General features: G+C 53.7%; 10 protein-coding genes across 20 annotated transcripts; 4 read left to right on the top strand and 6 right to left on the bottom strand.

The window, feature by feature from the left end:
* Positions 1-7,928: 7,928 nt before the first annotated feature.
* Positions 7,929-11,336, top strand: GUCA1A (guanylate cyclase activator 1A). The gene is made up of 4 exons (XM_009938624.2): positions 7,929-8,126; positions 10,041-10,190; positions 10,722-10,812; positions 11,176-11,336. The coding sequence occupies exons 1-4, from the start codon at positions 7,929-7,931 to the stop codon at positions 11,334-11,336; spliced, it is 600 nt and encodes a 199-aa protein (XP_009936926.1).
* A 4,341-nt stretch (positions 11,337-15,677) lies between these two features.
* On the bottom strand, positions 15,678-25,840 carry GUCA1B (guanylate cyclase activator 1B). Its single transcript, XM_075442866.1, has 5 exons — positions 25,516-25,840; positions 21,459-21,923; positions 19,932-20,081; positions 18,407-18,521; positions 15,678-17,790 (listed from the first exon to the last, which is right to left on the bottom strand). Exons 2-5 carry the CDS (start codon positions 21,660-21,662, stop codon positions 17,663-17,665), a joined length of 597 nt encoding a protein of 198 aa, XP_075298981.1. The 5' UTR covers positions 21,663-21,923; positions 25,516-25,840; the 3' UTR covers positions 15,678-17,662.
* A 199-nt stretch (positions 25,841-26,039) lies between these two features.
* On the top strand, positions 26,040-33,490 carry IRF6 (interferon regulatory factor 6). Of its 3 annotated transcripts, none has more exons than XM_075442864.1 (8): positions 26,040-26,114; positions 29,378-29,554; positions 30,456-30,660; positions 31,115-31,237; positions 31,341-31,487; positions 31,702-32,094; positions 32,503-32,621; positions 32,927-33,490. In XM_075442864.1, the coding sequence occupies exons 2-8, from the start codon at positions 29,381-29,383 to the stop codon at positions 33,146-33,148; spliced, it is 1,383 nt and encodes a 460-aa protein (XP_075298979.1). In that variant the 5' UTR covers positions 26,040-26,114; positions 29,378-29,380; the 3' UTR covers positions 33,149-33,490. The 3 variants fall into 3 exon arrangements, with proteins under 3 accessions (XP_075298979.1, XP_075298980.1, XP_075298978.1); XM_075442865.1 differs by lacking the exon at positions 26,040-26,114 and adding an exon at positions 26,448-26,470; XM_075442863.1 differs by lacking the exon at positions 26,040-26,114 and adding an exon at positions 27,028-29,232.
* A 288-nt stretch (positions 33,491-33,778) lies between these two features.
* C25H1orf74 (chromosome 25 C1orf74 homolog) lies at positions 33,779-34,870 on the top strand. Its single transcript, XM_009938635.2, has one exon. The coding sequence runs from the start codon at positions 33,779-33,781 to the stop codon at positions 34,571-34,573; it is 795 nt and encodes a 264-aa protein (XP_009936937.2). The 3' UTR covers positions 34,574-34,870.
* Positions 34,871-34,898: 28 nt separating this feature from the next.
* On the bottom strand, positions 34,899-50,238 carry TRAF3IP3 (TRAF3 interacting protein 3). 5 transcript variants are annotated; one of them, XM_075443061.1, is made up of 16 exons: positions 49,997-50,238; positions 48,148-48,487; positions 46,783-46,885; positions 46,208-46,265; positions 46,004-46,028; positions 45,544-45,573; positions 45,174-45,269; positions 41,155-41,226; positions 40,747-40,887; positions 39,935-40,072; positions 39,194-39,329; positions 38,365-38,427; positions 38,226-38,285; positions 37,534-37,685; positions 36,066-36,138; positions 34,899-35,716 (listed from the first exon to the last, which is right to left on the bottom strand). In XM_075443061.1, exons 1-16 carry the CDS (start codon positions 50,086-50,088, stop codon positions 35,613-35,615), a joined length of 1,683 nt encoding a protein of 560 aa, XP_075299176.1. In that variant the 5' UTR covers positions 50,089-50,238; the 3' UTR covers positions 34,899-35,612. The 5 variants fall into 5 exon arrangements, with proteins under 5 accessions (XP_075299176.1, XP_075299175.1, XP_075299174.1 ...); XM_075443060.1 differs by lacking the exon at positions 36,066-36,138 and adding an exon at positions 35,897-36,010; XM_075443059.1 differs by lacking the exon at positions 36,066-36,138 and having other exon boundaries at positions 35,687-36,010.
* Positions 50,239-50,645: 407 nt separating this feature from the next.
* On the bottom strand, positions 50,646-54,485 carry LOC104333153 (11-beta-hydroxysteroid dehydrogenase 1). Of its 3 annotated transcripts, XM_075443101.1 has the most exons (6): positions 54,191-54,481; positions 53,486-53,616; positions 52,811-52,922; positions 52,503-52,688; positions 51,801-51,944; positions 50,646-51,368 (listed from the first exon to the last, which is right to left on the bottom strand). In XM_075443101.1, the coding sequence occupies exons 1-6, from the start codon at positions 54,276-54,278 to the stop codon at positions 51,148-51,150; spliced, it is 882 nt and encodes a 293-aa protein (XP_075299216.1). In that variant the 5' UTR covers positions 54,279-54,481; the 3' UTR covers positions 50,646-51,147. The 3 variants fall into 3 exon arrangements, with proteins under 3 accessions (XP_075299216.1, XP_075299215.1, XP_075299217.1); XM_075443100.1 differs by having other exon boundaries at positions 51,275-51,944; positions 54,191-54,485; XM_075443102.1 differs by lacking the exon at positions 54,191-54,481 and having other exon boundaries at positions 51,275-51,944; positions 53,479-53,566.
* A 1,673-nt stretch (positions 54,486-56,158) lies between these two features.
* Positions 56,159-60,670, bottom strand: LOC104333168 (11-beta-hydroxysteroid dehydrogenase 1-like). The gene is made up of 6 exons (XM_075442917.1): positions 60,171-60,670; positions 59,423-59,553; positions 58,733-58,844; positions 57,902-58,087; positions 56,933-57,076; positions 56,159-56,394 (listed from the first exon to the last, which is right to left on the bottom strand). The coding sequence occupies exons 1-6, from the start codon at positions 60,256-60,258 to the stop codon at positions 56,159-56,161; spliced, it is 897 nt and encodes a 298-aa protein (XP_075299032.1). The 5' UTR covers positions 60,259-60,670.
* Positions 60,671-67,081: 6,411 nt separating this feature from the next.
* On the bottom strand, positions 67,082-68,051 carry G0S2 (G0/G1 switch 2). The gene is made up of 2 exons (XM_075443023.1): positions 67,962-68,051; positions 67,082-67,686 (listed from the first exon to the last, which is right to left on the bottom strand). Exon 2 carries the CDS (start codon positions 67,652-67,654, stop codon positions 67,355-67,357), a length of 300 nt encoding a protein of 99 aa, XP_075299138.1. The 5' UTR covers positions 67,655-67,686; positions 67,962-68,051; the 3' UTR covers positions 67,082-67,354.
* A 3,575-nt stretch (positions 68,052-71,626) lies between these two features.
* Positions 71,627-106,118, top strand: LAMB3 (laminin subunit beta 3). 3 transcript variants are annotated; one of them, XM_075442860.1, is made up of 23 exons: positions 71,627-71,909; positions 79,821-79,885; positions 80,391-80,545; positions 89,457-89,571; positions 89,741-89,814; positions 90,238-90,420; positions 90,820-90,883; positions 91,197-91,372; positions 92,105-92,225; positions 92,574-92,762; positions 92,855-93,010; positions 93,579-93,775; positions 94,716-94,827; positions 95,321-95,693; positions 96,564-96,724; positions 97,754-97,962; positions 99,010-99,213; positions 99,883-100,027; positions 101,353-101,560; positions 102,590-102,731; positions 103,116-103,292; positions 103,728-103,881; positions 104,327-106,118. In XM_075442860.1, exons 1-23 carry the CDS (start codon positions 71,842-71,844, stop codon positions 104,461-104,463), a joined length of 3,585 nt encoding a protein of 1,194 aa, XP_075298975.1. In that variant the 5' UTR covers positions 71,627-71,841; the 3' UTR covers positions 104,464-106,118. The 3 variants fall into 3 exon arrangements, with proteins under 3 accessions (XP_075298975.1, XP_075298974.1, XP_075298976.1); XM_075442859.1 differs by having other exon boundaries at positions 92,102-92,225; XM_075442861.1 differs by lacking the exons at positions 71,627-71,909; positions 79,821-79,885; positions 80,391-80,545 and adding an exon at positions 81,129-81,372 and having other exon boundaries at positions 92,102-92,225.
* A 714-nt stretch (positions 106,119-106,832) lies between these two features.
* Positions 106,833-121,202, bottom strand: CAMK1G (calcium/calmodulin dependent protein kinase IG). The gene is made up of 12 exons (XM_075442862.1): positions 120,909-121,202; positions 116,363-116,480; positions 113,383-113,511; positions 112,775-112,849; positions 111,860-111,998; positions 111,598-111,721; positions 110,951-111,026; positions 110,287-110,399; positions 109,191-109,269; positions 108,686-108,773; positions 107,472-107,890; positions 106,833-106,964 (listed from the first exon to the last, which is right to left on the bottom strand). Exons 2-12 carry the CDS (start codon positions 116,452-116,454, stop codon positions 106,871-106,873), a joined length of 1,428 nt encoding a protein of 475 aa, XP_075298977.1. The 5' UTR covers positions 116,455-116,480; positions 120,909-121,202; the 3' UTR covers positions 106,833-106,870.
* Between the last annotated feature and the right edge of the window lie 12,288 nt (positions 121,203-133,490).

Below are 133,490 nucleotides of genomic sequence, written 5' to 3'. Positions count from 1 at the left end.
CAGGGGAAGCTGAAGCGTGGTCCTCACGAGGCAGAGAGGGGAGCTTAGAAATGCCTCTAAATATCTGCAGGGTGGGGGTCAGGAGGACGGGGCCAGACTCTTTCCAGTGGTGCCCAGCGACAGGACAAGGGGCAACGGGCACAAACTGAAGCAGAGGAAGCTCCAGCTGAACCCGAGAAAACTTCTTCACTCTGAGGGTGACGAAGCCCTGGCCCAGGCTGCCCAGGGAGGCTGTGGAGTCTCCTTCTCTGGAGATATTCCAGCCCCACCTGGACGCGGTGCTGTGCCCCCTGCTCTGGGTGACCCTGCTTGGGCAGGGGGCTGGGCTGGGGGACCCCCAGAGGTCCTTTCCAGCCCTGCTGTGCTGGGATTCTCTGATCCTTTCCCTCTGCCGTGTGTATGCTTGGAAGCAAATTAGCGCTGAGGTTTTTACGAAGCGTCCTGCTAAGCGTTAATCTCACCGTTGTGCACGCGTGTGAGCTGCTCTGCGGATCCCTGCCGGCTTCAGCGGGGCCGTGCACCGGTGGCCACCAACCTCTCCCACTCCAACGCGACCCGCGCGTCGTCAGGGTTTGGGGTTTTTCTGATTGAAAACCTTGAACAGTGGGACTTGGCCCCAAATCATTTCTTGCTTCAGGTACAAAAGAAAGTGCCTAGCGTTGCCAACAATCCTCTGTGTCATACGAGCAAAACCAGAGAGTTAATGAGTAACATAGGTCATTAATAAATGCTGGGACTTCTGCAGAACTTTAAAGCCAAAACATTAACTCTGAAACACAGCTTGGAGCTTCAGGGTAAGGTTATCCTGTCTTGCATCGATTTCTACTTCCACCACACTTTGAGAGTCAACATGATGCAGATTTCTTTTTTTGGTGATAAATTTCACCTATTTATCACTTTGAAGTTATGCTTTTCACAATCTTTTTTTGCCGCAAAGTACAAATTGGGGCAACAGATCAAATCACCCGTGAACAATGAAAAATGAGTATGGTATTTCAAAAGGAAAATCTAATTGTGGCATAAATTGTCAGGCAGCACTTCAATAAAGTGAAATAACCTGAATGGCAAATGGGGAAAGAAAAGGAGAGTTATAAAGTCGTACCACGCGGATTCAGTGCTGTGGTTGTAGTTTAGGGTTTATCATTTTTTAAGGCAGTTTCCAGAGACTTTAGCCTGGTCTGCAGACGTGCAGCTCCGTCCGGCCCCGGAGCGGGGAGGCTCCGTGGGCAGCCGGCGCCCGACTCCCGCCGCCGCTGCCGAGATCCGCTCCGGGAGCAGCGGGTGATGCCGAAGGGACGGCTCCGCGCCGTGCGCAAGCCCTGCAATTAGCGGGACTCGCACCCTTCCTGACAGTTATCTTAACTGCTGTTTGTCTGAGACGGGGAAAGGCACCGGCCCTGCGAATCCTGCAAACATTCGCAGGAGCGCGACTCCCGCGCGCCCGGGGCTCCCGTGCGGGGAACGCGCCGCAGCGACCTGCAGCCCTGCTGTAGCTGAGATTGCAGGAAAAGGCATAGCCCTGCCCGCAGATAAGAGCGGCAACAGGATGGGAACTGGGAAACAACATTCCTCCTCAGAGAGCGGTGCTGGAGCCGGCTCTTCGCGGCGACCCATCCAGCTGAGCCCCAGACATTCAGAGAAAATTCCCTGGCAGCTCTGGAAAGCAGGAATCGGATGAAATGGAGGACCCGCTCTGCTGGGAAGACAAAGGGCACAGTCTCTGCAGGACAGGCGAGATGTGCTCGCTTGTGTTCACGGTCTTTGACTGAACAAATTGATCGGGACGTACAGAGAGACGAAGCCAAGCAAAAGGGGAAGGAGAAGAGGAACTATTTCAAGAAGAGAAGCCCATAAAATCCCATGGAATGAGAAAGCCTGGGCTCGTGCACGAGGGCGTCCCACAAAGCGTCGTTACACCAGACAGGCCTCAAAGGGGCCGCAGGGCTGCAGTGATGCTCTGCGGGAGGGGGAAGCGTGATTCAGCTCCCCGAGGTTGCTCCCGAGGTGTCCTCGGCCCCAGGGCAGGGGGGAGCACCCGGCAGCGGCGGGGCCCTGAGCTGTACCCACGCCGCCCCACCAGCGATGGTTTTGCCTCGCCCTGGGTGGTGAGCGTAGGAAAACATACTCCTCACGACGTGAAGGGATGTGTGTTTGACGTGAATTTATTATCCCAGCCAACACAAGCTGCTAAACAAGTCTGCAAGAGCCTGTGTGCACACTCCTGTATATTTGTTCCAGATGAAAAATATTCGTTCTTTACGTCCCACCTCCCAGGAGAGCCTGGAGCTCCCCGCAGAAGACAGAGAAAGCTCAGGACTCGCAAGAAGAGCGTGCTAGGGGCGGTGATGGGCGGGCTGGCTTCTGCGAAGGGCACACTCAGAGATGCAGAAAAGAGACCCGGGTTGGTGGCACGGCTGTGATTTTAAGGGAGGACGCCGGCCACGCGCCGTGAGCTCCCGAGCGACAGAGGCCACAGGGCAGAGGTGGGCCGGGCTGGGCAGAAAGCACGGGAAAGCACTTGGGAGATCGCCAGCAGATTTTGTGGCATAGGAATACCCGTGTAAGCACTGCTGTGATGTAACACGCCGCAGCGTGAGGCTGCCTTTGATCCTAGTGGGGGTAAACACCCCAGAACAATCTGCCTTTGCATCAGCGTGGGGAGCTGCGCCCCGCCGATGCGGAGCTCGCAGGTGTGCGAGGTGCTTGGCTCCCTGGCCGGACCCGAAGGAGGGAGGGACGCGAGGGGAGGAGAAACCCTCACTCGCGGCTGCGGGACAGCAATCTGCACCCGTGGGAAGAGAAACAGCTCGTGTCTGTAGCGGGGAGCGGGTTGGCGCTGCCAAGGCTGCGTTTCGGTGGGGGTGGCAGGGCCAGCAGCGTGGCCAGGAGTGCTGGGGTGCGGGTGGCAGCTGCGGTTCCTGTTGGGAGTGACTCTTCCCCTGTCCTGGCATCCGCCTAACGTCCATGGCTGAGCTCTGCCGCACCCACTGCCCAAGGAGCCCTGCTCAGCTGGGCACCCGGTGACAGCCACCGCCCCAGTGACACCTCCTCAGAGGTCACAATGGCCCCGGTGAGCCTGGGGGCCAGCAGTGCCCACCCCGGCGGCGCTGCCCCCAGCCTCTGCCACAGACGGCCCCGCATGCGGGGTCCCTGCCGGGAGGATGACCCCGCAGGTGAGAGCCCCTCGGCGAGAGGGACCCCCCCTCGCTGCATCCTCGGGGAGCGCGTCATCCCGGGCGGGCGCAGGAACCCTTCGTGCCTGCATGACGACCGCAGTCAGTCTTCTGTCTGTGGCCCCACCTGTGAGGATCTTCTCTGAGAGACAGCAGACAAATTGGGGGGGATTAGGGATCTCTAAACATATGGCTGGATGCAACAGGATTATGTGGGGCTTCTAATTCAGGCACCGGGCGCTGGCAGTGCCATAAATAGCACCGTGGACATTGAGCTGGTGCTTCCCCTCAAAGGCAGTGATCACGTAAGCAGCACTGACCCGGGCACCAGGGATATTTCTGCCAAGCTGCAGGTGCCCCAGAGGCTGAGTAGGAGCCCCCAGGGCAGACGAAGCCCATCGAAGAGCAAAGCCCAAAGCTCAGCACTCCCTGCCACGCTACCCTGCCCATCAGCCCCGTATCGCCGAGCGCGTGCAAGGCTCACCCATCTCCAGAGCATCTACATGACTTAGCAGCTGGGCTTCCACAGGGACTGCGGCCTCACTCCACGCCCCGAACGCTCTGCTCTAACGACATGCATGCCTCCCGCCGGGTGGGTGCAGGCGCAGCGGCGCGGTCGTGTGCGTACTTGTCTCTTATCTTCCAAAGCGAGAAAGGCCGTGAGCACGTATGGGAACGTAATAACTTCTGAACAAATCTAAGGGCGCTCAGAGCAGGGGTTCACAAACCACACTGAAATGACTGTCGTGGTACGAAATCTACTCTTCAGGAGTCAAAATTCCATTATTTTACTCCCTGTGGAATAAATGGACTGGTATTTCCTTGTAAGCGGCTGCTGAAAGAACACTTGTGCTGAGCTCTGGCGATGGAGCCTCTCAGGCATCTGGCAGGTGGCTGTGCTGGGGAAAGAGGAGTGAAAAAAAGAGTTGAGGAACCTGCGGGGATCCGGTCGTCTCCCTCATGGCTCTAAGGAGATTTCTAAACAATTTGCGGGTGTCCCCCTCCTAAGAGGTTTAGGGGCCAGTGTTCAGAGCCAGCTACAGGGAACAGAAATAGAGCACCAAGTAAGCCAGGGCGTCATGGAAACTAGGAAACCTCTTTACAAGGTTAAAAATAAAGCCAGACAGCAAAGCGTTTATTTAGGACGCCCAGGAGTAAAGCGGATAATTGCTGGGGGAAGAGCCAGTTTCCATTAGCACAGAGGTGTCATCAATGAAGACAAGATAACTGAGTCATGGTTAAATAACAGCAGCAGAAATACTTTCCCAGTCAAGCGAAGCCTTGGAGCAGCCATGGGTCACGAGCGCGTGTCTTGGGGCAGACATCCACACCAGCTCCTCTGCAAAGGGTTCGTGCAAATGCACAGGCAAAACAGGCTTGGTCCCCTGCGCCGTGCGTACGGGCGATGGCACCAGCTTTGCTCCGAGAGTTCAGAAAGGTGACCCAGCTGATGACAAGGAAGAGCTTGCCTCACACTATTCAACAACCCTGCTTCCCCCTTCACGTTTCCAGGGGGAAAAACCCCGCTTAGAGCTTTGGCGAGAGCAATCAGCCCGGCGTGCGAGGCCTGGGGGGGGTTAGGTGCCCGCAGAGGGCCCGGCAGCCTGCGGAGCCGATGCCCCGGGCTGTGGTTACGTTTCCATCATCACTGATACGCCCCATTGCGTCTTGTGGGTCAGGCTGGGTTGAACCGTTTTCATGGCTGGTTTGCCGTGGCTGCGGTCTGGTGAAGGCTTTACGAGGCGTACGTAGTGCTGCTGTTTGTAGCTGTTACAGCTGAGATCCCGATCTGGGACTGGGGCTCCCCTGTGCTGAACACAGAAGGAAAATGTCCTACCCCCAAAAGGGATGGAAGGGTGAGCCAGGTCAGACTGACAGCAGGAACATCAGCAGTGGGGCAGCACTTCGTATTCCCTTTGCACTGCTACAACCAACCAGCTGAAACGCAAGTCCAGAGAGCACCGAGTCCTTCAAGTCTCCTCGCATGCATTCCCTCAGTATGCTTTGTTTTATTCTCACTGTCGCTTCCATATTTCCAGTACCTCATCTGATTTTAAACTCACTTTCTCCTTAAGTAACTTCATCTTAGACTTTTAGCTGAAGAAATCTAAATACCTGACTTCTCAGCATTTATACCGTGTGTTGGCTGCCCCTGCAGTGCGTAGTGCAGGCTGGCACTCCCTGAGCTCTCCTGGCTCATTCGACTTGCTGCTTTTCGGTCACCAGTACACAACTCCTGCATCAGGGACTCCTTCAGCACTGATGAGGATGGCAAAGTGTGGGGGCAATCGCAATGCGTTTGTCTGGCTCTTGCTCCACAGGTGACTAAAACACCAGCAGCCCCCGGCAAAGACCACAAGAGACCAAACGGAACGGAGGAGCCCAAAGCCATGCAGGAGGTCCCTCGCACGCCGCCCGTCCCGATGAGCCAGCCGTCTCCAGCACGTCGCCAGCCATTGGCCACTCACTTTGTTCCTTTTGTCGCCCATTTTGGGGGCCGTCAGCCTGACTCCTTCAAGTTTCTCTTCTACAAACCAAGTTACTCCAACTCGTACAGCCCCTTCTACACTGCGCAGAAGCCGACGTGCGGGTACCACTACCACCGTGACACCGACCACACCAGGAAGGTGATGGATGTCCTGAGTGCAAACATTGTGAAATGGAGACCCATCCGGGCACAAAGCCGTAGGCGAGAGCAATAAAAGCTAAGCAATGAAGCCAGTGACCGGTGTGGCTTCTGCTTCCCTTGGAGTGTCTGAGTTATGACCAGCAGCGAACACATGAGCCGAGGGATGGGTGGTGAGGCCTTGTCACTGCTCCCCAGAGAAATAGGCAGTGTGGATTTTGCTCTAAATACCTGGTCCGACTTGTCCTGTCATTGATTGCCAACTGCGTACACGGAGGCACTGGGTGTCCATAGCGCACGGCGCTGCAGGAATGGCCACCCAGCAAGGCTCCTCCGCACAAGCCTGGCTTTAGCACGAGCTGCAGAACCCGGGAAGGTTTCACCGGCTTCCCCTGCTGAGCCTAAATTCTGTTCTGTCTTTGAAAGGACACCTTTCACTAGGCTCTCCTAGACACAGGGGAAGTATTGTTCTTAGTGAATGGAAAAGCAGTTTCATTTGTGGCGCTCAGAAATGAGACAGTAACTGGAGCTGAAATTCAGCGGCACATCCCTGCAGCGCTTCTCCAGCAGGCAGCATAAACCCTGTTCCATTGCCTGTTCTGGGGAACTGGACACACCGGTAGCAAATACTTCTTGAAACAGCTGGCGAGCCTGTACCCGCCTTTAATACGCAACCTTTCTGCTGTTAATGACTGCCTCAGGGTCGCAGCCCCTCTCCGCGCCTCCGGACGGGCTACCCCAGCCGTGTCCCCTTTGGAGGGTGGGCTGGCACCCAGGGCACCCACGGAAACCTCGCCTGGCTCCAGGTGCTCTGCACAGCGGGGACCTGTGTCTGCTGCTGCTGGCTGGTGAGGGATTTGCACATCCAGTTAGTGTTCCTCAGTTGAATTCCTTTTTGATAACTGTTTTACGCTTGGGTAAAGCCACCTGCTTTAGCAGAGTGATTCCTTATTTACTTCAGTGCAGAAGCAATACAAAGCTCTGCAAAACCTTAAAGTTCGGCTCTTTGTCTCAAAGTGGTCAGATATAAAAAAGTAAGTGTTGTAGGACCGACTCTCTGCAGGTAGAGATCCACCAGTCACACCCATTTCATTGCTCATGGAGAATCCGGCCGTGCTGCTTTCTGACAATATGCTTTTTTATCTCCCAGCCCGTCTCTGAACGCTGTGCGTCAGAGTAAAACCAGCATTGGTTTCGGTCATATTTACAGGGAGAATTTTTCATGGAAATTCATCCTAAATGAAAATCGAAGCTGCATTCAGCCCCACTGGCGTTGGCCAAGTTCTGGCAGGGCCGTGCTATGTGCGGGGCCATTCTGTGGCAGAAACCCTCGGCTGCAGGAGCAGAGAGACCCAAGACAGGGACCCAGCCGCCGGAGCAGGTCGGCATAGCACCTGGGGTCTGCGTTTAAAGCACTTAAAGCTTTACCATCCAAAGCAGTTATGTTTCTCTGCCTGTCTCAGCGCACCAGACTGGCCCTCGTATATCATCTCGTACAGGAGCTGCAGTGGAACTTCCCCTCCTGGATTTCAGGCTCAGGTTGTCGGCCCCGCTTGGAAATCCTCCAGCCAGAATAAGACGAAGGGAGACCAAAAAGACAGTAACAGCACGGAGACTTCCGAGTGGTTTACTCTCTTCTTACTCTGATTTTGGTGCAAGAGTTATTGCTCATGTAACCCCACACAGAATCATAAATGAAGTGGATTAGGAGATTACACCATCACGGAGAAAATTCCACCCTCGTAATCTCCTGCGGGCCTGTAATCTGCAAGACTTTCCCATTTTACTGCCTTTCTATTTTAACCCTGAACTCTTAATGCCTGGCAGGAGCCCATCACCCCCCTGAGCCTCATTGGCCGGGCAGGGATTTGCTGGGTACTTAAATGTCACCTTCTTGTCCGAAGAGGGTTTTGTGCTTTTGAATTCTCCTGGGGAGAGGTGTCTTCTGCATCCATCACCACCAGCACCGAGCTGGGACAGCCCATGCACAAGGCAGTTTGTTTTTTCCTCGATACTGTCATCCCTGCAGGCCTGGGGACACTTGGACTTTAAAGGCAAGAAGCAGAATTTAAAAGAATTTCAGAAACCATCCATTTTTGGCTGCGAAGTGACCAGCGCTTGGTGCGAAGATGGGGAACATGGACGGGAAAACCGTGGAGGAGCTGAGCACGACCGAGTGCCACCAGTGGTATAAGAAGTTCATGACGGAGTGTCCTTCTGGCCAGCTCACCCTGTACGAGTTCAAACAGTTTTTTGGCTTGAAAAACCTGAGTCCGTCAGCGAACAATTACGTTGAGCAAATGTTTGAGACGTTTGACTTTAATAAGGTAAATATTGTCCTTGCCACTCAGCCCGCGCGGGATCGGCGGTGCTCTGCTCCCTGCGCGTGGTCGCGTGTGGTGCATCTGGGTGCATGCAAATACCAATGTGCATTGAAGGGCGTGCGGTCTGGTTCTCCGTGGCCTCATAAACCGTCAAATCGCTTATGTAAGGTGAAAAATGTCAACAAAAACTCCTCCCCTGCTGCCTGTTCTGGGAGAAAATAGACTTCTCCCACAACTGGTATTTCCCTTTTAATTTTAAATTATTGAAACAGTGGGGTTTTATCTGCTAGTCCATGATCCCTTTAAAATGAAGTGCCCTTTAATCGTTAAATATCGAATGTTGTGACAGTAAGGAACAAGCGAGCAGCGTGAGAACGAGCGCTGCATTCATGCAGAAACTTCCCAAGCTGTGCAGCGTGGCATGAGCTACGGCTTGCAGAACTGATCGGGTTTGTTTTTCTGTTGTTTTAGATCACAGATGGATTATAGTTTCCTTTATTTTATTACATGTGCTCAGTCCCATACAACAAGGAGCTTGGGCCCTTTGCTCCCTGCGGAGAGGCTTTGCGCCTCGGGCCATGGCTGTGCTGGAGCCGGAGCCGGGCAGTCCCGGAGCATCTGCCCGCGTCGGGGAGCACGGTCTGCCCGGCTCCGGAGCTCTGCCAGACCCGCAGATGGATGCTGCACGGCGGAGAGGAATCAGCACCCTCCTTTCCTTGCAAACGGTTTGAAATTGCACCTCATGTGAGATGAGGAATGTATTTTATGGCAACCCAAAGGGTTTAGTGGGCTTAATCCCACCGAAAACTATACAATTTAGGCCCTAAATCCTTTAGGTGTTTTGTTTGCGCCTTGGCCTTTACATTGCTCACTGCCCCGTGTTTGAATGCATGCCCAAAAAGGGAATTGATGTGGAGGAAATCCTGCTGGGAGCGGGGCTCGGTAGCTATTTGTGCCTAATCTGGCTCTCACAGCAGTGGGATAAAGCAGATGATCTCTGCCTGAACCCGCCCCGCGGTGCGGTGGCTTTGTTCATCAACAAAACCCTGGCTTATTCCCTCCACCAGACCTCCTGTGGTTTATAGCACGTAACATTTTCCTTCAAAGCGCTTGGTATCCCAAGGGCGTGTGCCATCGAACGCCCCGAGGCGGGCACTGCGCGGGCCAGGAGGCTTCCTCGGAGCTGTGAGCACCACAGGGCAGTGTCTGGGGCCGGTGCTGCACGTGAGCTCCCCCAGCACAGCTCGGACCCCGGCTGCAGAGCCGGCAGCGGGCCTGGCCGGACGTCTCTAACGCCGCGGCGTGGGCTGGCGGTGGGCGAACACCGAGGAGGAAAGTCAAAGATAAAACTGCTTGTGCTTTCGGCGTGACCAGATGTGAAGCAGATACACAAATGGCACAGGGACAGAGCAGCACCTTCCCAGCCTGAGCCGTCAGCAACGTGCCAGGGGTATTCCTGGGTTCATTCCTCTCCTGGAGCTTTGCATGCAAGGCCCTTTCCCAGCAAAAAAAGAGCCATAGGTGTGTGCAGGCAGGATAACGTTCGGTAATCCACAGGGCTCATCTCCGTAAGCCTGTGCCTCTTTGACCTCAGAATTACCACTGCTTTGCATGACAAGATTCCTTCAGCACAAGGGCCAGCTTTCGAGGCTTCCTTAGTCCCCCAGCCAGAAACACGCCCCGGGTTTGTTCGTTATCGCTGCGTAATGGCCCTGCAGAGCTTGGCAGAGTGCAGCGGCTGTGGGGCGTGCAGGGGACCCCCACCCCACGCCTCTGCTGTGCTCCCCAGCCCCGGCTCCCACCATGGTGGCCACGCACGGACGTCTGCCGGTGGGGACTTCCACAAGTGACCAGGACAATCACTTACTGCCTGACTCTGCTTTTGATCTCATCTAGCTTCTAACCTTCTCCTTTTAGGATGGCTACATAGATTTTATGGAGTATGTGGCAGCTCTGAGCCTGGTCCTGAAAGGGAAGGTGGATCAGAAGCTGCGATGGTATTTCAAGCTCTATGATGTGGACGGCAACGGCTGCATTGACCGGGGAGAACTGCTGAACATCATCAAAGTGAGTGGGCTCAGCTGCTTCTGTTTCTTTTGCAGAGGACGGTAATTAAACACAGGTAGACAGAAAGGTTGTAACAGGAATATTCCACCCCAAAAGTCAACTCCCTGGTAAATCAGCAGGCACCGGCCAAACCTGCTGCTTGTCCTCTGCCAGGCCTCCCCCCAGGCTGGCCCCCGGCCAGGCCTGTCCCTGCACCCCAGACCCCGCGGCACCCGCACGCAGCCACCCCGGGTTGTTTCACCACGGCCACAGAGACCCGGGCTCAGATAAACACTTGGATTTAATCTAAGGATTTTCAGAGGTGAACAGCTCCTGGCTTATCCCAGTGTGCCCACTTAATCTTTTAATGCACTGATTGCCTCTTTAAGTGATTTTAAGCTCCAGCTTTTTAGAAAGGAGTTATTTCTTTCAGAACATAACTGCCTGCAAAACAGTTTGGCCTCTCGTGTCGGGTCAGTCAGCCACCTGCAGCGATGGAGACACGAATCTGCACAGCGCTCAGTGCTTGTCCTCTCTGTCCTTTCCCTCCAGGCTATTCGAGCCATCAACCGGTGCAACGAAACGATGACGGCTGAGGAATTTACTAACATGGTGTTTGACAAAATTGATATAAACGGAGACGGTGAGGAACTTTCCTATGCAATGCCAGATACAGCTCCCCCTTCCCCCTGACCTGCAGCTCCGTCTGCAGTTCCAGGGGTTAGATGCCCCAAAACACCAGGACCTGGTGAGAGCAGGCAGTGAGCGGCTCTCCCGAAGGTTTAGCTCCCCGTCCCCTCCGCAGGCTGCAGCCAGCCCAAGGGATGCTGCGAACTGCCCCTCGCCACACCGGCAGCGCGGGGATCGGCGCGGGGTTTAGCTGTGGCGGGGCTTGGGGCCCCGTTTACAGCCTGTGCAGCTCCTGGGGGGCTGCTCCGAGGCTGCTGGTGGAGGGAGGAGAAAGGCTGCAGGATTTAACAGACCTTTTCTGAACGTGCTCTCACAGGCGAGCTCTCCCTGGAAGAGTTCATGGAGGGGGTGCAAAAGGATGAGGTGCTGCTCGACATCCTCACCCGCAGCCTGGACCTGACGCACATCGTCCAGTTGATCCAGAACGATGGGAAGAACCCGCACGAGACGGAGCAGGCGGCCGAGGCTGCCCAGTAGGCTCCCGGGAAACATTCCCTTCATTTCTCCTTTTTCCCCCTTGCATTATTAAAACAAATTGGGTTGCGGTTGCGGGACCTGGTGAGCTGTCCTCGTGCCAGCGTGACCAGCAATAGACTATTCCGGATCTGCTCCGAAGGCACTGCTCCCCGGCAGACAGTTTGGGGGTCCCGGAGCTCCCTGGGCGCTGCCTTGGCCCTGCCTGCCGCAGCCGTGCCCACTGGTGGGAGGAAAGGCAGCTGTGAAGAGGGGCTGCGGCAGCGGCGAGGAAGAGGGGCTGCTGCGATGGCAGCCCGTCGCGCTGGAGGCACACAGCCCCCTGGGGCTGCCACGGGGCCCTCGGCTGCGCGGGGCTGTAGATACGGCTGCCGAGCAGAGCGGGTAGAGCCCCGCCGCCCTGGGAAGGGGAGCAAGGCAGCTCGGTAACGCGCAGGAGAGCCCCAAAATTCACTCGGAGGCCGTGGCCAGCGCCTGCAGCCTCTGCGGGGAGCGAACCCTGGGGCTGCCTGGCACTTGGCCCCGGGGAGAGGGGGTCCCTCGAGGACACAGGTACGAAACCTAGAGAGCAGCCCCGAACCTTCTCTTTCCAGATGTATTTCCAGAGCATGAGGTCAGCTGTTCCGGTCACTTGCTCTTTGGTTTGTTATTATGTTAGCAATCATTAGTGATAATGTAAGATAAAAACATGTATGAGCTAGAAAAAGGAGAGTGGTGAATGCAGTGGTTTTGCTTTGTTTAAAAGCATTAAAAAACTTAGAATGGTGCCTTTTTTAACAACTATCGAAACTTGAAGGGCATGCTTCTCCTCTAAATACCTGAAAGGGCTGCAATAGCAGTAACCTGAGAGGGAGAAGTTTTGAATCTTTGTAGGAATATTCCTGCATGTCTTATCACCTGCGCAACAAACTTAAACTCCCCTGCAAGTTACACCCCGTGGCACCCTCGAGCATCAGGTGGGTTTAACTACAACGGCAGCAAGTCGTCTGCAGGCAGTTCGCAGGGGAGTGCTGCTAGAGACGCGCAGCGTCCACGCCACCAGCATCCACAAGCACCTGACTATTTCTGAGCAGGCAGTGGGCACCATCACCTCCACTGCACACTGGGCTCCAGCACTGTCCCCATGGAATAAATCCCAGTCACCCCTTATTATGGCATCCTGGGGACAGCAGCCTCGCCTGCCGGTGCCAACTGCCGGGGCCCTGAGCAGGGGCTGCGCCCAGGGCCCAGCAGACGCCCAAGGGAAGCTGTGAGAGCAGCAGCCTCGCCCCGCAGCGCCCGTCCCCGCGCCAAGCCGGGGCTGCTCCTGGACAGGAGTTTCCTCATCTGGTGGGAGCAAGTTTCAGGTGTGGTGAGGCAAGACGGGACACCGGGAAGGATTTCTTGCCTAGCTGAAAGACTTGTTATTTAGCACTGGATTCTTGTAATTCATAAGCAACTTTCTGACCATTTTTTTCCTGTGCATCTTTTTCAATGGACAGCATTTTACCTGGAAGCTTTTGTACTTTCAATCTTATAGTGAACTAATAAAGATATTTTACAGGACTATTTCAAGTTGTGCTTGTTCTTTCTTTCAGTCATTCATTTTATTTCCAGTAGGACAGGTTAACTGCCTCATGCAAGTGCAGAAACCTTTGTTTCGGCTTCATTAAAATAGTTCTTCTGCAAGAGCACCACGAATGCAGGGAGACATCCATTTTCTTCAGGCTCAGTGTAGAAAAGGGGCTGCTCCTGGGTTCTCATACCCTGTGAGCGCTGTCTACTCTTCTGAACCTCATCTGCGTTGAGCAAGCGTAGCTTGCTTTAACAAAACCTCACCCCTCGGGTAGTCCCACAGCTCTTTCTCCTAGAGCTCTGCTTTACCACCCACATCTCCAGGCACCCCCAGCTTTCCTCCCTGCTGCCTTCTGGGCCACATGCAGCAGCCCCGTCGCTCCCTCCCGCCTCTGCTTTTGCCCAGATGGGTGCAGGATACAGGACCGCAGCCCCCCACAGCTCCGGGCTCCCCCCAACAGCCCGGTTCATGCTCTGTCCCAGTGGGCAGGCACACAAACTGAACCGAGAGGAACCCTTTGACCAGCCAGCTTGTCCGGCCACCCTGCTCACTGCAGTGCAAGAGAGAGCAGGCTGCAACCCTCTCATTAGAGCTGGGCTGAGCTGTTTACTCAGCGTGCAATACTCCTGCTTGCAGCAGAATCAACGCCCCCACAAACGACCAGCACAAAACTTCCTGCACTTCATCCTCACAGCAGCAGCGAGGAGGGAGCAGAGTTCGGCGTGGGCTTTCTGTGCACGCTCCCTCCCCGGAGACGCAGCCAGTCCCGCCCGTGCTTCCTTCAGCCTCTCGCTCCTCTGCATGCCCAAGAAGCCACAAGAAGCAGCCCTGACAAGCCCAATCTCTATTTATCAAGATGAAGTCATTCTAAAAGGGCTCTCAGAATAGCCAGCTGGCCAAAGGCATCTTTCAAACCTCAGCGTCTCTCTCCAAAGGATGTTTTTTCAGCCTCTAAGAAAGCAAATTAAAAATAATTAAAAACTAATATTGTGACTCTTCGCCCTAACTCATGCATAACATTTATTTCAAAACAGCGGCGGCTGTTCAGGTGCCAGCCATGGACGCATTGCTCGCCCTCGCGGCAGTGTCACTGCCAGAGGAGAGGCAGCGCAGCCTCTCCGGTGACGGTGGGAGAGGCTTTTTCGGGAGCCGCGGTCAGAGGGGCGATGGGGCTGCATCACCACGTGGCAGCTCTGAGGCCAGACCCCAGCTGCATCCCTGCGCATTAGGTTGTGAGGTCTAAAAGGCAAAGAAAGGAAACAGAACGGGTTCTGGGGTAGATGCTTCGCAAGGTCCCTTATCCCCAAGGGAACGCAGCTGGCCCACAGCACAGCTCTGGCGTGCGCTTGTCATGCCTCACATCCCAGAACACCATTAGTTACCTTAAATACGCAGCCTTTAAGGATAATACGTTTGAGATACTTCCTCAACTTCTGAGGTGCACTTTCCTCTGAAGAGGAAGAAAGAAAGAAGTATTTTCCCACATTGCCAGAACTGAGCATGGGTGCTACGAGGAAAGCAAGCGAGAACGGCGAGACCACAGAAAGTCCCTACAGCAATCAGCGTGGGGCCGTGCCAGTCCCGGTTTGCAATGCAACATTTTCAAGGGGAGCTGCACATGGGTGCTTTGGGAATGAGCTGGGCACAAACCTTTCCTCTGGGCAGCCACCGAACCAGCTACCCACAGGTGAACCTCCCCTCTCAGAACATCAGGTGCATGGACAAAGAGCATGGCTAAACACAGAGTTAGATGGAATTCTCCTCTTTCCTTCTCAGCCTCATGATCTCTGCTGCTCAGCGCCTTCCCTGGGAATGCATCTTCCGGAGAATTTCAGGATGCAATGCTTCCTTGGCTCCTGTTCCCTGGGGCCTCTCCCTGTCAGCCCCCTTCAGCAACAGCCTCACCTCCAGCTTTCTAACCCGATTATTTCACCTTCAATCCTACCCAACTTCAGAGGCATCAAACATCAGAGCAGATGGCAGAAGCTCAGAAAAATCACACAGCATTTGCCTTTTCCAAGCCACCCTGCTTCCCAATTTAGACTAAAAAGAAATCCGATCAGTCAAATCCAATTCAAGCTGGGCTGTAAGTCTGGAAAAATGGATTATGCAAAGTGTCTGACATCAACAGCTCGATGTGAATGTGGAATTGAGCTTGGAAGGGGCACAAAGTGTTTGTACCTATGGGTTTACAAATAGGACTAAGACTAAAGCACCTTGTGCTTCTTGACAAAAGATTACATGACTGATAAGAAGCACAATTTTCCAGTAGGTTATGCCAGCACTAACACAAGCATTATCTGCCACTGCTACCACCTTCAGGCTGTCCAGGCCAGAGGAGTTGGAGGCATCCCACTGCCCAGTCCAACCCTTAGAGCCCTGAACTATTTGGGTTCCTGTTTCAGTCCTGGCACGGTCCAAACAGCGGTTCTCATCACAACACTGCTAACTCATTTTATTGTAAGCACCTATTTCAAATTCCATTGAGAATTTTATTTTTTAAACAATACACTTACACTTTTCACTGTCATTACAGGGAAGTTAAACAGAAGAGAATTCTATCCTACTCTGTATCTGCAGTAGCATTGCCATCTCCGCCTTACATTTGTCTTACCCAGGCTAGCTGTTACACTTACCACCTCCCTTAAACTCATTATGCCAGTCTTAAGACTACAATTTTGGTCAGAAACAGTTTCGTGCTTACACAGGTCTTCACCTTCATTCTAAGTGAAGAATAAATACTATAAAAGAGATAGAATCTTAACAAATAATTCTTTATTAAATCCATGTGTTACAAAACTCCTCCCAGCAGCAGCCCCAGTGCTCAGTGTTAGGATGCCCTCTACCACCCCAGCACAGGACTGCTGCTGGGGGACACCCCAGCTCTCGCCCTGCCCCAGCTGACCAGAATAGGAAAATGCAAAGCATTTCAGTAAACCTGCAGTACGCAACTACAGTAACTAAACATCCACTTAACATAATCTGCTTCTTGCACAATTTTTATGTTGGTTGAGATGCTGAAATTTAAGGAATTAGAGATTTGTATCCTCCCATGCAAACATTTGTCCACAAGCTGGAAAATCAGTAAAGCAAATCTTTTCTTCCAGGGCCTCAAGTCAGAAGTAAATTTTTTTTCAGATCTTTGGCTTATGAACTGTTGACTTGTATGAGCTTTGAAAAGCTGCCTTACAGCAGCATAAGCTAGAACTCTAATCAGCTCCAATAAGTAAGCACACCACAAGCTAGTGTGTATTTACACAGAACTCTTAGAAAAGCTATTTAGAAGTGGAAATGTCTGTGCATTTGAACTCCAGCACTGGTTGTGCCATATCTTGAATACTTCCTCATGTTCCTCAACTTAAACATGGGTTAAATTGACAAGACCACAAACCAGCAAACTAATCAACTAATGAAAGATACTATGGTCATAATTAAAGGCCACAAAAAAGGGATTGCAAATTGTTTCATGGGTATGACCTGGTCCACTGATCCCATGTGAAAACTAAACCAGAGGAATTAATGTTATTTTCCTGGGGAGATTTTTCTTGCAAATAAACCAATACAAGTGAACCAAAATACTGGTTCAATGCAAATTCTCTTCCCACATACATGTACCTATGTAGGAATATGGGTTAGAATAGCAGAGCCCAGCCTACCACCTGTGCAAATTTTATATCTCTAGTCTGTGGCTAAATTAATTCCAGTGTAAAACCACTGTACGGCTTCAGTAACTCACTTGGATTTTTCTGTCATTTCTTCCATTCTGCAGCCCCGCCAATAAAGCAGGGCTAATCCTCTCATTGCAGATGCTGCCAAGGCAGAACTCCGCTCTTCCCTTATCTCTCCTTCCACACAAAACTTCTCCCAGTACAGTGAAAGTCCTGGAGCTCCTTGAGCTCATTCTGCCTTCAAGGGGCAGGAAAAGCTGTTCGAGAGGGGTGACTCAGTAAGGAACCGAGGCTCGAAGGGAACAGAATTACACTTTTGCAAATCTGTCTCTAAATGTGGCTGTCAAGGTACCATTTCTACCACGGCTCAGTGTTTGGAAATAGCATTCTTCCAGCCCCAAAGAAACCCAGGTCTCTGAACAGGTACAAGGAACAGCATCCGGTCCTCAGCAGGGAGATGTAAGGTGTTACCGCTCCACCTGCCCAGCCCACACATTGTATTTTCCTCAGCTCTGTGCACTGTCTTGGCTACCCCTTATAAGCTAATTCTCACTTTTGATAGCAATATGTCAGTGTCCAATAAATTTACATTTGTATAATCCAAATATGAATACATACTACTATGCATAACAGGCATCCTGAATGGATACAGCCTGCCAGAGCACCCCTTTTGTCATCACTTTTGGTCGGATGTGTTTGTGTCTCTGCACATAGGAGTGATGTAAACACTAGTCTGCACTGGAGACTGCACCATTCTGTCAGGACTGCTCACTTCCCGATCCCGTCTGTCATCAGTACAAAACCCTGCCCAGGTTCCGCTCCAGGAAGCCACGAAAATTTTGTTCCTTGAGGTGTAACCAAATGCCAGGGCTGGCAAACATGGTATTGTATACACAGAAAGATTTACTCATGGGCCAAAAATAGTCTCTGGGTACCAGCAGTGGGCAGCTCATGGGTTTTAGGTTGAGATATGGCTTCTTAAACCACTGAAGTTTTCATCTGGATGCTGAGATCGTATTAAAAAGGAAAGCCACTACCACTCTGGAGTAAGAGAGTCACAGATGTAGTCAGCATCACATTTTCAGCTGTATCAGAACCGAATTTTCTCAAAACAAAGCACTCTTTCTCCTCTGCTCAGAGATCCATCCCCCAGGGTTCACATCCATTTGCAACATCTTCATCACCCACTTGTCTTTCCTGGCCCCATCAATGAACTCATCAAGAGACAACTGCCCTGTGTACGAGATGAGGAGGACACAAGATGGGGAGACAAAACATGACAGATGAGTAAGAGGCAGTAAGAGACATCTATGTTCCAGAAAATATGCTAATAAGACAAAAGCTATACTTCATTTCCCCATGTAGTTCTGGCCAGCTAGCTGAAAGACAAACCACCAGGCTGTAAGCCAGTGCATTCTCACCTACCCCATGCTGTGGGCTAACCGAAATGTTGCATTAGCTCACACATACTGCTCCAGGAGGATTGCAAGTCTGGTCCTGCACACTCCAGTTTGACTGGAGCCACTGTCTTTACTCAGACTATTTGTGCTGGAACTGGGACCTGTGCTCTGGCTGCTGGGGGGTTTTAGAGGATGAGATCCATGTGGCATCAAATTCCCAGAGGATTAGTTACCCCTCTGTATTTTACATTAAAATAACAATGAAAATTATTTTGTCCTGCTGCACCAAGTTACTCTTCATTCTAACAAACAGACCAGAACCAAACCCAATGTGTCTGAGTAACATAATAGTCCTAAGTGATTTCTTGATAGACTTAATTAAAGCTAGCCTGCCCAGCAGAGATAACTTCTCATTAAACATGAATGCAATCTGAGCCATCGATCACTTACCATCCCCATTCTCATCGACCAACTGAAATATCCTGTCCACAACCTCCTCCGGTGTGAGCAATGGGGTCCTCTCCTCCACCTCCGACCGACACACTTTCTTCAGCTTGTAGATGGACTGAAAAGAAGTTCACAGATTAGGAGCAGGACTGGAAAATGAAAAGCAGTGAACTCCATAATCTACCCAACAGTGTAAAGGTCTTTTACAAAGGCTGAGGTTTTAACCTTTCTAGAAAGATCTGCCACTCAACAGCCTCAGACCTTTAATGAAACCTCTGACCTCATGCTCACACACACCGCAGATTACTTCATTTGCTCTTTGAAGCCGCTGCCCTCCTATTTTCCTTACACACAGTGGTCAGACCTCAGGGTTCCTTTGCAAAGAACAAGGCAAGAGTTTCACAGATGGGAAAGTCATCTGACTTTTGAGCATGACCTTCCTAACATCTGAGGCCAGGCACATCTGGACTTACCCAGCCCTCTCTCCAAGGTAACTTGTGCCCAAGCTGCAAGATCAAACCTGTATTAGTACATATTTTGACCCACAATTTCTGTTCCATTTTGTCACTGGAAAGGGGCAGATTTTATCTGTTCCTCCCATGACAACCGCCTGTTCATTAATAACTTTACTCCTTAGGCTGCAGGGTTTTCTCTGAAGTCTTCCCATAGAGGGGATTAGCAAGGGCCTAACACAGCTCTTCTGGCCAGTTCCTGGCTGACCTCAAAGCTATAATTGAACCTGCCCCAGATGCTCCCACACCTGCTGCTGGTGCTGCAGGTAACAAACTGGTCCCACTTCCCAGCCAAAAGGACTTGCTTTCCACAGATTCAATTTCTGACATTTTCTTGACACTGCATTTGGCCTAAAATTTTTGAGAACCATTGATTAAACCTCACAAGCACTGCTGTGCAAAAGTAATAGCCCCTGGGGTGCAGGGGTGACTGGCACCATCACCAAGATATTTACCTAAAGGAAGAACCCTGGCACCCTGTGTCAGGCTGTCTGCTAAACCCCATGGCTGCTCTCACACCTTCACAGCCACTAATTAAAGCTAAGTGCAGAACATAACAGAAACTCAGAAGGGAATAATTACAAAAAGGGTTTCTGCTCTAATTTGTGCATCTCAGTGTATTCTCACCAGCTACTCAGGTAGGAAACCTGGCTCCTGTAAGGAGCATGGGGTTGAAACCCTCTTCCACTGGGCAATGAATCTTGGTGTAAAAAGGTTGAACGGAAAGGCATAGCAGAGATACAGGAACTCCACAATAGCACCCAGATGCTGCATTTCTGGACAGCTTCGGCAGCAGCAGCGGCCACACTGCCCACAGTGGGCTTTACTGGTCCCTCAGCCATCCCCATGAGACTCCAAACCACTGAGCACACAACCCTTTTGCCGAGGTCAGACATTTTCACTTCATCACTGCCCACAGCTGCCTTGAAACCTGATTATCACAAAAACCATACACATCATTACATTGCCAAAGAACTGTGATTGCTTAAATAAGTGATTAGGTAATGCCTACTTACCTCAACAATTTCCAGCAGCTCAGGTTTATCTATGCAGCCATTCCCATCCTTGTCATATACTTTGAATGTCCACCTCAGCTTGTGTTCCAGTTTTCCTCGCAAAACAAGATTCAAGGCAGCTACATATTCCAGAAAATCAATGGTATTATCCTGTGGAAACAGAAAAGCAGCTGAATGGCACTTAACTGGGTATAGTAGATAGAAAACTGCTTACAAAACCTAGATAAAACTGCCAAGAAGATATTCCATGGGACAGCTCTATTTCACACTTTACAGAAGACTTGTGCCCATCCAAGACCATCAGTAAGCACAGCCATACCCCTCTGCAGCAAGGACAAGTTCCCAAGAAGCGACGGTGGAGAACAAAGCAGTTTTCTTACAGTGCAATAAGGTGGCACACCTGCCAGGCGTCCAGAAATGAGCAATTTAAATATCCCAAGACAACACAGATTACATAGAGGATGGGGAGGCAGATGAAGATCAGTACAGAAGGCATTGACTTTTTGGGAAGGGATTGCCATTCTCAACAACCTCAGCTGCTTGACCAAGGAGACTAACACCCAACCACTACTCCTTTTCTTCTATATTTCCCCCTCGTTTGATCTCGATTCATCTGAGGAAGACAGACAACGAAAATGTCACTATTCAGGAGACTGCAGCAAGAACACCCACAATAAAGGATTTACATCAGGCCTTCATCCTCGTAAACGCTTCAGAGACAGTAAAGGGATACAGGGCTCCCTCAGCAGTCTCCACAGATGGGCCTTGCACGGATCCAGACCATCCCCAGGGCTACACCAGGCCCATGTCACCTCACAGCCCTCCCCACCCAGGAGCTGCTGTTTGGCAAGCATTGCTTACCCATTTCAAGATGAGAAAGGCCACTATATTACATTTCTTTTGAGTATCTAAAATATCACAAGGTAGTATTACCGTATCTTTTGCACCAATACGTGGGTATGCATGAATTGCTACTAAACCAGAAAGCCCACTTTCCCAGGTGTCTGATGACAAAGGGAATCAAAACCAGAACATCTAAGTTGTTCAGCATTCCTTCACTTTCCAGCAGCTAAAATCCATATTTTGTTACATGCCACCTCTTCATACTGCATACATACACTTCCCTCACTGTATAGCAAGCCTGAGTAGGCCTTTCCTCCACTATAATTCCCCCTCTATCATAACAGATAAATTTTTTTGACATAGCAACCTTGACTATTTGAGTATCTTTCAACAATACTGTCTCAAAATGCAGCTGCCTAAGTTTCAACCTTTTAATCCATCCCTAGTCCCTTAAGGGGACATTGTCCTTAATTTGAGTACAGATTTATGAGAAGACAAATCCACGCCAGCCCTTACAGAATGGCACAGCATGCGCTCTTCCTGCCCTAGCAGGTCCATTGCCCTTGCCTTAGTCTGATAAAGCATATTAACAAGGGTGGGAACTGCACCAAAACACCTCAAAATTACAGAAGGCAGAGGTGTGGATTATTAGACAAATCACTGTAGAACCTCCTCACCACTTACCCCATTCTTATCAAAAGCTCTGAACATGTTTTCAATGTACTCTGCTGCTTCACGGTTATCCTGGACTCCAAAGAACCGCTTGAATTCGTGCATGAAGAGGGTCCCACTGGGACATTCAACCACAAACTTCTTATACCATTCCTGCAATTCGGCAACATCAATCTCTGCTGGCTCCCCTTCAGCGTTGGTGAACTGCTGTCCCATTTGGCTCCACAAATCAAGATTAAAAAAAGGAGAAAAAAACAAAACAAAAACCTCACCAAAAGTCCTTTGCTTCTATTGCCCTTTGGTCACCTTCAGTTGCTTTTTCTTTGTTCTTTTTCTTCTTGCTGTCTTGTGACTTTATGTTGATACCGTGTCTTGCGATTTCACCTTCTTTTTTCTTGTTTTACTTTCTTCTTCCTCTCCAAGAGTTTTCACCACCACAGTTTTGCGCGCTCACTTGGTGACTGTAGAGTTGCTCCTCTGCATTAAGGCAGTATAATGTGGTCTCAGGCACATATAAAAATAACTAAGATCATTAGGAGATTCCCACCTATGAGTCACAGGGACCTTCAGATGGTCTGAGCTGTGCCCTATTTAGCAGCAGCCTCCAGAGGCTCAGGGTCCTTCTGCACATAAACACCTCCATGTCAAAGAATTTGGGAGCTGAGGTTCCCTTTACATACAACATGCAATTCCACTCACTTTAATTTTTCTCAAAAGGATTGTAAGTGAACTTCCCTAGCATTAGTTTTTCAATACTGGCATATTCTACCTGCTTGTGGGGATACTCAAAGTTGCAGCAAAATAGGGCATAACAAAAAACAACTACAGAAAGCAAATCCTGAAAAAATGAACCCATATGATTAACATTACTCACATGAAAAAAACTGCTAAGAAATCAAGGTAACTGAATGCCTACCATAGGCTTTACTCCACAAAAACCAATTGAGAAAGCTAAATGCACATAGATACAAGTACACATATTTCTCTCATTTTCACAGTTAATGATTAAAGCTCCCAGTTAAAAGAAAAAGAACATTTTATTTCCCTAGTTTTTAAAACATTGAGTTCTCCTTAGTCCCCTTTCCCACCTCTATCTAGCAAAACACTCCTCCTGCTTCCCCCTACCACTTTTATTACCAGTACAACCCAAGCTCTACCCTGACCTCTTTCTGTGCTGCAGCTCCCAACCCTCTCCCCTACAGGCAGCCCACCAGCCTCTTCTTTCCCAGAGCCACCTGCTTTTATCCATACCATACCAGCTGTTCTGAATCCAGCCATTATCTGTGTCAGCTGGAAAGAAATGACCTGTAGCTATAAATGTGTCTGAGCCAGCCTGACATCCAGATAGGATTCTTCTTTTAAGAGGATTAGAGCAGCAGTAATAGGAAACCACAGACTGCATATGATAATAAAGCTAAGGACCAGAATGATTTAAGCGGTTTGCTTTTTACTCTGGGTTTAGACAGAAGAGTTTCTCACATGGAAAAACACCAGTTAAGAGTCAGTCTAAAATTTGATACTACAGAATAGCACAGTAATTCATACTCAACTGTAAGAATAGGGTTTTTTCTAAATCTACTCACACCTGTAAGTAATCCACCAGTGGTATTGTGTGTGTATCTGTATATACACAGGTTTGTGATAGTGTGGTATAACTTTGCACTTCTGTACATCAGGATACCCAGGCAATGCATAGTTTCACTGGAGAGTCTGAAGCAAGAAGAGGCTCTGGGCAGCACAGCAGGAGTGTGGAGATGGATGGGAAGGACCAGAGGAGCTGCCGGAAAGGTTATGATGGCTCTCGTTCAATGAAAATGTATCTTTTTATCTAATTGTGTAGAGAAACACTGTATGTCTCTGTGCCTAGAAGAATGCACCATGATTACTAAACTCAGTCCTTCCTTTTGTGAATGCTTCAGCCTCTGACTTTAAGATTGCTTCTCTGCAGCAGAGCAGCTTGAAGTCTGGCTCATGAAAAAAAGTTATACTGGATCTTTGTCTCTTAGCTCGACTACTAGAAAGAAGTCTTTGGCAGCCACAGTCACGGTGGTATTTATAAAATAGTTCTGTTGCATTCTCACTTCCCCATGCTCAGTTACCTACACCTTATAAAGAAATTGCTTTTTTCCTCAGTGATATTTCATGAATCATCTTGGCTAGCATCTGGCCAGGGCATGGGTTCTCTCTTGGGGCCACAAGCAGCTTTCCAGAAGCAGAGGTGCTGCTGCTGGGGTGGGGTGGGGAGGGCTCCTTGCTGTGTGTCCTACGGCGTGGCTGGGGAGCTCTGCCTGCACTGGGGTGAAGCCTTCCACCATTTTGTGCTGCTCTCCTGCACCAAGGCTGCGTGCTGGAATGCGAGTGCTGAGAGCAGGCAGCAAGACTCCACATGCCCAGGACATTGTCTTGCCTCATTGCATAATTTTGTTTTGCCTTATGGGAACTTGGTGCTCTGTCCCCAGGAGAGAAAATGGTTCCCCTTTGTTTTGATGACTGCAATCTTTTCCAGCTAGGAACAAAGGACTGCGAGGGACCTGGCTTACAAAGCCTCGCTGGTGCTATTGCAGGTATCATGACATACAATCGTATTGATAAAAGTACTGATGTTAACTTGGCACTGAAATAAATTAAATCCCATAGCTCCTGGTATTGAAAATTCCTCTGCATATTCTCTCCTTGTCCAAAATGTGTGGTCTGCACCGTCCTGACAGAGCTGCTGTCTCGCAGCCAGTGGAATGTCACTTTATGAAGTCCAGTTTATCAGCCAAAGGGTTTCTTCATTTGATTTGGAAAAAAACATGGGGCCAGAGGTAAACATAAGCAGAGAGCGCTAAAAATAAACAGAATGATTTCTAGAAAACACTACAGTAGAGAGGTTGGTGCTATTTGGCTGCCTGAAGGGTTGGGATCAATGCTTTATACATTATGTCAGAGTGAATGCTTTGGATGACTAGCTGCAAACAGGTAATGTCTGATTACATGTCCTGCCTAATGAGCTGTCCTTAGATTATCGCCAATACAGCTGCAGAGTTTCCCAGCCAAGAGCACGGAAAAAGACAGCTTATTTCCCATCAGTTTACTAACCCAACATGCTGCCACGTGCTTCAGCCCAGGCTGGTAGAAACGCAAGAGGGGGGGAAAAAAAACCAAAAAAAACCCCAAACCCTGCAGAGGGCTGGGAGGACTCATTTGCTTGGCATCTGCGTTGCTGCTTGGTGATGGCAGCAGAGGTTCTGACTAAGGTGGCAGGGTGCAGGCAGGCACAGCTCCCTAGAGTGAGAGGACAAACCTCAACAAAGCTGGAGGCAAGAGCAGATCCTTTGCCCACGCAGACGCGGCCCTCACCTAGTCATTTTGCTGCATTGCTCCATTATTTTAAGCACCCAAGCCCTGACCTGCCCTAAGACCCCTCTCCTGGGCTGGGCAATCTCAAGTGTCCTTGCGGTGGGCGTAGGAAGAGCAAAGCTCTGCCCGGGGCTGCTCCCAGCCTGGGGTGAGTGGGCAGCATCACTCTCGGTGTCTGCTTCCCCGAGTGTCAGACCATGAAGGACAGCAAACCTGAAGCACCCCTAAATCCGCCCATCGCCAGGCAGGACGGGCACGCAGACAGGAGGAATGCGGGGAGGACGGACGGCAGCGTTTGTGCTGACCCGTCCGAGGAGAGATCAAAGACCCCTCACACGCTGGCTGGGGGGAGTCCAGCCCAGCCTCCGGGCATCTCCTCCCAGCTGCCCACCGCGCTGGCCGTACCGCCGCATGTTTTGCTGCAAGAGGAAGGCCATGGTGGGAGGTGGTATTGGTACAGACGCAGCTGCCCCTCGTTTCGCACATCAGAAACGGTCGGGTACAGCAAACCCAACGTATCTAAAATCCATTTCAGTGCTATCCCACCAAAAAAACCCTGCTAACATTTGAGTGTCAGCTGCCATCTTATATTTGTTGCCAGAAAGATTCTGTTTGTGCTGACAAACTCCCGCTAAACATCACCTCTGAGTGGCTGCATTTCAGCGAGGAACGAAGCCAGAAATATTTAACCTACAGGGCCAAACTGCGAAGAAAAGTGCTGAATTACCTGCTCTCTGCGTGTGTGAGGGCTTTAAAAACTTTGCCCGGTTCCAAAGTCTGGGCGTGGGCTCGAGCTTCGGGTGCGAGTCAGCCTTCCCGAAACCGGGACTCGGCGCTGCCCGGGATGGGAAGGGGAAGGGAAATTCCCACTTCTCTTCTGTTTCATCGCAACGGGACGGCCCAGCGCCGGGCGATGCCCGAGGCCGGGGCTCCCCGCCGAGGGCAGGCAGCGGCGGGGGGCAGGGCCGCCGAGCCCCCTCGCAGCCCCCGGCAGGCGGCCGGGCGGGCGGAGAAGCGAAAACTTTTGCTTTTCTCCCCAAACGCTCCATCGGGAGGGGAAGGGCCGCGGGCGCGGGCGGGCGGCCTGCCGCGGGGCCCTGAGGGGGCGCGCGGCGCGGGGCGGGGCTGGCGGCGCGGCTGCGCCCGGCGCACCTGGGCAGGTGAGGGCGGGGCGGGGCGGGGCGTGACGCGCGCGCCCCGCGGCCGCGCTCCCCTCGCGCGCCCGCCGCTCCCCCGGCGCCGCCCCGCCGCTGCGCCCACGCGCGCGCCCCGCGGGGCGGCCGAGACCCCCCGGGGGCGCGGAGCCGCTCCCGCGCGCCGTCAGGGGTAAGTCGCGCGCGGCGGGGGGCGCGGGGCCCGGCGGGACCGGGCGGATCCATGGGGCGCGGCGGGAGGGGGGGGGTCCGTGCCGGCCGGGGGCAGCGCGAAGTCCGGTGGAGCGGTCCGTGCGCCGCTCCCCCCCTGCCGCTCCGGTGCTGGGTGAGCCCCGGGCCGCGTCCTGCAGGCTGGCGTCGGCCGAGGCCCGGCGTTAGGGCACGGGCGGTGGCCCCCCCCCCGCCCCCCAAGCTGTTCTCACCCGAATCTCCCGTGAGACGGCGGGAGGGCCCGGAGCTGAGGGGCTGTCGCGGCACGGCGGGGGCCGGGATTACCGGGTTGGGGCGCTGGGGCCGCCACTGCTGACAGTGAGTGGTGCCCCGAGCGTGGGGCGGGAGGCCGCGAGCAGGGCGGGGTGCGGGTCTCTCCCGGCGGGGCGGGCGGGGACGGGGGGTGATGGACGGTCGGGCCGTCGGATGGAAATCTCCCCTCTTTTTCCGTGGGAACGCCAATGGTGAGGGTTGTGGTAGGGTCTCAGGCTGGTTTGGGGTAGGAGCGACCGTATAGGTCACATCGTTCCACCCCTCGCCCTGGGCAGGGACCCCTTCCACCAGCCCGGGGTGTTCCCAGCCCCATCCAGCCTGGCCCTGGACCCTGCCGGGGAGGGGGCAGCCACAGCTCCTCAGGGCAGCCTGGGCCGGAGCCTCGCCACCCTCACGGGGAAGAAGAAGAAGAGGCTGAGCTGGTTACCTTTGAAAAAATTACACAAACGCGCGAAAGACGGGATAACATAATCAAAGGTAACGAGCAAGGAACAAGGTCTGTGGCATCGCGGCAATTAACCCGGAGAAGACCCCTTCCGTCTTCACTGGCTTCGTGAGTGGGGGGGAGCGGGAGCACGCTGGGGTGTGCAGGCGGGGAGCGAAGGCTGCGGTGCAGCGGGGCTGAGCGCGGCTCTGGGTCGCATCTTCCTGGTGCGCGGGGTGTCGTTACGCCGGCTGGCACCACGCCGGAGCCCCGGGAGTCACCGCCGGTAACCGGAGCTGTCCCTGGCCTTGGCTGCTCCTTCCCGAGTTTCCTGGAGTTGTTGGGGTCTCCCCTCCAGGCAAAAACGTATGACTTAATAATATTAATTGGGGTACAGGGAATAATTACATCAGTGACGAGAGATGGATTAGCAGCGGAGGGACGTGCTAAATACGCCCCTGCACCAGCCGATTTGAGTGGGAATAAAGCAAACTGGAGGATTCCTGTGTGTGTGCACTGAGGAGCCTGGCACGAGGGCCAAGCCTCCCTCGGCACATCCAGTGAAGAGCGTGCATCTCCCCAGCTCACTCTGGCAGCCCTGGGCCGGGAGCAGCCGCCGGCGCTGCGGACCCCACTGGAGCGAAGTTGAAGGCTGTGAGAGGCTGACTCACCGTCTGAGCCCAGCAGTGGGATTCAAGTTGATTTGCTCTCGGTTATTGTGTCAACAAGTCGTTGGCGATAAAAGGTCATAAAGCATTGTAATGTCGCGTATTGACAGAGGCTGTCTGCGATCCGGGGACAATTCAAGCCTTGCACGGCAGCGCCCGCGCACCCTCCATGTGACCGAATTTATTTTGTTTGAGAGAGGCATGAATTTTTCTCCCTGGTGCGTGGGTTTGAATTTACTCTTGGTCTTGCAAACGTGTGTGTTCTGAGAAGCAGAGGGGACTGCTTGTGAGGTGCAGTGTCAAAAGAGATTGTGGAAATAAGTTTTAGTTAGGGTTTCTGTGTTACAATGAGAGAAGTCACTTTTTTTCTTTCCTTTGCAAGGGAAATCGATACCCAGGTTTGGTCTCAATTCTAAGACCAGGATTAATGTGGACTTTGTGTCTTTGCAAACACGCTACTGAAGGTTTAGTTCTGATAGCATTTTCGACACGGGTAACTAATACAGCAGAGTTTCAGAAGCAGAAAAATGATTTTGGTGATTGCTTTCTGATCCTTTGCAGCTCCTGGGACGCAGTCTGCTAACGTCCTTGACGAAGCACGTTTTCAAACTATTATCTACAGATGATTTGCAATTGACTTGGAACACTTTCTTTGCTTAAGAGATAAAATAAGTTGTGTTCAGATTAATTCTGTGTGAACACTTGCATCTGAATGGGATCTGCAGGATTTTGAACAAATAAAACCTGTTCCTGGACTAGTTCTCGAATAGGATTTTTTAATCTCCTTTCTAATCTCTCTGCTACTAGACGCATTTTGCAACTCCTGCAGCAGTATTCAGAGCTTATGGCAAAGGTTTTACTTATCCTGTAACTGCTTTATTAATGGCAATGTTTGTCGTTTCTCACATCTGTTTCAAGATTTATCAAGGAATATGGGAGATACACCTGCTAAGCACACAAATGCCATCTCCTCCTGCAGAGGGTCAGCCATTAGTTTTGTTTGCTTGGCTTTGTATCTGTTCTGCACAAGAAAAATATTGTTGGTTGGTTGCAGATGCAGTAGCAACATGGGGCTACTTGAACAATGACAGATTTGATCAGTTAACTGCAGCATTGTTTTTTTAAAAAAACCCTAAACATTAAGTCAACATCACTTGATTTTTAGCACGAGTGCAGGCAGACTTGCAGTTCGTGTGCCTCTGGATAAACATCCTGGTTAGTATAGGCTGGCGATGTTTGCGAATGGTTAATGCTGCGTTCGGAGCGTTCATGAAGCAGCCATGAAACGACTGGCAGAGGCACCTCTGTCTCTGTGGTACAGCGGTCCCCTCCGCCTCAGCCCGACGCTCCCACCTTTACCTCAGCGGGGACAAAAGCCCCTGGTTCAGCACACGGCGGTTCTCCTCCTCCTGGATGCAGGTCTGACGTGGCTGAAGAAGAACTAGACCAGATAGGCCTCTTTGCTAAGGCGTACGCGGAGGCGCTTGAAATTCTGCTGCCTGTTCCTGCTGTGGCTTGTTTGGGCCTTTATCTCCTGCGCCGCGTTTACAGCTCCGTTTGATTGGGGCTCGCCCTCCGTGCGCTCCGTGAACACAAATAACGCGTCATCGCTGCTTACTGGAATGTTTAATAGTGAGTTGTTCTGGTCACATTTGTGGTCCCCGCTTCGTGATGCGTTTGTAACCCCTCCTGGCAGGAGGGTCGTCTGGCTAAAGGTGACTTAGTGGTTTCAGCGTGCAGTAACATAATGAACGATAGCACTAACACGGCATAGGGTCCTTTTTTATGAAATTAACTTTCTTTGTAAAGCATCTGAGTCTCAACCTTTAGCCGTTGGTCTGTTATCCCTGTCTCTTGTAGACGATGGCGTTACACCCGCGGAGAGTTCGCTTGAAGCCATGGCTGGTGGCCCAGGTAGACAGCGGTATGTATCCTGGCCTTATCTGGCTAAACCGAGAAGCGAAGCGGTTTCAGATCCCCTGGAAGCACGCAACTCGGCACAGCCCGCAGCACGAGGAGGAGAACACCATCTTCAAGGTGAGGGAGGGGAGAGCTCGGGTGTACCACGGCTCTTAAACAGAGACAAAGGCTTGAATTGTTGGCCCGGGAGCTGGATAGGCATCTCGGGAGCTGTTTTCAGGCACATTTTGTCCTATTTCTATGACCTCAGAAAAGCCACTTTGTGCACCTGGATGCCAAGCTTGGCACTGCCTGAAACGGTGTAGAGTTCTTTAACCCTTCCCGACCACCAAAGGCCAGGCGATGTCTGATTGCACGGACTCTGGGACGCTGCTGCTATTTGCTTCATCTGCTCGGGTTAGGATGTGGTAGCTGGCTTGTTCTGAGCAGCAAACCATTAAATACCAGTACACAAATCTTGAGAGGTCCACCACAAACTTCCAATACTCATCACTGCTGTCCTTAATGTTCTTATCCTGAGGGATTCATTGTAACTCCTACGCTCCTTAGAGGAATTTCTGACCTCCTCTGCCTTGGGGGGATCTTGGGCTGATAGTCTGATTTTGGGGTGAGAGAGGGAGAGGGCCAGCTGGATCTCTGTGGCTGCTCTTCCGCTCCATTTGAAGCGAGTCCATTCCTCCTACGCAGGATATGGCTCGCTGTCAAAAATGACTTCTGAGACACCTGGAAAAACGCAGCGCACAATCCTGTGCGATTTGTACTTCTCTAACTTGTATGAAGATGCGTGTTCAGAATTGGTAATGGTTTTTGGAAGTCTTGATTTACATCTTTTTGTCTCCCCCTTCTTTTAATGGGAAAAGCTATTAAAGTGGGAATTTCCGTTGTTGTTATCAGAAGAGCTGTAGTTAGGACTTCTGCAAGAGAAGCATTTTACAGTGAATTTGTCTGGAAGTTTGATTTCTGATACAAGCTGCTCTGTTGAGAGGGCTGGACTGAGCACAGTGTACTTTGTCCCCAGGCTTGGGCTGTGGAAACAGGAAAGTACCAGGAAGGAGTCGATGAGCCGGACCCTGCAAAGTGGAAAGCCCAGCTCCGATGTGCGCTTAACAAAAGCCGGGAATTTAATTTGATGTACGATGGCACCAAGGAGGTGCCCATGAATCCTATTAAAATTTATGAAGTGTGCGATATCCCGCAGTCCCAGGGATCAATCATTAATCCAGGTGAGGGCCTTGCTGACACAGGGCTGGTTACTGAGCAGGCGTTCGTCCAACGCGAGTCCCTTTCCCGCCGCGGCATTAACTCTCAAGCTGCCTCTGCGTGCAGCAGAAAGCAGCTGCCATGTGTAAGCCCGGCTGTGCTTAAACTAAGAGGACTTTGAACCATAGCATACCTGTACAAAAATTAATAGAGCTGTGCACGGTTGCATGTTTTCTGCTAAACAGTCCAATGCTGGCAATAGTTTGTCTGTATCCTCAGCTTTTTAGAGGTGTACATCAAACCGAAAATAGTATGTAGTACAGGTCAGATTTTTCTTTTTTCACTTGTATTCGGAAAACACACAAATAAATTTCCAATATTGCACAGAGCCAATATGAAGATTGTATTAATTTTTCAGGAAGTGCATTGCAGTGTTTCACACTCATCGACTACCCACAAGAATGTGCTCGTTTGCAGGTTCCACTGGCTCAGCTCCGTGGGATGAAAAGGATAATGATCTTGATGATGAAGAGGAGGAAGAATTGAATCAGTCTCAGCATGTCCCCATTCAAGAGACCTTTCCATTTCTTAATATCAATGGTTGGTGGCATAGACTAATGTATTAGTCCAGGGATTTGCTTGTAAATTGGTGCATGCCTGAAATAAGATCTTGGTTTATTGAAGAATTGTTTCCTTTTTGTAGATTCTCCGATGGCTCCAGCCAGTGCAGAAAACTGCAGCCCTGAAGCTGTGTGGCCGAAGAATGAACCTCTAGATATGGAAATGCCCCCAACTGCGCTGCAGCATGACTTCTTCAGCAGCCCTGAGCTCTGGATCAGCTCTCTGCCAAGTACGTATATGGATTTGTAGCGCTTCTGTCATTGTACGCTAACAAAAAAAAAAGGTCTTTTGACTTCTTTCCTGTGGCTGTTTGCCTGTTAGCCTGGAGAACTGTGTCTAAACACCGCTGTGACTGTGGCGCGGATGGCGTGGTGTGTCTCTGCTGCTGACACGCAATACGTGCAAAGGTCCAGGAAAAGCCGTACTGACAGTTTCTCTCTCAGTGACAGACCTAGAAATCAAGTTCGAATATCGGGGAAAGGAGACCGGACCGACGACGACTGTAAGCAACCCGCAGGGATGCAGACTTTTCTACGGAGAGCTGGGTCCTATGCCAGACCAGGAAGAGCTCTTCGGGCCCATCAGTTTGGAGCAAGTGAAGTTTCCAGGGACAGAGCAGATCACCAATGAAAGGCAGAAGATCTTCACAAGTCGGCTGCTGGATGTTATGGACAGGGGACTGATCCTGGAGGTCAGTGGCCATGCCATCTACGCTGTCCGGCTCTGCCAGTGCAAGGTGTACTGGTCTGGTCCCTGTGCGCCTTCCTCCACCACACCAAATTTGATCGAGAGGCAAAAGAAAGTCAAACTCTTCTGTCTGGAAACGTTCCTAAGCGGTAGGTAGCTTCCGCTTCCGGAAAATAGCTTTGGATACTGGTCTGGGCACTGTAGGAAGGGGTGGTCTTGCGCTGGGGATCAGCCTGGCTGCACCAGTTAGTTGGCTTGTGCATGGAGCCTGGGCAGGGGCCTCCGGTTCCCTGACTTCAGTGGACCGTGGACTAGATGCACATCAGGAGAAGGTGAATGTGCACACATTTAATGCTCAAAAAAACATTGATGGGCCTTGCTGTTAGAGAAGGCCCTTCTGGGTTCAGGAAATAAGCTGTCATTGTGAATGTGTAAGAGGTGGCTCTGGGAAAGGACAGTGTGTGGGTGAGGCCCGGGGTGATACGAATGAGGTGGGGTGCGGTGAGTGTTTCTAACTGAAAGAGGACAACCCTGCAGCCTTCTGCTTTTCTTCCTAGAGCTGATTGCCCATCAGAAAGGACAAGTTGAGAAACAGCCACCGTATGAGATCTACTTCTGTTTTGGAGAAGAATGGCCCGATGGAAAGCCCAGGGAGAGGAAGCTGATTGTGGTTCAGGTAGGAGCCCAGGCTCAGAAGTGGCGCGTGCCAGCCTTGCTGGGGCCCTGCGCTGGCTCTGGATCGATGCCCACAGAGAGCAGAGACCTGTCGGTCTCTGTCGTGGGTACCGAAACCCCAGAAGGGCTGGTGGGTTTTGTCGTGGCAGATAGACATGCTGCACGTGCCAAACAGCATCGCTCTGTGAGCGCGCTTTAGGTCCTTGTGGAAACCGTCCCTGGCATCCGGGGCAGGGGATTCCTGCGGAGTAACGGGAGTATTCTGCGTGACCGTTAGGCTAAAACGACTGACGTCTTCCTGAGCAGGTCATTCCAGTTGTGGCCCGGATGATCTACGAAATGTTTTCCGGTGACTTCACGCGCTCCTTCGACAGCGGCAGCGTGCGGCTCCAGATCTCCACGCCCGACATCAAGGACAACATCGTGGCTCACCTGAAGCAGCTCTACCGCCTGCTGCAGAACCACCAGGAGGGCTGGCCGATGCCAGCCCCTGCCCTGCACATGGCGCAGCCGCTCCCGGCGCAGTGACCGACGCTTCGCTCTGGGTTTTCTTAACGCTGTACATACGGAGAAGTTGCTTAACGAGTGCCTTGCCTAAATCCGAATAAAATCTGTAAATCTGGTCATCTGATTCGTTTTCGGCAGCCTGTGGTGCTTTTTTGTTTTGAGAGGGTTTAAAACAGAGGGGATCACAGGAATTCTCCTCGCTTCTTCACCGCCTTCAGCTGTTTTGATTAAGAAAATTTATGTATAAATCCGATTTTCAATTCTGTAATATTTTTTTTTAATCCACTATCGATACATTGTATATAAATGATATCAGAGGGAGAAAAAAAAAAAAAGATAATCTGTGCTCTTATTAAAACCACCTGGAGAATATCGCCTTGTCGAGTTTTATTTCTCTCTCTAACTGCTCTGCAGCTGCGAGGGGGGGAGGCCGCCGGGGCCCGGACCCGCCCGAGAAGGCCGCTCCGCCCGCGCCCGGGCGGAGCGGCCTTCCCGGGCGGGCCCGGGCCTAGGCCTCAGCCGGGGCGGAGCGGCCTTTCCGGGCGGGCCGCAGCCGCTCCGCCCCGCCCCGGGTCGCCGCCCACTCCAGCGCCGAGGCCGACCCGGAAGCAGTAGGCCCGGGGGTGGGTTTCACCTCAGCGCACCGCGGCCATGGGCCCGGCGGCGGTGGCGGCGGCGCGGGAGGAGCTGGGGGCCGGGCGGCGGCGGCGGCGGTTACCGGCGGCCCGGGGCCTGCAGCTGGCCGGGGAGGTGCTGGCGGTGGCGGCGGGGCTGAAGCCGGCCTTGCTGTACGACTGCGGCGCGGCGGGCCAGGCCGAGCTGCGGCGGTACCTGGCCCGGCTGAGGGAAGCCGGGTTGGCCCCGGGCCGCCTGCACTTGCTGGGCGTGGAGGGCTCGGCCTTGCTGCTGCTGCACCCGGGGCTCGCCCGGCGGAGGCTGGCCGCCGTGTTGCGTGCCCACCCCGCGCCCTTCGTGGACGTCTCGGCGGGGCGGCAGCGCCCGGCGCTCTGTGGGCCGGCGGAGGCCGAGGCCATCAGGGGTCACCTCGCCGCCCTCCTGGCACACCTGGAAGCAGCCGAGGCCGCCGGCGCTGGCCCCGTGTCCTCCAGCGAGGTCGTCCCCGCGGGCTGGAACCTCTGCACCGTGGTTGGGGTGCTGCTGGGCTACCCGGCAGCGTATGCCTTCTCCGCGGAGGACGGCGCCGAGAACTGCCTGGCGCTGATGCCGCTGAGGGTGTTCACGGTCCGGGCCTGCTGCCCCGGGCTCAGGGACGGTCTCGGGGTGCAGATCTACTCCTTCAGCGTCCCGGAGAGCCTCTGCGCGGAGCTGGGGGAGGCGCTGGACGCCTGGCGCCAGGAGCTGGAGGAGGCTTTCCGTGCGCAGACCGACTTTGTGGACCTCCGCATTTCGAGCGAGGTGGTGTCTCTGCCGGCGGTTGCCTTGTGAAACACAAACTCAGACTTTTTGGCCTGTTTCTTGCTTGTGTTGGGGACCGAGGCGAGAGATCCGCTTCCCATGTGTGTGACCCACCGAGGCCCAAAGGCTGAGCCGTGGCGGTCTCAGGCCCCAGACCTCGTGCACCAGCTGCAAACCAAATACCTGTACTTCCCCCAGAAGACGAGTGTGTGGATGTGCACGCTCACAGCTGCTCTGCAGCTCCGTCCTGGCGTGCCCTGTAAGGGCAGCCTGTATTTATTTACTGCGAACAGCCAAGGATTAATAAAAAAAGGGAACACCACAGTATTTTGAATTTGTGAAGTTTATTGTAGGCTCTGTACCATTTTTACTACTCGTGCGAGGTGGTGTCACGCGCCGCCTCGTAGCTGAGCCTGCACTTGGACGAGGGGCAAGTGCTGCTGTAAAAGCTGCACCGAGCAGCTCCAAAAGGGGCTGAAAACCCCATCTGTGTCGAGTCGCCGTGGCGCTGCCAGGGAGAGGGAAGCGGTCGTGGCTGTGGGGCCGCTCGGGCATGAGCCCGGCACGCAGAGCTGTGGCCCGAACCGGGCCCGGGGGGCAGGAGGTGGGAAAATGGCACAGGACGGGCAGCACGTGGGGACAGTGCGAGGGGACCGTGCTAAAAAGCCTCCCTGAGCTGGTTTTCTGTGTCAGGTACCAGTAGAGGTGGTCTGGGGTTGAATACCTCCCGCTTTGGGAGGCAATAAAGAAGAGGATTTTGTAGTCCTCTCAGCGCTGGACGTGAAACCCGGGGAGGCTGGATCCCGAGGGCTCGGGATGCCCCGTCCCTCCCACCGTGCGCGAGCCCTGGCAGCGGCAGCCGGAGCAGCTTTGTCCCTCGGCGCCGGGGGACTGGGCAGCGCAGGCTGCAGCTGGAGCGGAGTGACCAAAGCCGCAAGGGAAGGGGTGATCTCCTGTGGAGTGAGGCCAGCTCGGAGGTGAACCAAGCAGGCAGGCAGGAAGCGGCAGAAGGTGCACTGCGGTGAGGGCGCGATGCTGCTGGTGGAGCCAAGTCAGTTCCTGCGGTAAGTCAGTCCTCGAGGAGGTCCTTCATGGTCTGTAACTCGCCAGGAAGGTGGCTATGGCCGTTGCTACCACTGCCACCAGGAGAGGGATCCAGTGACGGCACCGTCTCTGCCAGGAGAAGCAAGCGTTACTAGGAAATCGGTGGGGAGAAGGAACTTCTCGTCTCATCCCTAGCAAACCTGTCATTCATCTTCCCACACTGCACAAACAACTGGGGGAATTTTTCCCAGACGGATGTGCAGCCCCGGTCCGAAGGCGCTGGGAGCCGGGGCGAGGAACGCCTCCCACCTTTGCCTGCTTGCTCTGGAAGTGGTTGAGCTCGTCCCGGCACTGGCGCAGCCTGGCCAGGCAGCAGCGGTACTCCTCGCTCAGGGCCTCCAGCTCCGAGCGCAGCTCCGTGCACTGCAAGCAGAGCGGGGGGCTGTTAGCGGGGGGATCCCCTGGCTCCTGTACGCACCGAGGGTGGCCGGGCTTCGTCCACGCACGGGCGCTGCGGTGACGGGGGGGTTCCTTCTGCTGCCTGTGCGTACCTACAGGGGACAGAGCAGATCGCAGCATTACCGGGGATGTAGCGATACCTGTTACCAAAAATTTGGAAAAATTTCTTTCCTGAAAGAGTGGCCAGGTGTTGGACCAGGCTGCCCAGGGCAGTGGTGGAGCCACCATCCCTGGAGGGGTTCCAAAGACGTGTAGATGTGGCACTTTGGGACATGGTTTAGCAGGCGTGGTGGGGGGGGGGGGGGAGGGTTGGACTTGATCTTAGTGGCTTTTTCCAACCTTAATGATTCTAGGAGTCTACCCCATCACCTGCTTGGCTTTGCTGCCAGCGTTCACAGCACATGGGAGAAAGCAGGAACAGGGATTTTTCTGACCACAGAAGTGCGCAGGTCAGGAAGAAGACACGGAGTGCGAACTCGTGGCAGGGTTCGCCTCTCGTTCCGACGTTCAGCCTGCATTTCATGGACTGTGGGAGCAGTTGCAGAGTCCTTTGAACCCCCTGAGCGTGGGCCATGTGGGACAGGCACCTTGGTCGAGCTGTGCAACCCCAAAACCCAGCGAGCGCCTTTTTTCCAGTCCGGCCACGCAGCCCGAGACCCTGCTGCCTTCCCGGTGAGCGGCGCGTGAGCAGCGGCTGTGGAGGAGCCTGCCCGTGCCGGCAGCTGCGAGAGCTGCTGCGGGGGTGGTGGGGGGAGATGGGCCCCCCAGCTGTGCCCTTTTACTGTGATTGTGCCTTACAAAACCCTTCCCCAGGTGACGCTGGGTGATGCCTGATGGTGGTGGTACACTCGCTAGCGTGGGTCAGCAGGAGAAGCTCTTCCCCGGGTGGCCCCAAGCTCCACTACAGTAAGTTATAAATCTTTTTTTATAAATCCTTGCTGTGGAAGTGCTGCTATGAGAACTGCTGGTTGGCAGAAGACACAGTCTGTGCTACCAGCCTGGTGTCCTGCAACAGTGGCTTAGATGGGAAAGAGCGTGTAAGAGGTCGGAAAGCTTTCAGGGTTTTTGCCGCCTGGTTGTAAGGGCGTTGCTTTTGTTAGTGGATCCCTCCTGTTATTTGCAAGCCTTTTTCTTTCCTTCTTCCTTTCTCTGTGCTCGGGGCTTCAGCTCCTGAAGCGTGACTTTGGCTTTTCCCCGGGAGACTGCGGGGACTCTCCCATCTGTGGGAGCAGACGTGGGTCTGCGTGGAGAGGGCTCTGCTGCTGCAGCCCCGGGCTGCTGGAGCCCTGCCCTTGCACGCAGATGCTGCGCTGGGGTTTAGGTGAGGCTGGTATCAGGACAAAAATTCAGCAGAGGCAATCCTTACGGGAGATACCAAGCTCAGGCTGCTTCCAGGAGCTTTGTGTCAAGCTGCTGGAGCACTTACACCAGCGGCTCGCTCCCCAGCAGGGAACGCGCTGCCGGCCGTGGGTTGGTGACTTCCTCACCTCGTTCTCCTTCGCTGTAAGCTGGGATGTCCTTTTCTGCATCTCGTCCTTCAGACTTTCTTCTCCCTCCTCCTCCTCGGGGTGCTCTAACAGAACGTTTTGTTTTTCCTTGGCAGGAGTGAGAGGTGGGGTCTGCGTGGTGGAAACCTGGTCTAGAAAACAGTCAGGCTTCTGGTGAGAAACAGGTCCGGGCGTTCAGTTTGCTTTAGATCTTGTTTACTCAGCATAGTTTAAAGATAATATTTGCGTGCTACGCACAGAGCAGAGGACACAGGAGCTGAGTTAGTTATCAGGGGCCTGCCTTCGCTGTAGCTACAAGTTATCATCTTTAGAGGAATATTTATAGTGAGTTGGCAGACATGGAAGAGAGGGAGAGTTAAAATGCCTTTTATTGCTCTTTTTTTTTCAAGTACAGCTGTAGTTGTGATTATAAACTGGAATGTATTTAGCTTGGGAAAAAATGGCATAGCCACTGAAGTAGAATTTGCAATGAAATCCAGTAATTTTTTAAAGTGTTTGCCATCATAAATACACGTGCATGTTAATGTTAACTAGCGAAATATAATAACTTGCTTCGTGCAGCTTTAAAATAATCCTTTATTCTAAAGCGCTGTGGCCTTCTCCTAGAGCCAGGGCTAAGGCTCCCGTGTCCGGGAGAACAGGGCTGGGTGGGAGTTACAACGGATGCTGACCTGGGCTTGGCACCATCGCCTCCTGGGCCTCCCCTGCCCGCGTCCGGCTCCGTAGCAAATCTGGGAACGGGCAAAGCCGCTGTTACCGTCCACAGCGCGGACGCCGGTCTCTCGCTTTGCACGCCCGTGTGTTACTTACTGTGCAAATGGCTGACTGTTGCCTCCAGCGTTACCTTCTGGTTTTGTTCTTCTTGCAATTTATCTGAAATAGCGAGAAGAGGAAAATCAAGCTTGATGGGAATCTCTGTATCTTTGTGCAAGCACGCAACTGCCCCTTTCCTCCTGTACATGTGTAAAGTGGGGTGGATGTTGTCAGCTACACTGAACTTTCTTCTCTGAAGGGATGCGATTTTTAGCTGTTGGTGGCCCTTTCAGCTTTGGCAGCTCTTTCTAGTGCACCTTACATTCTATTAATTTATGATTTATTTTAAAGCTGTTCCTGTGAGACCTGTTATGAAAATAGAACTGCCACCCATTTACCCTTCCTTGATTGTGTTTTGAAATAGCCATGTGAAGTGTGTGCGAGTTTCTTGCTGAAGGAGCTGGTACTTCAGGACACTGTTAGCACGTATTCACAGGCTGGTAGTGCCCACCGCCAGGCAGCAGCACCTCAGACAGTAACGGGCGCTGCCTCGCTGTGTCTGGTGGGTCTGTCAAGGATGCAGAAGTCCTCATCAGAGCTGAGGACTCACCTTTGATTATTGTTTTTTTTTCAGGTCTCCTATTCTATCTTTTCTTCTAGAAAAGTCACTTCACTTCTCTGAAGTCCTTTAATCTACCTGAAAATGACTTTCGGAGCCCTTTGGAAACCAGAGGCTTTCTTGTCAAGCTGAGGTGTGCAACACGCTCAGAGAGAGATTCTTTTGTGTGCGTGCGTGCTTGGCTTTAAGTGGCCAGGATTTTAAGCATATTTTCCTTTTATTCTCCACTCTCCTGGAGGACAGACCCCCTTCCCCTGCCCGCCATACCTTCGATGGTGCTGATGCGCTCTGCCTTCAGGTTGTTGTCCTCCCGCAAGGCGCTGGCTCGCTGGCGGAGCACGGCGTGCTCGTTCTGCAAGCTGCCCAGGGCCTGCCGGAGCTGCTCGTTCTGCGCGGCCACTCGCTGCGGGCGAGAAGAAGCCCCCGGCATCAGCCCAGCCCCAGCAGCCCACGAGCACGCGGCATCGCCGGCTTTCCGGCCGCGAAAGGCAGCCCTGAGCTGAGCACTAGGCTGTCCGTGTAACTGCTGTGCTTCATCGCACGGGGTTCATTACACCGTGATCTCGACCTGGGGTCTTCCCTGCTTGCAACCTGGAAAACGTGAACTCCTGCGGGGAATCCTCCTGGGGCTGTTTAGTCGGGAGCAGAGGAGGCTGAGGGGAGATCTTATCGCTCTCTACAGCTACCTGACAGGAGGTTGTGGTGAGGCGGAGGTTGGTCACTTCTCCCCAGTAACTAGCGACAGGACAAGAGGCAACGGCTTCAAGTTGCGTCAGGGGAGGTTTAGATTGGATATTGGGAAAAATTTCTTTACTGAAAGAGTGGTCAGGCATTGGATGAGGCTGCCCAGGGCAGTGGTGGAGTCCCCATCCCTGGAGGGGTTCCAAAGACGTGTGGATGTGGCACTTTGGGACACGGTTTAGCAGGCATGGTGGGGTTGGGGTGACGGTTGGACTTGATAATCTTAGAGGTCTTTTCCAACCTTAATGATTCTATGCACTACTGTACCTGCAGTTCGCTTTGCAAGACATGGAAGCTGTTCTCGAGCTCGGTGTGCGCCGTACTCATCTTGGTCAGTTCGGCTTTGAGTGTGGTGGTGTGCTCTTGCCAGAAGGCAAGGTCCTCCCTCATCGTTGCCAGGCTTCTCTGGGGAGGAGAGCAAGGACCGAGGGGTGGGCTGGGGCCCATGGCCTGGGGGACCCTGCCAGGCTGCCCTGAACGGCATCCACAGGCTTTCGCATCGCTGGCATGGGGCCGGGCAGCGCGGCTGTGTCCTGTGCGTGGGGCCGATGGACGGAGCGAACGCAGGCACGGCTTCGCCAGGCACCCGAGTCCTCAGCTGCCGAGAGGGCTTGGAAAGCTGGTAGTCTTTGGGATAGGAACTATTGATTGTTCTGAAAATACCGGTTTGGATTGACCCACGGGACACCCCCTGGGGAAAATCCACTTTCCTATAAAAGAGAAACTTCAGAAAAAAAGTCTCTGGAAACCTCGTCCCCCGGATGTCTGCGTGTGCGGCTTGTTGCTCCGTCTGCGCCGAGCAGGGAATGGGAAGGGACAGCGGAGGAGAAGCGATTACGCCTAAAACTGCCAAACAACAGTAGATTTCCCCATCTGGGTGCTGTTGTTAATAACCTGATGTGTGGCTCACAAGATGAGCACAGGTTGCCACTTGCTTTGGCCTTTGCTCAGGAGCTAAAAAAATGGTGGTTTTGCATCTTTGTTACTACTGGTAAGCTAGTCCTCGCTCTTCCCTGAAATGTGGGGGCTTTCTGTGGGTCTAAATTAAAGCAGAGCCAGGTGTAAACCATGTTGCTTACCTGAGAGTTTTGCAGCTGCTGCTCTGTTTGGAGCTTGTCCTCCAGCATCTTCTGAAGAGCCTCCTTTGCCTTCTGCTCGTAGGTCTGCTTCTGGTCCTCCATCTCCACCAGGATCTTCTTCATGCACTCCTTTGAGTAACTCTTTAAAGGAAGAATTAAAGAGCTAGAAGGGTCTTATCCGACACATTCCTAGTCTTGCTAAGCCTGAATATTAGCAAATCCAGAGTGTGTAAATGCTCCTGCTAATTTGCTGTGAAGCATTGCTTCAGCAGAGAGGAAAAACCGTTTTCAGATCCATATCTAATCAGATTGCTCTAGAAACTGAGACCTGACCTAATTACGTGGTTTGGGTATTTTGTTTTCATGCCTTTCTTCACCCCCGTTTGTTTCTCAGCAATCAGACATTACCTGGGTGCAGGCCTGCAGCTGATTTTCAAGTGCCCTTAGTTTACACTTCAGTTTATCTTCGTTCAGCTGACCCTGGGGAAAAAACAATTGGACCTATGTGTGGCATCATGAGCTGTACAATATGCCCCCAGAGTTTTGTTCGCTTGTGTTCTGGTTCACTTCCTCCCTTTTCTTCATCTATAATATTGTGGCTAAATTTAGTTAAAGTCTTTTCAACACCCAGAGTTCAAGTAAGCCCTTCATGGTCTCAGAATAAATGGGATAAAGGGGAAGTAAATCTTTTAAGCGCTGGAAAAACTCTCCTGAGGCAGTCCCACTGGTTCCTGAGTGCGGGTACCTGCAGCAAGAGAAGCAGCTGAGAGCAGGGGGGTTTCGGGTTAGCCTGGGTGGGTCTGGCAGAAGCGTGGCTGCCGCCCGTCCCTGCGTAGAGCCCTGTTCCCCTGCTCGTGGTTCCTCCCCGCCAGGCTCCGTGCCGACAGCCCAGCTGGTGTGAAGATCTGGTCTTGCTGGTTCGCGTAGGACATAGGCTGGGTCTGCGTTGCAACATCGAGCAGTTGGGCAGGGGGATAGAGGGCAACACTGATGATTCATTTTCCTTATTATAATCTCCTCTCGGTGTTAGTCAGGCTTCTTAGGTTTTGTGAAACTGCATGCAAATTCAGATAAAATTTCTAGCAAAGAGTTCACGTAGGCTGTTTTTCCACCACCGATACCGAGAACGCCAGTATCCTCTCTGCTTACTGCTGTTTGAAGTCCAGCCTCTGAAAAAGCGGCTCCTTGATGTTGCAGGAAGAGCTGTTAGAGCAATTAGCACTTGGTACCAGCAGCTCATCTGGGAATAGCTAGTCTTTGGGACTGTAAACTGTGCAAATTTAAACAGTGCCAAGATGCCAGAGAATCTGGTTTTGCTTGGGTCTATCCTCTTGGAAAGTAGGGGCAATTTTGAAAAGCATTTTCATACGTGAAATATTATGCCTAGGTTTCCTTGGCAGTTTATCTTATTCTGCTACCTGCAAAGGTTCATGCTGGAGGTATGTGGAGTGGTGTTATGGCCGTCATGCAAGGGTGTAAAGGACTGTGCAAAGTACAAGGCAACACAGCACCAGGCCCTTCCTACGCTTGAGAGCAGAAATGTGCTGGCAAACTCCTTTCATGGAGATGCAGCTTATAAATTGGCAAAAGAACACAGAGTATAAAGATTTCCCTAAATGGAATAAGCTGTTTGTTGGGGCTGTTAGCAGAACAGCATGGCAGTGAGGGGTGAGTGAGAATGTGCACATACGTGGGAGGACAGAAGAAATTCTGTTTCTGATCAGAAAACATACGTGAGCAAATCTTGGTCAAGCCCTTGTCTTGAAGATTATCTACATGAAAGGGGCTGCTTTATAAAAGAAACAAACAAAAAATCCCCACAAACAAAAAACCCCCAAACAAACAAACAAACAAAAAACCCCAAACCAACCAACCAAAACCCCCACCCACAGCTAAACAAAACAGCAGCAACAAAACCCCTTTAGCCACCGCCATCAGATAGCAGTGGTTTTTCCTCCCTTCTGCAGCGTCTCCGGTGACGCTGCTCGAACACTGCCTGGGGACCCTCGTGCTGCCCGCAGACACCCACTGAAAGCTGCGCCGGGGCGAGGAGCAGGGCTGGCACCTTGAAAACGCACCCACTCTGGCAAACACCGGGTTCGAGTGCCCTGTGGCCCTCATCTTCAGAGATCCGAGCTTACCCGCGTGGGCAGCTCCAAAACCTGGCTCAAACTCTTCTGCGTTTCTCGCCGCTGTCACTAAAGTGCCACGTGAGTGTGTTGAACTGGTTGTGGCTGACAGCTGTAGTGTCTTGGTTGTCCTGTGACGAGTTCTCTGATACTCCTTCCCTTAGTCCTTTTAAATAGCTGGTTTGAAGCAGTAATAAGAAGAGCTGTTTCTGGAAGGCTTCCAGTTTGCCCAAACACAAAGCTTGTGCTAGAAAAATAAGTCCATCTAGTAGTAGTAATACACTGGAAATGACAAAGAACTTGAACTCTGCAAAGTTGCAAGGTACGTCCAAAAGTCAGGCTCAACTTCAGAGTTCAGGAAGGGAATATATCAGAGTAGCAATTTTCTTTAAGAGAACAGCTTAAAACTAATTAATCTCAATAATCATTACTGAGAAAGACTTAGCTTCCTTCATCTGGGAGCTTTTTTGAATCAGCTAAGCAAGTTTTACAACAGATGGGGGATTTACAGTACAGACCTGTGGTAGGAAGGTCTCTAACCTGGGTAATATCGCGGGAGGGGGAAGGAACCAAATGCTTTATCCCTCGCTGTAACTACACGCCGTCCTCCTGCGGAGCGTTTGCTCTCTCTGCCAAACCAGGAGCACCCGTGAACACGAGCAGCGTCTCAGAAATGACTCGATGGCCATTTCGGGAGTCGCTGACGGAACACTCCAGTGCGTGCCATCCCATTTCTTTGAGACCCAAAGTACTGGAGAGGATTAAACAGCCTCTGCACCCAGCATTTGGCGTCTCACCTGAGCCTGGAAGCGGGCAACCAACCTTTGGTTCCCACGGCACAGCGTTACCGCGTGGGACCCGTCTGTGCCTCCCTTTGGCAGCCCCTTGCCCCCCCGGCCCCCTCCACGCAGCTCCGGGGGTCCCCCCAGCAGGCAGCAGCTGCCTCCCCTGCCCCGGGGGCTCCGGCGCCAGCGGCGAGGGAGTTTTCAGCCCGACCAAAGGCTGAACGCGAGAGGCAGCGGCCAAGTCTCTCGGCCGCAGCAGAGACAGCGAGAAGCAAAGCGCACCCACCTGTTTCTAACCCGAGGTTTCATGGCCACTTCCTGCAGTGTGTCGGGGTGTTTTTTCCTGCTCATGTTATATTTGAAGAAGCAAAGAAGGCGGAAGTTTCTAACCGCAGTACAGCCAACACACGTTTTCTACGCCATCTCACCCAATCACTTGCTCTTCTGCCCCGACAGAACTTTCAAACCACTTTTTTAATGGCACAGTGAACTGTAAATTGCTATTTAATAACCCTATATAAAACTCTTCCGATATTACACAAAATGCATCACCTTAATTTTACTGCCTGAAAGCGAATTAATGGGCCTTGGTTTTCAGGGCTGCCTGGAGGATTTTGTCTGAGCTGTGGGGAAGCGGCTCGATGCCGGGCCACGATTCAGCAGAGCACCGAGGGCTAAGCAGGGCTGCCAGGGTGCCGTGGCGTTGGGTCCCCTGCCCAGAATACGTCCCCGAAAGGCACCGGGCAGAGGATTTCCCTGCGGGTCCCGGCAAGGAGCCGACTGCGTGGCCGGGAGCACGGCAGGATGGCTGCGTGCGCTGGGTGGGGTTTTTTAGCCATTGTGTCCCCAGATTAAGGAACAGTCTGTCTTTCCCCCATCCAGTGTTGTGTTTGCCAGCACTTGGATGTGCAAGTTTGCATCTAAAACTTTTATTTTTGGGGGGGAAAAAAAGAAAAATTGGTTCAAAACATTTGTAAGTTGTTTCAACTAAGAAAGAAAATTTGGTGGACGATGCTTGTTTGGATTCATTCCAGTTTTTTCCCCACTTATACAATTCTGTGTGCTTTTTATTTAAGACAAAGTGGGAAAGGCAAGTATTAAAAATAAGACCCAAAATCTTAAAGAAAAGGGTTTTACACTTCCTGTTGATCTGAAAGCAAAGTATGTTTTGTAACACTCTTTTGGGGGATAAAAGGGAAAAATTCCAGTGCAGTAGCCCCCCAACTCTTGTGTTCAGCCCCCCCGACAAGGAGAGGAGGCAGTGAGGGAAGAGGCAGGGCGAGCAGCTCCCGGCAGGCGAGCGGTTCTGCACAGCGTCGCGTCCGCTAGGACACAGCGATGCCTGTTAAAGCCCCACCATCTCTGCCCCCGCGAAGCACCGAAGCCGGGCAGAGCTAGAGCTTAGCTCCTAGAAGGGAAGGGACACCACGGGGTGCTCTTGCTGCTGCGCACAAGCCCGGTCCCACCGAGGCAGAACCTGCCCCCAGCCCCAGCTCGGGCAGCCCCCCGGTACCTGCCAGGATTTCTCTGAGGCTTGCAGCAGCGTGGAGAAAAGCTCCTGCAGAATCACCATCTTCTGCTTGAGCAGCAGCTCGCGGTGCAGGGCCTCCTGCGGGGAAGGGGAGAGCCGGTCAGCGGGGACCCCCAGAGCCGGTCAGCGGGGACCCTCGAGCTGGCAGGGACAGCCCGGGTCCCCCTCCGGCTCGGGGTCAGGGCTTCAGGGGGTTCAGCCAGGTCATCGGGTCTGGTGGCTTGGCTGAGGGCTTTCTTGGCCACGTTAAAATTGGGTGTGTGACGCCTCTTTATTCAGTAATTTAAGGTGTGGTGGTGTACGGACCGGAGACCCGCTTTCCTGGTGGGAACATGGGATGTTTGGGACCTACCTTCAGGTAGTTGGAGAGCTGCAGCATCTCCTGAAAGGGAAAGGGCGAATGTTTAAAAACAATGGGATTGTTTCAGTTTATAAACACTTTACGAACTGGCTACAAAATCCAAATATTTTGAAATGAAACTGGAGTGAGCAGCCTGTGGCCGGGCAGAGGAGGAGAGCCTGCTGGGGTGCGTGTGTTTGGCTTCTTCAGGGGAAGTGAAAATATTCTCTGCAGCAACTTAACAGCATTGGCGTTCTGGCGTCTTTGCCATGTGCTGCATCAGATCAGGGCAGTTTCTGAGTGAGAGCAGCAGATCCCTGTGGGACAGAAGTGCCTTTCTCTCCTACAGCAGCAGCATCATCTTTTTTGAAACTACAGAAATTTAGCACCAGTCAATGTTCCTGTCAGAAAGTTTGGAAACTGGTCTCATTCACAGGAGTTCAAGGCTACTTCTTATCAGTGTTTCACTTACCTTATTTAAAACTGCTATTCCACAACTAAAACAAAAAGGAAGAGTGTGTTAGAGGCGAGCGCGATGCGGGGCCCTGCAGCGGTCCCCGGCTCGGGGCACCAGCCGCTCCCCAGCCCCGGCAGCGCGGGTGTTTGTGTGTCGGAGGCTGCTGTCCCGCGGGTATCAGCGTCCACAGCCTGGGCAGGGAGGGCAGGGCCGGCTTACTCTGTCTGCTGGCTCGAGTCCTTCACTCCTGCGCTCGGGTGTGTAAGGGTCTGGGTTCCTGTGGGAGCAAAGCGAAACGGTGTGGATGACCCCTGCCCCAGGGCCGTGAAGTGCTGCTGAGTGTCCAGCTCGGCTGTCTCCGAGCTGGCACCGCTTCTAGGCAGTTGTTTAAACAGCGTCCAGTGACACAACAGGGACCAGAGGCAGAGTCCTGCTCTGGGACGGAGAGAGGAGCACAAGCTCAGTGATCCTGCAGACCGCAGCCAGCCCCAGCCCCCTGGGTGACCCGCGGCACTTGCCGGGCAGCCACAGGGCAGGGAGCCCTGGTTGTGAAGCTGTGGGATGGGCTGGTTTATCGCTCCAGGGGAAAAAATACTCCCAACACCTGCAGTCTGCAGGGGAAACTCGGACTGGGATGGTAAAACTTAATTGCAGGCGTGGGGCTGCTGGCAGGGGGGCTCGGGTTAGAGGGGAGCTCCCAGCTCGCGACCCAAACCACTCGATGGAGACCTGGAGGTGGGAGGGAAATGCCGTGGCTGCTGCTGTACTGGGGAACCCCAGCATCCCTCACCTACCTTGGGTGTTCACGGAGGCACCTCGCCTGGGGACGGCTTCTGCCGGAACGCTGAGGCTGAGCGGGGAGCGCTCGAGGGGGAACGTGGGGCAGCTCCACGGGTGCTGGAACAAGAGGGCAGCTGGAGTCAGCGTCTCTCCAAAGCAGGCCGTGAGGAGGGGTGGGGAGGAAGGGGCTGTGGCTGGGTCAGGCTTTGTCCCTGCAGTGACTGAGCGAAGAGCATCACGGAGATGCCAAGAAAGCATGGCATATCCACCAGGATCTGCTGCTTTGGCTGCAGCAGCTCCAGAGCTCTGGCGGGGGGCAGGTGGGGGAAAACCTGCTGGCTTCTGGAGGGGGGTGTCATCAGAACAGGACGAGGAACCCCCCAAAGTGTCTTGAGAGACTATGGGAAAAGATGAGGAGTTTTGGTGGCAGGGAGCTGGGTCCTGGCCTGGGTCTATGCTACCATTTGGCTGCCTTGGAGCAGAGGTACCTGTTCTGCATGGGCTTCTCCCGGGGCTGGGGGAGCGGGGTGCTTGCCCCATCGCCCCTCTGCACCCCCCAGCCTCCTGCCCCTTGTTACCTCTGCAGAAGCGAACTGGGGAAGGCACCGTGCGTGGGCCACGTGCGTGTAAAAGCTTGTTCCAGATTCCTGCTGTCTACCAGGTGATGAGACCTGGTGAACCGAACGGCAGCGGGAGGTGGGTAATTGCTGTGCGGGCTCTTGCGCTGCCAAGGGAGCCGGACGCGTGCCTGCGTCACTCATCCCGCGCTCGGCTGCCGCGGCTCACGCGGGGTTGTGACGCCCCTGGGATGAGCTCCCAGCGTGCCGGGGGGATCGTTCCGTTTGGACGGGGTGTAGGTTTAGGAGGAAATCTGTCTGGCTCTCGGGTTGGGGGGTTTGCGTGGCATCTTTCTGTAGGTGTTACTCAAGGCAGTGAGCCCTCTGAGTCCGTGCTGGCTGCGCAGCACAGGGTGGGACACGAGTGCCAGGGAGTCTCCCAGCTCCTGCACCCTTCCTGCCAACAGTGAAGCTGAGGGAGGGGACCCGGGTGCTTAGAGCTCGGTCTTCAAGGGCAAAAATAACTTGTGCAAGTGCAAAACTGTAATCTGGCAGGTGGGACGTGGGGTTGTACTTGGAGGAATGGTGGAAAAACTCTGTCTGGTTCAGGGTTTGGAAAATGAGAGAGAAGGAGGAGGAGGCAGCATTTACCGGGGCTCGACGGCAGTGCGTGAGGAAATGCACTTTTTTTTGGTGGTGCATTCTCACGTTTTGGCTGTATTTGATTTGGATGCTGATGCTGTTGCAGCCCTTGGACAGGCTGTGGGTGCGTGCTGCTGGAGCAGGCAGAGCCCGGAGCTGCGCTCTGGGGACTGGTGTTACCTGGAGCAGGATGGGCGGTCTCGGCTTCATGGGTGTGGAGAGGTCTGGGGGGACGCCTGCGTCAGGCTCCTGCCCCGGCCGTGTCCCTCCAGCGTCGCTCGCCAGGTTTCTCCTCCTGAGGAACTCCCTTTGCCGGGGGCTCTGCGGGGGCTCCTCCGCTCCCGTCCCACGGCGGCGGCAGGTCGTCGCGCTGCTTCGCCGTCGCGGGTTCTCCCGCGTCTCGTGCCGCCGCTCGCACTTCTCATCGTAGCTCTCGCTCGCGCGCCTGTGCCGCGGCCGGGCCTTCTCGGGCTGGCTGATCATGCTGGGCGCAGCTCTGGCCGCTCTGGGGTCCTCTGGCCTGAGGAAACCAAGGGAGAAGACATGATTTGAGTGAAAATGGGTTATTTCTAAGATAAGGGGCTCAGCCTGGGAGCTGCTGTGGCCGTGTCTGCTGTGGGGCTTCTCTCATATTAGTAAATCATGTTAATGTGGGAAGGAGGAGAGGAAAAAAAAATTAGTCTTTGAAAATTCGGGTTAAATGTTCTTCAGTGTCAAGCAAAACCAGCAGAACTTCATTGGTCTCATTCTGTCTCAAGCAATTAGGAAGTTGTTGAGTCTAATGGAAAAAAAAAATGGGAACAAGTAAACCCCATTTACATACATAATACTTCCGTGCCTTTCAGTCTGCATTAAAGTCTGCTCCGTAATTCTTGTTCTTGTCCTTGGGCTGGCTGTGGTGTACTCACAGCCCGTTCCTAGGGCTGTCTCCTCACTGCAGAGCCTTCCTTGGGAAGGTGCCTGCAAGCCCGCAGCCGGGACACTGCTCCCAGCGCTGAGCCCGCGTGAGATGTGGCCATCGAGACCCCGAAGCATGGCCCTTGCTTATGTGCTTTTATTCACTTTTGTTGGAATATTCTCTTCTTCGAATAGCTTCTGAAAACTCGCTAGTTTTAGCCTAAATTTACTGAAGGATCCCAACCGTATTTCACTATTTAGGTGTTTCTTATTGTGATACGCTTCCTGCTGGAGGAGTTGGGGTGTATAAAAGGCTATAAAAGCAGGTTATTCGCACGCAGCTTTCACGTCCGTAGCAGAACAACCCCGCTGTGCTCACCCCGGGCCGTTCCTCTTGGTGCAGCTCGCCTTCCTTGGCCCGGCAGGCACGGCGAGGTCTGGCCAACAGCTTCACACACACAACTGCAAGCTGGGCGCACACCAGCACCCCGCGACGGGCTGGGTACGAGCTCCAGAGCTTGGGACAGAGTGTGTGTCTACAGCCAAACCGCTGCGAAGGCTTCAGGAGGCTTTAAAAGCATCTTTCAACTAATTTTTTCTTGATTTTAGAAATGCCCCAATTGCACGTTGAATCTGGACTGCGGGTGTCCTGCTCGGTCCCCGCTCATCCAGCTCTTCCCGTCAGGGATAGCTCAGCCCCTCTCCCGTCGGGCTGCCCAGCCTGTCACCGTCCATCCCACAGCAGCTCCTGTAACAGCCTCAGTTAACCACAAACGCGCCTTAAAGCGAGGTAAAGAAATAGACAGTCCATTACTCACCCCAGGCTGGTCAAACTGTTGAGGCCTTCTTGACAAGCTAATACTCTATTTCCTCCTCCTGTTACCCCAACTTACCCTCTCTAATTAACAAACGTGTCCTTTATCTTTGCTTTCCAAGCCGTTACACTTCTCGCTTCAAGGGAAACAGAAAAAAAATAGTGCTTTTTGCTGGTTCATGTTACAGCCTCCCGGTGTCAATCAAGTAGGCTGAAAGCGGGGTGAAAAAAGAGGAAAAAAGGTGCACGCCGCTGCTGTTAGCGCAGCAGCCTCCGCTCCCCTCCATCCCTCGCCGGCCCCGGTGCCCGGGCGCTTACCTGGCCCGGGGGGTCCCGTCGAACCCCTCAATTGCCGCGGAGGAGCGGGGCGAGCCAGGGGTTATCGGGCTCGAACACGCTCCAACTGCCATCTTGGTGCCAACCACCTCATGTTGCTGCTCTCGCTCTTTTTCGCGCTCTGTAAAACAGGAAACGTTGCGGCCGCAGCCGAGCCCCGGTTCCTGTCTCTGCTCGCAGCCGGGCTGCGGGGCGCAGGGGCCCGGCTCACAGCGGGATTTGGGTTATCTTGGGACCCCAAAGTCTCCAGCTTCTCTCTAAGCAGAGCTAGCAATTATCTTTTGGGGCATCTCCCTTTATCGGTCTCCGACACGCGGAGGTTGAGCACTCGTTCATGGAGCTGCTTCTGGCACTCGGTGACTGAGTCTCCCCGAGTCGGTTTGGGGTAGAGAAATCCAGACTTAGGGAAGTTCAGTAATGCTATTATTTTACGGCTTCTTGCAGATTGGAAAGGAAAAAAAGTGTGTATCGGCAGCTGAGGAGAGGTCACAATGGCAGAAAATCATTAAGGTCTTTAGAGAAGTGAAAGCTGCGTTAATGCAAATCGTGCAGGGAGGTCGGTTTAACCAGCTGGGTGCCGCTGAGGGCTCTGTGCCTGCGCACGCGGAAGAGGAACACCAGTACAAACAGGTCTCGTAAAGCAATGTAGGGTTTATTTTTATGAACACCAGCCTAGAAGGGATACATGACAAAAAAATGTCCCGGTTCAAAGACCCTCTCGTGGCTTTGGGTGGCTTGTGCTGCTTGGTCCAGGTCCTCATCCTGGGCCGTGGCTCAGTGCGCTCCCCGCAGCGCTCAGCACCGCTGCCCATGTGGCTTTGGGGGGGGGAACGGGGGACAGTTTCTGGAGGTTGAGCAGGAAACCTCCTGGTGAGCAGGATGCTGGCAGCAGATCCTGCTGCCAGAAGCTTCTCTGAAGTGCCTCTTGGTCAGAAAAAGCCAGCTGCAAGAGTTCAGTACTAAAAAGGACATTTTCATGCTGTGTGGTGTAGGCTTCTGGTGCATCCCGTCTCGGGTTGCCAGGGCGCATCAGCATGGGGCTGCCTTGGTGGCATGGAAAAGGGGCACCAGAGCAGCTGCATTAACACCCAGATTCCCCGTGCCTGGCCCAAGGTGTCCAGGTGCACTCCCTGCTATGTTCTTCTGACGTTTTCCACCTTATAGCTGCTCCTGATGAGGGAGTCGAGGAAGTCTGGGGCTATGCCGTGGAGAAGGAGCAGGCTGCGCACCGTCCAGGATGGGTAGTACAGCTCCCGCTGGCGCAGCGCCCCGCTCCTGATGATCTCCAGCGCGCACTCCTCCTTCGGCGCCGGCGTGTCCTGGATGACGTGCGAAACCATCTGCACTGCACTCTCTGGAGGGACGGGAGGACAGGGAGGGAAGGGATGGTGTCGGATGGAGGGGCTGTGTCCCCCCCCCAGCTCCGTCAAGGTGTCTGCAGTTTCCTCTGACAAACCCGCAGACCCTGGGGATCAGACCTGCTTAACAAGACTTAGAACAGTTAAAATGAATGACAATTATGCCAATGTCCTTCCCATTCCTTCCCACCTCTTGAGTGACCTTAGGATGGAATCCCCACCTCCCTTGGGTTTACTGCAAGGATAGCAGAGTCCAAGGTGCTTTGGGGTCCCGTTTCCACGCTTGCACAGCCGCTGCAGGTTGAGGGTCCGGCAGCAGTGGCCAAGCAGCGTGCTGAGCAGCCGGGGCCGGCGGGCGGGTGGTGGGCTCGGCTTGGCTCCGTCTGGAAATGCACTGCGTCGCGGGGCCCCAGTGATGCTGAGCTTACCTGTGTTGATGTAGCCCAGGACACAGAGCGTGATGGAGACATTGACCTTGTCTATGATGAATTCCTGTCGCAAGGAGCTGAAAAATCCATCTAAGGCGAACTTAGTTGCAGAATAGGGAGCTACAAATGGGATGCCAGTTTTACCTGGAGCAGAGACACCACGTCAGGGTTCGTGTGCCGGGCGGACACCAGGCTGCATGGCTTTCCCTTTCTCTCACCCTTCAAGTAGCTACAATAATGTGATTTAGGGTGGCTGACTAATGCCATGGATGCTTGAGAGAAATAAACAAATGCAGGAATGCTGAAAATGTAACAGATGGCATAGAATGGCATGAAGTACCGTCAGTTGTGGGTGATACTGTTCCTGTAGCCCTGCACGTATGCCCGTGTGTACCAAATGCACGCGTATTAGGTGGCCATGCACGTAAAGTCACCTGCAGCGGCGTACCGCCGGCCGCGATGCACGGAGGTGACTCGTGGGTGCAAAGAGACTGGCAAGGACAGGGCACAGGGTGTAAATCCCCCCAGAGCACCTGAACTGTGCGCCCAGGATGGAACACACATGCTGATCCCGACCCCCAGCGGGGTGGCTCTCTGCCTTACGGTGCTTGTTCTGTCCTTTGAAGCAGAGCCGCAGCAGGGATCCCTTGCAGGCAGAGGAAGGGACGTGGGTGGGGAGAGCCTGGCCTCTCGTGTGCTCACCTGCCACGGATGAAACCACCACGATGCTGCCCTCGCTCTCCTTCAGCATGGGCAGCGCAGCCACGGTCATCGCCACGTAGCTGAGGAAGTTGGTCTCCAGGAGCTTTCGAACGTGTTCAACGTCCCCGTTGAAGTAGGTGAAGTGGCTGTAACTGATGTGATTTAGGATGAGCATATCGAGGCCGCCTGGAAGCAGAGCACGTTTGCTGTTAGCAACCGGCATCTCAAAACAAAGCAGCCTCGCGGTGGCTGGGGCGGCCCCGAAATGTCACGTGGGGAGCGAGGAGGGGCAGCTCCTCACCACCTACCCCAGGTGTTCTCAGCCTCCTTCACCACCACCTCGGGGAACGAGGTGTCCTCCATGGAGCCGCTCACGTAGCGGGCAGACGCGGCGCCCAGCTCGAGGCACCGCTCCACAACCTGTGGCGACAGCGAGAACGGTGTTGGAGACAGACCCCCCCCTCCACAGACCCCCCCATCCCACAGAGGCTGTTGCTGCTGTGGGGAGGACGGGCAGCGCATCGCCGTGTCCCACTGGAAACCCTTCTCCCTTCATGGGAGGAGAGGTGTTGCTCAGAAACGTTTCTGGCTGCAGAGTTACGCAGTGGCACGTCTGAGCCAAATGTTTGGTATTTACAAATAGGGATATGGATGCTTAATTTTGATTCTGTTGTGTATGGGATGTAAGAACAGCTCAGACGTCGAGAAGGGGCGAGGGTTGATCAGACCAGGACTTGGGCACGCTAGTGTTGTCCTTGGTGGTGGAGATCGGAACCCGCAGCTGAAGACTGCGGAGAAAGGATCTCCGTGCTGTCAGCGTCGAAAGCGCGGTTTGCTGGGGTGGGGGTGTGTGTCAGAACAGGCTCGTGCTGGGGTGGGTCTGTAGGGTATCTGCCGTCCCCGCCTGCCCGGGCAGGGTGAACGTCTGCGTTCCGGACTGCAAATGTGTTTGGCCGGCCCGGCACGCTCTGCTTGCCATTTACTTTCTGCAGCTTGGCCTCGGTCCGCGCCGTGAGCAGGAGGTGGGCCTCCATCCGCGCCAGGTGATACGCCATCTGCTCCCCGATGCCGCTGCTGGCCCCCGTCACCATCACCCGCTTCCCCCGGAGCATCTCTGGGGAGGAGGGCGTGGGGCTCAGCGCCGGCACAGCCCCCGCCGTCCCCCGCGTGCGGGCACCGTGGCTCCTCTGCCCCCGCCGCCCCTCGCCTCGGGCTGCGGGAGCCGTGGGCAGCAGCACGGCCCCGCTGCAGCGGGCACCGCTCGCACAGACCCGGCCGGAGCCTGGGCGCTGGTCCTGGTGTGGTGGGGAGCGCGGGCAAGGCTTGAGCCCTGCATCCAGCCTGGTCTGGGAGCGGCTTTGGGGAGTGACGAGAGATGACTCAGAACACGATTGCGTGCGTTCAGTGGGTAGCTGCGTGTTTGCTGAGATCAGACACTCAGCGTGGGTCCTGGCAGACCCCAGTGTAACCCCACGAGCTTCCCTGTGCAGCGCAGGGTGCTCTGACCCCTCGCGCCGGGGGCTGCCGGCGCTCCCCGCCGAGCCCCCAGCCCTCCTGTGCTTTGGCGTTCCCAGCTGGGCTCCGGGAGGCCCTTCGCATGGCCCGTGCCCGTCTGCGTGGGCACACGCTGCCGCGCGGCAGCACCCTCCCCGGCCGTGCTTCCAAGGAGTGTTTCTCCAGTGACTTACCTCCACTGAAGTTCTCAGATGGTGAATAGAAATAGAAGGCCACCACCAGCCCCAGCAAGGGGATGAAAATCTTCAGGAGCAGAGCCATCCCTCTGCGAGAGCACGGGCAGGCGTGAAGCAAACGCCGCGGCTCTGACCGCGGGGAGGTGGACGCGTTGGCGGGCTGCAGGCGGGGCTGGGAACGCTGGTGGTTTCGAACCGATCCTCGTCTTGCACAAGCTTGCTGGTACCTGTTGGACCTTCTCCCTGCCCTTCCTGTGATTTAGCAAACATTAACCTAGCGAGAGTGCTGCTCCGGACTTTACGCTGTCCCTTTGCACCCCAGCAGCTCCAGGCGTGGTTTGTGGGTGGTTGGGGTTGGTTTTTTTTTTTTTTTACACCATTGAAGGGAAGGCCCTGAAAAGCTTTTTGCTCTGTGCAGCGGTGGGCGTGGGGTTTGCGGCTGCCTCTGGGGCTGGGACACCCGTGTCACCTTGGTGCAGACCCCCACAGAGTGGGCGTCCTTCTCCCTCTGCCGCTCCACGCCTAAACCCGAGGCAGCGCTGCCACGGGGGTTGAAACCAGCGCCGATCGCCGCGGCGCGGGCTCGTAGGAGGGTCTAGGGAGGGCAGGGCTGCCGGAGCTTGTGGTGTTAGATCCTGATGGGTGCTTCTGCCCGCTCCTGCGTGACACCGCGACTGGTGTAAGACCGACCGTTCGCTGGGTGGCTCTTACGCCCCAGAACCCGCACGCTTGTCCTGAGGAATCTGCTGGCTGCAAAGGCAGTGGGAGAGCCAAGCGGGTGAACACCACAGACCTCCAGCTCTCACGAGCGCTGCGGGTCGCGCTGCTCAGCGTCCGCCTGGGCCGATGGCGAAGGGGCTGGAAAATAATTCTCTGAGTGTTTAAAGGGCAAAACCCACTCTGTGCGCACTGGTTTGCGGAGGGGGTCTCGGGGTAAGGAAGGCAGAAATGCCAGTTCCTGATTTTCCTTGGAAAGCGAGGAGCAATCTGGGGAGGGCTTGGGGAGGTTTCGTGTTGCTCCTCCTCGGGACAGGGAACGGCTGGTGCTCGCACGGCCAGAGCCACGCTGGATGTCAACACCCCAACCGGGGCACGGCTGCGGGCAGCGGGGCAGAGCGTGGTGCGGGGAGCTCACCACCAGCTCTGGGCAGTGGGGCAGAGCGTGGTGCGGAGCTTGCTGCTATCTCCCACTTTGGCTTCGCGCTCGGCAGCGTCGCTCCTGGGACCGGAGCTCTCGGCTTCGCCGGCGCCGCAGCAGCTCCGCATCTTGCCGTTACAACGGTCGTGTGAGAAACCGCCTGCCAGGTCTGGGAAGTTTTGCTTGGGGTAAAACCTCGCATTTAATGTGGCTGTTAAAGGACAGGCTGAAGGGGAGTTCACAGAATCACAGAGTGTTCGGGGTTGGCAGGGCCCTCTGCGGGTCACCCAGCCCAACCCCCTGCCCAAGCAGGGTCACCCAGAGCAGGGGGCACAGCACCGCGGCCAGGCGGGGCTGGAATATCTCCAGAGAAGGAGACTCCACAGCCTCCCTGGGCAGCCTGGGCCAGGGCTCCGTCTTCCCCGCAAAGGCAGAACCTTGCGTTTCATTTGGCCGCTAAACTAAGGAGAAACGGGCTCCAAGGCAGTTACTGCTGCGTGAGACCGGGCCGGGTGAGCGGGAGGACGGGGCGGGCCCGGGGAGCCGCGGCAGCCCCCGGGGCCGGACCCCACCAACAGACGCACGCAGCCGCTGGGCCCCTCCATTTTATTTCGTGACTCCTCGGCCGCGCCATTACCCGGGGAGGGGGGGGTCCGAGCGGACGGGTGCTGCGCTGCCGGGGTAGCTGCGCTGCCGGGGGCCCCCCCTGCCCTCCCCTCGCGGTCCCGGTCCCGGTGGTACACGCGCCCCGAGAGGCCGAACCGCTCGCTCTCGGCCGCCAGAGGACGCTGTTGCACCGGCGAACCCCGCCCCCCCCGGCGGCGCGCTCACGGCGCCGCGGGCGCGCGCGGGCCGGGGCCGCGCAGCCGGTAGCGGCTCCGGACCAGGCAGTCCAGCAGCTCGGCGGCCCAGTCGCGCAGCAGCAGCGGCAGGCGCGTGCCCGCGTACCGGTAGTAGAGCTCGCGGCGGCGGAGCGCGCCCGCCTCCAGGATCCGCAGCGCGCACTCCTCCCGCGGCGCCGGCTGCACGCGCAGCACCTCGGCGGCGGCGCGCACCGCGCGCTCTGCGCGGGAGCAAAGGGGGGGGGGGGGTGTCAGGCGGGGGCGCGCAGGGGAGGGGCCCCGCCGGGTGAGCGCTCAGCGGGGGAGGGCAGCACACCCCGGCCCCCCGCACCCCGACCCCGCACCCCGGCCCGGTGGAGGGGTCCCTGCCCGCGGCAGGGTGTCCGCGCTGCGTCGCGGGATCGTTAAGGTTGGCAAAGACCTCTGGGGTCATCAACCGTCAGCCCATGGCCACCGCGCCCGCTAAACCGCGTCCATGGTCTACGCGCTCCCTGCCAGCCCCGAGCGCCCGCCATGCTGCCATGAACCGGGGATGGCGGCTAGCGCAGGGCTGGGCTTGCCGGCCCGCGTGCGGTGGCCGGTTTCACGCAGCCTGGGGAGCGGGATTCGGTCTGGGGCTGCTTTTTGGTGGGAGAGAAGCAGGACCCGATGGCGGGGCTGGGGGCAAGGGGACAGGGTCGGGGGCAGAGGGGGCCGGAGGGCACGGCGAGGAGCTGCCAGGGCGATGCCGGGCTCCCGATCGGACAGCACCGGTCTTACCAGTGTCGATGAAGCCGAGGATGCAGAGCGTGATGGAAACATCGATATTCTGCATGTGGAATTCCTGCCTCAGGGAGCTGAAAAATCCGTCCAAGGCAAACTTAGTCGCAGAGTAGGGCACCGTGAAGGGAAACCCGACTTTACCTGGACGCAGAGTAAAGTCGCGTTACTGCACGGAAAGCGGCTCTGCCTAAACCCCTGTTTTGCCCTGCATCAGACAAAGTATTTTACCCGGGGGGGGTTTACTGTTAGTGAGATGCCATCCTGGCACCTGAACAGCAGCAGTGCCAACGCTCCTGTCAGCTTCCAGCCCTTTCAGGGTCCTCAGGCCAACACCTCGGCTCGTGTCTCTGCTTGGGGTGTGAGCGACCCGCCGGAACTACGAACCCTCCGCGGGCAGAGATGGAGCCAGGTTGAAACCCCTGTCTCTGGATAGCGAGCTGGTCACCAGGAGGCTAACCAGCACGCTGCCTGGGAGCAGGAACATCTGTTAGTAATTTAGCTGCCTGACTTAACAGAGATTTATTAGAAGAGAGTCATGTTTTTGTGAATAGAGTCAGTCAATAACTCACTCTACAAATATTGGCAGGAACTTGACCTAGCAAACCAAGATGAAGAGTCAGGGAACCAATGCAGCGAGAAATTACTGTATTTCCCCTTTTCTCCATAGAACTGGGGGGGTGGGGGTGGAATATGAGCTCTGCTGCTCTAATGAGCCTGACACCAGAGTGTGGGGTTTAATTACAGGGCTGGTCAAAAAGCAAGCTGGGGTGACTGGATTGCATCAGAGAACAAATTCCATTGAGAAAATACAAAAAAAGATCTGGATTTGGGTTTGGGGGTTTTTGTGAGTGCATCAAGCAGTTACGGCTCCTTTAGGATGCCCGGTGTCTCTGTGTGCTGCTCCTAAGATCAGCCCATGGTGTCTTTTGACTGAATCCTGTGTCATCTACCTTGCTCCCTGCTCACCTGCCATGGATGAAACCACCACGATGCTGCCCTTGCTCTCCTTCAGCATGGGCAGCGCAGCCACAGTCATCGCCACGTAGCTGAGGAAGTTGATGTCGAGGAGCTTTCGCACGTGCTCAACGTCCCCATTGAAATAACCAAAGTACGACGTGCCGACGTGATTAAGAATCAGCATGTCGAGGCCTCCTGCCAGCAGAGGAGCAGGCGTTAGTGCTGGGTGGGAGAGGGCTACAGCCAGCAGAGCAGAGCCTTTCCTGGGAGCAGCATACATGTCCTCAAAAGAAATCAGGTTTTTGGGTCAGAGCTGTGGATTGTCCTCCCTGGAGTAGGGGGACAGTCTGGGTGGTGGCTGCCAGGAAAAATTTTGTTGTGATTTTTTTTTTTTTTTTCCCTTGGTTCAAAACACAAATACCGTGGCACAAGGGAGATCACCCTGGAGCTGTCATGGGCCCGGGGTGGGAGAGGGGGTGCTCCGCATGGGGCTGAAACACTGCGCTTCCGCCGCCGTGACCCGTGACCGCAATAGCAGGGCTGCGCCGGGCCCGAAGGACCGTTTCAGCCCACGGTAGCTGAGGGTGATGAAACCCAGGATTATGACACTGGAACAGGGTGTCATGAGGGCACAGAGCTGAAATCGAGAGCGCAGTTCAGCTTGAGCTGGAGCGATGAAGCCGGGCAGAGGAGTGGGACTGGAAAGGGCAGAATTAGGGGAAGAAATCTCTCCCGTCTCGCCCCATCTCCATCTCTCCCGCTTTTTCTTAGTGGGCACATGGCAAAAAGCAGCATGGCCGAGGAGAGGTGCAATGCTCCGCGCGCGGGCTGTGAACGTACCCAGCGTGGCGTGTGCCTCCTCCACCACGTGCCGGGCGAAGGCCATGTCCTCCATGGTGCCGCTGACGTAGCGCGCGGAGGCTGCGCCCAGCTCCCGGCACCGCTCCACCACCTGCGCACCGACACCGCGCGTCAGACACCCTGCACCCTGCCCGGGGAGCCCGGCCCCGTCGCGGGAGGGGGTCTGGGCTCCCTCCGACCCGTCCCTGCCTTAGAACAGCGGTTTGGCGTTTGGGGAGTGTCTTTGGAGCCTTTTAAGCTTCAAAGGGAGCCTGAAAAATTATTGCTCTGGTGAATGCGTTGCCCAAGGCAGTCTGGCTCTTTATCGGCGCGGTCTGTGCCGGAGTTGCGTGCGTGTCGGGTGAGCAGTCGATGACTGCAGTGGAATGAGGGTGTGTGGCTGAGGGAGCCTGCGTGCGTGGGGATGCGCGTGCGTAACTAAGCAAGTCCGAGTATCCTAGCGTGTGCTGGGCAGAGCGCGCGTGTCTGCAGGAGAGGGACTTCTGTGCACGCGGGTGCTGCAGGCAGCGCACGCGTACAGGTACGTGTCTGCAGCTGCCGGCCGGGCGTTTGTGCCGCGGCAGTTCCAGGTGCGTACAGCCACGCGTGTGCCTGTGACGCCAGACTGGCCTTCCTGTGTGTGTGCACCGCCACGAGCATGCGTGTGAGAGTGCTGGGCTTGCCATTTACTTTCTGGAGCTTGGCCTCGGTCCGTGCTGTGATCAGAATGTGGGAGCCCATCCGTGCCAGGTGATAAGCCATCTGCTCGCCGATTCCAGTGCTCGCTCCGGTGACAAGCACCCGCTTCCCTTTCAGCATCTCTGGGGACCAAGGCACAGGGATTTAATTTATCCAGACCCTATTCAGAAATAAAACAAAATCCCCTAACGCCCCTGAGAGTAAGTAGTTAGCTGGAAGCTCGGTGAGCCTGCGAGGGCAGCGTGTCCGGCACTGGGACGTCTCTTCCGTCCGCTGGACACCGCTGCGCCGGGAGGCAGCTGCAGCCCCTCACCGAGCGCAGGGACACGGGGACAGCGCTCGGCTCTTCACGCAGGTTTTTTCCCACAAGTCAGGACACAACTTATAAACACCCAGACTATTCTGTGATAAAAATCATCCGCTAAGTGCTTGCTTCAAAACTTAAAATCCAACATTTAAAAGCCGTGTTTATAAATTCTTTTGCTGCACACTGGAAAACGCAGTGTTCGGAGCCCTCTGGCTCTCAGACCCCCCTGCCTCGCCTGCTCCCTTGGGAGCTATTTCTGCACGTTACCGGCTCGTTTGGTTTCAGATCTTTGTTAAAGCAACTTTCCAGTGTCAGCCACCGCAGAAAGGCTCAGACGTAGCTTGGTCCAAGCTCTGTACAGTTTCTATGCAAAACACTCAAACGTGGCTTTTAATATTTTTCCTTAAAATCAGATGCACTTTTAATACTTACCCGGTTTGAAATTCTCCCTCGCAGAATAAAACCAGAAGGCCAAAACCAATCCCAAAAAGGGAATGAGAATCTTTTGCAACCGACCCATCCCACAGTGGAGTCAGGAAATACAGCATGAAAGAGACGGGAGGAAAACCAGCCCCTCTGCGGAGCCGCTCTGGAGGGAAGCGGCAGTGCCGGTCCGTTAAAACCTGCTCGCGGAGGAGCTGCGGCTGCCCAAGCGCTGGAAAATCGCGGGTGGATGGAGGAGTGAAGCAAACCCTCTGATCTGCTCCCCGGGAGCTGGCGAACCTCGGCCTAACCGAGGGTGCTGTTTGGGTTCTGCCGGGCTCTTTTCATGTTTCCTGTCTTACGTTAAAATGCAGAATTTTGCCCAACACCCTGGAAGAGGTGTGTCTTTGCTGAGCAGCGTCAGGTTTCACTCGGAGGACATCAGAGGCAGCCCCGTGCAGGTGGCTGAACATCACAGAATCACAGACTGGTCGGGGTTGGCAGGGACCTCTGTGGGTCACCCAGCCCAACCCCCTGCCCAAGCAGGGTCACCCACAGCAGGCTGCACAGCACCGCGGCCAGGCGGGGCTGGAATATCTCCAGAGAAGGAGACTCCACAGCCTCCCTGGGCAGCCTGGGCTAGGGCTCCGTCACCCTCAGAGGGAAGAAGTTCTTCCTCGGGTTCAGCTGGAGCTTCCTCTACTTCAGTTTGTGCCCGCTGCCCCTTGTCCTGTCGCTGGGCACCACTGGAAAGAGTCTGGCCCCATCGTCTGATTGCTGCTGGCACTGTCCGTGGGTGCAGGTGGAGAAGCCATTGGGGCCTGACCGCTCGCGGGGGGTCGGGCATGGGACAGCGGCTGGGGGCTGCCGTGCCGCAGTGGGACGCGCAGCGGGACAGACAGCAATGGTCCTCTGCTCCCCAGGGCATCGCTGCTCTGCACCCCGGAGCAGCCGCCGGGATGCTGGGCAGCAGGGACACCCCGAAACAGCTCCAAAAACACCTTGCTGAGGTGGGGTTTATGTTTTCATCTTTGCCTGCTCCTGCAAGCAGAGGAGGGAGCGGGGCTGAGCTGGACCTGTCACCGGGGCTGCAACCGCCCCAGCTTCAAGGGGCCATCGAGGCACGGGGGTGCTTGCAGCAAAACACTGAGTGGTGTTTTCTGTGGAGAAAGAAGGGTCCTTGCTGCCGTGGTTCCTGCGTTGAGTTTTGCAAGAGCTTTTTTCATTCTTTGAAGTGAATATAGTCTGAGGGAGAACCATGCGACATCCGCTAGCTCCCTGAGTCTAGGCAGCAGCTAACTGAATGCCGTTCATCATACGCAGGAGGCATGGATTCTGCTCCAGCCCTGGGCTGGCGCTGGGATCTGCGTCGCAGCGCGGCGGTGCCTGCTGCGGTGCGTGGGCTGGGGACCGGCTGCGGGGCTGCGCCTGCTCCTGGAGCTGCCTTGGCGTGCTCAGCGGGGAAGGCCGGGACGGGAGCCTGATCGGCAGCGCAGGGGCCGCGCCGTGGTCCGATCTGCAGGGGCACGATGCCGCGATTGTCCCTCTTGGACTTCTCTGCCATAACCAGCGATAAAAAATTATTTAAAGAGAAATTTTTCCCCTATTGCAGCTTTAGAATATAGACTATTTAATTTGGTAACATGCCTGGTTGGGGAGTGGAACTCTCGGGCATCGCTTCTGCTTTATACATTTTTTTTTTCTTTTTTTTTTCCTCTTCTATTTTTCCTTTCTGCCTTTGTACTTCAGCCTCAACTTTCCCTCTGACAAGAAGCACTCAGCCCTCGCTTGGTCCGATAACACCGGTACAGTCACTCTGCCTTTTCCTGCCTGTTTGCTTTGAACTTGGGTCATGATCATGGGGCAGCCATTACATTCCTTGGCTTGAAGAAAATAAACTAATTAACTTTACCTCAGCTGTGATCTTGTCTGTGCTGCCAGCAGGGAGAGAGGTGTTTTTCAGATATTGTTTGCTACGAGCGTTAGGACACTGCAGTAAAGCACTAACTGCCAACCTTTGTGCACCGGCTGCACGCGCGTCGGGACGGCGTTGTGCTCTTTGCTCCGTGTCGGTGCGGGGAGACGCGGGGCCGGGGGCAGCCCCGTGGATGCGGAGCCGAGTGCAGCGCTTGCCTTGCTGCTGTGGGATCGGATGAGCTGCGGGTTTGGTCGGGGTTTTTGCGTGAAACAGCAGCTGATAATAAAGGACGGAAACACTGAGTGTTTTGGGCACAACTTAAACTTTTCATAAAAGAAAACTTGTGCACGCACCGTTAAGGGCCCCGGGTGTTGAAACACAGCGTGGGGGCTGCTGGCGCGGTCCCCGGGAGGGCTGGGGGCTGCGGTGGCAGCGGGAGCTGCCGGATCCGGCCCCGCTTGGCTGCGCCCGTGGCTCTGCTCTTGGCCGTCTGTCGCCCTGCCAGGGCACCGCTGCTCCTCACGCCCACTCACAGCTTTTTCTGGGGTTGTTTTGCTGCGTGCAACTTAAGAACTTGTTTTCAACCTTTTCCTGGGGGCGGGGAGAGGCGACGGCGGAGAAGCGTTTTCTGATCTCGGCTGGTCCTGGCCCCGCTGCTGCCAGACCCTCGTGCCTTGGCAGAGGGGAGCCCGGTGCTGTGCCCGGCCATGGCCGCTCAGAGGGAACCCGGGGGCGAGGGGGAGCAGCCTGTTGCTTCCGAAATGGCTTCACCCGAGTTTTCCTGGATTCATCCCCCACTGTGCATTGCTTCTGCGTCACCCGTCTGCTTGAAGCCGGGGTTTTCAAGGGGTGATGCTCGGCGTCGTGCTAACCGCTCTGCGCAGGGGAGGTTCTGCATTCAGTGCAGCCTGGAGCTCGCCTCGAGGAGAGGAAGACGCAAAGGAAGCTTTTCGGACAGCCGAGCGGCAGAGCAGCGGCCGGGAGCTGCTGGGAGCCCCGGCCGTGCCGCAGCCCAGTGCTGCCCGGAGGCAACGCGTTCCAGGGCCGGGGCTCGGGCAGGCTCCTGCATGCAGCTCAGGGGCTCAAAAGCACTTGGCAGGGATTGGAATGCCACTTTTCTTCTCTTTCGAGTGATATTTGGCTTTTTTTAACCCGCCATCAAATCTCTGTTAAATGTAGAGGACTTCCCCCCGCCCCTTTCCTTTATCACATAGACATTAAAGCGTTATTTCTCATAGCCAGCTCTCCCAGAATACTTCACCATGAGCACCGATCTAATTCCTTTCCTTACAGATAGGGCCGTTGCCATTATAAAGGGCTGCCCCCAGTTATGCTCGCGTTAGGCTGATGCGCGTGTCGCTGGGATGCTTTTGGGCCGTGACAGATGTGTGTGTGTGTTTCGGCAGGGCTGCGTGCCGCCTCGCCGGGGCTCCTGGCCACGGCCCGTGGGCAGAGCCACTGTCCTGCAAATGCCATCGCCGGCACGGCTGCACCGCTCCCGAAAAACGCGCTCTCGGGTCCCGGGGGAGACCTGAGCTGACTGACGGGCTGGGTTTGGTTTGACGTGATGTTTAGAGAAAAACTCTAGACACTGCTGGTTTAGAGAAAACCCTGTGATGTTTAAGCCATGTCTAAGCACTAAATTTATTTTTTCCCTGCGTGATTAAATGAGGAATTGCTGCCTTGATATTTGGTTGTTGGTTCTGTGGCTGCGTTAAGTCTTGGCCCCTGTCCATGTTCCCAGTGCCCTTGGTGTTGGGTGGCAGAGGACGATGTGTTTATCCGGGCCCCTACTTTTAGCTTGGCACCTCTTGAAACATCCCGAGCCCAAACTGCAAATAGCGAGGGAGGACTTGCTAAAGGCGTTCGGCTCATGGCCTGTGAGGGAGGGCTGCCAGGTGGCCTTCGACTCCCTCTGATGAAAGCCTGGCCAGCGGCTTCAGGCTGAAATATGATCTTTGAAGAGGTGTTGCAGGATGGGTACAAACAAATTCTCACCAGATCCCACGCCAGCTGCAGTTTTCCTGAGGATCTAATGCACCAGGGAAATGTCACATTTGCAGGTTAAAGTAAGCTGGGTTCAGACAAGTGTTAAAAAAAAAAAGAGTAATAGAGATCAGCCTCATGTGGCGCTGGGCAATCTGACTCGCACCCGGGGCAGCGTGTGGCTCTGCTCCAGAGCTGCTCCCTCAGGGCTCTGGTTTAACTCCGTCCCAAGTGCTCCGTATGCTTCGACACCGCAGCTTGCCTGAGGTGTCTTTACTCTGCTGTACGATGGATCTTACTCCATCTGGTTGCTCGCTGGTGTGTCCTGTACCTATAATTAAAATTTCTCTTTGCAGTTCACACTCAGGCCTCCGGACTGACTCTGCCGTGCGCCGTTGCCGGGCTGTGTCGATGCCTTTTGCTGGTTGCTCGGGGTCACGTTTGTGGCAGTTGTGCTGGCCAGGGCTGTCTGCAGTTCGTCTGGTGTCGAGATACGGATGTGATGGGGCTGGGGAAGAGGCTGCTTGGGAGCGTCGTGCCATGGTTTAAAGACAGGGAAGTTTGCTGAAACCTTTCAATTTACTGCATCTCCTAAGTCTGTCATTCATCATAGTTAAAGTGATGTTAAATGGATTACTAAGCCTCCATGCACACTGAATTTATCATTGTATGGTTCAAAGAAGACTTTATATAGTCATTGTGGTGAAACCAGCCATTAATATGTGTCGAATTCACTGCTCTGCAGAGAGCTGGTCCTGTCTAGTCTCAGTGCAATCCGCTGTGGAAATGGTGTAACGGCAGGCTTGACCTCTCAGGCTGGCCTTTTGGGGTAAGACGTGGGCGGTAACGACCTCTGAGCTTGCAGCGGGTCAGGAGGCAGGAGATTGTCATCTGCAGAACCTGATTTTACCGCGTTGGCTCCAGGACTGCCGGCGCAGTGCGTGGTTTAGCTGTCTAATCTCGTTAGCTGTCTTAGGAGGAACTATTTTGATTGTTCCACAAACCTCTTTGCTTTAAGCTCATAAACCCTGCGGCTGGATGACCTGCTGTGGAGAGGAGGTGTGGGCAGCAGGGTGCTGGCACGGTGCGAGGAGGCCACGCACGTGGTGTGCAGATAGCCTGAGGTCCAAACCCAGCAGCGGTGGAGGCCGTCCTGCATGGGCTCACCTGGAGCTCCCTGGTCATCCATGGACTTGCAAGCTGGTCAGCTTGAGGCCAGCTCTGTCTCCTCACTTTTAAAATTTTCCTTTTCTGATAGGGCAGGGTGAGACACCTACAACTTGTAGAGAAGGGCGAATGTTGGGAACCGATGTGTGACTGACAGAGTGTGCAGCTGCCTTGGACAAAGATGTGATTCTCACCTCAGTTTAATCCATGTATCGACCGTTCAGCTCCGCCGCAGCAGCGATGCTGCTCAGCGACAGTCGTGTGCGAGAGCTCAGCCCTGGCGATGTTTTCATGCCTGACACAGCCACGGAGGCTCAGGTCCCTGGTTTATCCGTGTACAAGCATGCCACGGGGTGTTCCAGGTCAGCCTGCCCATCCCTGGGGCCGTGCTGGTAGAACCTGGAACGTTCTGTGTTCCTTAAAGCAAGCTGAAGCTGCGACAGACACGCGTCGGCTGATGGCTTCCTTCAGGCCTGAATTCTCCCTTTGTGTTTGCCCATGAAATTTCCATTGGTACCAATGAGGTGTTGGATTGTTCAGCCTTGCCGGAGACTGACAGGCTTGCTTATGGACTAAATGAAGTATTCCTCAAAGACTGCTTTTAATTTAATTGGACTCTGCTCTTTTCCCCGTGAGGAAAAGGTGCTTCATACTTGATTCAAGGCTTGAGCAGAGTTTTTGTGCAGACTCGGTAGAATTCCTCCTCCACAATGTGCTGCTGGTTTTTTTGACAGAAATAATTGTCAGTAAAATGAACTGCGTGGTTATGTATTATAAGAATGCAAGGGTGAACTTCAGCTGTTTTCTTATATTTTCAGATTCTGATCTTGTCTTGTGCAGCTCTGGGAGCCGCTAGACATTTGGCACTGGTGTCAGGCAGCGCTTTTTCATTGTCTGTAATCTCCTGCTCTTTGTATCAGTTGTTTTGCTTTCAGCTAGATAGCGGCGTATCGCTGGTACATCTCCTGGTTTCTGTGCGAGCTGTGTAGCCGGCTCCTACCCCTGCCCCGCTGGCCTCTGCCACTGAGCGGATAAAGAGGGATTTTCTGCCCCCGTCGTGACTGGCAGGTTTCCCTCCTCTCCCTTCTGTAGCGTGGTCAGGATCTTTCAGCTGTGGCTGTCCGGAGAGTTTATTTGACTAACGTGACAGAGTCCTGAATGCAACAGATTCTTATTAAGCCCAGGAATGGTTTTTAAATAGGTGGAAGTCCTCTAACGAGCCTGGCAGTGCCCTGGGTTCAGCCCTGAAGCTTGGATTCCCATTTCCAACACCCTCAAAGCTGACCGTGCCGTCGTGTCTCTCGTGCTTCAGTTTTTCCATCTGTGACACCCCTGTAATACTGGAAGCTGATGATATTCTGCACGATTAGGTGTCGGTGGTGGGTTTGTGAAGTATCCCAGGAAAGGCAGAAGATTTTCATAAAGTTTTTTAGCTGTGCAGCAGCAGTAGCCTGCTAGAGGAGTGCTGGGGGATGGATGGGTTTTTTGGAACAGTTCTGGGCACGCGTGGCCGTGGCAGAGACACGAATCTGTGCCATTAAACACAGATAACCCCCTGAAGTACAACCCCACCTCCATCTCCGGGCAGGAGAGGGAAATGCTGTCTCCTTCGCTGACCCCAGTGGGCCCAGTTTGGCAGGGAGCAGCTGCTGGAGGTACGGAACGGCTGAGCCCTCGGTCCCAGAGCAGCCCCACCGAAGGGGGCTTTATTGGGGGGGTGCATCTACCACCCTCGGCTGCTCCCTGGGCCCCCCCAGCCACCCCCCGGGAGGAGCCGGAGGCATGCGTGAAACCTATTTGCAAATCTGTAAGAGCAGGCTTTGAAATGAATGCAGCTGGAGAGCACTGGTACCATATATAAAATATTTATTGATTTTTCCAAAATGTTGTAAAATGCGTCTGTAATAAAAATAGGAAACCATGCTGTGCACCTTGCACATTTTCATACCAACAAAAGGTATTTTTTCCCTCACTGCTGCACAGCAGCAAATATAACCGTTCTCTACTTCCAAGTCTCGCGCTTGCGGTCTCCTCCTTCAGCCCACCCTCCTCTTCTCGCTGGAACCACGGCCGGGTGGGCGCGGGGAGCAGAGTCTGTGGTGCGGGGCGGCTCGGTGGGCTCTTAGGACGCGTGCTGCCGGGTCACCAGGGCCCGCTGCCCCGCCGCCTTGCCCTTCTCCAGGACCAAATCCTCCTGCTTCTGGGCAAGCATCTGCTCTTGCGTTGAGGCAGGTTTCTTCTCCTCCTCCTCCTCTAGCCTTCCTTCAGAGGTGAAGGGACTGCACACCGTCTCCACCAGACCGATGACCACGCCGAAGAACGCCAGCAGGCTGCCCAGCACGTACAGCTTGACCATCTTCCTGCTGGGCTTCTGGCTGAGCATCTCCCGGGCGAAGGGGATCAGCTCGTGCACGGTTTCCATTTTTCTGGCCAAAGATGCAGAAGACGCCGGCTCTGCAAGGGAGGAGAGGGGCATCAGGTCAATCCTGCAGCGGTGCGAGCCCTCCGGGCAGCCCGAGCCCTCCGCAGACCCCCCCAGCCCGGCTTTAAATGCCGATTTTTGATTTTTCTGCTAAAGGGTCGCTTCAGGCGTAACCCCCCCCCCCCCATCGCCCCGCGGGGTGCGGGAGGGAGCTGCCCAGCCCAGCGGACCCTGCAGCCAGCGGGTCCAGCCGGGACTCCCCCCGCCCCGCAGCATCTCCCGCACCCCCCGGAGCGAACCCGCTTACCCGAGGCGGCGGCTGCTGCGGGGCAGGGAAGGGGGCGGTGGGCGCTGCGGGCTCGGCTCGGCCCGGCCACCGCCGCCTTTTATCGCCGGCGGGGCGGGCGGGGCGGGGGGGCCGGCCCGGGGCGGGCCCGGGGCCCCGAGCAAGCCCCCCCCCCCTACCCCCCCCCGCCTTGGCAGCTCCCGCCCGTGAGCCGGCCAGGCTAAAAAAAGCCGCCTGGTTTGTTTTTTTTTCTTTTACAAAACTTGTTACTGTTCCCCCCCCCCCCCCCCCCAAATTATCCCCAGGTCTGGTTTCAAGCCGGGGATCTCACGTGCGGTTTTGCAATGCAGCTCCCGTCAGAAATATTTAACGCCTTCCTAGGAGCTTCCAGTGCTTGTTCAGCCTGGAGAAGAGAAGGCTGAGAGGGGACCTTCGAAATGCCAATAAATATCTGCAGGGTGGGGGTCAGGAGGACGGGGCCAGACTCTTTCCAGTGGTGCCCAGCGACAGGACAAGGGGCAATGGGCACAAACTGAAGCAGAGGAAGCTCCAGCTGAACCCGAGGAAGAACTTCTTCCCTCTGAGGGTGCCGGAGCCCTGGCCCAGGCTGCCCAGGGAGGCTGTGGAGTCTCCTTCTCTGGAGATATTCCAGCCCCGCCTGGCCGCGGTGCTGTGCCCCCTGCTCTGGGTGACCTGCTTCGGCAGGGGGTTGGGCTGGGGGACCCACAGAGGGCCCTGCCAACCCCGAACCTTCTGTGGTTCCCTACGCTGGTGCTCGGGTCGGTGTCTGTCGCCCGTGGGACGCTGCGGGGTTTGGATCCAGGGCTCGGGTCCGTGCGCAGCCCGGTGCCGCCGAGGGGGTCTGTGCCTTGCCACCCTGTCCCGCGCGCAGCGGGTAGAGCATCGCCTCGGCGGCACGGCGCGAAGGCCTCACCCGGGGTGTTTGTCAAAGGTTTCTAAGAGGTGGCTCATGGCAAAGGGGACCTCTGGAAAGCCGATGGTTGCAGCATGTGACAGCGCCTTGATTTCTCAGAAATGGGAGAATAACTGAAAACTCCTAAGCGAGTGAAAGTCCCGGGCACCCTGTTAAGACCCAATTTGTCACTTTTTCCTACACTTGGTGCTGAAACTCTGTAACGCCCCGTGGTGAGCGTCGCTCCCTGTGATTCACCTAAAGTACGGCGTGTTTCCTTTTTGGGGAAAACCAGGAGGCAGCACTGTCACACTTCCCCCCTGGCTCGCTGCCGAAGAGCGTTGCATCGGTGACATGCGGCAGCTTGCATCATCTGCTTCCGCGGGCGGCTCCGTCGGCGCAGACACGCTGCTCTGCCCGGAAGGGCCAGACGTGTTCCAGCGGCTGCTGACCTTAGAGAAGTTGCTAAAGCCCCGAGAAGTTGTCGGGCTTTACGACTTCTGATTTCGCAGAGCAGATGAGGGCGCCTGGGCAGATCGCTCCTCTGATCCGTGTGGCTGGGATGGTGGGAGCTGCTCTGCCAGGGCGGTGTGGAGAAGTTACAGTCCCGTGTGAGCTGACGCGATAGCAGCGCTTGCAAGGAGCTGCTGGTGTGTGTGGAACGAGGTGAAGCTCAGAGGGAGCTTCTGTGAAGGAGGCTGCTGCCTGGTGGGTCCCCAGGCTGGGTCTCCTGGAGGGGCACCCCGGGGGTGGGCAGGCAGCCCCCAAAGCCAGCGGGAGCTGAAGGTGGCTTCTCCTCAGACAGGGAGGGGGAAAGGTGTTCTCTTCCTCCCTGCCTCTAGGTCATGGAAAGGAGGGACTGTGGCACAGGGAATGGGCGGCTGATCCCCCTGAGATGGGTTTTATCTCCGCCAGCCCAGCAGAAACCTCTCTGTGATGTGAATAACTTAGGATGTGAATGACCGGTGCCGTGTTTCCCCTTCCTGCCCCTGCGGCGTTGCTGGTGCTGTGGCCGGTGCGTCCTTGTGCCTGGCACGGCCGAGGCCGAGTGCCGGTTTCATGTCTGAGCATGGGAAGGGACAGAAGAGAGCTCTGAGAAATGTGGGAACTGCTGGAGTGTGTGTTAGTGAGCTGGGTCCATTTTATCTTGTGTTGGAGGATCTAAACACCTTCCCTTCCAAAAACCTGCCCTATGAGGTGATGTTGCCCAAACTCTGCCCTAAAATCACTGACTGGATATTAGGAAGAATTTCTTTCCTGAAAGAGTGGCCAGGCATTGGACCAGGCTGCCCAGGGCGGTGGTGGAGTCCCCATCCCTGGAGGAGTCCAAAAGACGTGTAGATGTGGCACTTCAGGACATGGTTTAGCAGGCGTGGTGGTGATGGGGTAACAGGTGGGCTTGGTGATCTTAGAGGCTTTTTCCAACCTTAATGATTCTATGAGTCTATGTTCTATGAATTGGCTCGTACGGGTTGGACTAGATGATCTTTAAGGTCCCTTCCAACCCAAACCTTCTCTGATTCTATAATCAAAACCAACCAAAAGTCTGGCTTGTGTTGGGGTCGCAATTCCAAACTCCAAGCAAGGACCGTGCTGTTTTCCTGCCGTCCCATTAACGCCCCGCACGCTGCTCAGCTCCCTCGGTGTGGGCATGGCCAGCCTGCCTCGCAGAGGGATGAGGAGCTTGAATTTGTTGGGGTGTTTTTGTGTTTTTTTCTTTTCCCCGTCTGCGCTGAGCCCTGCCGTGGGCACGCGCTGGGGCAGCGAGTCAGCCCTCGCTCCTCACATCCCGCACGTCGTCCCAGGCTTTCCCCGCTGCCGCCCCTCCTGCCCCGCAGCCCCCGCGCCGGGCCAGCGTCCGCGGCAAGCGCAGCGCTCCAAGGAAACCCTGCCAGGGAAAACTTGGGGGGTTTTTTTTTTGCAAGTTTTGAATGTGCTTAGGAAATCGTATTGCAAGACTGGCTGTAAAAGTTGCTAAAGACTTGTCTATCCTCCTCAGTGTCTGGGTTTTTTTTCTTTAAATAAAACGTCCTTATCTTCTCTGCCAACTTGGCAGCAAAGGTTGCAGCTGATTCCTGCATTCACGCTACGTTTTTCTCTTCTGCAATGCTTTGAAAAGTGACCACTGCAGAAAAGATAGCTGGAGGAGACAGCAATCAGACAGGGAAAGTTCAAGGTGACCGACCCCGAGCCAGGGCTGGCCGCTGGCTCCTCGCGGGGTGGGACGTGCTCTCTCCTCCCACCCGAGAGCCGCGAGCGGCTTCAGCTGTCCCGGCCCTGCACGAGCCCCAGAAAGCAGCGTGTCTGTGCAGGACGCGGTCCCAGAGGCAAAGGTCAGCGGGAAGCGTTGGAATCGTGACACTTTGCCTAAAAAAAGTTTGTTCTGTGAGGCAGGATTTTCTGTGCCCCCTGAATCTTATATGTGAAAATCTGTTTTCCATCCTGAGGGCTAGGAAGGGTGCTTTTTATTCATTGAATATAGATGGAGATGTCTGTGCGATCCTGAAGCACGAAGAGCTGGAGGGAGAGCACAGAGCCCAGGACAAGTCTGAGGGTTAACCAAGCAGCTGATAATCATCTGTGGCAAACGCCTTGTATAGCAGCACTCAGATTGAGTTGGTTTAATTAAATAATATTTAATTCAATTTTGTGTTAAATTTGTTAACAAAGTCTGTGCAAGCTCGTTGTGTGGACATTTAAATTGGATTAAGAGTGGATAAAAGGATTAATGATTAACACTAAATTAGACTAATTTTAGCTGTTCCTAATCTTATTGAGGAGAGTCTGCACAAGGAGGTTGTCAGGTTTAATTGCAACTTTGATTAAACCAGGCTTTATAGCTGGCAAAACTGCACGAGTTTAACGTCAACTGGAAGAAGAGCTCTGCCTGAATTTACGAAGCCGCGTAAGCACCCGAGGCTTAACCTAAATATCGCCGGCCAGGGGAAGGCCGAGACGTGTGACTGCTCGGAGCGGCTCAGGGAGACGATGCTCCGCTCACCGGCTTTGCATGTGCCGAGCTCGGCCGGTGCCCGGTGCCGGAGCCACCGGCTCAGGTAAAGCTGCTTTGGCATCGCTGCAGAGGGTGCGGGCGAAGCCGTGCTGCGGCCGCTGCTGCTGGGGCAGCTCTGCCCGCGGGAGCCCACATTTAACTTGCCCGCTGGCGTGGCTGGCCTTGCGTGGGGATAACTTGGTGATGCTCCCGGTAACGAGGGCACTGGGGACGAGATCTCAGCCCTTGCTGCGGGTGGACGCGCTCGAGGAGCAGAGCGGTGAGCGTTTCCAGCTCCAGTTTCAGCTGCGTCCCTCGCGCAGCTCCGTGCTGGCAGCGGGCACGGCGGGCGCTGGGCACGCTGCGGGCGCTGGGCACGCTGCGGGCGCGTGCTGGCAGCTCGGGGTGGGAGCACCCGGTGAAGGGAGGTAAACGCGGACTGCGAGACGGCCGCGTGGCTCGGCCGTGGCGACCCGGCCGGTGTGTGGCTGTGCTCTGCGGTGGCATCGCGAGGAGCTGTAGCTGCGTCCTGGAGAGAGGAGGTCGCAGAGGAATGGCTGAGGGACTCCAGTGCTTGGCACCCAATGTTGACCCTGCTCCACGCAGCCTTGCACCCGCGTGCTCTTCTAGCCAAGCTGCTATAAGCCTGGCCACGTTCTCTGAACCCAAATTCTGAATAGAAGTATTGCTTTTTTCATTTAATATTATTTAACTTGGAGGAAAACATTCAAACATAATTAACACAATGGTTTTGTGCAAGAATTGTGAGTCTGGGGCCCATCCTGACCTAGCTGGGAGGCCAGCCCCGTGCCGAGCGGCACCTTGGGCTCAATGGCTGCTGGAGGTGCTGTCCCACTGGCCCGGGTCAGGGCTCTGGGTTTCGCAGAGTCGTGGAGGGGAACTCGAGACGAAACACTGAGGTGACCTCTGCCTCTTGGTGACGTTTCCCAGAACGTGGCACAGCGTCATCTCGGTGGTCTCGGCAGGAGCGCTGCGGCGGTGGAAAGATGCGTTGCCTCATCTTCCACACATCCGTGCGCGGACAAGGGTCGGGCGCTGCTGGACTTTGTGACCAGGGTGAGCTCCGCAGTGCGGTCTGGGACGCGGGGCTGAGCTCGCCCGCTCTGCTGCCCGGGGAGGGGAGCAAAGATGGGGCAGAACTCCTGGATTTTACCCTGGCAGGATCAAACCCCGTGCACAGCGAGTCCTTTTTTTCAGTTCCAGCAGGTGAGGGGAGGAAAAAGCTGGCAACCAGGAGCAGAAAATAGTGTCACCTCCGTTTCAGTCGCCACTTGCAGTGTCAAGGATGATACGTGGCTTAAAGCGGGCTCCGAAACACCCCGTCAGTTTAAACTTTCTGCCGTTGAGGGTTGCAGGTGGAGGCAGGGCTGCTGTGCCAAGGGCTCACTGGCTGGCAGCAGCGGGAGCACAGAGACCCCCTCCCCACTCCGTCACCATAGCCGGGAAAAGCTGAAATCCCCCAGACAGCAGCTGAGCACTTTCCTAGTGGAATATTTTCTCCTTTAGAAAATGGAGAAGTGACAAAAATAAAGATGTTCCCGTGCAGGGATAATTTTATCAGACCTCCTGGTGGAAAGCAGGCAGACATCCCAGCCCGCTGACCCTGCCGGCTCTGCTGCCCGTGCCGGCGCGTGCCTGGGGAGGTGGGCAGCCACCCACCGTCCGGCTCCGGGCAGGTCCTGTGCCGACCCTGTGTGCGTCTGGGCGCGAGAAACCGCGCTGGATGCGGAAAGGGGAAAAGTCCGACTTACAAATGCTGCCAGCCTCTGCTTTAGCTTCACTCCCCGGCTGGCGCATCGCCCCGGAGCAGAGCTGCTCCCACCTCTGCTGGGGTTTGGGGCGGTTGCTGTGCGTGGGTCAGCTGCCCTGCGGCATCTGGCCCGTTGCAGCCAGCATGCAGCTGGTCCCGCACCGCAGTCCGCGGCAGCACGCAGCCGGCATCGCCGACGTGCCTGCAGCCGGCACCGGGCACGCGCCGGAGCGGGGCCTGCCTAGGCTGAGTCAGAGGGGCACTGCCCTCCGGAACCAGCTCCCAGGGTAACGGGAATTTAAACCTAAACTAGGTCAGCTGGTTTTCAGTTCAAAGTTTTGTTTGCTTTCAGAGCAGGTGTAGGGTTTTCAGGACATGAATTCGAATTTCATTATAAATTCCCAAAATGCTTTTAAAAATTAAACGTGACAATTAACACGGTTGTAAATTATCTGCATGTGCTGGAATGAGAAGTTAGTTTTGCTGACCAGGTTTTAATTAAAATGGGAAATGAAAAGATTAGTTGGAGGAAACCTTGTTTTATTACTGAAATCAGCAAAGTTGTCAAAAAGTCACAACCTGGAACAGCATTTTTTACCCCTGACAAAACCTTCCCGAGTTTCTCTCTTCTCGTGCAGCTTCAGTGCTTCCAGCTCCAGGTCTCGTGCCACCCTCCTGGGTGTTGCCACGAGCGTTGGCACGCGTCTGACAAGACACACGCAGGCTGGACCTGGCCTAAGGACGGAGAGGGTTTGGGGTTTCATCCCGGCTCTGGGAAGGCAGGGAGCGGAGGGGACCGGGACTCCGGAGTCTGCCCTCCAAGGTGCCAAGATCCTGCTCGGCATCACGAAGGAAATCGCCCCTCTGCCTTATTTTTCCATTTGTAATAGCAGCTGCCCATATAGCAAATGTTCTTTCAGGAATTGTGTTTTGGGCATTTATTAATCCTTCAATGAAAAATGCAGCAGCAGCATTAAGTATTGTTTAATGTTGATGTGCTCAAGCTATAACATTACACTCAATTAGCATCCTTTTTCCTTGATGAAAGCTTTAGGTTTCAAGAGATTAAGTGTTCCTTCATGCAGTGCTCCGCGCCTGATTTCCAGCCACCTTTGTGTTCCTCTGAACTCCAGAGAGAGAAGTTTAAAAACTGATCGAACACGATCATTCCGGACTGGTCAGTGCTGCCTGACTGGTGTCCCACCCCAGCAGCTCAGTCGGAAGCTGTTGAACCCGGGCAGTGTCCCTGGAAAAGCTCCCGAAGGAGTAAGGTGCTCATGTGCCTTGGACACAGAGCAGCTCTCGGGTCAGAGGTGGTAAAACAGAGCTGCTCATGCAGGAGTCGCATCCTCTTCAGCTCTGGCTGCCGCCGCCTGCGCAGGCTCGTTACTGAGTTCACGCTGGGTGCAGCACCCAGGGAGCTCCCCGGGATAATGAACCCGCCGTGCCTCCGTCCCTGCCCCGCGGCTCGTCCCGCTCCGTCACCGGCGTCGGAGCCAGGAGTGCGGGGAGGCTGCGGGCGCGGGGCAGCGGGGCCCTGGCTGCCTCTCCGGCGGAGGGCCCCAGGTGGAACAGCCGAGGCTTGGCAGGCGTTAGCCGTTGCAGGATGCGAGCTTGTGATGGTGGGTGACACGCGTGTCCCCAGCTGGCAGGGCTGTTCCGCACCCTCCCTCGTTTTTAGGGGCAGATTAGCTGGCTGTGATGCATTTCTGTTCTCGGTGCTGCGACCCTTTTCCACCTGGAACTTCAAACCAGCCCAGCAGCAGCTTTCTTGGTTGCTGCCAGCGTGGAAGGGACTTCAGCCCGCTGCTGGCTCTAAGAGCTGCTGATGCCAGCCCATTGCCACGGGATCGCGTGATGCGGAGCTTTCCCACCTCTGGTGAGCACCTCCGGGACAGGACAGAGAAGCTGCTTAGTGGACCACACGCATGCACCGCGGAGCAGGAGCTCACGTTAGCCTGCCCGCATGAACGTCACCGGGCGCGAAGAGACAGCGACCTCGTGACGGTGCAGCGGGGAGCGGGAGCTCCTCACGAGCTGGCTGCGCATCCTGTCATGGAGAAGGTGCTTCCAGCAGAGCAGTGTCCCCTAACGCCATGTCGGGGCAGGGTATGTCCTGTGACTCAGAGCTCCATTTCCAGCAGGAGCGAGTTTTATTTGTTTTCCAGGGAAGGTCTCACCCAGCCCTCCGAGGCTTGTGGGCTCCGACACGACGCAGCGCCCGCTGGCGCAGCTGTAGGCTGGACTGGAAAGGCCCTGGAAGCCCTGAGAGCATCTCTCTCGGCCCTCCCTCCGATCACAGAGGATTGCTCCAACGCTTGATTTTTTGTAGAGCCTTTTTACCATTGTGTCTGCTCTGTATTTAGCCGTCCCTGCTGTCTGGATGTGTCTCAGTCTGTAGCGCGTCTTCGCTCCCTGGTACTCAGGACAAGGCTCTCCCTGCGCGGGGTGCAGAGGACAGCCTGGAGCAGCGTTCAAGCCGAGTCCCACCAGGGGCCCGGGGCTGCATCTGGGGTCCCCTGCACCCAGCCATGCTCTCCCTGAGCACCCAGATGACTACAGCTGCTTTTTCTCTTCTGTGCTTTTATTGATTTGTAGTAGATATTCTGTAAATGAGACGATTCCCTGCTTTTGTTCTTGTTTGAACTTGCAGAGCCTGAAATTCCGGGTGATGGTTTACCTTGCTTTGGCAAGTCACCGGGGCAGGCTGGAGAAGGAAAGGATGGATCAAGGTATTTTTGTGTAATTCATTCAAGCAGCTTGTGGTTGAAGTAACATTTTCCAGTCCTACCCTTGTCTGTGTGGCAGAATTGCAGCGTTCCGTGCTTTACGGTAGTCTGGGGTGGAGCGTCGCCGTTTCAGAGTGTCTTAATGCCCAGCGTTGCAGGCTCTGGCAGGATCGATAGGTGCGTTTACAGTCTTTCCAAAGCAGCTTCAGCCTCCTGGTTTTCCTACCAGTGCTTTGGGGTATGGCTTGGAACCAGGCAGCACAGGCACCCAGCAGTGGACGTTTAGCCGAGGCTTGTGAGTGCGCCACGTCCAGCATCGCCAGCAGCCTTGCAGAAACCCAGATTGGCCAGACCTTCCTCTCCTTTAGTCACTCCGCCAGAGGAGGACCTGGGGAGTCTGATGCCATTTCTCGCCGAGCCCGGGGTGGGAGGTTAGCACAGAATCACAGAATGGTAGGGGTTGGAAGGGACCTCTGTGGGTCACCCAGTCCAACCCTCCTGCCGAAGCAGGGTCACCTACAGTAGGCTGTAGAGGACCACGTCCAGGCGGGGCTGGAATATCTCCAGAGGAGGAGACTCCACAGCCTCCCTGGGCAGCCTGGGCCAGGGCTTCGTCACCCTCAGAGGGAAGAAGTTCTTCCTCGGGTTCAGCTGGAGCTTCCTCTGCTTCAGTTTGTGCCCATTGCCCCTTGTCCTGTCACTGGGCACCACTGGAAAGAGTCTGGCCCCGTCCTCCTGACCCCCACCCTGCAGATATTTAGAGGCATTTCTAAGGTCCCCTCTCAGCCTTCTCTTCTCCAGGCTGAACAAGCCCAGCTCCCTCAGCCTCCCCTTGTAGGAGAGATGCTCCAGTCCCCTCACCATCCTTGTAGCCCTCCGCTGGACTCTCTCCAGCACGGTGCTGCGCGAGCTGACGCTGTTGATGGGTGTGACTGCGCGGGGCCCGCTCACGGCCAGCGTGCAGGACGGGTGCCGGGCGTCAGGACCGGTGTCAGCCGCTCGTGGCACGTCTCGTCTCTCACTTTCTCTGTAAAACAATCAGTGCTTCTTCCAGCTTCCTTCTCTTCGCCAGCGGAGATGGGGAGGAGGCATCTTCGGTGCCGGAGCAGGAATGTGGTGTTACCGCATTGCTGAGTGCAGCAGGGCGAGGGCAGGCGCACCCAGCGCTGCGGGCACACCTCTGCGGGCGGAAGCCGAGCCAATGTTTCGCGTGCCGTAGCCTTAGGGACAATATTTTTTTTCCCCGGCTCTGTCCGTACCCTCGCTGTGAGTCCCTGATCTTCAGCCTGTGCGTGCCCGCGTGGCTCGGCGTGAGGATGGGAGGTGGGCAGCTCGCAGCCAAGCCGCCGGAGGAAAGATCCAGAGTCGTCTGACGCGCTCCGCCGAGCCCCCGCCAGCGGGGCAGAGGATGTGACTCTGGGGTCGTTGCAGTAGAGTAAATGGAAAAGGCTCGATGTAAGTTTTTCTGAGGATGAAAATCCGCGCTTTAGCTGGAACGCAGCACGTGAGCGGTGCCCGGGGGGTGCGCGGGGCAGGAGGGTGGTGGGGGCTGTGTGCGCAGGCTGCTGAGCCGCACTCCCGGCTGCGTTCGCCAAACAGCCCTCGGGGTAAACAGATTTGTTAAAAATTTGTTGCTTTGCTAGCACAGTAAAAAAAACCTACAAAACCCTTATGAGACTGTTTCCATTAATGCTAACAGAAAGCGACAGCGGCCTCTGAAATGTGTCAAGAGAGCTCTGAGTGTGGTCCGAAGTAGGGGAGCAGAGCTCCTCATCAGCCGGGCGTGCAGCGGGGGTCTGGCTCTGCCACACGCTCCCAGGCTGATACTGGAAACCGTCCTGGTGTGACAAAAAGCGTCCTTTTGGAAATCGTGGCACTTTTCCAGGTACCCAAACAGGAATTATGTTTCTTAAAAAAAACAAATTGATGACTCTCTGGCTTCTTTCATAGCTGGTGGGTTCACAGGACCGTGCTCTGTAGGTAACTCTCCAGCTCGCCTTCTGTAATTTCGTGTCGTGAGGAGCTCCAGTGCTGCTGGCAGGAGGGAGCTGCCTGCACAGCCCCTCGCTGCGCTCGGGGTCACCTGCAGCCTGAACTCTGATGTGTGAATACACAGGGCGATTACATCTCACGCAGATATCCCTAATTAGGCTTTAAATGATCAAGTTTAGGTGCTGGTAGCGGTGCTGCCTTGTCGTCGTGGTGCTAAGCACACCATGCAAAACCTGTCTGAGAGGGTGGGTAAGGACCTGGGGACATGGCCCCGATGCCGGGTGCTGCCGCGGCTCTGGAGGGAGCTGCTTTAAAGCTGCCTTGGGGATGTCCCAGCGGTGGCCGCGTGAGCCCCGGTGGGTTACCTACCGATGGGTTTCTGCTTGCCGGTTACCTGCAGAGCTGCTGGTTCACGCTGCCGTCATCCTCCGAAGTGACTTATGTCTGCGGCCGCGCGCCCTGTCTAGGAGCTGCCATGAGTTATGAGTTAACTGGGTGTGTGTGTCTGAAGATCCCTGAATCATTCCCTTTATCATTACTGCACCCACAGGCACCTTCTCTCCCAGGTGAGGCAGCCGCTGTTAAAAGCCGGGAGCGGAGAGAGCCAGGGCTCAGAGGGCTCCTGCGGCTGCAGATCGGCTGCCGGCCGGCGCGGGGGGAGAGAGCTGACGCCGCGGGGACCGGGGACGCCGTGGGGACTGGGGACGGGGCTCCCGCTCGGGCAGGGAAGAGGGCAGGTGAGGCTGCTGGGGGTGCGCTGGCGGCTCTGCCTGCCCCGGGCTCTGCTCCAGGGACCCCTGGGAGATGCTCATTCTGCAGTGGTTGTTACGGGTTGTTGCTTTCACGCAGAACAAGACTTTGGGCCATTGCGTGCGCTGGCGGAGTTTGAGGTGGAATCGATTCTGGAAACGCAGGGCAAAGGGTGGGGCTGGAGAACAGAAAGCGCAGCGTGCCTGGGAAGAGGTGGCTGAGGGGTGCATGGGGGGGTGTTGTGTGTGGCACCCTCGTCACGGCATCGTTTCTAGCCTGCGTTGTGATGGGCATCGGCACCGGCTCCCTGCCCGCTGCGTATCGCGGTGCTGGGGGCTGCGGCTTCTCCACGTCCCCGGGGAGCCGGGCAGCCAGAAGTTACAGCTCTGCTGCGAGCGAGGTGCCGTGCCGGTACCTGTGGTTCACCTCAGCAATAACATAAAGATCCAAAGATAGCGTTAGGGGAAGAGGGCAATCTCTTACGCGCTTCAGGAGAATCATGTGCATGCTTCATGAGTTAGATGAAAAGCTAGGATTCTTTTTTATGTTAAAAACAAACAATCTGAATATCTGATCTTCCTCTTCGTTATTTTGATTTTTCACCCATATTGTTCTGTTGTAGATCAATTAAAATCATCTCCCTGTAACCTGAGGAGGAATGTGAAGGACCTGAACTGTGCTTTAGACTGGCATTTTCTGCTTGTTTTTGCTCATGATGCAAATTCCTCCCTAGGTGTGTCCTCGGCGGTATGGAGTGTCGCTGCCAGCTTTGGCCATGGGCATTATTTGTCCTCCTAGGTAAGGCTCACCACACGCTGTTTCTAGCAGGGCACGGGGGAAGCTGACTGCATAGAAACGCTGCTCGTGTAAGCTTGGCGCTGGTAGCAGTGTGGTGGCAGCAGCTGGGAGACCGGTCAGCGCTGGTGTTTGGCAAGGGGCTGCTCTCTGTCCGGAGCCACGGGCGATAGAGCTGGCTCTGGGGGGAAGCAGGGGACCCCAAACAGAGTGGTCAGCGTGATGGGCAGGGAACCGAGCATCCCTGCAGCCCAAACACCGGGGTCACGGCAAAGAAGCATTTCAAAAGTAACTGCTTGTACAAGGCACTTTAAAAAGTACCTTTTCTTATTAAAATGAAAGGTAACTGAGGGACAAGATACCTTTGTCCCTCGTGGCATATGCGTTTCGTGGGCTTGTCCCGAGCAGGACCTTGTAGCTGGTCCATTGTAGAACCCAGCAGACGTGCTGGTTGATGTCTGTGTGCCACCCTGACCCAACCCCAAGTTCTGTTTCTCTGCCGCTCCAGCTTCTCCGCGGCTGGTGGGCGCCCAGCGAGCCTGCTCCCAGGGCGCCTGCTACCCCCCGGCCGGAGACCTGCTGCTGGGACGAGCCCGTGGCCTGCGAGCCTCCTCCACCTGCGGCCTCACCAAGCCCGAGACGTACTGCACGCCCCACGGAGAGGTACGGTCCCCTCCTCCCCCCGCGCTCCGAAACCTCCCGTAGGGATGCTAACAGTGCCTTTACCCATCCTCTCCTTCCTACCCTTTTGCAGGGGGGTGTTTCCAATACCTATTTCAGGTATTTATCCCCTTTCCAACTAGGCTGGGTCATTGCACTGTCTGTGGTGTCCCCTCGAGCCCTTCTCTGCCACCGCCATGGTCGAGAAGAGGAGCTGAGCACGAACACGGTAGCAGGGAAAGGGCAGCAAAGCTCTGGCCTGAAGCACAGGAGGGAAAACGGAAGCTTTTGCATCCAAAATATCCCAAGCTTTCCTATCCCCAGACTTTTTAGTTATAAACTAAGCTCATATTTCACTTGTCAAAAATGGGGACACAAAGACTTTCACAAAGACTTGGAAAAGCTTCTGAACTGAACAACTGTTTTCAATCCCGCTGGCTGTGCGGGGGCAGGAGATCCTGCTCGGGAGGATAACGTTTCAGCCAGCTGCAGATTCCCGGGCTCCAAAGCTGCCACCAAATCACAGCAAGAGTCTCAGGATAAGCCTGCCTGGGCACAGAGCTGAAAGGGGTGATGGCCCTGGTGCGAGCGCTTCCCAAAGCCTTTCTCTCTCGGTCTGGCAATGTTCACCCCGTAACGGCCATGGGAGGAGCTCGACAGGGAGCAGGTTCAATGCAGGACAGGCAAAAAGGGGCTTGGAAGAGATGCTCGGAGGAAAGGAAATGGCAGACCTCCAGCGAGGCGGTGTTTTCTACAGTGAAATCCAGCTTGAGTGAGTCAGCTTGCTTCTGGTTTTGATTCCCCTTCAAGGTGAAGGCCAAGATGCAGCAGTAAGTGGATTTGTTGTGGAGCTGGTGTGGTGTCGCCGGGCTGGAGAGATGTTTGTTGCTCTGTGGGCTCGGGGATAGCTGGGAGCGGTCCCTGATGGGCAGGAGCATCGTGTCCTCCTGGGCACTGGCTGGCTGCAGCATCTGTCCCTTGTCAGCTCGGTGTCCAGGCTGAGAGTTGTGGTCAGGCATTTCCTCCGTTCAGGCTCCCACTCACTTTTTTCAGAGCTGTTTTGCCGCTCCCAGGGAGCGGGACTGTTTGCTCGCCTCCCCAGCAAACCCCCGCTGCTTCTTGCAGGCACTGTGGCCCATGGACAGGAAAAAAGCAAGCAACTATTTCTGCTCTGACTTAATTTTTTTTTTTCATCTTCCGAATTTCTGTTTATATTTGAGGAAAATTGTACATAAATGTACATAACTGTACCTCTGCAGTCTTCACTGAACATTGACTTTTGCCAGTGATTTCCACTTGCAGAGGATGCTCGTGCTGTGGGAAGTGAGTGTCCCCAAAACCTTGGCTGAGCTGGCCGTCCCAGCACCACTGGAGTGGGCTGGTTGTTCCCTTTGCCTGACCTTGGGAGACCGCTCTGAAGGGCCTTCCCTTGGGATCCTCCGCGTCAGTTGTGATCTCTGAGGTGGAGACTGGGCACCTCTCTGGAGCCTGTGGTACACCTCGGGCAGAAGCTGGCTGTTCGGTGCAGAAGCAGCGAGCGAGGTCTCGTGGCAGTGCTGCGCAGGGAGGCAGACGCCAAGCTGGCGGCAGTCTGTCCTGGTGTTCCAGTCCCTAAACTGTTCAGTTTCCATATTCCTCATACCTTGCCTGACAAGGACCGGGGTTGAAAGGAATATGGAGCAACTAACACTGATACAGTAAGTTGGATTCTCCATCTCTAGCTTTGGGAATGGGGTCTTTGTTCCCCTACGTGTGTGTGATCCTGTCCATTACTGAAATGAGATAGATCGTTACTGCTAGCTAATTCCTCAAAGGCCCTTCTTTCTGTTCTGCACTGTAATGGCTAAGGGGAGTTGAGGGTGTACCAGCTCCTGTCTTTGCAGGAAAAATCGCTCTGCGATGAGCATTTCCTAATATTTTCCTCCCTTTTTCTCTTCCCTAATTTAAGCAAAAGCTAATCCCCTGAACTCCATTTTCCCATTCCCATCCCATAAAAAGCAAGCACCTTTCATTTATTGACTCTTACGACTTTTTTCCTCGCGAGCCTTGCTCTTGCTTTGTTGCCAAATAGGTAAGGATTGGAGCCGGTTTTGCAGTCTCGGCAGAGGGCACGGGACGAGGGGTTGCTGGTGCGGGTGCAGGCTGTCTGGCCCCGCTGCCAGCCCACGCCGGCCCCAGGGTGCTCTTTTGCAATTCCCTGGGTCGCTCGCTGTGGGCATCGATTTCAGCCTCTGCTCCATTGCCTGCTCCGGCTCCAAGTCCCTCTAACCTTTATACTTTGCACCACTGATTGCTCCATTCCTTGGCTGCAGGCTCAGTCTGGTGAAAGCCAAGAGGACACTCAGCATTGCCATTTATAGCGCAGGGGACTGCAGCGATGATTAGCAAAGCGATGGGGGGTGGAAACCAGGCAGACCAATGGCCTGGCTTGGAAACCAGTTAGTGCTGGGGAAATGGCTCTTTGAGTCAGCAGGGAAAGTAAAAGCAAGAGGGAAACTGAAAATAAAATAGGAAAACAAGTGAGCCTGGATTTGAAGTGGCAAAGGCACTGGTTTTATGGAAAGACTCTCACTGAACGAGGTGGGATTCAAGGCCCAGCTAACTCCTCTCTTTATTTAAACGCCAAGTTAAAACCCGCTGCGAGGGAAGGCACGGTGCGGCTGTCACGCGGATTAGCGGGTTCCCGGTCCCCTCGCCTGGCCCGGCCATTCCGCGCGGCAGCACGAGGGCTGCGCGGGCCTTCGGCTCTTCGCTTTGCCGCTGGAAGCAGGGGTACCCGTGCCGTGGCATGGCCGCACCCGGCAAGATTAATGCTTCTCTGGAGCGAGGGCATTTCCCTCCTCCGGGCTTGCGCGATGCTTTCAGCTTAAAGACATTTTCAGAACTAGAAAATAGCTACAGACTTTTCTGGTGGTTTTATTAATATAGAAGAGTCCCCCAAACACCCGGCACATCACTGAAACCTTTTGCCGAAGAAAAGGGAAGGGAGGAGTGAAGCTGGGTGTCCTTGCGCTGCTGCTCCGTTTCCCGCAGTCTGTGTGTGTGGTGACTACGAGGGTCCTCACGCCCCGACCCCGGGAGACCTTGGGTGTTAAAATGTTGTTTGCCTAAGGCCAAGGACAAAGATTTTCTGCCTGCTCTCACCTGCTTTTCATGGGCACTTGGTGGATATGAGCAACAAAGGGTGGGAAGCCACCTTTGTCACCCCTTGTGTCGTGGTGACGCGGGGTTGTCCAGGTAGGAATCGAGACGAGAGGTAGCAGAGAAGCCCAAGCCCTGAGCGAGGGATGGGAGCCAGTTGGGCAGGAGAGCTCCTGGGCTGGCAGAGGATTGCTCCCACTGTCGATGGTCGCAGCTGCCTGGCAGGGCTTGCTCGGTAGCGTCTCTCCCCGTGGTGTCTCAGCACTGAGTTGCCTTTGGCTGCTTCCAAAAATACGGGCTAATGTCTGCGGAAGAGAACGGGTGCAAGACTAACGCTTCTGTCTGCCTAATTGCTACCGTCTGATGGTTACATCTGCTTGCCCACCTGCGTGAGTCGGTCAGGGAGCTCGGTATCCATCCAAAACGTGCTGCCTGCTGGGTGCTTCAGCAGGCCCTAGGCGTGTTGGAACAGCGGAGAGCGTGCTGAGAAGCCACCGTGCCTCCCAATTCATTTGCTTTCCAGACCCACGTCATCATCAAACTCAAGTCTTTTACACAGAAAAATGTGTCCACAAAACCATGAAATAATTGTGGTCGGGTGGGACTGCAGGAGATCCAACCCCCTGCTCGAAGCAGGGCTTCTAGTTTTGGGTATTGCTTCATAATGTCGAGGGTTTGCACGGAATAATTTGGATTCCAGACCTGTTGAAGGTAATATGGGGCTGCTCTGTGCTTATCTCACCTTATTCTGGCATTCAGACACACCCTGCTCTTTGCTGCAGGGATATGTCCCTACCTGCAGTGAACGTGCAGAAGAAAAAGCCCATTTTCCATTATGTTTTTTCTCCTCCACCTCCTTTCTCTGTATCTTCTTTTGCCACATGACTGCAAATGGACAGGTATGCCGGGAGACGTCACGTCACTCCCTCGCAGACAATCTGCAGAGGCAACAGGACCCCGGCCACGCGTGCAGAGATAAGCTGATGCAGTGTGGGTTTTGCAGACTGTCATCCCAGCAGGTTTGAAATGAAGTTTTGCTGAGGGGAGATGATGGGAGAACAGACCGGGTGAGGAAACAGGCACCCACGTGCTTGCTTTTAAGTAAGAGAAATGAATTTCATTTCCTTAAACCCCATACCTAGGATGTTTGTCCAGCTTGTGTCTTGGCCCCTGTCCCTGCTGGCGGCTCTGAATTTGGGGGTCACCGGTAAAACCAAGCTGAGGGTCACAGCCCTCTGTTTGTGCTTTGAGCACAGCCTCAGATCTCGCTTTCCCGTGTCACTTCTGACTGCCCAGGCAAGGACGTGACATTAGATGCTATGGCTGAGAGATAGATCTGTTTCAAAATTGAAGCCCAGTCCAGGTTAGCAAATACCAGTTGCTCAGGGAGAAGTTTAACCATGCCGACACAGCCATGGGTCACTTCTCCCATGTTTTCCCATGGAAAAGGCATAGAGTGCTCCCCAGGCAGGACGAGCCCTGCTCTGCGAGCCTGGCGTGGCGATGTCCCGCAGCTGGTGCTACCACGGAGTGAAAATGGGTTGGAATAGACTGCGTTTCAGCAGGTGCCGTTGTTCCTAAGGTAACTTACTCTTGCTGCCCACCCTATTTCTTAATCTCTCTGTATGTGTATAAATTCCCACTGCCTGTCAGACTGCCCCCAAAATAAAACTGGAGCAGTAATTACTGTCCCTATACAATATTAGTTGTGCAAGTTCAAGCAAGGCTCCCGTAGGGGAGGCTGCGTGCCAGGAGCCCGACTGACACAGTGCCTCCCGCTGACACAGAGCTGGGTTGAACACAAGACCACCAAGGTCTCCGCAGCTGTGAGAGGGCTCCGTTTCATGACTGGAGAGAAGCAGCTTCCCGTTTTTGCTGACGAATAACTTCGGTTCATTTTCGGTTGTGCACCTATGCCAGGAGGTTTTATTTCAAGGGCTCTCTACTCATTAAAATGGCAGCTAGAGCTACTTAAAATACTTTGGTCTCAGTCCATCAGCTTAAAATTTCTTGCGGTTTTCTGGCCCTGTGTGAGCAGGGAAGCTTGGGAGGCCGACCAGCAACTGGTTCACGAGGTCAGAGCCGGAGGAGAGCAGCGAAACCCCGCAGCAGAGATGCGAGAGGGCCGGGGCGAGGGCAGGGTCTGCAGCCCTGGCCCCGCTCACACCGTGCAGAAGCGTCCCGGGTGTGTGATGTATCACACGGGCGCTTTTACAATACCTGGTGCTGCTTCTATGTGGATATTTTTTTTTTTTCCCCTCCACCGCTTATTTCTAAAAGATGAATCTGTTTCTCCTCGACACGCTAGCTTTTCCTTTGTAACGAGTGCCTTCTGAATTACCCTTCAAAAGGCTGAAGGGGTTTCCTTTAATCTCTGAACCCCGTAACCTGTGTTTGGGTGACTCTTAAGAGTAGCTTGGTGGCACAGAGGAGCGGTTAGTGGTTCCCATGCACACCTGCAACTTCTTTTGCCTCCTGTAGGCTTTTCCAGCCCCACATACCCTACCTGCTCGGACACGTCCCGACGCCTTTTTGCTGCAGAGCCCCTGGGCTGGGTCCGGTGGTGCCTGGCAGGGGGGGACGAGGGGCTGGAGAGCCAGCGCTGCCCGGGGGTGGGCGAGCCAGCTTAGACCGCGACCTCTGCCTTTCCAGTTGTCACGTACGCCCGCAGCCCGGCTCTGTTCCTGGCAAGCCCAGCTCTGAGGGAGCTGCGCAGTCTGTTGCTATGCCGGTGAAAACAGCAGGGGAGAGCTGGGGAAAGGTGTGTGCTCGGTGAATCTCCCCTCAGCCTGGCGCTGGACTGTCATTTTTGGCAATTCCCTCTGTCCCGAGGAACTTTGAGACACATACTCACAGCCAGTAATAGCAAATCCTCCTGTTGTGCAACAGAGGGGTTTCACAATTTACTCCAAGGACATGAAATGAATTTTGCTTCCAGTGTTAATTTTAGCCATAATTAAAAAGGGGGGGGGGGCAGGGGGAGAAGGAAAAAAAAAACAAACAAAGATTTTTGTGCCGAGCACAGCCCGCGGGCTGCCTGGGGAGGGTCTGCCTCGCAGCGTTTAGGCTTCATCTTTCCTTCGCACCGCATTTCAAGTGTGGGTGCAGGTTGCCAATGTTGCAGCTACTGGAAGGCACTTGTGTCTCTGGCTGTGTGAATGGTCTAATAAGCATGCATGAATCACTCCTGATGATTAATTTAGCTGAGATTAACCTTTCCCCTCGCAGAAAGCCTTCCTTCTCCCTTTGCTAATCACACTCAGAACTGTTGTGAAGTTTAATCGTTGCTGGGAATTGTTTGCTAGATTATTTCTGTGGCTGATTCCTGTAGCTTCCTGACAATTTGCTGTTAGTAGTCATTATCCAAAATAAGGTCTTCTGCCTGCACCCAATTGTATAATTTCTGATTCTTTCTGGCAGAGCCAGAAGGAATTGGTAGAACCAGGGAAATTGCATGATTATATATTTTGAATTCTCTGTTTGCTTACTCTGCAATATTGCTATAAATATTGTAGTTAGCCAACTCCTGTTCTGCAATATTTATAGACAGAGAACATAAAGACTGTGGGAAATATTATGGAAACAGATCAGTCTGAAGTGAGGAGCTCTCCTCAATGTCTGCCCAGCTGCTGAAAGGTTCCCAGGTCTGGGGCAGCGCAGAGGCCGGGCTGGGCTTTGTCAGGAGCTAAAGCCAAGCCCCGACCTGAGCTGGCATCTCTGCCGCTGCCCGGCCGCCTCGCCGCGTGCTCCCAGGCCGGCCGGCCGCGCGGCTCTGCAGACATCTGCTGTGGCTCCCGTTCGTGCTGGCTGTGCAGAGCCATCCTCCGCCTCGTGCGGTTCGGTGCGAGAGCAAACAAAAAGGTAATTCTGGACAGAGCTTTCCATGAATTTTTCTTTTAATTAAAAAAAAAAAAAAAGGTAGTTCTTATGAAGGCGAGTCCCTTTTTGTAGAAATAAGAGATTTGGCTGGCTTAGGTGAGCCTGTGTCAAGAGTAAGGAAAGACGTGTAAACTGTGAATTAGTCTTTGAAAGGGGAAACCAGAAGTCTCAGTGCCACCAGCTCCTGCTGCCCTGCCGAGGCACAGACGTGCGTGGGGTCCTGTCCCCAGTTTGGTCTGGAGTCGGCTCGTTTGTTTAAGTGTGGGGTGGGGAGAGGTGGATATAAAGTGCTTCTTGTCATTCGATGTCTCGGCTCCACTGAAAGCTGATCTCATCACTGGGGTCCCAAACATGCCCATGCATTTGGTGTCACCTTGTGCCACCCCAGGGACTGTGGCCCTCGTAGCGGGGTATCTCATTGCCTTCCCAGTGCCTGCTGTTAGACCAGACACGCTCCCCTCCTCTCCCCCAAGCCCACTTTCCTCCCAGGACGACCTTTCTGAGCTGCCAAAGCCAGCGCCTGCCATCGCTGGCAAACACTGTTCTTGGTCTTCTCCAGTTTCTCGGACTTTGGGACGTGTCGGTGTGAAGCGCCTGTCCCACTGCTCTGTTTGGGAGGCGGCTTTACTGCTCAGGCCACTGATAACTTCAGTTTCTAGTTGAAATGTTTCACATCACTCTTGCTTTTGGGACAGCATCATCCCGTTGCTCGAACAGCCCTGCCTGCCTCCGTGCGCAGCCCCGGGAACCTTTCCGCAGCGCGGGGGCTGCTCTTCCTCTCCATCTCACCGGGCTGGAGATGCCGAGTGCTTTGTTTCGTGCCTGCAGTTCCAGCTTTCCCTTCCTGGTGGCCTCTGCAGTCCCTTGTTTGCTCTGCCCTGAGCATGGCCGGTACCGAGCTCTTCGACAGGGCCTCACCATGTCCCCTGGGGTCTGCTGCCCGGGCTCTGCTGTCGCCCACCGTTTTCACATCCCTCTGGGACCTGCCCTTCCCCACCTTGGCCTCACCTGGGTGGCTCCCCTCGTTTCACGATGGCCCTCGCCCACCCTGCTTGGTCACCCCGTGCCTGCTTCTCCCCTTGGCTGGTGTCTGGACCTCCCCTGCTCCCCGTCTCTTGCTCAATCTGCTGCCTGCTGCTTTCTACACATTTTGGAGCCTGCTCACGTGCTGCGGGCACTCGGTGGCCCCACGTTAGCGGCTGCACGGAGCGTTGCTTGGATAGTCAAAATCTGGGTATTTGTTTGCTCCTCAGGGACCCTGTTTTCTCCCATCCCCTCGTTCCCCGTGCTACATCTCTGTTTGCTCCTCGAATTCCTTGCTCAAGTGATGGGCTGAACTTTGGGCTGCTCGACTTCCCACCGGCTGCCTTCTCACCCGCTGAGCTGTTTGCTCCTGCTCTGCTCCCAGGGGAGAGCGGAGGGGGGGCCGAGCATCGCCCGGGGTGTTCGGATGCGAGAGAAAGGCCTTTCTGTTCACCCAAACAAACAGCCCCCTCGGCTGCGTGGAAAAGGCAAAGCTGGTCCTGAAAAGCTGCAAAGAGCTTTCTATCAAGTGTTGTCATTGTGGAAAACAGGGCTTTGCTTTAAAAAGGGCATTTTTGATGGTTTGCCAAAAATGTGTTTTAGTTGAAAGCATTTTGGTTTTAGTTTTCAGTCCATAAAACCATGAGCTGTGTTTCTGAATGGGGCGTGAAGGGGACCGCTTGAGTCCCGCGTATCATTGGCCTCACTGATCGCGGTTCTTCACATCTCTGATAAACCAGCTGCGCCGACACCATCCGTTCCCCTGTGAGCCCACGCTGCGCTTGGGCCCCTCGTCCCGGGGGTCTGCAGCGGGGTCTTCCCCTCCGGCCGAGCTGGGACGGTGGCTTCCACCCATCTTTTCTCCTTCCAGTGGAGCATGCGATGCTGCAGGTGTGACTCGCGGCTGCCGCACGCCTACAGCGGGCACCGCGTGGAGAGCGTCCTGTCCGCCGCCGGGCCCTCGCGCTGGTGGCAGTCCCAGAGCGGTGAGTACGGCCGGGCGCGATGGGGGCCCCCGCGATAGACGGCATTGCGGGGAGGAGGAGGAGGTGTTAAAATTCAATAGACTGGAGGGAAAGAAGAAAGTAATGACTTGGCTCAGCAGTTTATTTTCCTGAAGTCCGCACGCCTGAAGCTGCCTCTCTGTGCCCGCAGGCGTCGAGCGCGTCTCTTTGCAGCTGGACCTGGACCAGACACTCCAGCTCAGCAGCATCCTGCTTCACTTCAGGGTCTGTGTGCAGCATCCCTGCTCGCGAGGAGGTCGCAGATGGTGGTGGATGGGCCCCTGCGAGATGTGGGGCTCTCAGTGCTCAGCTCCCTCCGGGCTCTGGATAGGAATCACACCAGGGTCCCCATTCCTCCTTTTTCCCTGTTCTTTCATGGCCATTTCCCCGGGTGTTTGGGAGGAACAGAGCAGGATGGTGGGCTCCCATCCCATGAACATCTGCCCAAAACTCTCCTTGGTGCAAATATGTACTTTGTGGCTGTAGCAGAAACGGGGAACCCAGAAGCTGGTAACCTGCAGGGGAGGGGGCTGCTCCAGCAGCCTGGGGAGACCTGAGCCTGGAGGGAGGAGGAGGAGGACAGGCATCCCCGGGGCGGGGGCTGGCTGGGGTGCACGGCGTCACAGATGTTCCTCTCCCGCTCCGCAGTCTCCGCTGCCCGCAGCGATGCTGATTGAGCGCTCCACCGACTTCGGCAAGACGTGGGAGGTGTACCAGTACCTGGCCTCCGACTGCGCCGCCGCCTTCCCCCGCGTCCCCCCGGGCTCCCCCGAGAGCTGGCAGGACCCTCGGTGCCAGGCGCTGCAGGGGCACCCCTCGCACGGGGGCAAGGTAGGACCATGGGGTTGTGGCAGGGACTCCCGTGCGTGCCCGTTCCCCTCACTGTCACCTTGGGTTTGGGGTGGGTGGCCTGCACAGCGCTGCAGAAACACGTGGTGGGCTGAAGGTCTTCTATACCCGTTACATCTGGGGAGGGATGGAGCTCGTGGACGTCCAGCTCTGCTGAGGGAGTCCTCAGGAGGATTCCTGCTCCTCTGGGAGGAAAGTCCTCTCTGCTTTGTGGAAAGCAAGGTGTTATCTTGGTCCTCCTGCAAAATCTCCTGAACTCTGAACTCTTTTCCCTGTGTTAAGTGATGTTCTGCAGAGGCAGGTCCAGAGCATGCGCTGCGCGGAGTGCAAGAAGAAAGCACCTTGAGCTTCCTGCTTTTTAAATCATTTTTTCATTCTCAGGTGAAATTCAGTGTCCAGGACCTGGGGTCTACCATCACCACCTCTCACAGCCAGATCATCAATAGTAAGTGAGAGGCCTCTTTTGTGCCCGAGAAGGGGAGAAGGGGATGGCACGCTTTGCGGCTCTTCCTGCATGCGACGGCGAGCACTGAGCCGGGGTAACCCCGTGGGGCAGCAGGTCCTCTGCAGCCGGGGTCTTGAGCTGCCTTCGACTGCTGCCCTGGTGCCTTGGAGGAGTCAAGGAGCAGCCTTTGGTCCTTGCTGCTGACTCAGCTGCTGCTCTTCGTGCCGATGCCTCTGTCTCTTGCTCTGAGCCCTCCACGCAAATCACAAAGTGCTCCTGCAGCCCCCTCACACCTCTCCTCGGTCCCCAACAGAGCTGGGGCAGTTCACCAACCTGCGGATCAACTTCACCGAGCTCCCGCACGTTCCGCGCCAGGGCTACCACTCGCCCAGCACCTTCTACGCCGTGACAGAGATGCGGGTGCTGGGGAGCTGCTTCTGCAATGGACACGCCGACCGCTGTGACCCTTCGGGAGAGCTGCATGCTGCGGTGAGCATTGAGGTGAAGCGAAGAGCCGAAAGTCAAGTTCTTGTGGTATCAGACCATCCCTGAACCCCAGTGGGAACACTGGGCTCCACCACACGCCCAGGAGTGTCCTTGGGAGACCTTGGCCAGGATGACTGCTGGTGGGGTGTCTCTTCCCCCTGGCCAGAGGCTGCTTGTAACTGGGGAGACGATGCCCTGTTTTGCCTGCAGCAATGGGGTGGTGGCTGCGAGACAGCAGCCTTTGGTACCCCCATATAAAGCCCCTTTTTGTGCTGGGAAGAAGGTGGAGGGGCTTTATCAGGAGTTACAAAGCTCAGTGGCTGCGGGAGGTCATGCTCTGGGGGGAACTGCTCCTGCACGCACTGGGTTTCTCCATTGCGTGGGGGATGCACGGAAGGTTTCAGCAGGCTCCTTCATGCCCAGGAGGACTTGCCAGTGCAGGTTGTTAGCTGTTGTGGGATTTTCTTGTCACCAGCTTTGCTCGTCCGCTTTGCCTCGAGCTTGGTTGTCCTCAGGTAGGTGGTAGAGCTGGTGGGACTCGCCCTGTTGCTGTGGGTGAGGAGCAGCCTGTCCCCGGTGCTGCAGCACTGCTGTCTGGGTGCTGGAGCTTCACCGCTGCCCAGGAACGGGGGCTGCCCAGGGCCGGAGCAGACCAAAGGTGGGCTGGGAAGGCATCAGGAGCTCTGCACCGAGCAGCCGCCATGCCCGAGCGGTGACGCGTTGTCTCTGCAGCAGGTCCATGGGCACTGCGTGTGCCAGCACAACACTGCTGGTCCCAACTGCGATCGCTGCGCCGCGCTCTACAACGACCGGCCGTGGGCCCCCGCCGAGGACAACGACCCCCACGAGTGCCAGCGTACGGCGAGCGCCTTTCCCTCTCCTCTCCCCGGGGGCTTTCCCCGACCCTCCCCAGCCGTGAGCGGCAGGACCGAGCTCCGAGTCCTGCTACCGGGACGCTCCGTGGGGCTGGGTGTTCCCACGGACCTCTCTGCAGAAGCCCCCGGAGATGTTTGGGTGCTGGGCTTCGCTCTGCGGGGATGCGGCCGGGCGATGTGCTGGGTGCTCGGGCGGGTGTCACCGTGCTGTCACCGTGTCACCCTGTCACACAGGAGCCTCGGGCACCCTCTAGTGCTGGAGCTGACGCTGCCGGAGGGGTTGGCAGCCTCCCAGCGCTCACTGGGCTGTTTTTGCTGGATTTTTTTAGTGTGCAACTGCAACGGCCACTCGGCCTCGTGCCACTTCGACCCGGAGCTGTACCGCGCCAGCGCAGGGGCGAGCGGCGGTGTCTGCGACGACTGCCAGCACAACACCGAAGGCAACAACTGCGAGCGCTGCAAAACGAACTATTTCCGCAACCAGCGACAGGACCTTGCCCATCCTGAAGCCTGTTTGCGTGAGTGCCCGGTTACCCCCCCGCAGCACCTCTCCCAGACCCCCCGGACCCCTTCGCCCCCCCCAGCAGTGCCGTTTCTTGCCCGTTTCCAGCCTGCGAGTGCGACCCGGACGGCACCGTGCCGGGCTCGGTCTGCGACCCGCTGACCGGGCGCTGCGTCTGCAAGGAGAACGTGCAGGGCGACCGCTGCCACCTCTGCAAGCCGGGGTTTGCCCAGCTGGCCAACGCCAACCCCGTGGGGTGCCGCAGTGAGTACGCCCCAAAACAGCCCCTGCTTCCTGGGGTGTTCCTGTCCCCCCCCGCACGCAGCATCCTCAGCGGCTCTGAACGGGATGCAGTTCCCAGCCAGCTTTGATTTGGGGTTTTCAAGCCAAAGTCCATTTTGCAAAGGCTTGTAAACCTCCTTGCTCAGTCTCTGGCCTGCCACTGGTGTAAGTTTGGAGAAAAGCACAGGGAAAGCAGAGTTTGGGGTGTGTGTAGGGCTGTGTCCCGTTCCCGAGTGCCTCCCGGGCGTGCAGGGTTGGGATGCCGGGCAGCGGAGCGGGGCTGTGGGCAGCTGTGGCTCGGGGCAGCACGTGTGTATGGCTGGGCTGGAGGGATGCTGCGGCCTCTTGGGCTGCTGAGTCCTGCTGCCACGCTGCGATGGGCACCGTGGTGTTGGAGCAGAGGCACGGATCCTTTGTGCCAACCTCTGGTACGCGGGGAGACACAGGAGATCACGTCTTTGGGCAGCTGCGGGGTGCTTCCATGGACCGTGGGAAGCTGGGCTGGTGCTCAGCACCCTTTTTTAATATGCTGAAACCCTTCCCGTTTCAGGATGCACCTGCAACGGGCTGGGAACGCGGCAGGACATGCCCTGCGACGACGAGACGGGGAGGTGCTTCTGCCTGCCCAACGTGGTGGGGAGCGACTGCGACCAGTGCGCAGCCGAGCACTGGGAGATGGGGAGCGGCCGGGGCTGCCGGCCCTGTGGCTGCCACCCGCGCGGCTCCCGCAGCCCCCACTGCAACCAGGTACCACCCAGCGTCCTCGGGGCAGACCCACCAGACCTCAGCAACAGTTATTTTCACCTCCTTGTCTTCTCTCATGCGTGCGCCTGCAAGCCTGCTCTCATTTTTCCTTTCCCGACTCTACAGACGCTGCTGCGAGGGGCTGCCCGGGGGCAGTGGGGGGGTTCAGCTGCCGCCAGTGCCTCTGCCAACGGAGCTGCGTCCCCGCACCGTGCCGGGGATCGCTCGGAGCATCCAGCCCAGCTGCCGGGTGGCTCTGCGGTCCCGTCCCATCCGGGGCAGCCTCCGCAAAAAGGGCCGTGCGTTCCCTGACACATCCTGCTCTCCTTTTCTTTTCCTATTTCCTAGAAAACACTATGACAGGCTGTTCAGGAAAATGAAAGAAGGTGGTAATTATTGAGGCGAGATTAAGCCGTTTTAAAAGGCCTGATATTTAGTGAGGAAGTCCTAATAAGAGATCTTCATACAGTCAAGGCAAGTTAATTATCCTCATTTGTCAATGAAAAGTGTGTGTGTCACTTCAGGCTTGAGAGAACTGGGAAAATGGAAGTTAAATGTAAAAAAAAAAAAAAACAACACCAAACCATGACAAATTCTGAAAGCCAAAGACAGGAAACAAACCATGACAAATTCTGAGAGCCAAAGATAGGTCCCAAACGAGCTCAGCACAGGGAGGAGACCTGAGATGGTGAAACAGCTGCTTGTGGGCGATTCTTTTGTCTTTGAAACAAAGCTTAAAACTCTGCTCTGCAGTGCTCGGGCTGTTTGGAGACCGTTTGCGTCGCTGCGCTGAGCCTGCGGCGTGGCACGGGCATGTCCTGGGGCACAGGCTGAGCAGGGAAGACCGTCCATGTGCTGGGTTCAGTGCTCAGGAGCAATGGAGGGAGGGTCTACCTAGGAAAGTGCCCAGAGCTGGGTCTCCCTGATGTTTCTCCTTCCTCAGTTCACAGGACAGTGTCCGTGCAGAGAAGGCTTCACGGGACGGACGTGCTCTGCCGTGCAGGAGCAGGTTTGCCCGGACAGGCACTACGGAGACGTCCGGGTAGGGTGCACAGGTAGGGAGCATCCGTTTCATTTTGGCTTGGGGTTTCTTAGCACTGTGAAACCATGGGTTATCTGGGAGAGAGTACATGGCCCATATCCTGATATCGGCATTTCCCACGCTATTTTGCAAGAGAAATTTCCTTTCTGGAACAGCCTCCTAGTTCATCCCATCTCCAGGTATCCACCAGTCCCCTCCCAGCAGCCTTGGGCAAGCCCCTCGGCTGTGCTGGTCTGGCCCTGCAGGGTCAGGGGCTGGGCAAGAAACCAGGCTTGGGGGCTCTTCCCGTTCCTCTGCCCGTGCCACCTTCTGCCCCGACACTGCAGGGGCTGATGGGTGGTGTTGGACTTCAGATTGTATTGGCATCCCATTAACAGGGTCTGATTTTTTTATATATACACATATATATACATATATATACATATATATATATATATAAAAATTTCATTTTTCCACCCCTTTTGGTGGGCTTCACCTCTATATCTCTCCACCTTTCCATCCCCCAGAGTGCGACTGCGACTTCCAGGGCACGGAGGATGCGGGGTGCGACAAGACCACGGGCCAGTGCCTCTGCCGCCCGGGCGTCACGGGCCCCCGCTGCGACCAGTGCCAGCGCGGCCACTGCAGCACCCACCCCGGCTGCCAGCCGTGCCACCCCTGCTTCCGTGCCTACGACAGGGACATCCAGCGCCTGCGCCTGCGCCACGCCGGCCTCGGCAACTCCACGGCGCGCCTGCCCCTGGGGAGCGGGGGGTCCCGCCTCAGCCCCCGCCTCTCGCAGGCGGAGGGCAACGTGCAGCAGGCGCAGGGCATCCTCGGCCGCTCGCCCGCGACGGAGCGGAGCCTGGCGCAGGCGGGCAGTGCGCTCGCTGCCATCAGGTGAGGGATGGGACGCTGCGAACGGGGCGCGTCCCTTAGCCGGGAGGGGATGCCGGCTTTTTGCTGTGTGCTCGCTCCACTCGTCACGCTGAGCCGCTTGCGTGTGCTCTGCTTTGTTTCTGTAACTGAAAACCTTGCTCCGTCTGCGTGGTGAGCAGGGATGCAAGAGAGCAGTGCATCACAGAATCACAGACTGGTTGGGGTTGGCAGGGACCTCCGTGGGTCATCTAGTCCAACCCCCTGCCCAAGCAGGGTCACCCAGAGCAGGCTGCACAGCACCGCGGCCAGGCGGGGCTGGAATATCTCCAGAGAAGGAGACTCCACAGCCTCCCTGGGCAGCCTGGGCCAGGGCTCCGTTACCCTCAGAGGGAAGAAGTTCTTCCTCGGGTTCAGCTGGAGCTTCCTCTGCTCCAGTTTGTGCCCATTGCCCCTTGTCCTGTCGCTGGGCACCACTGAAAAGAGCTTGGCCCCATCCTCCTGACACCCACCCTGCAGATATTTGTAAGCATTTCTAAGGTCCCCTCTCAGCCTTCTCTTCTTCAGGCTGAACAAGCCCAGAAGGCTTCTTCCAGGCTGCCCATCCTGTGAAAAACATTGCAAAGGCAGGAGGCCGGTGGACAGGCTCCAGGCGGTCGGCGTCGTACCTGCTCCCTGTGTGGGCACGGCCCTGCCAGCTGTAGCCCAGCCCCACGCTCTGCCACCCCTGCAAACCTGCGAGGCCATGCCGTGTCCTCGGCCGTCAGCTCTCTGGGCTCACAAGTGCCTCTTCACCCGGTGCTGGCAGCGTCTGAGCATGACAGCACCCTGCTTTCTGTCTACAAGTGCTTTGCTCTCCACTTGAATTCACATTTTCTGTTTTTTCTCTCCCAGAGAGCAGGTCCGAGGTATAAATCCCGACCTTCATTTTCTGGATGAGACTGCCTCTCTGTCAAGGGAGCTCGAAGCTCTTAACAGCAGCTTGCTGATCGCTAACACACAGTATCAGAGCAAGAAGACCCTGTTTGAAACCAGCCGCAGCACGGATCTGTCAGGTACAGTGCTGCAGCTGTAATATCTCTTAATTTGTGGCTGTTAATTGACCTCAGCGTGACTGTGCCTGGTGGTGTCCCACCGGCCGGGTGGATGAGATGGAGTTTGTAACCTGCTGTCAGCTTAGGAACAGCAAATCCATCTTCCCTCCCCAGTGAGAGGGATGCTGTCTACCCAGCCTCTGGTCCGAGGCCCAGGATTTCGTGCTGTCGGGTTATTTGCTCCGGCGCTTTGGGGCTGGCTGGCTCGCTCCGCGGGCTCCACGTTCCCTTCCCCCAGCCAGCACGATCTCCGCTGCCGGGATGCAGTGGGAGCGGTGGGAAGGGGGGAGCCCCGCTGGGAGCGTGTCACCGAACCCGGGAGGCAGCCGAGATAATGAAGGGTGTGCACAGATGGAGGGGATGGAGGGCTGGGGAAGAGCCAGGCGGCTGTCAGGCGCTTAGAAGAGCTAATTAAGCCCTGTGATGATGCTGGTGGTAGGCTGCCATTAGATCCCTGCTACAGCTGATTCTCTCGCTGGTGCCTCCCACCTCGCGACGTGCGAGCTGCAGCGAGCGGCCGCTGCCCGGGCAGGTTCGCTCTGCACCGCGCCGGGCGAGCAGGGCTCCGAGGTCTATGTCCTGACCGCTCTCCTTCCAGGCTGTGCTGGAAGGGAGCGACGGTGACTGCTCAGGACAGGGAAAGGGCTCTGGAAGAGCCTGTCCTGCCCTACCAAAGCCCTTCGGGGCTGCGCTGAGTAAAGCCCAGGGTTAGCACGGCATCTTGCTTTGCTTTTGTTTCAATCTTTTCACCCCAACCCAGAGTTCACTCCTTCAAGAGAGCTCTGCAGCTCACTGGAGGAATGGCTGAAAGGCATTTGGAAAGAAAAGGAGCGTTTTCATTGTGCTGTGGTGACTAATCTGTGCTGTGTCCCCCTCCTCGCTCTGCACGCATCCACTCGCAGGCTGTAGCCAGAGCCCTCGTTTCGGTAGCTATGCTGCATTTATGAGTCACGGAGGCATTTGTGTCGTTTATCGGTTTTAATCCTGCAGGAGCCTTCAAGACGATCAGCTCTGCTTTCCAGACCTCCACCAATGCCAGCGGCCTCGTCGCCGGTGCCTCCGGGCTGCTGGCCGAGTCCCGGGAGAGCCGCAGGAGCACCGCGGGGCTGGAGGGGGGGCTTGCGGAGTCCACCTCCAAGCTGCTGGCCCTGAAGGGCGAGATGGCCTCGTCTCCCAACCTGACCCCCGTCATAAATCAGGTGAAGATACAAAGTGGTTTTCTGACTTCCTCACCGCACGCATCTGGCTTGCAGGAGGGCCCTGCAGTGCTCGGGAAGCAGAAGCCTCCTCCTGCAGTCAGCGTCTTTCCTCAGTCCGGCACGGCCGGACAAAGTCTCTGTCCAGAGGGAGACTCATAAATAGCATCCAAGCAACCAGTGGAGACCTGTCTGAGCATCCCTTGCCTGGGGATCACAGACAGCGAAGCGCTGCCCACTGCCCCCTCCCAGGCACACGCTTTTTCCTCCAAGGACTCTCTCATGTGTCAGTTCTTGTATCTCAAAGACCCACTTAATTTCTGGATGAGGTTTCTTTTATTTCTCCTTCGCTGCTTTGTTATTGCCATGGAGATCCATTTCGGTGTCTCCTAATGCATGGTTGCTGTGGAGACCACCAGCCTCCCCCTCTGCTTTTCAGGGCACCAACACGTTCCCAAGCGATCAGCCTGTGCTGGTGCTGGCTCTGGCTCCGGGTCTGCGTGTTCCCCTTCGGCAGGGCGCTCCTTGGTGGGTGGTAACGCTAGAAGATGCTGTGCAATTAAAGCCACTGCTGTCCAGGCAAGAGGGCAGGGTCCTCTCATCCCATTCTCTCTCCCAAAGCAAACTGTACAGGTTGGAAAGCTTTCCCTGCCACGACGGGACGAGCTGCTGTCCTGAGAGCGATCGAGATGTTTGCTCTATGCAGACTCTTCGTGAGCTGTTGGGGCTTAGGTCCTGCTTTGCTCCCGCTTGTGCTCCAGCTTGGGGTGGTGAGGAGATGCCGACCATGTGTTGCTGTCTCAGTTGTGGGCATTCAGCACTGCTGTACACACAGAGAGCCCTGGCTGCCCTGCTCCGACACCGTTGTGGTCTCCACTCACTTGGGCTGTGCCGCATGCGTCGCCGCAGCCCCGTCGGAAGAGGTGGCTCTGTCCCTGCTCCCTGGCAGAGCTCCTGCTGCGCAAGCACAGCAAGTTCCCCAGCTCGCTTGGCGAGGGTCTGTCACAGCTTTGGTTTGCCCTCGCTGCCCACCTCTCTCTCCCTCTCCAGGTCTGCGGTGGCTTCCGAGCGGAGATGTGCACGCCCGCCCGCTGCGAGGGGCTGCTCTGCCCACCCGACAACGGCAGCGCCTGCGGGGCCGGCCGCCCCTGCCGCGGCGTCGTCCCGCTCTCCGGCGGGGCCCTGGCCACGGCCGGCGAAGCTGCCCGCGAGTTCCGCAGCCTGAGCGCCCGGCTCCGGGAGACGGCGCAGCTGGTGAGTGCTGCCTGCCCCCTGCCCCGTCCCGCGGTGCCGAGCTGGGGGACAGCTGTGGGAAGAAGCAGCTGTGATACAATGCCCAGTCTCCAACTTGGTTTGAGGCTCGGTCTCTTGGATAGCTTCAGGAATTCGGGAATTTTTGAGTAGGAGCCTCCCTGCTGCGTGCGGGGCTCCTGCCTCCCCCCGGCCCAGGAGCCGCAGAGCTGGAGGCACGCGGGCGGCTCTGGAAGGGTCTCCAGGGAGCCTGTCCTCCTGATTTGGGGTTGGCATGGCAGAAGGGGTGGGGATGTGGAAACCGCGCTGAATCCGCAGGTTGTAGCTGCTCTAACGTTTGATGCAATGATTAGAGGTCGCGTGTTAGTGCTGCCACAGCTGCTTTCTGCGGCCTCTTGGGTGCTTGGAAAGATCAAGTGAGTTTTCAAAGTCATTAAAAATCCATTTCAAAGGTGTTTAAAAAGTGAAACAGTACAGCCCCTCTTTGAAAGCTTCCTTTGCAAATCCAGCCCTCAATCTTTCACACTTGCAATCCTTTAAAGCAGTGGCATATTAAGAATGGGGAGTAGCACAATTTCAAAGTGACTTGTCCAGTTCACTCAGAGTTGAGGTAGGGCTGCTGGGATTCCAGGTCAAGGAGAAATGGCTCCATCAAGATATCGTTATTTGCAGATTAAAATGGCGGAGATGTCTGCGAATCAGATTCAGAGCAATACTCGGCAGCTTATGGACCAGATGAGCATAACGCGGACCCAGATAGAAGGAGACGTCCGGCGCATCCAGCAGTTCATCCAGCAAGTCCGAAACTTCTTGTCAGGTAGCAGCCTGCAGGCTGTAAAGTATGTCTGTGCAGGTTGGCTTGTGTGCAGAAAAGCTAATTTTTACAGTGATGTGTATGAGAGTACAGTGCCAGGCAGGCAGAGGAATAGCTCGCCCTAGTTAAGCTCTCGGATATCCCGCTTATCTGCCTGTGGGTATTTATGTAGCAAAGGTAACACACATCCTCTGAGACAGCAAGGCAGGCTTGGGCAATGCTTTCTGGAAAACAGAGACGAGATTTCAGCAGTACAGAAGTCCGTGATTTTGTCAGGAGTTACAGTTTGGCCAGCTGACTCGCTCAGCTTGACCACGCTGTTCAGATGGACCCAGATTGATCCTGGCTGGTTCATCTGTGTCAGCTTCCCTGAGATGTCACCAGGGCAGACCCTGCCTGCTTCCTTACAGAGACCTTTGGGGACTGTCTGTGAGGTCTATGGGGCAGGAGGTACCGCGTGGCCTTGACCTTCTGTGCACAGGGCTTTGTGGAGGGGTCTCCAGCATCCCCCCAGGAACTGCTCTCATATATTACTTCTTAAACAATGAACTGAATTAACGCAAGTGAAAAGCTCTGGAGGAGGCCGTCTTCTGTCTGTGGCATGGACAACAGCTCGCTTTGGGTCGTGCTCTGCCACAGAGCCTTGTGCCATCGCCGGGGCTGGAGGACAAACCCATCCCTGTGGCTGGTGCTCTCTGAGGACTGGCAGCCGGCATTGACCCGATGCAGAAAAGTTTACCGGCAACACTCGCTGACCGGAGATAAACAGACAAATCTGCTCTGGAGCAGACTATTAATCAGACGAGAATTCCTCGTTGTCCCATAAACCAATGGGATGACTTATTGTTCTCAGACAGATTGTAATAACATAATGAGCCTCATGAGCATTAGCTGAATAAGAAAATCAGGTCATTTGGTGCTGCCTGGTGTTAATGATGAGTGAAGATATTTCTGAGCTAATCGCTGGGCTAATGTCCCTTGTGCTTTGCCTGCCTCTAATTCCTCAGTTTTACTAGCTTTTATTTATTAAATAAAAAAAGGCTTGTCTTGAAACACACCCTCATCTGCTCAGTGAGGTCCACCTGACTCTGCTCTGGGCTTAATCATGGTGTTCTCGTCACCAAATTAAAGATTTCAGTCCTTTCCTGAAAGTTGTCCTGATGTGAATGATAAGTACATTAAATTCAGGGGAGATCCTGGCAGCTGTCTGAAATGAAGAGCCTGTGTGCGTGAGAGCGTGCATGGCTGGATGCCTGCCCTCACCCTCCCTTGCACTCCCGGCTTTCGCCTCTCTCGTTTCTGAGGCCGTCTGTCTGTTCACTCTGTAGACAAGGACACGGACCCTGCCACTGTCCAGGAAATCAGTGAGTCTGTGCTCGCCCTGCGTCTCCCCACGGATGCTGCCGCAGTCCTGAGAAAAATGACCGAGATCCAAAATTTGGCGGCTAAGCTGCAGTGCCCGGAGAGCATACTTGCCCAGACGGCTGAGGACATCGCTAAGGCCAAGCAGCTTCAGCTGGAGGCAGAACGAGCCAGGTCGGTTGGGGCTCAAGGGCTGTCGGCAGCCGAGGGTCGCTCAGCCGGCGTGAGTGTGGTGGTTCCCAGCTGGGCTGGATCTCACTCTGCTGCAGATGTACCGGCTTGCACAAGCTGAAGTTTTAGCCCAGGATCTTCTGTGTCCGTATAGTGCCTAAAAGAACGAGTCTGCAACCTCTGCAGACACCTCCCTGGCGCCCCAGTAGAAATAAGAAACGTGGCTGCCAAGAATAGATCTTGTTACAGATACTGGAACAAGAAGGTCTTTACCAAAAGTAATGGAGGCTTTTCTCTATCTCTTGAGCCCCTGTGATGGGAGATGACAGGGTTGCCCTGGTATTACTTGATATTGATGACCTACATCCTAATTGCACAAGAGAGCATGAGGAGATTAAATGGACTATTTGTTTTGTGGGTGAAAGTTGGGAGGATTATCTCGTGGTCCCTTAAAAAGTAATTACAGAGTGTCCTTGCAAATTTGGAGCATCTACTTTGTCACATGTTGACTTGCAGCAATATCCCAGCGAGAAGGTTAGCGGGATAAGAATGTAAACGCCTTGATAGTGTCTGACACCTGCTTAACCCGCTGGAAGTGATGAGACGAGGGAGTCCGGCTTTCTACAGGGAGCTCTGTCGCCCAGTCCAAACAGTCCCACTGCCAGCAGAAAAGTGTTCACTGAAACTGGTTCAGCTCATTGTTGCTTTCCCTCCAATACTTTTTCTTGCACCATTTACAAAATATATGTTTCTAACTAGTTTAAAGGAAGGCTTTTCTCTCCCCTGCTCAGTTTGTCCCCTCTGCCTGAGGGTATGAAATGGAAGAAGTAACACTTCTCTCGAAAGGAAGCCTGCTGGGGTCTGGTGGGTCCAGACGGGTGGATTTGTGGCTTCTGGGGGAGGGAGACTGCAGCCTTCTCAGTAACAGTCCTGTCTTGCTTCTCAAGCTTCCTTATTTTGCCTCTGCAACCCTGACTTCCAGTCCACACAGCTACGTACACTCACTCCTGGCCGTTTCCCACATTTCCTCAGGAACCGGGCGAATGCCGTGGAGGGCAATGTGGAAGAGGTGGTCGGGAATCTGCGGCGAGCAAACACGGTGCTGCTGGAGGCCCGGGGGGCTATCAGGGGCTCTGGCTCTTCCCTTCGCTTCATCCAGGAGCGCGTCGATGAAGTGAGTGATGTGCAGTGGCTTCCCAATAACGATGCCGTGCCCTGCTCACCTCTCCTTTGAGCCTCCCTGCTTGGTAGAGTCCTGCACCAGCGCAGCTGGGAAATGGGACACGGTGAAGCTTTTGCTGTGAAAATCTCTTCTTCCTGCTGTGCCTCACTTGTGTGCTTCTCCAAACTCCAGTCGTGGTCCTTCCTGGGGCCCCCTGAGACAAGCCCGGGGCTGCCGTGCTCAGCTGTGCAGGGAGCAGTCCCTGCTCCCTGCTGAAACCCCGCTTCTGCGGGATGTCCGTCGGGCAGGGTAGCTGGGTCCTGCACAGAGGAAAGAGACCTTAGGAGCGGGCTTCGGATGTGATTTCCTTCTTAATGTGGAGCGCTCTGCTTTTAGATCGAGGCCGTTCTTGGTCCAGCTGAGAAGAACATGCAGACCCTTGTGGGCCAGCTGGACGGGCTGGTGGAGCGGCTCTCGCAGCTGCAGCGCGGCGCGGACCAGAACCGGCTGCGGGCCAGCGACGCGCGGCAGACGGCTGGCGAGGCGGGCGAGCAGGCCAGGAGCGCGCAGCAGGTACCGGGCTCCGGCCGGGGCGGTCACAGCTGCGCAGCGCATCCTCACCGTTGTTAGACAGCGAAGCCAGCTGTGTCCTGGCTCGTGTCTGGATGTTTTCTATTCAGGCCATGGCTTGTGTGCTGCCGTGTCACTTCTTGTTAATCTGATGCGGTGTCCCACTACTGAATTTTTCCAAGGGCTTTCTCAATCCTAATGCTTTTTGCTGGAAACTTCTCTCTGCCGTACCTCCCGCCTGAGGCAGAGCAGCCCGTACAGCTCTGCCAGCAGCTTTGTGAGTGCATCGCAAACTGTTACACGTTTGCATAACAGCATCGTGGCAAAGCTCTAGTGCAGTATCCATTTAATGTTTAAAATGATGTCAGCATTGGAAAATTCCCTTTCCCCAGTCTATTTGCTTGATCCTACCTACACTGCTTATTTGCTTTTCCCCAGGCTTTCAAACAAGTGAAACAAATGTACGCTGAGCTGAAGAGCAGGATGGAGCAGAGCCCGGCTCTGGGCGAGCAGGGCAGCAGGGTGCAAAGCATAGACCTGGAGGCACAGGCTCTGTTTGAGGAAACCTTGGCCATGATGCTCAGAATGGAAAGTAAGACTCTGTGAACTCGATGCAATGATCTCGCACGCTGGGGGAAGGGCTTTTGAGGGGTGAGGGAAAGAAACTATGAGGAAGACAACGTATTTTTTTGTGGTGAAACAGTGTGGGTTTGGGCTGCGTCTGCAGGTGCTGTGCCAGTAAATTTGGTCTGTAAGGGTGCGTGTGGTGCCATGGAAGGGACCCGCTGCCTGCGATGCCGATGTGCCCCCATTTTCCTCCACATGCTCACCTCCGTTTTTAAGTATTTAAACTAATGGCTTTGCTTGGAGCAGTTGTGTTGGGGTTTGTTGAGGGGGAGAAGGGGGGACGCAGGAGGAGGATGCAATATTTGTTGCGGGAGGTGGAGGCTCGGCCCAGCCTGCCGGGGAGGGTAATGGCCATGATGCCTTCCTCCTGTGTGAGCGTCGTGTAACCCTTTCCTGCCCTCTCTCCTCAGCTTTAGAGATGGAAATTCAGGAAAGCAACAGGGCTTTGATGTCCAAGTCGGCCAGGCTGTCAGGCCTGGAGGAGCAGGTGGGGAGGATCCGGGACGCCATCAACAAGCGAGTCGCTTACTACGAGAGCTGCTCCTGAGCAAGCTGCCCGCGCTCCGGCGGCGTTGCCTTCCTCCTCTGCAAACGTGACTTGTGGGTTTATTCCGATTTTCCGTCTGGAGTCCTCCTGTGCCCAATGTCTCTACTTTTAGCAAACTGAGTTTCCGTACCTCTGGAAAATAGCTGCACTGAGCCAAAGGAGCAGCCCCCTCGAGCAGGCTGACCTTGGGTGGACTGGCTGAAGCTGCCTGGTAGCTGGAGGACAGGGGAGGAGAGGCAGCAATCTTCCATTGCAAATAAAACCATCCCCAAAGCTGTTATTTGAAGAGAGGTTTATGGACCAAGACATTATTTCTTTTTCTTCTTTTAGCTGAATTTCACTGTTCAAATTAAAACCCTCATGTGGGGCCTTTTAAAACTTTATGCTGTAGTTAATCCTTAAAACTTGCCATGGCTTCAGTACTTCCCTCCTAGATCTTTCTTCAAAGAACCACATCACAGAAATGGAGAATTTTATCTCCATCATATCTATACGACATACCTGTATTTATAGAAATAAGAGAACTGCGATCTCGTACTCAAAGGTGAAGTCAAAAGTCTCGTTTGACTTTCTGCCACAATCTGCTTATTTACCATGTAATGCTTTGCCAGCAAAATACCGGAGGGAGCGGGTCTGCGGATGCACGGGGAATGCTTTAGGAGGGACTTAATAGATCGTTTCCACATCAAATTTCTATGAATAACCAACAGGCACTTTATAAAACAAAACTCAGCTTTATTAAGCAAGTATTTATTGTGCAATTACAGACTTGGAAGCAGGGAACTTAGACCTTGCTGTGATTATTATCAGACATATGAAGGTTGCTAGCAGGTCGTCTCTCCTTTTGTAGCTGAAGTGAGAACTGCGCAGCCTGGGCAGCTTGTTGGTGCTGAACTTCAGAGTGCCAAAGCCTGGGACTAACCAAAACCCGAGGCGTGGATAGGGTGAAGATTGTAAAAATAGCTGAGCTGCCACCGAGTAAAACTCTGCATGGCTTTGGTTTATAGGATTTACGTTGTGCAGTGCACTTATGCATTGGACAACTAAACAATATACAGAAAAGAAAAGCTTAGAGCATTGAGCGATGTCATATGGATAATGTACACTGAATATGCTAGCAGTAGCCTCAGACTTTCCCTTGCCTTCTCCCAGCGTTAACGATCCAGAAACACCCCGAGGTCACTGCATTGATGGATTCCTGGGACTAACGTGCCACTTGTCACCAGTGGGTCGCAGCTCGCCGAGACGCTGCTGCCCGCCTGCTCCCGGCGGGACACAGCCTCCTTTCTTGCTTGCACTGTTGATGTCTGGCTTTGAAGTGCAGAAAAGAGTAAAACAGCCCTTCTGTTTCTGCAAGAGAGAGAGTTTCAATTGAGGATTGAACTTTGTTTCACTAGACTGCTACCTTCAACATGTGCTCTGTTAATAAGCAGTAGCATGGGGCTTAGGAACAGCTTAGATCCCTTTGTGTGCCTTATTTATAAAGGGTTATTACATGACTGATTGTTGGAATGGACCTTTTTGGAGCCTATAGATCTTACTTGCATTTGTCTCTTCTATTAATCCTTTGTATATTACAGTTCGGTTCATACAATCTCATCAGGAGAGGGTGCCATAAGAGATGATAGGATGTAGCTCACTTTATGTAGCTTTTGTGGAGAACTACGCTAGCGTACGCTCCCCTGTGAGGAACATTCTTTATTGCAGGATCTAATAGCAATACTTCTTACTGCTCATATATAATGTGGTGCAAACGATAACAATTTAGCTGGTCCATAATTAATCCAAGCTATGGTCAAACAGGATGAAACTTTTGTGATTGTACTCTGCTTGCCTACAAAATGAACATCTCCATGCTCTCCTCTCTGGTAACAAAACAACTTAAACTGACCTGCCTGGACTGAACCTGGGAAAGGGACTGGCCCTTCAGGCTGCGGGGATGTCCTGTCTACGCTTGGCCATGGACCAGCAGCCCCTTGCCAGCCCTTTGCTCGTGGTCACGGCTGAGATCCGGGTGAAAAGCCCTAATCCCAGCTGATGAAGCTGTTTGGCTCCAGTGTGATTCCCAGTGAGCAGCTTTGAGTAATTGTAGAGTTTGATATGATGGGCCCATGCGTGGCTTCCTTTCACGTGCTCCTTGGGCAACCCTGTTGTGATTGTGAAAGCTGGATTCAGAGTCACTGGACTGGCCGTAATGGAAGCTGAAAGATGATTTCTTCCTTGAAACATGGTTTAGTTAAGGCTTTTTCTGTTGCAAAAAATCTGAGTCAATTTCGTGTACAATCACTTTGCTATTTGTGCCTTTCCCTTTTTCACACCATAATGGGATTAATTAAAAGCAGCTGGTGATTGGATTGCAGAGCACTTACCGCTGGCGATGTGGGGGAGCCCGCTGGCTGCCTCCTCATCACATGATCAAACAAACTCCAGTTTGCCCAGTGCCACAGTGAGACGAGTGTTTACTGGTTTTCATTGGAACAAGAACTTCTGATTTGAAGTGACTGGTTGGAAATGGAAGAATCAGAAGAGAAAGAAGAAAAAAGAGAAACAGCAGTATTTACAATCATTCTGCAGACGAAGTTGTGTTTTAATATAAAGAACATCAGCTGCTGAAAGCAAAGCAGAGCTGGGCATGAGTCAACACTGCAGCAAAGGCAGGGCCCGGTCAGCCAGCTCCAGCTGAGCAGTTGGCGTCAGCAGCTCCGACCCCAGGCACGTTCAGTTTCTGGAGAGCAAACGTGCTCAAGTCAATGGGGAGCGGCAGCTGAGTCCTGCAAGCTCTGCTGTGCAGCCTGGGCACTCTGCCTCCCCTGATGCTCCGACAAGCGTGGAAGACATGTGGCTGGGCACCACTATCTAGTGAGTCAAAATGTCTGCTTCTGTCCTTATTCCTCCCTCCTTTCTACCTCTGCCTGGAACTGGCAACTTGTATGCCAGGCACCTCCTTCCACAGATTGTTATTCCCATACACTTCATTGGAAGTTATGGCTAACAGCTTGGATACTTACTGGGATTTTGCAGACTTTTTAAGAAGCACTGTCTCGGAGCAGAAGGACGTCTTTGTTTTCTCGTGCCCCACGCAGGCTGGACTGCAGCCACAAGAAGTTCTGGTTGGCGGGCTGTGGTTATCCGGCAGGACCAGGCTGCTGCCTACAGGCAGTGATCCATTCTCGGAGCAGCGTTGCGGCTTTCCCTCTCTCGTTCCTGCGTTGTGCTCCAGCTGAGCGGGAGGATTTGGGCAGCCCCGCGTGGGCACCAGTGGGAGCTTATCTTGGTTTGGCATCACTGGCTGGGTGGCCACCATGGGCGTGTTGGGTCTGGACGCCTCCGAGACTTGTAGAACGGGGAGGGTGCTTTCAGCCGCCGCGTGGCCGTTCATGTGGAGCTTCCTCATGTGGTGCACCACGGCTGCGGCGTTGAAGGCTTGCTGGGGAAGAAGATAAAAACCCCGCGGTGAGGACCTGGTGATGCCAGGCTGGGTGGGTGCTGTGGGGCGAAGGGGCTATCCCCCTTGGGTGACGGCTCTGCTGGGTGGCACTGCCTGTTTGCACAATGCCGGAAAGTGGGACGTGCTCGTTCCTGGCATAAACACCGCGGTTTCTGCTGAGCGCAAGCGGCGGATGCTTTTGAAGATTACAACCACTTCTACATGAGGAAATCGAGGGGAATGGCTGTAAGTTACCCCACAGTGTGAAATGGAGACCAGAGCTGAATTTTGAATGTAAGTATTTAAAAGACAATAGTATTTTTAAAAGGTATTTAAAATACAACAGTATTTAAAATGCTATTGTACACATGGTTTCTATGGCATTCCTCTCTCCACCTAAATTCTTACAAAAGCTCTTGCTATAAATGAAGTACCGATTTATCTTCAAGGCTGAAAGCAGGAAAAGCTGGATTAAGCTCCACAAAAGATCTGCTGATCGAGCACCAACTTCACTCTCTCGGTACAAAAGCAATAGTCCTTTCCCCCTCCCCTTTACTTTCTTGGTGTGACCACTATAGAGCAATGTTTGTGGTAACTCCACCAGTAAGCATTGCAGCAGGGAATATTGGTCCAAACGTACTATAAACAGTAACTGCAGACAGTTTTCAGGCAGCCTTTGGAGATCTCCGCTTTTGGGTGCTTACCCACACAGCTGAAGCCTTGCGTATTGCTCGATGGCAGCAACTGGCATTTGTTAGTGAAATGGCTCTGGGCTCCCACCAGCAAACGACTTACCCTCCATTTGCTCTTTGCAAAGTTTTTCTGAATCTGAGCGCTGACAGATGGGTATATGTCACGGTGAAGGGCTGTATTTCCATTAATCCTGCAGATGGGGAGAGAAGAAAATGGGCTCGTAGGCAGATGGCATTTGTAAGGCATTCCACATTCTGGAGGCAACTAACTGCTTTGTACGTTCAATCAGCAATAATTAAACCCAAAGGAAAAACAGCAACAAAATGTAACACAAACACACACTTCAAAGCCTGGGAAAGCTCAGGATGGGATTTCTTCTTTGCCTCTGTTTACGGAGGCAAATATGCACAAATTGCATCTTTAATTATTCATCATTTTCTTTCTTCACACACGAGAAAGAAACGCCCAGGGCCACGCGGAGGCAGACGGTGACGTTAATAATGGGGGCTGGAGGGACCCCCCCGTTCTCAGCTCCCACCGAGCACGTGGAGCGCGACGCGGAGGCTGGCGGAGCCCCATGGCCACCAGCCACGGCCCAGCCACTCACCACGGGTGCCGCAGGGCTTCCTCACAGGTAAACCGCGTGCTCGGGTCTTTCTCCAGTAAATGCCTGATGAAATCCTTGGCTGTTTGGGAGGGGAGAACCAGAGAGAAAAGGTTATTTTCTCCTTGTTCTAAGACACGATCCTAATGGGATATGGCCAACGCTAGTAGATAAACCTCGCCAAGGTCAGCCCTGAGAAGGGGGTGTTCGTACCGCTTCGTTACCCCGTCAAAGGGAGATGCCTGTAGCCAAGGCCTCCAGATGAAAAAATAATTGGGGATGTACCAAACTTCACACTTTGATTACGTGAATTTGAGTTGAATTAGTCAGCTAAAAAATAACTCTAGAAAACATAAGGAAGTACAAACAGAGCAGATTTAGAAGTTGCCCTAAAGAGCAATTACATCTTTCCTATTTTTTTTTCTTTTCTTTTTTTGTAAAGAGGATTGCAGTGTTTGTTATGAAGTCCTAACAAACCTCCTGCTAGCTTTGTTTGTATGTATAAAAGATTGATGTTCAAAATATGCTGCTAAGCTGCTGGTTTCAGTAAACTCTGTGCAGGCGAGCTCCCCAAGCACGTCAGTCTGGCGGAAGGGTGCAGTGGGGTCTGCACGGCTCGCTGCGTCGCGGTAAGGAAATGTGACCTGATGGGAAGAAAAGCAAAGGGGGAAAGAAAAAAGAAAAAAAAACAGAAAAACAAGGGGAAGAAACCCTGGAGTTCCCCTGCTTCCAAGGGAAACCTAAGCCCGCTCTGAGCTCACAGATCGTTTGTGGAAGTCAGGGTTACGTTAACAGAGGCTCCAGCTGAGGATGCTGCCTCGCAGGCAGGATGCCCAGTACCCACAGCTCGGCTCTGGCGTCATCCCCCCTGCTGCTGCGGTGCTGGGAGTATCCGCGGTCAGTTCCCACGCCTGGGGCTTTGCTGCTGCCTGGGTGACTCCGTTCGGCGCTTCGCCCCTTCCCGACCCCACCGAGGCAAGCGCGGGGCGTCCGGGGGTGCGTGGGGGCTCGCCCGGTGCAGGTCCGTGCCCGTGGGTCGCAGGGATCTGCGTTGCACTTGTGGGAGTGGGCGCGGTGCTTCCCAGCGCCAGAGCTTTACCTGACTCCGAGATATCGTCCCAAAACGGAGACTCAAACTCGTAGTAGCCTTCCTTAATCTTTTCAAACAGTTTGGATTCGGTCTCTTCGTAGAAAGGAGGATACCCGCACAGCCTGGAAGAGAGCAGAAAGCCAGAGGCCCTTCAGCGGCTCCTTCCACGTCTGCACAGGCCCCTCCGCAGCCCGGGCAGCACAAGGGAGTAAGAGAGGAGGCTGCTCTGTTCATCCCTCTGTCCCTCGCATCTAAGTGTATCGGCAAAGCTGCAGAAAAGAGTTAAAAACTTCACTGCAGCAGTGCAAGGACAAAGCCACAGCTGGTACATAGCTGCATGGTGTGGGAGGAAATGAAACAAGAAGTACTCAGGAAGATTGTATGATATTTGTAGGCAACGGGGAAAAAAACAAAGCATAGGATGAGGCACACAATAGAGAAAATGTGATTCCTTTCATCTCCGCTCTGGTTCTTGATTCCTCACATCCCTTTCATTTCTATGGTGTAGTGAGTCTGTGCAAAGGAGGAATACCCCGCTGCCGTGTTCCCACAGCAAAATGGGAGGTCCGGGATCGCCTCCGCTTGCACCGCCGCTCTGCAGAGCTGTACGAAGCGATGGAGGGGCTGGGAAACTCACAGAGGAAGAAGTGGGATGCTGTTTGCTCTTACTCACAGGATATAGGTGATGACTCCGATGGACCAGCAGTCTACGGCTTTGCTGTATGGTTTCTGGGCCAGGACTTCAGGGGCTGCAGAACAGCAAAACCAAATGAAAATTCGAAGCAATAATAAATGACTCAATACTGGGAAAAGCAGTCGTTCTTATACACTTGTCCTCCGAGGTGTCAGTGCAGGCCAGTCGGCCAGTGACAGCCCCATTTACCAGTTGGATTGGTGTGTGACTTTTGTACCTATTTTGTGCCGTTGCATAGAAAGAATCAGGAACAATTTCTGCCTGCATCCTGAGGCTTTAGCTAGTGAGCTGTGGATCAAGCCAGTGCAGTCTGGCAGACATTAAACAAAACCCCATTGTGTTAAATTATCATTGTGACTTTTCAGTAAATACATGACTAATGCTGAAATACATTGCTCTTAAAACTACCCTTCTCTTTGCGCTTTTAAACATTCTGGGATTTTGAAGTCTTTATGCTCATCTGTAATCCAGTCTTTATGTGGTCCACGCGGTGCATCTGTGAGTAGCATGTTGTTGTTAATGTAATTATGTATTTTTTCCTTTCTGCTAGGCAACGTACTGTACGTGCACAACCTTTTCTCCAGACGGTCCCACCAGCACAAGCCCATTCCTGATCCTCGGCTTACCAACATATCCCGGCGTCCCGCAGGCGGTGGACATGATGCCATTCTGTTCCATTTTAGACAAGCCGAAGTCTGTGATCATGATTTTGGAGTTCTCTTCAGGAGTAAGGTAAAGAAGGTTTTCCGGCTGTGAACACGGAGTAGTCAGAGGTTGAAATTTGTGGTAGAAACATGGAAAGAAAGAGCAGAAAGCCATGGGCAGAGTGGGTAAAGCCTGCAGGGACGCCAGCTCCCCGAGGCGCTGGTGCTGCGGGCCGGGTCTCACCTTCAGGTCGCGGTGAACTATTCCGTTCTCATGGAGGTACTTCACTGCTGTCAGGACCTGGTGGATCACCACACTCGCATCTTTCTCAGTGTAAACTCCTCGTTCCAAAATTCGGTCAAATAGCTCACCTCCAGATACCCTGTGGAAATGGCAGTTCAGAAAGAAAAAGACTGAAAAGGAAATTTTAAAAAGTTGATCATGCTTTAGTGTCCAAGGTAAGCCAACTTTCTGTCCCCTTTCAGACTCCACCTACAGCAGAACCCTTCCTTGGGCAGCAGTATGTGTTTGGCCGAGAGGCTGATGGACGCTCTTGAGTGCGATCTCAGGGTGCCAGTCAGCATTACTGGTACAGCGAGGGAACCTGGGTAAGGTTACGGTGCAACTCCGGGCAGGTCTGAGCCGCAGGCACCCAGCACCGCGGGCAGGACTGCCTCCAGGCTCTGCTACGCAAGCAGGTACGGGTTTTTATGTGATTGCTTCCTTTAGCTAAATTTGCAAGTTAGCGGTAGCAGCCGGGTGCTCAGAGCTGATGCCCACAGCGAGCTGCTTCCTCTGCAGCTGACATGTTGCCCATTTGCATCTCTAGAAACCCTGCGTGGCACAGCTTTAATTAGAAATGCTTCTGTCTCTGCCCTTCTAAACTGTGATGAATTAATTTGCATAAATAGATCCTAATCTTGGTTTAGAAACTTGCTGCTAAAACGAGCATGGGCCAAGACAGCATGAGGAGCATCCAGGCTAGCTCAAACCACGCGGCTCTCGCCTCGTCGGCGAGGGGTGTTTGAGCGGCTCCTGCGCACGCAGCTTTTACACGTGAGGCCCCGGGGTGCGGGTGTGGAAACACGGCGCGTCACCCCGGCCCTGCCACTCGTCTTCCTCTGCGGCCCCCAGAGCAACGGCTCTGCCGGTACTTACAGCTGCATGACCAGGTAGAAGTGGGTGGTGCTCTCGTAAATATCTTCTAAAGTCACGATGTTTTCGTGCTTTATTCTGCAGAGATAAACGTGGGTCAGAAACAAACCTGGCAAGGACAAAGTGGCTTTTCAAGTGGCAAACCCAACGGTCGCCTTGCTTTCATCCCCAGTGGAAGTTCACTGGGCTGTGTTGTGGCTCATCTCCCTCGCCCTGCGTGGCGGAGGATCGTCGATGCTGCTGCCAGCTCCCTCCGGAGCACAGGGCAGCAGCGGCGGAGGACCAGCCCCTTGTTTTGAAGCAGCTGCCTGCTCTGCATCGGGTGAGTCACTTGGGCTGCGAGAGCGTTACCTCTGGCCTCCTCTCACCGCCTGCCGCTCTGCTTCAGCTCTTGCCTTCCACAGACCTGGGGCAGTACGGCTGGTGGGGTTACAAACCCAGCAGGGGAATGAGAGAAGACTCTAAGAAACTTTACTAATCTTCTCACAGTAATATTTATATATTCTCTAAAAAGAAATACTTCTTTCGTTATGCTATTCTTACTGTAGAGCCACAGATCTTGGGAAAGGACGTGTGTTCTACGTTACATTACAATGTGTATATATGCTCACTTTTTCAACACTGCTATTTCATTCTCCAAGCTGCTATCCCTTGTGAGAGGAGACTTCTTAATGCACTTCAGAGCAAAGAGCTTGCCAGTGCTTCTTTGCTTCACCAGGAAAACTTCTGAAAAGGCACCTCTGCAGGGAGGAGAAGAAGTATTTCAGTAGATGCTGCTGCTGCGAACTGGAAGGATACTTACAGGGAGAAAGAGGGAAAAACAAGAAAAAGCAATATGGCAGTAATTTATCTCTAAGTGGATGCTGATTGTAAAGCTAGAACTGCATCTCCAGCAGCCCCAAACTTAGGATATTCAATGCAAGATTATACAATATGTAGAAAAACCAACACAAATTTCGCTGTTGGTAGAGAAAAGGTGATTTTTGCATAGCTTGTTATGAAGTTGTGCTGAGGTGGTGGACAAGAAAGATGCCTGCAATGAGATTAAATTGCATTCTTCAGGAGCATCTGTAGAGACAGTCCATTGCGGGTGGCTGCCAGCCGTGCCGGGCTCAGAGCCGCCTCTGGGCAGGCAGACGGCAAACGCGGCTTTGGGCACATGCAGGGAGCAGGCACGGTCCGTGGTCTCACAGCTCGCTGCCTTTCGAGGAACCTTTGTGCTTGAATCCATTGGGACTGGGGGGATTTTCCTGGGCTAAGTGCAAGCCCGGCTGAGGGGCTGCGTCGATAACCGCCTCGCTGACGGGGCAGCCTGCAGCTCGGGTGCTCGTCAGGGTTAGGAACCCTGGAAAGATCTCAGCGGCCTCCACTCTAATGGGGCCAAATTCCTGCTTAAGACAAATCCCGTTTCCTGAAAGCCCACATCGTCTTAAAGCAGCCCTTCACTTTCCCTGGTCAGCGTGGCCCTGAGGACTGAGGTAGCCGAATTGCAGTGAGGAGAGCCCCGTGATGTTGCAGTCTGGGTACACCAACCAACGTTCCGTGTATCTGAAGTGCAGAACAACTGGATAGCCTCGGTTAATATTTTCATCCAGCTTCTCACGTGTTTTCCTTTCTGCAGAGGCTGCTGATACCCGCGTACCCTTAGTCACGAAGCGACAAGGAGTGTCTTCTACATTCCCGACGAGGGTTCAGCCCAGTGCAGCGATGAGCAGGTATTTGTAACACGCCTAAAGCTCGCAATCCTGTTAAAGGTTTGTCTCCAGCAGCTGAACACGTGTCTCGGGATAGTGACAGTGCATACTTTGCCAGGTCAGTCCTCAATAATCCTCATCAAATGAGCAACAGATTAATTGATGGCAGTTAAACAGAACTTGCCACCGAGTCTGCCGAGCCCTGCGGGGAGCTGGAGGGCAGGGCGAGGCAGGTGAGCGCAGTGGGAGCACCTTCCTGGTTGGGATGCTGTTGCAGCAAACCCAGTAAAAAAGGGCAGAAAACCTCCTATAATCCACTAAACAACAAATCCAGCCTCCTGTGCAGATGGATGGGCTGAGCGCGGGGCCGTGCCCATCTGGCGCGCGGTGCCTTGCTCGTGTGTCTTCGTTAGCGAGCGGCAGCGGGCAGTGACGCGGGGGGAGAGCTGCCTTGCTCGGCTCAGCTTTCCTCCTCCTCCAGCGGGCCCCTGGGTGCTGCTGGAATAATGTGTGAGACCAGTGGGGCTGTGAGGAACTGGGCTCTGCCAGGAGCTTCCAGGCAAGGATGAGGGATTCCTTTATTAAAACAAACAATCAAACAAAAAACCTCAAAAAAACCCAACCAACCAGCAAAAAATCTCCATAGATTTTTGGGAAGGCATTCCAACAGATGAATTCGAACCTTTGTTTCACTCAGTAAACTGTACGCAATGGTCTTCTCTCTTCTGGCCCGAAAAACAGTTGGTGTTGGGCCCTTTTCCTTGTTTCACACATTTTTCTCCTTTTATCCTTTTGAGCTCTGACGGCTGTTTCGTGGAAATGAAAGTTCCTGAGGGCTCTCGGGGAATAGGCAGGGATGTCCTTGCTCAGGTCCCTAATCCAACTGTTGTCGACGCTGGGGGAAGGTGACAGTAAGCTTCCAGGCAGTTTTAGGTCCCCGATCTTCATTTATATTCTTCAGCTAGCTGAAGTGTTGCGTGTGGAGAAAATCCCAATTTCTAATATTAAATTTTCCTACTAATGTAATAGTAGGAAATGAACAACCTACAAATCAGATGCTGGGGCATCTGTTCTATATATCTGTCCCAAACAGTTTATAATAATTATGCCCCTTATTAAAAAATGATGAATCAACAAGTTGGCTAGGAGAGAACAAAGATTTTCTAACCTCTTTCCTTTAGAGAAAGCTGTTGGATAATTTAACTAATTTCTGAGGCTGACCAGTTAGATTTAAAATGTCACCGAGCCCTGGAGTAGCTGTTTTTTGGGAGCTTTGCCGTGGGTTCTAAAGTCTCAGAAAATCTGGCCGTGACAGAACTCACTGGTGGAGGTAATTCAATTCCTCCTCCACCACCTTGGAAATGTTTTCTTGTCTCATTTGCATGAATAGGCAAATTAAGCTGTTAACTCACAGAGAGGTATCATACAGCTTGAACATCCTTGTTCTTCTTTCATCCCTCAACTGAGTCAGGGTTTATGAGCTAAATATATGACTTATTATTATAAAACCTCTCTCGGAGCCATCCCTTGACCTTGCTTGACCTTGCAGCAGCAGCAGACCAGTGTGGTCAGCAGGAAAACAGCAAAAACTTAACTCGGTTGCCATGCAGGCTTAGAGGGAAGGGAGGAAAGCGCAGAGCTGACCTGGAGCCGGGGGCTGGGAGGGAAGGAGCTGCTTCCGTGCCGCTTGGCAAGCACGAGCCATGAGTCAGAGCACCAGCAGCAACGGTGCAGCAGCGCGGGGGCACCCACGCCTCACCTCAGCATCGTGGCCTGGCTCGGAAGGGGACCTTTCCCTGTGACGCTGGCCAGTGCCAGGCGGGAGGGAGTCGCTGCCCTGGGCTGGGAAGCCGGTGTCTCGAGGCAGCTCGCTCTGGAGAGCGGCTGTGGTACTTACGATCCCAGGGCCTCCATGAAAATGAACGTTTTCCGGATGTTGCTCGTCTGTTTCTTCCAGGAGCTGCTGTCGTCCTCTTCCTTGCGACCCATCTCCTCCAGAGTGGAAGCACAGAACGCTGCGAGGTAAAGGAGGAGAGGTGAGTGGTGTGGTAGGTGTTGACGCGAGGGACAGAGCTGCCCCGGAGCTACCTGCCCTCAGGGTGCCGTGGATGGTGTTTGTGTGGGCAGAGCACTCAGACTTTTCAAGCACGTGAAATTTTGGGCTGCTTTTGCTACTCACAACAGTTCGTGCTGACCACGTCCCTGCCGTGCCGTCCTGCTCCAGCCGTCAGAGCAGCGTAATACCAGGTCAGCGGGGCAGGAGCCGGTGACCACATGGTAATGCTCTCTTGTCAGTACACTCATTTAGCGCGTGTTGGCAATTACAAATGTTTATATTGTGCTTCATATTTAGTGGTTAAAAAAACCCTGCTCAACAGTTGCTAATTTTAACTAAAGCACCCATGACTTAATGGATTAAAAGTTAGGTATAACTAAGCGATGGAGATGGATTATAACTGAGCTGCTTTATCACTCAAATAATAAATAGTTTAAAGAGCTCGGACCTGCAGGGAGGGGAATTGATATAAAACATTTTGTTGACCTGCCTTGGACAGTTTGCGCTGCTGTTGTCTTTAATTTTTCTGAACCGACAGATTGCTTTTGCTCTGAGTCATAACCTTCCCCGTGCCTTTCTCTCGCAGGGCCGCGGTGCTGGCTGGTGGGACGGCGAAGGGGGCCCTGCCCCGCCGGCGTGGCTCCGAGCTGCGGACGTGAGCCAGCGGCCCCCGGCTCGGCGCACAGGGGACGCAGCTTCTGGGGTCACCCCAGCTCGTGGGGCAGCGGCTGAGCGCGCTGCTGGCGTCGGAGGGTGTGACTGCAGGGAATCTGCTCCGTCGGTGAGCGCGGCCGTGGGACGCCCGGCTGATCCGCACGTCTGAAACGCGCGCTGCCGCTCACGGGCGGCTTGACCTTGTCGGGTCCCAGTCCCCCAGCTCCCCCCCAGCGCTAAGCTCTTTAGAGCACAGGCTGGGAGCACCGCGGCAATGCAGAAAGCAGCCCTGTCAGCCTCGAGGAGCTCAGCGGTGTGGTGGGAGAATTAGAGCTTGTGCAAGGTCTGGGAGGTGTGAAATACTATACAAACACCTAAGCACTCTTAAGAAGATCAGGTCTAACGTTACAGAACTGGAATTATGCTGGAAGGTGAAAAAGAAGCCCTGAGACTAGAAAAAAAAACATGAAAAAATGTGGCTTGTCCACACTATCAGGATACAAAATACTGAAAACATCCCCGGGCAGCAGGGGCTCTGGTGCCGACAGCAGCACCCCTGGCACGTGGAGCATCCCCTTGGCACGTGGAGCATCGCACTTCTCGAGAGCAAGAACGGCTGCCCTAGAGCCTCTGTGATACAGCTGAGCCCTCAAAAGACAAAGCACAATCTTCTGCGTAAAAAGAAGTGTTTGGAAAAGGCAGAACTACTAAAGCAGAGAAAAAATCTGAAAGATCTTGTTTCATAACAGACAGCTTAGATATTGAATTCCACCTGAATCTAGTTTATCTCCTTAATTAGCACAGTTTCAGGGTTTTGAGCTCCTTGACACATTTTTTTAAAGGTTAATTTAACATTATTGAAAACAAAATTGACTCAATTGTAAACAGTTGAAGGCTTCAGTCCATAAAATCACCAAAGGCTAGGGTGCACTTGACCTTTATTTACCTTCTGGATTCTGGTGCATGTGTAACTCCTAGAAATACAAATCCTTATAAAAATCAGCCAACTCTTGCTGTTTAGAATCAGTGAGGATCAGAAGCTCCTCATTAAAATGCTGATCAATTAGTAGAAACCTTTCTGCCAATATTTTGAGCCCCAAAATGAAGTTTTCATTCGGAGTCATCCGCCCATCCCAAATCTCTACACAGCTGGAATGTCACATGCAGAATTTTCAGCGAGGACATTCAGCTGCTGGTGGAAGGTGAGTTTTATCCACTTTAAATAAATATCAGTGCATGATGCCACTGTGGCATTGAATGACGGGTAAAATTCAGATGACCTCTCTGTTTCTTTCCTAGCCTACTATCAAACAAAGAATATGAAGTTAGGAAAAAAAAAAAGAAATAGTAGGTCGGCCTGGCTGCAGGGACCAGCAGTGCCCTGGTCTCCGTTCCGGTGCAGCCCCACGCTGAGGCGCAGCCCGGTTGGCAGAAGCTCTCTGGGTGCAGGGAAATCCCTCCTGGGGAGGCTGGACCAAGCAGCCGGCCCCAGGGTGGAGGTGATGGTGGAGCCACGGACACTGGCTTCTGTGAATTTGGCCCTTGGAGCTCAAGTGTCGAATTTGCCCAATGTTTTGCTCATTTAAGCTCGATTCCCTTAGTGTTCTCATGTTTTATTCCTTACAAATTCAACAAGTTTCTTTTTCAAGTGGTTTAGCTTCTAAAGAAAGTTAGTATCGTGTTTTCTTTAGTCTCCTGTGAATCATCTGTTCATCTGATGGTTCCTCCTCCTGTCACTCCCTGTGCCCGGCATTTGGTTGTGCTGCTGTCGGGAGGGAGGGCTGGAGGAACAGCTCTGACTCCCTACACGTGGCTTGGATTTCCTGCTTTCTCAGTTTTTCTGTGCCATCACGAGCAAGTCATTTCCTGCCTCCCCTCGCCTTTCTGCGAGGAAGGGGAGTAAGTGCTGCTATTTTGAGAGCAAAATAATGAAATGTTTGAACTGCCTGAAATGTAAAACTGCATATGTGCTCAGGTGATGAATACTTGCCCACCTTCCTCCTTCCTCACGTTAGATCTTATTATTCTCAACGCTTTTTCCTCTTTTGATGCACTGGGAAGTATTTGCAAAGGGGCTTGGGGCAGGACGCAGAGGCCTCGGTCCAGCCGTGATGACGGGGCTATGGGACCTGTGGCTGTCCTGGTGCAGGCTCTCTGAACTCGCCTGTGGCTCTCAGTCGGGTTAAGCCACTTGTTGCTCTTCGCAGCAGTTTGCGAGAATGCAGCGCTTGATGTATTTGTTGTCTGGGTTTTGCTGTTTATTCAGGCCCTGGCCTGACGATGTCCCAACCTTTCTCAGTGCCGGTACGCAGCGTATGGGTAGACAGGGTTTAGTGGATCTACTCGCTTGGTTGAAGAAGCTTTACCTTCCCCAGGAATAGAAAACATAACAAAAGTTGGGCGAAGAGGTTTGTGCTGGGACTGGAAGATTTTCTGGCCATACGACGCGCCCGTCTGCACCCTCCCATCGTGCCCCTGACACCCTCCGTTTGCCAGATCCCTCCTGACACCCCGTTCGCACGGGCATCATCCCTGGCTCGGTGGGCGAGCCTTCCAGCCACCGCAGCGGGACGCACGGGTAGGGAGTGGGAGAGAGCACACCCACTGCGCGCTGGCAAAATGCATTATTTTAGACACCTGATCTAGAGCGGGGTCTGCGTTTGCCCATTTGCCCGTTTACCTTTTGACACTGCAAGAACAGTAGTGTGTTAAGACTGCACAATAAAATGGAAATGCTCATTAATTAGTGTAAGTAAAGATGATAACAAGGTACGTAACATTGCTTTAATTTGTTTAGCCTCCCTCTACCCCATCACAACAAATTAAGCAGTATGCAGGACTTCAATCTGACGAGTACATGTGAAAAGTAGTGAGTAGGTTCAATATTAATGTCTAACCTTTGGGCTTTTCTACAGACTAAGTCAATAAACGTAACTGCTGCTGCACTCTCTCTGGTCCAGCAAATGACACATCATTGCTTGGAATGTAATGAGTGTTATTATGACCTTGCTTAAATATTTCCTGAAGAAATTTGTTCCGCTCTCATATCTCGCAGTAACAAATCCATCTGCAGACAGACGCTGCTCCTCAATGGATATACTGCATAGCAAAATTGTTGTAAGACATGATTAATAGTCTTGTGACAAAGTTACATGTGGAGGGGGAAGATACATGCTGCTTTCGGCTGCTTTCGTGATTTTGCCTTTAGAATTAGAAAGAAGTTTACAGAAAAAAAGGAGAATGCAAAGTCAAAGGGCTCTGCTTTAAAAATAGACCCAAACAAGCAATCTGCATGTGAATGAAGTAACTGCCAGGCCAGCCTCTGTGTTCAGGGACAAAAGAAACTGAAAACATGAGCTCGCCATTAAAAACAAATCCCCATCAAAGGTTTTGTGTTCATCCCACCGCTCCATCCATTCAAAAGCAGTGCATTAACTTAGTGGTCCTTGATGAACACTTGCAAAATCGCATTTTTCATTATAAATATTTCAGATTCCTTAAAATACTTTTGAAGTAAAATATCAGAAGGCAGCTTTCTATGAAATTGCTAAATATAACGCCAGTGGTGTAGGATACGAGACTGACAGTCTGCGCAGAGTCTGCTCCAGTGTTTTCCTGGTACTAAATAAAAATCATTTTTAAAAAAGACAGGTTAGCCAGAATCCCACCTGCTTCACTGCACCAAACAGACTGGAAAAGCAAACGGCTATTAAGGAAATAATATTTTGCTTACCCAAGTCAGCACAAACAAAGCAACTCCTGTTCGCTGCTGCTCGGGCTCGGCTCCCGCCGTCTGCGGGGATTAGAGCCCGGCTGGGTGCTCACGGCAGCGGGGAGGAGGAGATGGCTCCGCCGTGATGGCAACCAGGCAGCACGTCGCGGCGAGTCGATTGCCACGAGCGGGAGGTGCCGGTGGGTGTGGGTGTGCGCGCGGCGCTGGCGATCACGGCAGCCGTACCTGGCAGCGCCGGCGGGAATCGGTTCAGCCGGGAGCGACGCACGGCGGGCAGCAGCAGCGCTCCGCGCAAGCACCCAGTCTGCCGTGGAAGTGTTCCTGGGTGGAATGCAAATACAGTTTGCCTTAATCTAACAAATGACTTCATGGTGTTAAAAAACCCCCAACCTTTTCTTTTGTATGATGTTGGGAGTTCTGTGGAGGGTGGAGTGGGACTGGACTGGGACAGGGTCTCCCACTGGGACGCTCCGGCACCCCAGCCCTCTCGTCTCCGGGGCTGGGAAGGTGATGCTCCCCATCAATTCTAGATGGCACAAACCCATGGAGAAAAATCATTGCAGTAGGGTTTAATCTCCATCAGCAGAGTTTTGGACTATTTTAAACAATACAATGGCTCTATTTTGACTTTCAAAACCTCTGCGTGTGTGCCCTCCCAAGAAGCACAGCACATATGAATATAGGAAATATTAATAATTCTTCGACTCTTTTCTGTAGTGTGGGATTTTTAGAGATGGCAGTAACAACTTTACTGACTGCGCTCTCAGTTGATTTACACTGCCATCTAGAATAATGCATGAAAAAAGTACATATCATTGTGAAGTTTAGTTTTATGTCAGGAATAAATCAACTCTGAGCCAATGCTAGAAAATCACATTATTTTTTCTTAATATTTTTTTTCTTCAGCAGCTTCATTGCAAGGCAAAGGCTGTTTGGCATTCTGCGTTTCGTTGTTGGCTGGACTCCATTACCGTGAACTCCATAGTGTTGGGGATTTTGGTCAGAATTTCTGGATATGCATTTGAATGCTAAGGTTTTCTTTAGTGCTAGATTTCGGCAGAGTTTGCCTTCATCTGCTTCTCCCTTTAATGTCTTCCGCGTGGCGGCACCGCAAGCCATTGCGCGGCCTCGTCTGTACCCCTCCGGAGTGAGGAGCATCCAGTCCCGCTGCTGGCACCTGGGGTGAGCGGCCACAATCAGAGTAATGTGAGATCATTTATTAGGGTGTGTATATACCATACGTATAGGTAAGTTCCCTATATGTACATAGGTATGAACACGGACGCGCAGGTCCCAGTGCCGACGCCAGTGCCTGCGGTGCCCGGGGCCCTCCCGCGCCCGGCCAGGGGCTGCTCTGCCCGCCGTGCCTCGGGACAGACCCCAGGAAGAAAGGCGCTGGCTGCTTCTGCCTCTTGCGCTTTCATTCCCATCTATTAATTCCAGTTTTAAAACAAAAAAATAATTTAATACTTTCAGTATTATTGTCTTTGCCATATTTAGTTTTCAGCTCATTTCTTTTTATTTTGTGAGATTTTGGATTTTCTTATTGACTTCTTTTACTTTCTCAGAAGCTATCGGCCATAGTATCCTAACCAGAAATTTAACAGCTGCAGTTAAAACTTGTGTTGTGAGATAACAGAGAAGCAAAGGACAGCCTGGGCCACGGAGGGCATTTTCAGACAGGCTCAGCTGAAGGAGCGTACGGCCCCGCAGCAGAGCCGAGTGCCCGCAGGCGAGGCGGCTGGCGGACGTGCTCGGGGGCAGAGGGGGAAAGCCCCAAGCCCTTCACTGTGATCATAATTCCCAACAGAGTGCTAATACAGAGACCAAATCAGCGTCCACACACGAGCACCCGTCTTCCCCGTGGCGCGGGCGTGCGACCCCCGGGGTCTGTTTGCCTTGCACGGAGCAGCGCTGGCTGGCCCTGCGCAGAGGCTGCGTTCGCTGCAGGGTGATGAAGGGGAAAGGACATTAAAAATGACACGATTTGCAATAATGTGATTGCTTTGGGAGAAGTTTAAGACAGAGACAATGAGAACAAAAGGGAAGCATTTACTGCACTCCAGTCCTTGGAGTCTGTGCGGTGTTCTTAGCCGAGTTGAAATGGAGAGGGCCGTGATAAACTGGAGGGGGTACGCACGCCTTGTTTTGCTCTTGTAGCACTTGCTGTAAATGCCTTATAAATCTTGCTGAAAGAGCGTGACTGCAGCAGGGAGATGGAGGGACAGCCATCAGTCAGAGGTAGGAGGAAACTTGCTTGAGAAAATGGAAAGGAGAGCAGGGCTCTTCAGTATGCGAGAGCTGCACCGTTCCTCATGCCAGCAGTGTTTGGAGTTGGGGCTTCAGAAACACACTGCGAAAACCACCAACAGCCCCCTGGGAGCAAGGAGGAAGGGCTCCCTTGTGTGCTTTGCCGTGGAAAGAATCAATCGAGATGGTGGCTCTTGACCTTGCCTGATAGAAATCTAGGACAACAGGCAATTCAGCGCGGGGACTTTTGCTGAGCTCTCAATGGGCTCGAGTTAAAATAGCAGTTATTAACCAAAGACACTCAGAGCAAGCAACCATCTAGTTTTTAACAGCATGAATCAGAAGTGAGGAGGTGGGATGGAAACCAACAGCACAGCGTGCAAACGACAGCTGCCTGTTTGCAGGGGTGTTCGAAAGGCGCCGTCAGCCCCGTCCCTGCGGGCCCTGCCGCCGGGGCCGCCTCGCAGCCTGCAAAGGAGATCTGCAACAAAACGGCGTCTGATCTTCGCCCCTGGCTCTGGGTGCTGTTCATCCGTCAACGCCAGAGACCTTGCTTGGAAATGAATAGAATGGTGGGACTCAGAGGTATCCTCCGGTGAGAAGGGACCTGGAACACCTCTGTGTGTTTTTGCAGAGAAGTGAGAAAATAAAATATCTCCCGAGTATTATTGGTGAGAGGGCAAACAGGGCAGCAGGGCCATTGCTCTGGAGGCACGGGCTCAGGGGTGTTCGAGCAGAGAAGCTCTGAGAGGTGACACCCTGCAGCTGGATACAGACTCGGAAAGTAAACACCAAGACGCGGGGTTGGCACTCTCAGGGTTCTCAGGAGCCCGGCCCGTGGGCTGTGAGAAGCGCAGACCCCAGGCGATGGGCTCGGGGCGCGGCCGCTGGGTGCTGCCTTGGCTGGGCGGCAGCACCCGGGGAGCACGGGGCTGGTGCCGGCAGAGAGCAGTGCAGCACAGCCCACGGCAGCCAGAAGGAATAAATCAGGGCTTCATGAGCGGCGCGGCCGGGATTTCTGAGCGGCTGGTCGGGGGAAGGTGCTATTCTAGGTAGAGCTTCTTGAAATAACGTGCAATTCAAGAACATTTCCCTCTCAAGTGGGATCCGTAAGCATTATTTACTTCCCTTTGTTGCCCTAAAACACAGACACTGAATATAAAGCAAGGAGGTCGCTTCATTCATAGTGTGATTAGGAATAAGTTGATGTGGAATTTGATGCTGCTTCTTTGAATCTATACTGTCTCTGTTGGAAAGAGCTGCTCTTTTCTACAGGCTTTATTTTTATTTACAAAGGGGTTAAATTGGTAACTGAGTTATGCAAAGAACTTAGCTGCAGGTTTTGTGCATTCTACTTAACCTGGCAATTATGGTCCTGGGAACTAAGTGGTAACTATTCATTTTAAAATGGTAAAGACTCATATAATTAGCTCCTGATAGGCATGCGTTGTTAATTAACATGTTCAGTGGTACATTTATTGTACAGCTGGATTATCTGGACCTCAATAATTCCAGCTAGCATGTGTCTTGTATTACCATTGTTTTCATAGAAAACTGTCTTTCTGAACATGTCCTGACCCGCTACACAAACCACGATCCCAAAATTTACAGCCACCCCGTGACCTAAATATCAGACATTGAGGGTTTGGGTTTGAGACTGAGTTTCTTCAGTTCAAGAATGGCTACTTGTGAATCACATTGAGCCCGTATTGCACAGTGACGGTCCACGTGAGGTATCGTGCACCCAGACGCTTGGCCATCCTGTCTGTCAGCTCTTGGCCTCGCGTCCCCGTTCTGCACCGTTCCTGCCGTATAGTGCGTTTCCCATGTCGAGAGATCATACTCAGAGCTGACTAATAGGAAGTAGCAGCCACTTAGGAAACTAAAAGGGCCTTTCATGAGTTTTTTTAAAAATTAAGTACTAATTATGTAGGTTTGAATAGAGGCTTACTCAAGGGGTTAATTATGCATCCATAAAAAGCAGAACTTAATTTTGTGCATCTGGGGGGGGAGAGGTCCATGGTGACGGCTGGCTGGTGATGCACATGAAGCCTTCAGAAGTTCATCCTTTCCAGCTGCTCCTCTGAAGACAGCCGCAGAGGGACCGACCGTCGCTGGCTGGAAGGACGGACAGAACTGATGCAAAGCGCAGACGAGGACAGCCCGGGTCCACGTTTTGCTTTATTTCCCACACCCTTGCCACAGAAGTGCTGCGGATGCTGGTCCTGCCGCCGCCTCCCCCGGTGCTCCGGGCTCTGCTCCCCGCCGCTGCCGGGTCTCGGGCTCCCTGTGGCCATTGCCCTGGGAACATTGGCCCACACAGGGCCAGGGACGGGACCGTGGTGGGGAGTGGGCTTGCGCCTCGGCAGCGTGCCTGGGAGCATTCCCCAAACGTCATCCGTGACGGACCTGTTCTAAACGGGACACTGGCTGCCCTTGAATGGCAGGACACCTCCCCACCATGTAGTCCCGGTGGGGAGAAGGTTAAATATATCAGTCATTACAGAAAAAAACCCCAAACGATAACGGAAGCAATAAAATTCAGAATTTCCAGAACAATTATTTTTACACCATGTGATGGCTGTTAAAAACCAAAACTATTAAGGCATTCCCAGTAAAAATACGGCTTTCTTTTTTCAGTTAAAAAATAAATCTTTCAGGATGCTGAAGTCTGGCTGAAAGACTTTACCAACAGCAGTTTTTCATTGTCTGCTTATTACTGCATGCAGTAAATAACGAGGGAGATAACGGTATTGTAGCATTTAGCTTAAGAAAGAATCCAATTAGATTCTTCTGGGCTCGTCTCATACGGGATTATGTGTGTTTCTGTTAAGATTTTTTTCCTTCTGGGCCAGATAGCAGCTTCAAATCACTTTTCCTATTTTATCTGTGATTACAGGCGCAAGAACAAGAAGAAAAAAACCCTCCTGTAAGTAATACACCAACACCACCTTCCTGATCTGCTCAGCAGTCCGGGAGGAGGATGGAGACAGCCTTGACCTGGGCTTCCATTCCCTCCCTCTCTGCTGCCGGTCGCACCCCGGCTCTACCTGTGCCTGGGGAACACAGCAGAACACCGAGAAAGGCAGCAGAGGTGTAAGGAGAAGATGCTGAAGAACTACACAACTCCATACATCCCTTCTGGAGAAGTACGCGGGCGTTCTGCCAGACCAGCTCCATGTTTTAGAGCATCACACGAGGAACATCATGAAGTTTGAAGAGCATGTTGAAGTATCAGAAAGAAAATGGGTATTTGTAATAAACTGATATCCAGGCTGCTTTTGTGTTATCCAGAGTTTGTAGGTGGCTCCATGTACCTGTAAAATACCTGTCTTGAGGCAGAGGAACTCACAGTGAAAATACTGACAAACACACTGGCTAGAGATCAGTGTTTAGGAGGTCGTTCACGAAATAACTTTTCATGACTCTCTCTGGATTCCCTTTCGCTCTCTGGCGCAGTATGACGGCATTCTAGATATTTTTTACGAGTGACGTCTTCAGTATAATTGCCATGTAGACTGATTTACACAATTTCCCGGGCTCACTATCACTGCTTCTCTGGTGCTTCACAGCAGGTTTTAAAGAACGTGGGACTGGGCTATGGGCCACAAGGAGCCGTCGTCCATGGGGAAGATCGAGCAAGCACGCAGAGCGGCGAGGCAGAGCGGTGGGACACGAGGGCTAATTTTCTCAGGAGCAGGAGTGTTTGTTTTGCTTTTTGAGTGATGACAAGTGAGCAAACAAGATCTGAGTTTCACATCTGCTCCAAAGACTTCTCTTACTCTCTGTAAGTAGCCAAAACATATCAGGAGCTGGTAAGACAACATGTCTGATGGATTTATGCTTTTTTTTCATCAGCTTGCTGAAAAGTGGAAGCTAGATGACAAAACATTTCATAAGCAGTCACAGAGTCCATCTCTCGGCATGTGGGAGTACTGATAAAAGCCGGCTTTGCCTGAAATTGTAAGCTGCACTTTCGTACCCTTGGTTGGAGCTCTGTAACACCGTCCTCACGCTTCCCACGAGACCTGGCTGACTATCTCCACTTGGAGGAGTTTGCTTTACTCACCTACGTACAAGATGACCAGAGGCATGGTTTAGTATAGTTTCCCAAGGTGTTGTTACTCATAAAAAGCCATTACCCCAGTTTGGTTATGTTCGGAGAAATCTTTATCTGCCTAGATCCCTCTAGATGTAATTATTCAGAATATCTGTTTCCTGACCATTTAGAAATAGCTGTGGGATGGCTGATGGCAGCTAACATGTCTGTTATGACACAGGGAATATTTCCAAACCTATTTAAGTAATCTTTTCTCTGTTCTGTTTAAATAGATGGCAGTTATCCTTATGGGTAAATAGACTACCTTCCAGGTACTCTGTCATCTTTAGACACGCCATGCAGTTCATTATAGCAGCACTAAATCAAAACCACTTCTCGTCAGAAGGCACCTTCCCACCTCCTTGCTGTGACATCTGACAGTGCACATGGCAGATAACGGCCTTCCCGCTCAGGTGACCGGTCGGCCCGTCTCAGCCGCCCCGGCTAAGTGGGTAATTGAGATGGTGACATAGTCTTTTTTTTTTTTTTTATTTCCCCTGAAGTAAATTTTTCTAAGCGTCTTAGAGAATAAGACTAGAATATCTGAGTAAAGAAAGAGATCAATTACTCAAATATGTGCTGAACATCGCTGGGATTTTGCACGCCAGGAAGGAAAACTGCCGAAGGTGGCGAGGGAATAGAGTGCCCGGGGAGCTGCTAGCTGTCGGCAGGCAGACGAGCACAGCCCCCGTTCGCAGCCTTTATTTAGCTAAACCTTTTTCGCAGTTGTTTGGGGCAGGGGCGGTTTCCTAACACGCAGTCTCTGCTCCTCACACAACCACAAAAGCAGAGTGCCTGCAGCAGGGGGATCCCCTCGCCGGGACCCCACGGATCCCCTCGTCCTGCACCAGCACATGCGTACGGACATCATGCGCTGCATGGCAGTGATGGAAGAGGTGCTTAGCTATTAACATGGTGAAAATGATTACTTATTTTTAAGGTCTAAAAGCAAGTCAAGCTCTACCTAGCAGCCAAGTGGAAGAAGGTGATTTTTAGATCAATTTTTCCCAATCCCAAATATCCAGGCATTTACTAGAATTTTCTTTATCCAGACTGGCAACAAGTGAGTTGTCCCCCAATGAATGACATGAAGTTTGATTTAGGGTACAATGATGAACACAAACTCCAAAGTTAGAGTGGTGCAGATGTGTTCCTTAACCTAGACCTTTGCCAAGGATTTTTCCTATAAGACCAGAATTATGATAATGCTTGAAACTGGTATGAAAAGTGCTACAGCTTCGAATGTCTGAGATTTATATTGATGAGTTTTGTACCAGAGCCACCTTCCTCCTCATAAAGCTGCACATCAGCTTTGAGATGCCAGACAAGAGACCACCTGCCTTTCTCCTGATTTATTACCAGAGTCATCTGGTGCCATTTGATTCCTCCCAGTATGAAACCATTCATTATTTATATTGCGAAGAACTAGAAATAGCTGTCAGGTGTCTGTTTTCAGGTTGGCATTGGCAGAGAGGAATGCAGGGTATTCCGAGCATCCCTACCAACATGCAAGCTGCAAAAGAGAAACTGCCCTCAGGCTGCCTTAGAAGGAGCAAAACTAAGAATGAAAGTGCTGTTTCTATGTGAGAGGCTGGTCAGGACTCCGGTGCTGGCATGCAGAGTACCAACACGTGGTGGGGAGATGCACGTCCTGCTTACTACCACCTGTACGCTCACAAACAGCTCCAGACAGCACAGAGAGGACTTGGCACTTTTTTCCCTTCTGCTCAAACCACTCTGTACGTTTTGAGCTCCACTGATCTCAGTCTGTCAGGTTCTCCTGACTTTAAACAGCTGTTTTGGTTTTGCTTTGTAAGGGCACACCAGAGGAACCCCACACAGGGTGAAGGTGGATTTAATATGAAAGCTTCATGGTTACAGTGTCAAATTTTGTATTTCTTGTGTGCATGTGGCTGATTTGATCAGTGCTGCCTTCTCCTGAGTTACAGTGTAAAACCAGATTTGGAAACAAAGAGAGGCGAAAGGACAGGATGGAAGCTGGAAGGAGGCATGGGATTCAGAGCCAGGAAAATCAGGCTTCTTGGGAAAAGGTGGTCCTTCTGGAAGAGAAAGGTCTCTGTAGATGCAAATGCAGACTTCAAATCATTCTCACGTGGTGTTTCACTGAATTAGAATGTTAATTTTTTCTGCAGATAATTAATAGAGAAGCAGATGAACAGCAAAGACCAGTCTACCAGATACTTCCTAGCAAAGCACTTTCTTCTTATTATTTTCTATTGCCTTTCTTCTGCTTTAAAAAAATATATCCAATCCCATATGATATATTAGTGCAGCTTGCTGCCAGCATAAGAAGCCGAGCAGTGAGTATCCTGGAGGATGCTGATGCCAGATCCTCGGGGGACAAGAGGGACACCTGCCAAAAGACAGATAGTTTCCAGAACTTACTAATGAATTTGCAGAGATATCCCAAAATGGTATGTCCAGGTGTCTCACTAGTATGAGAACTATTTATTCATCACATTTTTACGTTGTGCTCCTGTTCAGCACAAAACACTTCGTATTTGATTTTATTAAACCCAAAGGAACAATTTTACCAGCGCTGGGGTGCACCAGGAGAGGGGATCTGCAGTTTTTACCTCCGTTTCGGTCCTGCTGAGCAGTTGCACTTGACACTGCTGTTGGCAGGATGACACGGTTCGTTTTAGATGACCTTTAGCTGCTGCCCTTTCCCCTTCATTGTCTTTTTAATGTATACTGGACGCATCTTTAGCGGATTCTCTGCAATCCACTCTCCGGGTACCTTTTACCTGAACGAAGCACAGTGCAGGCTGCTGCTGCGCTCGGCCTCGCCCCGGGCACGCGGACTTCCCCAGGGTCCCTACGTCTGCTGCAGCAACAGTGGGTATTACAGCCCATCAGCGTGCTGTTGATTTGCAAGATATTTACTCCGTGAGCAAAGGTTTTGCCATGAATGGCTTTTGCTGCCGGAGAGAGCAGAATGTGGGATAGCTTCCCAGGCTGCTAAGGAGTAAGATTTCAGGCCACTGCTTGCCGTACGGCTCGCCGGGAGCAGGTACAGTCCAGCAGCCTGGGCTGGCACTGTGCTCGGATCACACGCAGCCCTCTGCGCTCCACATTCTGCCAAGGAAATCCTGTTTATCAGCAATAGTTCATTGGAACATTATTAATCTTTGAGACTCCATATTTGTTTGTTTCCCTGCCCATACTGCAGAAGCATACGCTCACTTCTCTCCCTTAGGAAAAATAAATTAAAAAACTTTTTGTGCAAGAGAAGGAAGAGAAAATCAGACCATTTTCCTGAGGCTGCAGAATTTCTCAGATATCCATTTCAAGGTGTTTATTACAGCCTTTCATCCTGTTCCCTGACTGTTGAGACTAAATTCCCTGCCTGGCAACAGATGGGATGCCAGGTTATTTTTAGCAGTTTGTTTGCTTCGGTTGAACCCTTAAACAGTACCCTGCTTTTAAGTCCTTGAATTACCTCGGGGGCTCACAAGCTAGGCTGAACTTCTCTGCACAAGGAAATTCAGGAGAGAAACTACCTGTGACGAGTAACTATCCTGGCTGCACAAAAACAACCTCTGACTCTTCACCGAGTGGACCTGGAGTATAACTCCTAACTGGCAGGCTGAGCAAGGAGTTGTTCGCTTTATTTTCCAGAAAGGAAAACAGCAGAGGTGATTGCCACCTCAGTAAGGGCTGGATGAGCACGTGTAAGGTCATCTTCTTCAGTCTCAGCTCTCCATGAATCTGACAAAACACACAGAAACAGGTCAAAGAGCCTTAAGACAGGCACATCACCCCCATTTGTACGACACCATGCATGCAATTATTTCTGGGAAAGCAACAGTTACACACAAACCTTCTCATTTCTTTTGTCTGAACCAGGAGAGCTGCAGACACCAAGAATTTCCTTGCAATTTAGAAGGAAAATAAGTAAGATAAACTTATCCTTTCTCTGTGCTTCTCAGGCTGTTGAATCTTCCACTGCCATTATTTGTGTGAGACACTAGATGTGTTGGTAGTGGGCTGGCCTGTTGGCCTTCTAATCTAATAAACTCTCTGGATTAAAAATGTTCCTGTGGCCAGTGGCTGGCTGGAGCCCAGCGTGAATCCATCCCAGCGCCCATGTGCGATCCCGAGCGCAGCCCTTCCCGCGGAGGTGGACAGAGGTGATGGGACGGCGAGACAGAGCTGCTGGAGCACAAGGATGCAGACAGAGAATTTTTGCATCAAAATTAGAATATCGCGCTGTGCCGGGGTCTATTACGTATTTGGAAGGGGTTACTCCTGCTAAATACATTCACATATAAATAATGTTGTCCTCTGCCTTACGGATTTGGGAAAAGCTAAAGCAGAGGGAGGAAAGAGGCATACTGCTGGGAACAAGGCTCTGCTCGAGGGGAGAAACCCAGCACCCCGCCAGCCCTGGCAGCGGCCTCCCGGCGCCGGGCTCTGCGCAGAGGCTGCCTGCCCCACGCTGCAGGTACCTCGGCTTCGTTTTGTGGCTAAACAGACAAAGCCAAATCACGTTCTCCCTCATGACCACATGCATTCAGCAGCAAGACTTGCTTTTCTCGCTCTCCGGGCTGGGAGGTGCACAAACGGATGCACAAATCCATGTGTGAACTCTTCGGAGGACTTTTTAATGCTTTCTGTAATGAACAGAACAGGGATCATTTCTTTCAATCAGCCAATGTCTCTGCAAGCTTTCAGCCACTGCTGCGTATATAACCAAGCGTCTCTCTTGCGTTCCACTGAAAAGGTCTCAATTAAGCTCTGCCCATTTCTGGGAAGCCTAAAAATCTTTGTGCTCATTCCAGCGTAGAGCTGTATACAAAACACAAGAGTTACCAAGTCTCTTTCTTGACGCCTGGCTAGAAAATGAATTGCTTTTATTAAAAATATTTTACTTCTGGTCTCCTTTCACCCATAAGTTCAGTTCTTTGCTAAAATTATCCTTTGAGTCATACAGAGGGCTCTTTTAGACACTCATTTTGGTTTTTCCCCTCTAAATTGCTTTTAATAATTAAGTGTAATGGAGAAGCTTTGACTGGATTCCTCGCTCAGATGGTTAATTAGGTATATCTAAATAAGTTACAAAATGTACTCTTTTGGACTCAATTCCTTTCCTTTATCCAAACTAAAACACACTGTTCTCCAGAGAGTTCTTGTTTGAGAATTGACTGAAGGTAATTATTTCAGATAATTAAGATCACTAACCAAAGTAAGTTAATTTTCTTCCCTGCCTCTTCCTCCCTCCAAGAAATGTAAATGTCTGTGTAACATTCGATCAATAAAAAAAACCTCTTCAAAGGTTAAGTTGGCCAAGTATGCTGGTAAGTTAGGAGAGACCAGCATGAAGTGAAACCCTGTAGAGATGTTTAGAGATGTTTAGAAAAGTAATGAAAATTCCCATTGAATTATTATTTTTTCCCCCAAGCTGCTGCTTCTTTTTTTTTTTTTTCCCCCTCTGCATCTTTGCCCAGGGCAGAGCCAAATTAGCTGTATTGAGATCAGGTGCTGCGGGACAGGGCTGGCCTGGCTGAGACCCAGCAGGTGAAGCAGATGCAGAATCACAGCAGAAAGGTGAATTCCATTGAGATGATGAAGCTCCATGGGTGACCTGCAGCAAACCCTATTTAGCAAGGCCTGTGGTAAAGCAGCAAAGGACTGGAAGTTTAGGGCCTTGGAAGACTGAAAGAGCTGGGCAAGAAAAGGTATTTGGGGTTTTTACTTTCTTTTTCCTTCCTGCCTTTTCATTATTTTGGAGTGTCTGGTGCCACACAACTTGCGTACAATGAGTAGTTAGAGAAGTCTGGAAGAAATTTGCTTGAATGTTTTTGATGGAGTGAGTAATGAGAGGATTGTTTTTCTCTTAAGTTACAACATTTTTGATGTTTGTTGACTTTCCTGTTTAAAGCTGAAGAAGGGATGAAATTGAGAGCTCTGTCCTTTGGTGCTTGGTCTGGGGGCTGTGAAGCAGGAGCCTGTTTACCAAACTTGCTTCATGTAACCAAAGCAACTGAAGCACTGAGGTTTCTCTTTGTTCAGTGAGATCCCGAGTTGTTCTAATTCCTGTGAATTAACTCACTTTTTCTTTGTTTCTCCTCCTTCTTTGCGAATGTTTCTTCTTGTCTTAGCTGTATCCTACCTGTGTCCTATGCTGCTTGTGCAGAGAGGTGGTGATATTTATATAGAAAACATCTTTTACAGTTCCCTCTTCCTGTATCTCTGTGGTACTTCCAACT

The sequence above is a fragment of the Opisthocomus hoazin genome, chromosome 25 (assembly GCF_030867145.1).
Source record: "Opisthocomus hoazin isolate bOpiHoa1 chromosome 25, bOpiHoa1.hap1, whole genome shotgun sequence".
In the NCBI taxonomy this organism is placed as follows: Eukaryota; Metazoa; Chordata; class Aves; order Opisthocomiformes; family Opisthocomidae; genus Opisthocomus; species Opisthocomus hoazin.
This window is presented reverse-complemented; position numbering and strand designations above follow the sequence as displayed.

What these genes read in the sequence shown, in the direction of transcription:
- GUCA1A (XM_009938624.2), top strand. Translation starts at nt 7,929, where the DNA reads ATGGGGAACATGGACGGGAAAACCGTGGAGGAGCTGAGCACGACCGAG. An exon ending in AACTGCTGAACATCATCAAA is followed by an intron (nt 10,191 to 10,721) that starts GTGAGTGGGCTC and finishes CTTTCCCTCCAG; the next exon opens with GCTATTCGAGCCATCAACCG. An exon ending in AATTGATATAAACGGAGACG is followed by an intron (nt 10,813 to 11,175) that starts GTGAGGAACTTT and finishes GTGCTCTCACAG; the next exon opens with GCGAGCTCTCCCTGGAAGAG.
- GUCA1B (XM_075442866.1), bottom strand. Translation starts at nt 21,662, where the DNA reads ATGGGACAGCAGTTCACCAACGCTGAAGGGGAGCCAGCAGAGATTGAT. An exon ending in AGCTGCTGGAAATTGTTGAG is followed by an intron (nt 18,522 to 19,931) that starts GTAAGTAGGCAT and finishes ACTTCTTTTCAG; the next exon opens with TCCATCTACAAGCTGAAGAA. An exon ending in GGTCGATGAGAATGGGGATG is followed by an intron (nt 17,791 to 18,406) that starts GTAAGTGATCGA and finishes TCTCGTACACAG; the next exon opens with GGCAGTTGTCTCTTGATGAG.
- IRF6 (XM_075442863.1), top strand. Translation starts at nt 29,140, where the DNA reads ATGTTTAATAGTGAGTTGTTCTGGTCACATTTGTGGTCCCCGCTTCGT. An exon ending in GGGATCAATCATTAATCCAG is followed by an intron (nt 30,661 to 31,114) that starts GTGAGGGCCTTG and finishes GCTCGTTTGCAG; the next exon opens with GTTCCACTGGCTCAGCTCCG. An exon ending in GGAAGCTGATTGTGGTTCAG is followed by an intron (nt 32,622 to 32,926) that starts GTAGGAGCCCAG and finishes CTTCCTGAGCAG; the next exon opens with GTCATTCCAGTTGTGGCCCG.
- C25H1orf74 (XM_009938635.2), top strand. Translation starts at nt 33,779, where the DNA reads ATGGGCCCGGCGGCGGTGGCGGCGGCGCGGGAGGAGCTGGGGGCCGGG.
- TRAF3IP3 (XM_075443059.1), bottom strand. Translation starts at nt 50,088, where the DNA reads ATGGCAGTTGGAGCGTGTTCGAGCCCGATAACCCCTGGCTCGCCCCGC. An exon ending in AGCTCTCCAACTACCTGAAG is followed by an intron (nt 45,270 to 45,543) that starts GTAGGTCCCAAA and finishes CCTTCCCCGCAG; the next exon opens with GAGGCCCTGCACCGCGAGCT. An exon ending in AGCTGCAGGCCTGCACCCAG is followed by an intron (nt 40,888 to 41,154) that starts GTAATGTCTGAT and finishes CTTCCTTTAAAG; the next exon opens with AGTTACTCAAAGGAGTGCAT.
- LOC104333153 (XM_075443100.1), bottom strand. Translation starts at nt 54,278, where the DNA reads ATGGCTCTGCTCCTGAAGATTTTCATCCCCTTGCTGGGGCTGGTGGTG. An exon ending in GGAGGCTGAGAACACCTGGG is followed by an intron (nt 52,689 to 52,810) that starts GTAGGTGGTGAG and finishes CTCTGCTTCCAG; the next exon opens with GCGGCCTCGATATGCTCATC. An exon ending in GGTGGTTTCATCCGTGGCAG is followed by an intron (nt 51,945 to 52,502) that starts GTGAGCACACGA and finishes TCTCTGCTCCAG; the next exon opens with GTAAAACTGGCATCCCATTT.
- LOC104333168 (XM_075442917.1), bottom strand. Translation starts at nt 60,258, where the DNA reads ATGGGTCGGTTGCAAAAGATTCTCATTCCCTTTTTGGGATTGGTTTTG. An exon ending in GAGGGAGAATTTCAAACCGG is followed by an intron (nt 59,554 to 60,170) that starts GTAAGTATTAAA and finishes CTTGGTCCCCAG; the next exon opens with AGATGCTGAAAGGGAAGCGG. An exon ending in GGTGGTTTCATCCATGGCAG is followed by an intron (nt 57,077 to 57,901) that starts GTGAGCAGGGAG and finishes CTCTGCGTCCAG; the next exon opens with GTAAAGTCGGGTTTCCCTTC.
- G0S2 (XM_075443023.1), bottom strand. Translation starts at nt 67,654, where the DNA reads ATGGAAACCGTGCACGAGCTGATCCCCTTCGCCCGGGAGATGCTCAGC.
- LAMB3 (XM_075442859.1), top strand. Translation starts at nt 71,842, where the DNA reads ATGCTCCGCTCACCGGCTTTGCATGTGCCGAGCTCGGCCGGTGCCCGG. An exon ending in CGACCCCCACGAGTGCCAGC is followed by an intron (nt 92,226 to 92,573) that starts GTACGGCGAGCG and finishes GGATTTTTTTAG; the next exon opens with TGTGCAACTGCAACGGCCAC. An exon ending in AGGCCAGGAGCGCGCAGCAG is followed by an intron (nt 103,293 to 103,727) that starts GTACCGGGCTCC and finishes GCTTTTCCCCAG; the next exon opens with GCTTTCAAACAAGTGAAACA.
- CAMK1G (XM_075442862.1), bottom strand. Translation starts at nt 116,454, where the DNA reads ATGGGTCGCAAGGAAGAGGACGACAGCAGCTCCTGGAAGAAACAGACG. An exon ending in TTCTACCTGGTCATGCAGCT is followed by an intron (nt 111,999 to 112,774) that starts GTAAGTACCGGC and finishes CCATTTCCACAG; the next exon opens with GGTATCTGGAGGTGAGCTAT. An exon ending in TAGTTCACCGCGACCTGAAG is followed by an intron (nt 111,722 to 111,859) that starts GTGAGACCCGGC and finishes CCGTGTTCACAG; the next exon opens with CCGGAAAACCTTCTTTACCT.